Source organism: Amaranthus tricolor, chromosome 7 (genome assembly GCF_026212465.1).
Source record: "Amaranthus tricolor cultivar Red isolate AtriRed21 chromosome 7, ASM2621246v1, whole genome shotgun sequence".
NCBI lineage: Eukaryota > Viridiplantae > Streptophyta > Magnoliopsida > Caryophyllales > Amaranthaceae > Amaranthus > Amaranthus tricolor.
Genome location: NC_080053.1, coordinates 19,499,070 through 19,634,493, shown reverse-complemented (window position 1 = coordinate 19,634,493; position 135,424 = coordinate 19,499,070). Strand labels below are relative to the sequence as shown.

The window sequence follows — 135,424 nt, the reverse complement described above, 5'->3', positions numbered from 1 at the left end:
ATCATCTACAATTGTAACAAACATATTGTATTTATTATGTGTAGTTACATGATAGGGACCCCAGAGGTCAACATGAAGTAATTGAAAAGGTTTTATAGTTTTGATTGAACTATGTGAAAAGGAAAATCTTGTTTGCCTGGCTGCAGGACAAACCTGGCAAATGCAATCTATTTTATTCAAAGTATTTACATCATTTCTTATGTTCTTCAACTGATTAAATGGAATATGTCCTAGTCTCAAATGCCATAGCTTGAAAGCCTCTATAGCAGTGTTATTGGCAGTACCATTGCAACAGCCTGGACTTGATGAATGAGAAGAACCTGCAACCCAAGGACTTGTGTAATACAAGCCATGAAAAATCCTACCAAGAACTTGTGGAGTGATCATATGTTGACCCTGGATAATGCATTCAGTAGGAGTGAATTAGGCAGAAACTTTTAAATTTTGACAAAGTTTATGTATAGATATCAAATTAAAACGGAATTCTGGAACATGGAACACATTATCAAGAATCACATGATCATTTAGCTTGACTGTTCCCACATGTTTAATATTCACCTTTCTACCATCAGGAACTGTAATGTTTTTATCAGTACCTTTAACAGATTCATATTTGTGAAATAGCTTCAAATCATGACATATGTGGTCAGTTGCACCACTATCAATTATCCATATAGGGGTGAGAGTAGATAATAAGCACTTTCTATAACTGGAAAAGAACCAAGAAGCACCTGCCATAAATGCATTACCATTGGCTGGAGATGTTTTGTTCAAAGAATCTGAAATCTTCGAGTTGTGCTTTGAGAGTAAACTCATCAGTTGTTGGTATTGTTCCTGAGTAATAGTTGGAGCAGTAGAAATTGAATTTGTAACAGGGAAGTTGTTCCAACTTTGAATTCCTGTATTCTGACTTTCGACTTGAGAGCCAGATGAATCTTGATTATCTTCATCATCAATGCCATAATGAGTTATATGAGCATATTTTCTATCCTTATTGTAATTCCTTCCTTGTGGATAGCCATGCAATTTATAGCACCTATCAGAAGTGTGCCCTGACAATTTACAATGGTCACAGAAACCAGTTGTTAGACCTCTTAGTGCCTGAGATTCTCATATGTGGTGCTTGATAAGTGTGTTTTGAAGAATAGGGTTTTTCAGTAAATTTCCTTTTATCAGCCATAAAAGCAAGAGACTCAGTAGAAACAACTTGTTTTATCTCTTTGTGCCTTTCTTCTTGCATGCAGAACCTATATGCACTTGCCAGAGTAGGAAGTTCAGGCATCATTAGTATGTTTGTTCTGGCCTGAACATAATCATCATTGAGTTTCATTAGAAACATCATCACCCTATTATCTTGTTGAGACTTTAAATTTTTTCTTCCTGTACCACAGTTGCATTTGTTGCAATTACAAATGACAAGAGGATCTTGGCTATCCATCTCATCCCATATTCCCATGATTTTAGTATAAAATTCTGAAATTGAGTCATTGCCTTGCTCTAATAAGAGCAACTTCTTCTGTAAAGAGTACAAAAGTGTGGAAGAAGGTTTTCCAAAACGTTCAGCCAAATCTTTCCAAACATCAGCAGTTGTCTTTTTGAATCTTACACTTTTACCAACTGTCTTATCAACAGATTCTAGGAGCCAACTTTTCACAAGATCATTGCAGCGACACCAGGCTTTGTATGTATGATCAGTAATGGGAGGTTTTGGAAAACTTCCATCTATAAACCCTAATTTGTTTTTAGTGGAAAGACTCAAGAAAACGGATTCTTGCCAATCAATGTAGGCAGTGCCATCAAATATATCAGTCACTAATTTGATAGAAGCTGTGTCTGATGGATGGATATAGTAAGGTCCACCAAAAATAGTTGTAGGATCAGGATCAGAAGGATTATGTCGAGGTTCAGTCATGCTTGCGTTTCTCAAACAACAAAAAAAAAAAAAAAGTGAAAAATGGATAATGTGAAGAATAGAGTGGAATAAAAAATGAATACAAGATGAATGTTGATCAAGAAACAGAATGTAAGAGTCACTTATTAATTGGAAAAGACAAAGATTTGAAGAATAGGTTGTAAAAACACATGTAATCAATCTGCAGACAGGAGAAACAAATCATAAAGAAGATGGCTTCCAGCAATTATGAACAACCAAGGATGGCTTCGAACAATTAGGAACAACTGGGAACAATGAGAAATGAATCCTTAGCAGCGGAAATGAAAAAAAAAACAACCTGCTCTTGATACCATGTTACAATTCACAGGTAATGGAGTATTTGAGAAACAGAATCAAATCTTGCATGTTATTGATTTTGAAGAGAAAGCCCCCTTTTTTCCTTTTTTTTATTTACAATTGAATGGAGGGTCTCTATTTATAGAGAAATGTTTAAACTAATCCTATGTGTCATGACCAACTATCAAACTAATGCTTAGTTGTCTAAGCTGGTAATAACACCCACAAACAACAAAATTAAGCTAAATTTTACCATCCTAGACATGGTAACATTTACAGCATCAACAACACAATTCAATATTGCACACATTTTGCTTTCTTAAAAAAGTTGGCAAAAAATACTTGAATTAGATGTTTGAGAAGATTCGAGGATGACCAAGGATGAATTTTAGCCTTGGATTCCAATTGTGAATGCCCAGTTTCTAAATTAATGAATTGCTAACTCAGACAAACTCATAAAATATGTTTAATTTAAAAGAAGCATTATCTGATTTAGCGGCTTATAAATTAATGAATTGCTAACTCAAATAAGCTCATAAATACTTTTTCCCATTTTCTAGTACATTCATTCAATTAAATAATTTAAAATTTAATAAACTGTTATATGACATTGCGGATCATTTATTAAGCCGTTATCTCTGATATTGATTAACTTCAAAAAAATAAAAATGAAAAAATAAATTAAGTTTGACCTATTATCCCACGTGCACATTATTTAGAGAAATAAGTTTCTTTTTATTTCAGTGAGAACTAAAGTTTTATCAGCATTATTTTTTTATAAGATTCAGAGTTATGTGCGTGCCATTGTATTAGACCATTACCAATGGTAAGCAAAATACCCCTGGCATGATCAATATCTAAAAAAAGGGAAAATTATGATTGCCAAAGAGGGTAATTTTCGCCCATGCCATGAGTAAATGTTAAGAGTATGGCCTCAATCATTATTTTAGGTTTTTGGTTAAGTTGGTTCTTTTACATGGTATTAGAAGTCAGTGTAATAAAAGGTTACGAGTTCGAATCTCAACCACTCTTCATTTAAAGTGGAATATTTAGCACCATGTATGAGGAGAACATGTGTTGCATTCACACTTCTAGCCCAAAGGGCTCTCGTGTGAGGGAATGTGTTAAAGTATACAACATATACTGGGGCCTCAACCATCAGCTTAAGTTTTTAGTTGAGTTGATTCCTTGACAATAAATGGAAGAATACTCATCCCATGGATGAATTTTCACCTCAACTAATGTGGAAAAAAAAAATTTCCACGAAATTTATATTGTATTTTTCATTTTTATATAAATCAAATAAATGAAAAATTATACTAAAATCTTAATTTTTAACTCCTCTAGGCTCTATAAATAAAAAATAAAAAAACCATTTTGCATATATATTTATTAAAAAAATATTATTTTTTCCAAAAAGAAAATAGGAGTATATATAGTAATGTGTTTTATATTTGATTATGAGTGAAATATAAATGATTTTTTAACTATAAGATGTAAAAAAAAATCAAAAGATGAGAATTTTAGTGAGGATTTAACGTAGCATTGGTGATTGTCTTACTTGTATGATGTTGGAATTTATCCAAAGAACAAAGGAAAAAGGTTTCCAATCGGCAATCAAATGGAAGTTTGACTTTATTTTCAGAGTAAAACGTATGCAAAATGAACTTGGCTTAGAACAGACATTCAGAAAATAGCGTGGTCGGTTCTTTGCTTATTACGAGTATTTCCAAGAATAAGTAGCTGTCTTTGTTATCCATGAATCTACACATTTGGCCGGTTACGTTTCAAACGATAAAAATTGCACACGTTTGGCGGCTTCAGATCGGGTGATTTTTTGACGGTCCGGTTCCAGTTGACCAGCAGTAACTCGTAGTCGTGGAGCTATTTTAGAGCCCACGGACATGCCCCTAGGCGTTTTTTTAAAAAAAATTCAAAGTAAACTTTTCTATTAGTAAATGTAAAAGTGTAATATTAATATTGAAGTCTTTTAATTATAAATACTCCCTCATTTAAGTAATTTTGTTATTTATTTATTTTATCTTATTTTTTTAATTAGGTCAGTTGATTTATTCTGTTCCATTTCCTTTTATGGTATTTCGTATTTAAAATTTTAACAAGTAAAGGTAAAATAGTTGTTAACTTTACAAATGAAATTTTGCCAAAATTTCATCCATTAGTTGGTGCCTCTGGGACTCTGAACCTTGGATGCGCCACTGGTAAGTCACCTCATGCCCACTACTTGTCTACTTCTGTCTTCTATTCCTAAAGAGGTACAATATACATTACACAAATTCTTAAATAAAACGCTGTGTATTAAGGTGATTATTTGCAATTTTAAAGTAATCAATTACAAAAATGGGTTAAGTATATGGGTTCCTCTCATGATAAGATGGTGTAACAGGAGCGATAATCTCGATACATATTAACATTTATTAATAATGTTTAATAAAAGAATATTGTGAAAGTCTCAAAATGCCGAACTGTTAAAAACTTTAAATGATAAAAACTAAAACTGTTTAAAACATAAGTAAATATTACATCTGATAAGAAATATTGTTTGCTAAAAATGGAAAAAATACATCATCATCAAGTCATCAATAAAGATACAAAAATCAGCTAAGTTCTCGATAAATAGTAATTGATGTGGCCTGGATTGGAACCTGAACTAAATCCTGCGAAATGTTGCTATCTATTATACGGATGACAGCCGATTGAATCGGTCAGCGCTTAAAGCCGAGCATAACTTCCTATTCGAGCATAACGCTGAGTATAAACTTATAATAAATTAACATCACCGTATACTTTTACTATATTCTTTTTCTGTTCCATACTTTTAAGTCATTAAGATACCATTCTCAATCCTGACAGATTTACGTTACTGACACTTATACAATTCGGTAATCTTAACACTTAAGTAAATTCATTTGGTTAATACTCATAACCTTACCATGCATCATAGCATCAACATTAATCAAATTTATCATTGATCAACAAGCACATCAATATGACACTTGATATATGTAAGGGTCTGGTTAGGTGAGGACCGTAGTCCTAAACCCTAACTGTGATGGGAGTTGTCACCCCTCCAATACAATTTATGCTCGAGCTCTACAGGATAGATAGCTAACCCTCTGTCTTACACCGCATTTTACGTGCCGACCAACACAAGCACCGGGATTTTACATGCCGATCCATGGTTCGACATTACCTTTTTATTACTACAATTTGACATTGACTTTGACTTTGATCAACTTAGGTGATAACCTCTTTTATTTAATGAAATTCTAATTCATAACGTAAAATTAACCTTTATGTCTTTATACATTCATTATTAAATTTTTACACATTAAATTTTATTTATAAATTTATTTTTAATAGCTCGCTAAATTCTCACTAATAGCTTAATATTCTATCAGTAGTCTCCAAATTAATATTTTCCACAAGTAGCTACTAAAATCTATCTCTCTTTAAATAAGTTTCGAAAATCAACATTTTCAACTTTACAATAAATAAAACTTTATTCTCTTCAAAAACAATCAAATATTCTAATTAAAATTCAAGTTAAAATTGCATCATTTGGATAAGTTTCGAAAATTCTACAAGTTCACCAAAAATCAATACTGCAAGTATAGAGAAATAAGTAAACTTATTAGGTTTGCAAAAATCAAAATTCTAGTGGTAAAACAAATAAAACTAATAATTTTACAAAAATCAATATTTCTAGTTTAAAAAACAAGTCAAACTTATAATTTTCACAAAAATCAATATCTCTAATTATAAAACAAGTAAATCTTGTAATTTCACAAAATCAATATATCACACATAGTTTGAGCGACAAATTTACTAAAAATATTGTTACATCATTTTACATAAATTTTGGTCAAATAGTTAGCAAATAAAATATTTTGTACTAAATAGTGATTAAAAGTAACATTTATTATGAAATCTCATGTATTCAAGAAAAACACTTCAATATTTAATAACTTATAAAAATTTCTCAAAAATATCTTTTTAAATTGTTATCTTATAATTATCACAAAAATAGTTGTAATAATTTAAAATAGTAAATCAAACTCTTTTTTTTTATTATATGATAGTGGTCGAATGGCCTATGAGTGTTTTGGGTCCTTTTCACATAAAAAGAATGACTTAATTTAATTTATCATATTAAATCCTAGATTTAGATAATTAAAATAACCAATGTAAAAATGCGAATAGATGATCGAATGCAACAAGAGGGGGGTGAATTGTTGTGTATTAAGTTTAAGATTTTTGCTTCTAATTTTGCGGAATTATAATGAAATAAATCTTAAACTTAAAATGAAAAAGATAAAAGGAGACAACGATTTTACGTGGAAACCTTCTTGGCCTAATAAGAAGGAAAAACCACGACCCCCCGGGATTTCAAAATTCTCACTATGTTTTAGGCAATCAATTACAATCACATAAAACAATTTGCTTCACTTGAAGCTTCTCTATTCTAGGCCTATTTCTCTTTCTCTTCTCTTTCTTCTTCTCTTTCTCTTCTCACGCTTCTCTTGAAGCTTCTCCATTCCCCTAGACTTCCCTTAAGTCTAGTTACAATAAAACACTCAAATACCCTTACAAGGCCAAATTCTCAAGAGGATAAAAATTAAATAATTGCTTTAAGAAAAATATAATAAATTAATTGGCATTGGATAGCTGAAAATATTTTTCTTAATAGATCTCCCTTTATGGACACTCACGGATTCACTCACGGTTTAAGCATAGTTCCTCCTATTTATAGTGGGAACAGCCGGCAGTTACCTTAGACATACCTACCACTATCCTACACGTTCTCAAAAGAAAAAGATAGTGAAATGCCAAAAATAGACGTCCGGCTATCATTTGCTCAAAGAGGAAAACGGTTCCTTTAAGCTAAAAATAGCATAGGAGTTAAAACAAAAGATCCTAATTAAAAGGAGATCTTTTCTTAAAAAGAATAAGTCTTAGGCTATTTTTAGATAACCTAAAAATAGTTTTGCCAACCAATTTATTAATTAATTAAGCAATTAATTTAACTCTTAACTGTTACATCAACTTAGAAAACAGAAAATAAATTATTTGCAATTTTCCAGCCGATGTTATCTTCAGACCTGCGACGTGGGAACAGTGTACTGTCTCTATCTACAACTTCTGTCAGATTGACAACTTTGGGAACAGTAGACCGTCTGTCTACTTTTAACGTCCTAAGCATTTATCTAACTTCTTGGATATTCTAAGACACGTACAACTTCCACGAACCAAGTCATAGGCTTCATCAACGATTTTAACGAAATCGGATATTCACCTACAAAACAATCTCTAAAACATGTTTGTTTATTTAAAAGTGAAGTCATCATCAAAACCTAAGAGGCCAACAACCACTTACAAAAATAAAAATTTTACGCAATAACATAGAAATTTACTGTAACTTTAAGGATAAACATAAATCTCAAAATAAAGTATAATAACAATATTCTTAATATAATCATACTTAGTAAAATACGTTCATAAAATAACTTACTACCTTATAATCTAGTTTGAAGGCTAACATAAACATATTAATAAAAATTCTAACATACAAAAATAATAACATTCCTAATATAACACTTAACTCATAAACATATTAGCACTAGTTTATAACATAAATCATACTTAATATCACTAAAATATAATTTTGCACCCAACTTCCTAAACTTGTTCAAAGATTATTAAATTAATATACTAAAAATACTTTTAGCATACGCATACTTAATATAATCTTGATCATAATTTCATTAAACTAACTTCCTACTAAAACATATCAACATATTTCATACTTTGCATACTATAAAGTAAATATAATGTAAAATTCCACAAAAAGGGAAGGGTAAGAAGTTATACTATACTAACACCAAGGATTAGTACTAAGTACTAATTAAGAAAATAATAAGAACTAAGACCCTCCAAGATAGATAATAATGCTTCAAAGATAATTAATCCAAACTCCCAAAATAATGATGAGCTTTAAACTCCCAAAATAATTATATCCAAACTCCAAAAATAATAATACATTAAGTACCCAAACTAATAATCCATAACTACTCCATAATGATGATGATTTATCTAAATAAAGAGTGTTCAAAGCTCTATGTTCTTGAATTTCTTCAACTAATAATGAAGGTATTAAGGTAGTAAAATTTAAATGAAGTGAATAAGAAAGAATGTTAGAAAGATTTGATGATGGTGGTGTAAGTGATCTCATGGCTATGGATCGGGTATTTTTAATGGGTTTGGGCAACTTTGTAGTTCACTAGATTATATGAAAAAGTATTTTAGGAATATAGAAGAAGGTTAACTTGTTTAAGTGATTTAGAGTGTGTAAGTAAATGTGTAAGAGTTAGAGCGTGTAAGTGAATATGTATGTGTTTGGAGTGTAGAAGAAGGTTAGCTTGTGTAAAAAAATGGTGATAACTTGTGTAAGTGATAAACATTATGGGTTACTATAGAAAAGGATTTTGGTTCATCAATTTTTTTTCTAGCATTTACAAGTAAATACACTTTAAATCAAAGTTATAAGGTTAAAATAATAAGTAGTAATGTTTGTTTAAGGAAGAAAGTTAAAACGTAACGTTTTACAAAACCGTGAATATAATAATAAAATTTTACTTTTCGTACTATAAAATAATAAAATAATATTTTAGTGCTTATAATAAGATTTTAAACAATATAACATTTTTTGTAAGTTTAATATTTGAAAGAAATTACAAAATCGGAAAAGGTTTCGGAACTAAAGATGATTTGAAATGGATAACCAAAGGATTAGAGATTCAAATTGAAAATTCGGAATAATTAATTGGAAGATTATGATTAAGAATTTTGAGTCTGTTACAGATGGTCTCATACAAAACGAGCTTATATTAATATTAGTTTAAGGTTAGTCTGATCAGTTTAAGTGGTTGCTTAATTTAGGTTAATTTGATTTTGAATTTGAAGAAATGTTTAGAGTTTATATTTTTCTTTCTGTTATTTTATATAAAATCATAAAAACAAATATGTTAGAAAATAAAACTTACTTCTTACACTAGTATGCCAAAAGAATCTGTCTCAACTCATATTTAGGCGAAATTGTCAATAATAAATCAGTTTTTGCTCTCGTGTTCTATCTCCTCTGTTCCAAAAAATTACTCCGGGTCGGCGAAGGTGTACTTATGAGCCGTTGGGAGAAATGTGTAATGACTAATGACATGAAAGAAAGAATACCCTCAGTCATAACCAAAGATAAACTGTAATAAATTCTATTAAACGGACAAATTTAAAAAAGAAAATTGCTTTCAAATTCTATAAGACACAAGCAAGTAGTATACAGTCTTAACTTGGTAATCTATTGCTTAAACCATCCTAAACTACAATTTATATTTAATACCTTTATATGATGCAAAAAATGTCATACTTTTATTGTAATAGATAGAGGAATTCAACGAAAACGCCGTAGAACTTGAGAAATGCTCTAGTCCACTCAAAGAACTTGAGAAAAAAGTGTAAGTTAAATACAATATACTACTCCCTCCTATTCAGCTTATGTGTCCCATTTCCTTTTATGGTCAAGTCACCTTAATTGTCCCATTTCTATTTTTGGTATGGGTTTTTGACTTTTATGCCCTTAGTAGCTTTATTCTATTTTCAATTATACCCTCCATTACCCATACTAATTTTCCTCCCTTATATTAAAAACCCATACCACTCTCTTTCCTACCCTTAGGGTCCCACTTTTGACTCTTCTTAAAATCTGTGAAAAGACAAATAAGACTCCTAAGGTGAATAGAAGGGAGTATGAAAATAATGGCATAAATATACAAAATAAATTTTATAATTCCATTTCATGCTTTAACGCTAATGTCTCTACGGATTTAATTAACACTTAGTACAACACACTTTACAATTGATGGAGCCAGAATTGATATCCATTCGGATTTGAATCAAATGACCCTTCTGACCACTCGAAGATGAAGTAGACACAAAATCAATAACAAAAAGTCATTAACCTGACACATTATAAGGTCGTGTCCATATTTTATTTATAAGTTTATCATAGTCGATATGCCAATCTTGACTACTTGAAGCGTCCACACTTCAAACTTATATAGGTAGGTTCTCACTACGTATAAAACATATCCCCGTGAAACGGATACAACACTCTTTAACTCTTGATCTTGAGAACTTTCAATGGACGACTACCTCGTTCATCACGGTTCAAAACAACAATAGGTCATTAGCTTGTTGCTTACAAAAATCAAAAGGAATTTTACCACATTGAATTAAAGACACGATGTTACTCATGAGTGAATTGGGCTTTTCCAAGACTCTTATTGACATAATCTGATTGCAATTGACGTTTGTTCAATCGAATCCCTACTCATGGCCTTCGTAAAAGAATCAGCAACATTGAACTTATTGTTCTCATAGTCAAAAAATATGACTCTGTTAGTGATAGATCCTTGCACTAGGCTGTGTCTAAGAGCAATATGACAAGACTTACCATTATACACTTGACTATAAGCCCTACCTAAAGCTGTCATGCAATCTGCATGAATTGCCATCGATGAAATTGGCTTAGGTAACAAAGGTATCTCAAACATAAGATTCCTTAACCACTCTGCTTCACTAGATGCTGAGGCAAGAGCTATGAATTCCGCTGACATAGTAGAATAAGCTATATATATTTGTTTCTTAGAGGACCATGAGATGGCACCACCCCCATTACAAACACCCAAACTTTTAAGATAACGTATTTTCTTTTGTACCAAAGTTCATAAGGAGTCTCCTTATTCGTTCTCATTGAAACTCGGTTAAGAATGTGATAAGCCGTCAACATTGCTTCACCCAAAAATCCTTCACTCAAACTTGAGTAGGATAACATGGAATTTAACCATCTCGATCTTAATTCCTAAAATCACATCGACCTCCCCCGTATCTTTCATTTGAAGGTCCTTGAAAAAAAAATCTTTTGTCTTTTCAAGGTCCTAGTCTAACATGCCACAGATAATGCAAATCAACTTTTCCATTCATAGGTGAAGTTTCAACATTACAAATAACATCTTTACTCATATTTAAAGACAACTTAAACAAACTATTACATAAATAAGCACGTCCTACAAACAAGTTATTCTTAGACATAATACACCTCTCCGCTTCAAACACTAGTTTGAAGCCCAATCGGTTCAAGACCGATCCCGAGACAAGATTTTTACTAATTTCGGGTGCATAGTAAACATCTCTTAAAACCAAGAGATTCCCCAAAGTGAACAATAGCTCAATTTTTCCTTTGCCTTGGACCATGAAAGGTGCATTGTTTCCCATAAAGAGATGCTCCCCATCAACCACCTTATATAAGGTTTTGAACCATCTTGTAGAATTACATACATGTCTCGAAGCCCCCCAATCGATCCACCAAGACAAAGTATCATCCTGCATAACATTAAAGTTAGTATTCATTGAAGAAAAATTCAAAGAAGAATTTTTAATCAAAATTGCATGATCACCTTGATTGGGAGGCTTGTAGAAGCTTGACCACCCTTTGCCTGCTTTTGCTTGTTCTTGGAAACAAAGAAATTTTTCTTTTGGTGTCCGGGCTTGCCACATTCCCAACATGCCTTTTCACCGGCGTTAGAAGTAGTGGCCTTCCCCTTGAAAGATGCACTTTTCTTTCTTTTCTCACCGGGATGGGATGACTTCCCCTCCGCAACCACGTTAATGGTATCAAGATTAGGATTTTCATCCTTCCGGTTTCCTTGAATCCTTATGTTAGACTCAACAACTATGTGTTGTCCAAGATCAGAGAGTGTAATCTCTTCTATCTTTATGCTTTAAAACATGTCTAATATCCCTCCAAAAAGGAAGCAACTTGTCTATAATGCTTGAAACAATAAACACTTCATCCATTTCAATTTTATGAAGTTTCATATTAGCATGCATTCTTTGTAATTCATGAAATTGATCGATTATGGGGCGATTTTCAACCATCTTATAAGAATTAAAGTTACTTACAAGAAATTTCTTGGAGCTAGCATCCTCCGCCATATATTTGTTCTCCAAGGTCTCCCATAATTCCTTAGCGGACTCATGGTACTGGTAGATATCAAAAAGCGAATCTTGCATCCCATTGAGAATATGTCCGCGGCAAATAAAATCATCATTTTTCCATTTACCTCTTTTCCTTGATTGCTCAAGAGTTTCATTTTCTACCTTCTCCGGCTGAGAGTACTTATCACGTAAGCCACGTTCAAAGTAGTGAGAAGGATCATCATTTTCTTTTGCCAACGTCGAAAATCGATGCTAACAAACTTATCCAACTTAGTGAAATTAGAAGTAAGTTCTTTGATATTCTTCATCCCAAAGAAAAGTACCACAAAAGATTATTAAGAAATAACAATGCAAATACAAATTACAATATAGGAATTTGTATTTCCCTTTATTGATGGCTAAAATAAACTTACACAAAAGCACTAAGAAATAACTTGAAGATGATCTTTGTAACGACAACCGTTACCTGAAAACTTGATATTTGTTGTAGGCGTATAATCACTTTCCTTTTGTGATAAAGTGTTTGATGAATTATAAACTTTGGAAGTTCTAACAAGAAATTTATAACTCTTTTTGAAAGAACACAAGTAAGAGAGAAAGCAAGAATATAAGAATTCAGAAATTTTGGTGTGTGTAACATTCTTCCCCAGGCCCCTATTTATACTAGTTCAAGTATACAAAAGGGTCATGGACATTTAATCACCCATTGATGATCAAGTATAATGACCATCAATCAATACCATTATAACTATGATATTCATGAGCATTCTTCCACACTATTAAGTCACTTGTAACTCCAAAATCAAAGTTGAACAAGAATAGAATTCAATGCTCATTTATCAAAGAATACGAAAAGTCGCTTGTATTTTTAGTACACTTTGTCTTACTACTAATTGTAGTACTTGGTGATAATTCTTAGGATTTAATATACACTAAATATTCAACAATATCATCACCAATTTTAGGAATAATGCTCATGAATACCATAGTTATAAATGACTTAGGAAACGTTTCTCAATTTGCTTTTTGATTGAGTTTTGGTAATTGATACTTTTTATTAGTCAAATGCTAAAAAAACATTTGATAAATGACTTGTAAATTAACTCAAAAACTAGCTTTTAAGTCAAAATAATAATAAAAAAAAAACTTCTTCTAGCAGCCTTTATATTGGATTTGGACCTTTAAACCGACCTTTTCACTATTACAGAACCAACAAATAGCAGATAATTTTTACGAAACATCTTTTTAAGAGCTGACTTAAATAACTGGTTATTAGCTAAGATCTTCCGCTGGTCAAACTAACTAATAGTTTCAATTAAGAGCTTTTGCCGACAATCATCTAACATTTACTTAATAAAACACCAACTATAATACCCCTTTATCCTTTTGTATTTGTACCACTTTTTATTTTTGTTTGTCTCACTAATTTTACACTTTTTCTATTTTTAAAAATAATCTTTCTCTTTTCTTTTAGTCTCAGCAATAAACTTACTCTCTATCTATATTTTAACTACTCATTTTTATTATCTACTATTTCTCAATCATCTAATTCCACAATTTAATTCCAATTCAAGTAACATTTCCTCAAAATTTGAATGAATATTTGGGACAATTTGTTTATAGTGGAATAACCCAGCTCATTTGTATTAGTACTACCAGTGTCATGCATGAGTACTTCTATAAGGTAATTACCCTGCTCCTTCGGCAACTGTCCACATCTCCCTTACACTCTCTTTTTTAAAAGACAGCCTATTCAATTACAAACCCTCAAAACTCAAACAAACTCTCCACTTCTCTACACTTCCTCTCTATCCGCCTCTTTTCTTTCCCATTCTCTCTCCCCTTTTAACATTCTTCTTCACACACAAAAACTGGCCTTTGAAAACAAACAGATCTCTTTCTCTTTTTTACACCTTACACAATGAATAAACAAGATTTCTTAAAAACCCAGGTATTTTTTTCAATCCATTTTAATTATTTAATTAATTATTAGCTTTTTTAAGTTTCTAAAACTGTTTTTTTTTTGGGTTTTTTCTTTTTTATTTTTGTAGAGTTGCGTTCTTAGAGTGAATATACACTGTGATGGATGTAAGAGCAAAGTAAGGAAAATTCTTCAAAAAATTGATGGTAAAATCTGTTAACTTTATACCCTTTTGATTAGATCTGAAATTATTGTGATTTTTTTTTTTGTAAGTTTTGTTTCTGAATTTGCTCTGTTTTTTCAGGGGTTTACACAACAAATATAGATTCAGAGCAGGGGAAGGTGACAGTAACTGGAAATGTAGACCCATCAGTTTTGATTAAGAAGCTCGAGAAGAATGGAAAACATGCTGAGTTATGGAGTGGTTCAAAAGGAGGTGGAAATCAAAACAATAATCAGTTTATGAATCAGTTCATGAATCTGAATAATCAGATGAAGAACATTAACTTTGATGGTGGTAAATCTGGGAAAGATAATAATAAAGGTCAAAAGGGTGGTAATGAACAGAAGAAAGGAGGACAAGGACAGGGAAATCCACAAGTTCAACAACAGTTGCAGAACTTTCAATTTCTTCAACAAATTCAACAGCAGCAGCAAATGAAGGGTGTGAAAATGCCTGCTGCTAAGGATCAAAAGGCAGTTAAGTTTAGTTTGCCTGAAGATGAGTTTGATGATGAGGATGATTTTGATGATGAGTTTGATGATGAGTATGATGATGAGTATGATGATGATGAGTTGGATGATGGGTATGATGACCATCATCATGGTCATCAGTCTGGTAAGAAAATACCCATCATGGTTAAGGATGTAAAAAGTAGTGGTGGTGGTGGTGGTGGTGGTGATAAGAAAGGTAAAAATGGAGGTGGGGATAAGAAGGGGAAGGAAGGTGGTAAGAAGGAAGGAGGTAAGAAAGAAGGTGGTGGGATGGCTAGTATTTTTAAGGGTATGTTAGGAGGTGGTGGTGGGAATAGTGATAAGAAGGGTAATGATGGGAAAAAAGATGGTAAAAAAGGTGAGAAAAACAAGGGAGGAGATGGTAAAGGTGGTAAAAATCAAGGAAATGGAGGAAAAGGTGGTGAAAATGGTAAAAATAATGGTGGGTTTGAAGGTAAAAATGGAAAAGGAGGTGAGAATGGTGGTAAAGGTGGTAAAAATGGGGGTGGAAATAACAAAAATGGAGGTGGAAATAATGGAGGAAACAACCATAATCATAATAATGGTAATAATGGTGGTGGTAAAAAAGGTGGTGGGTTTCCTCAAATGCATAGCAATATAAATATGGGTCAAATGGGTAATCACCAAATTGGTCAAATGGGCCCGGCTGCCGCGGGGTTGCCAGCTATGCACATGATGGGTGGAAATGGCGGTGGTGGTAGTGGGTTTAACCCGGGGATGGGTATGGGAATGGGAATGGGGATGGGTCCAGGATCACATAATCCTCAACAGCAGCAGTACATGGCAATGATGATGAACCAGCAAAGAATAAACGGTGGAGACGGAAATGGGATGATGCATCATCAACCAATGAATGCATCAATGATGTATGGAAGGCCACCAATGGGTGTTGGATATGGACCTCCCATGGTCCCTCCCCCAGGATATCATGACCCTTACACATCCTATTTTAGTGATGAAAACACTAATAGTTGCAGTATCATGTAAATTCTTTCTTATTTCACTGTAACTTATTTTAATTTTTAATTTTAGTTATTTTTAATTTTAAGATATGTTTGATTAAAAATTAGGTTAGATTGTTTGGATTATCCCTAGTGTGAGCTTAATTAGTGTTAATTGTGTTTGTGTGGGGTTTTTAGTTGAATTAGTTGGTTGTTAGCTCAACTTAAAAAGAGTTGAAAAGTGCCATATTTCTCTTGTAAGCTGTAAGCATAGGAAAATGGAAGTTTTTGTTCAAACTATGTAGCACTATTTGAAGTATGTTATATCTTCATTGAATTTCATGATCTTTCTTTTTTCATGATATTTTCCTCATGTCTTTTACATTAGTTTGGTCCAAATTTTTATGTCTTTGTTAAATTTATTGAGATTGAATTTTGTTTGTTGTATAGGGGCCATAGGATCATATTTTTAAAGCATGAAATTGGGTTGATGTTGACTTCAAATCATATACAACATCTCTCAAATCTATCCCTTTACACCGTTACTAAAGTAGTATTAAAATACTACTTATATTATTACTATTTATAATTGCTTACGTATTATAACTTCAAAATTTTCCTCCAATACTCAATGGTGATGTTATTGTTTTTATGATTTTTTTTTTATCTTTGATTTTACTACTCACATCGTTTAATGTAATAGAAAATTATATATATTATTTTGTTTCAATTATTTATAATATCTTTTTTATTTTATTTTATTTTATTTATTAAGTGAGTATTATTTAGTATATTGGATATATTTTGAGATGGTTAAAATTTAATATACTTTTATTAGGATTTTTTATTTTGCTATTTATACAATTAGTTATTTAAATGCAATGTTTAATTCTAATATAATTCAGGTTGTGACTATTTTTATGTTAGTCAATTATATTCTTCATGACAAAAATTATTTTTTTTCATTTAATAATTTTACATATTTTTGTATTAAATTTGATTTTGAAATATGTTATTAATAGTTGTAATACTTTATATAAATTAATGTAATTTATATCTGAAAATTTATTAAATTGTACATCGCACAAGCACTATCTAGTTAGTAACAAAGAGAAATGTGTTGTTTCTAGAAAAAAATAGATATTTAGTAATAAATGAAAAAAAATTGAATTGAGTAGATAAATTTAAAAAAGTTATAATGTATAGATAAAATTGAAAAAATAGTGAAAAAATAAATAGGATTAACATAAAATTACTAATAATGCAAATTTAGTAGGGTAAAAGGAGTATTTATTTTAATTTTAGTTGCACCCAAGATTAAGCGAAGTACAACTACGCATAAATTAAGGGAGTGAAAATGTTGTTAGAAAATTTTTATATTGCCCATACTAATAATTGCTTAACAGGTTAATGGTCAAATAATAATTATTAGAGATAAACCGAAGTTTACGTGTGGAAAATATGAGTTTTCTTGAGTAGTAGTATTACAGAAACCTTGTTTAAGATTTTAATTGTGGGTATACAAATAAAATAGTGAAGATAATAAAATAAGTTTTTTATTATAAAGTGAAACAGTGTAAGAAATAAAAACCTACCAAAAGAAAAAAAATTATTATGAATAATATAATATTTTAACTGTTTTTCTTCAATAATACAAATTATTGATTAACATGAATAATACTAATCAAAAATATGTTATCTAGTAGCATAAAAATGACTTAAAAACCTATTAAAAAAGCTATTTGATGAAATTTAAAATATATATAATTATAATTTAAAAAAATCATTTAAAAAAATTTAATCTTCCCCATCCCCCTACCCTTGTCCCACACCGGTCACCGCCTAACAACCCTCTCTGACGGGTAATCTATCATCCCTAATGCCATGGACCTCCTCCCCACTCTCAATGTCCCAAACCCATCAAACAAGACCACCACTTACAAAGAGGGTGAGGGATGGGTGGGGGGTTGCGCATGGTGGGGGAGAGGGTGGTGGAGTCACCGTGGAGGGTGGTGCAGTAGTGGTTGGGACTTGAGAGGGTGGGAGTTGGGATGGGTTGTGAAGGGGCAGGATTGATTTTTTATAAAGTTTTCTTTTTATAATGAAATGATTTACTAATATAGGTAGCTACACAAGTTAAGTATGCTTGTGGATAACAAATTTATCCGTTAGTATTGTTTATACTTAATTCAAAGTTAATATTATTAAATAAAAAAGTTAAAAATTACCAAATTTATAATTAATTGGTTGTTATTGATCTAAACTCGTACTTCTATAATAGAACATTTGACATATCATATTGATTTGGCTCCAAAACTAGAGTCAACTAGAGTTAGGAGTAGCCTATATTTTGAGTCAAAGTAGAAGTTTAAAATTTACTATATTCTCTGTTTCAAAGAAATAATCCTAAATATTAATTGAGGAAAAATAAACAAAATTAAGTAAAAGTGATAAAAAAACACGCCATATTTTATGAAAAAACAAGAGAAATGTTTATATAAGAAGAAAAAGTAAGCTATATGAATTAATAGATGGATGAAAAATAAAAATATATGATGAAACCATAGCAAATAGATAAAAAAAATATGACAAATTTAATAGATTACACCAAAAATTCAAATATTTTCTTTGTCACTCTAATTTTGCACAAGTTGCTTAAAATATGTGGTTAAGATAAAAAGAACATAAATTTGTGGATTAAATTACTTAAAAGAAAGAGAATGAAACCAATGTCAAATAAAGTGCAATTAAGTGCAATAAATAAAAAGTTGTGTAAAATGAGATGAATAGAAATAGTAGAAAGAGGTATATGAAATACACATGTCGATTTAATGTTTACTTGGCCTAATAGTAAAATCTAATTTAATCCGACTTTAAAATACATTAAAATTATGCAAAATCAATAAAAGTATAAATACAAAATTCAATTTTACACCAGTACACCACCATGAAACTGATTCTTTTCCGTAGAAAGTGTAGTAGACAAAATCAGTAGTCTGATCTGACATCTGATAATCTGATCAAGTCATGTGAAGTGTGTAAATATCTTAAAAGAGTAGAATTGCATTGACTTTATGTGGTTAATCGCATCACTTTTTGACTAATGGAATTTTCACTTATATTAAGGCCAGCCTACACCCATTTTGGAGTCACATTTCTTTGAAACTTGGCCGTTACACTGACAAGTTGAAAATTGAAATTGAAAACATTGTACTTTTTTCGTTTTTAATTTAATTACCAAGTTTTTGGTTTAATTTTAAATAAATGATCCATTTTTATGATTACTTGTGCTTCTTGAGAGTGTGTCTCTTTGTTTTTTTTAGGACTCATGTTTGACTTTCTAGTACCAAATTAAAAAAGTCAAACAAAGTTAGAGTTGTACATGATAATCAGATTCAAATTATGCAATATGTAATATTTGATTTTTGATTTATAAATTGATAATTATTTGATTTTCGAAAATCTAATTAATGTGAAATGAATTTATGATTTATAACTTCAATATCGAATTTGAATTTGGATTGGGATTTTAAGAAATCAAATATTTATTTATTTATTTATTTTTATTTTTAGGTTTCAAAATAGAAAATTCTATAATATAAAACCCTAAAGTGAATTTCATAAGGTTGGCAGTTACTGTTAATTAATTTAGGCTATTGAGCATCTAACAGTATTGTCAAAAGAATTTGGTTTTCAAACCATGAAAATATAATTTTGATTAAAAAATTTAATTGATAAACTTAAAGTAATTTAGGCTATTTACTTGTTTACGCACACTTAACACAAATTATGTAATTAGATCAACTATAATGAATATGAAGATAAATTATGTTAAATAGAAAATGTAGAACATAAGCTTTTTATGGACAAAATTCAATTGAAATGGATAAAAACATAAATTGTGTAAAATCTAACCGAAATTTAATAGTCATTTTCTTTGTCATATTTCAATATTTAAGAATTTTAAGTTACACTCAACATTTAAATTATATCTTATTTAATAGTTCTAATTAACATTTCTGTGTCTCAATTCGGGCTTAGCTTTTATACTAGAGGTGTTTAAAAATACTCGATTCGAATTATCCGATTCGGAATATTAGATATTCGGTTTAAAATCTGGATAATTAGTATTTGAACACCCCTTTGTAATTGAGTATGATTTTCATGAATGTTGAACTCTCCACCAACGCTAATCAACTTTCTATCTTCCGCTCGTTAAATAAGAATGCAGAACTTACATTTGTAATAGATACGACAAATATTTGCACTTCTGAATCTGAAACTCTTACCTTTGCCAATCTTTGTGGTATACAATCATATATATTTCCTGCTCCAATCCAAGCGATGTGAGCTAAAATATTTGTGTTGAAAATGTAATTTTTTTAAAAAGCCAAAAATAAAACATTGTAAAAAAACGGACATATATGATACCCACTCCAAACTAAATCGGATATTCGAATTTCTGGATTCGAATCGATACGGTATCCGATTTTAAATAGGGATATACACACAAAGATATATATATATATATATATATATATATATATATATATATATATATATATATATATATATATATATATATATATATATATATATATATATATATATATATATATATATATATTAAAAGTTAGGCATGCAATATTAGGACTTAGTATACCATTACATATTCTACTCCAAAACGGTTTATAGTTTAGTCTGATCTAAAAATAAAAAACAAGACCAAATCGAATACTATAATTTTCAAAAAAAATTAAACCTAACGAGAGATTCTAGACAAGATACACTACAATATAATCCAATTTGGTTTGGGTTTAGACCCAGCTTTGTTCAAACGTAAAAAGAAATTTTTCTTAAGAGGGAAAGAGAAAGTAAATAATAATATATTTCATTTTTATTTAATGGGCTATAGGAGGACTCAAAGTAGAGGTGTTTATGGAGTGGATTTGGACGGGTAGCGGACTGGGCTTACACTTAAAAAGCTATCCACGGGTCTAAAATTTCAAAAGTTCCCCCGCTATAGCGGGCTTACTTTATTTGTCGCTACTCCCGGGACCCGCGAGCAAACGAGTGTTTGATTTTATAATTAAGTATATAATTATATTTTTATGTTCTTATTGTTTTACGACGAAATAAATTAACATTGAAAACATAGAAATTTAATTTGATTGCGGGCATTATCATTATAAAAACTAAAAAACAATGCCAAGTATAAAGTTAAGTATTAATACCAATTAAAATAATACTATATATTATCCTAGTTAAGTTGATACCATAAGAAAAAAAAGGTAGAAATTTGACCTTGGACAATGTACAAAATACTGAAAATCAAGACAGTAACACGCAATTCAAATTACAACGGATCCTAAAAACCACAAAAAATAATAAAAATAATAAAAAAAATAAATAAAAGAATCAATTAATAGAGCATAAAAAATTTCTATCTCATAGAATAAAAATTAGAGAAATTATATATTTATAAAATAAGTGGGCAGACAGATTCACCCGCGAGTATTATTTTTGTGTTGCAATCCACCCGTTTAACTTAGCAGGCGGGTAATACTTGTCCGAATATTAATTTTGTTCATAAATATTATCCAAACCCGTCTTTTTTTAAGCCAAGTGAGTCAAGCCTGATGGGTAATGCGCCCATAAAAAGCTACTAAGTTAAAGTTGGTATTTTAGTCAAAATACAAACAATGAGTTAATATATATAGCCATGAATAAAAAAAGTAATAAGCCTCTTCTTTAATTAATCAAACTTGCACTAGATACTTCTATTAAATGGAAAGTTGATGTTTAGAGCAATAATAATTATGAAACTTGTTAGTGAATAAATAAAACTACTAGTAGAGAACAAGTCACACCTAGCTACCTGAGTCCTGAAGAGTGAAGAGGCTTATGCAGGCAGGGGCCAGGGTTCAGGGAGCATGAAGTGATAAGGCACTGCCATTTGATAGCTCTATATATGGCATTTTGCAATTTGTACCACATGGATAAGGGTCCTCTCTGTTTATGGGTGTTCTCTAATTAAATTTAGGTACCTTGTTATTTGTACTTTTGATATGTATATAAAGATTAGTTTACATGTGCACTTTTTATTTATATAAAGGTGCACAAGGCATTTGCTATTTACGGTCCATCGAAAAAGTCTTTGTTAGTTGTATCACAAGCTAACAAGGGTAAGATTTTGCGTATATTATTTCTAAAACCCCACCACCCTATGTGGGAACCATAAATTGACGTTGGGTTGTTATTGTGTATGTAGTATTAGGTTAAAATTCCACATATGGCTTAGCTTATTATGCTCTTTTTGATTGAAAATGAAAATCATGTTGTATGGGTTTAAAAGTTCAATCTAAAGGTTGTAATTATTGGTTCATCAACCAATTTTGAATAAGGATTACCTAATTAGTTGTCTCATCTAAAAATTATCTTAAATGAATTCAATCATTTAACCTAATTCGAAAAGATGGTAAACTTTAAATTGAACATTATTCAAAAAGGTAAAATTTTAGCGCATACAGCCTCGAAAAAATCATTTGTCTTGGGACAATATAAATCATGAAATTTTTTTTAATACAAAGAAAGCACAATATTAGGAGTTCTAAAAGAAGAAGGAATAAATTTTCAAACTAATAATTATATTAGGCCGGAACACTGTTAGATGTCTTTGTCGGAAGTGATCTTGGTGGCTTTTAAGCACCAAATGCCAAATACAATGCATCATTTGATGTTCATTTGATTTCTATCAAATGAAGTTGGATTGAGTTCATACAACAAATAGTTCATTTGAATGGGGAGTCAACCAATGAGGTTTTAACAAGTGGAACATAAAGTGCAAATGTAAAATATCTTCATCTTCATCTTCATCTTCATCACCCTTATGTTGTAGTTGAGACATTCACTCCTACTGTCTCTCAATTTGCATCATAATCTATTTTAAATTCAATATTGTGTTTGAGAATAAATATTTCATTTTAAATTATGAATTTCAATTATAAAATCATAATTAAAGATTTTGAGAATGATAAGGTTGAAAAAGTCATTCTCAAATTCTCAACTCTAAACACTTTAGAAATAATGGTGAAATTGATCTAAATTCAAATTTAAAAATTGTTAATTTACCAAACAATAAATTTAAGCCAATTTCTCATTTACAAATAAAATCATCATTTTTAAATATGACACAATGATTTTGTCTCATTTTTTATTTAAAAAAGGATCATAGTACATCTTTTGATTGCATTTATACATTTAACTTTATCTAATAAATTTAATGTCACATTTATTACACTAAATAACAAAACAATTATTCATACTTCCCTTCAAACTCAATATCAATCTTAAGTGTTGCTAACAATTTACTCCGTGTTACTTCATCAATATGCTCAAAATTATTTTATTTGAAATATATTACCATAAGAGAACTATCAATTATTCAAAAAGCATACATAAAGAGAGAAATACTTCTTATAGAGAAAAATATTTGGATAGATTTTCTCTCAACTCTTAAGAATACTTCTACTCTTGTTTCTTTTCTTTTGCGTGAATATTCAGTGAATTATAAACTCTTTGTCTGTTTTTTGTTTTCTGTTTTCATAATCTACAAAAGCACATTATCATATCATTATACTAACTTTGTACTAAGTCTTTAGTGTTGTTATTTGTGTCTCATTATGAATTTCAAATATATTCCCTAATACCTGTCACAATAAGAGAATTTCTATACGCCTACAACAAAGTATCAAGTTTTTGAGTGATAATTATATTGTTGCAAACCAATCTTCAAAGGAAACTATATCTTGGTGATCAAACAAACCAGAAGATTTATTGCCATTTACAAAGGGTATACAAATGTGTTCTTTGATAATTTATATTTTTCTTACATTATATTACCTCCTATATATTCAACTCATTAATCCCGTTTAGTTTTTCACACTTATCGAAGCAACGTTTTAACCCTTAATATCTTTAATTGTTCTTAATTAAAAGACTAAGTTGCGAATTACAGTATTAAAGTTTACTACTTTTGTGAATTACAATCTCTATGTTTGCTTTTTGCGAACTACAACCACCAAAGTATCAAAGTTTACAAGTTCAGGCTAAAACATAGAATTCCGACCATTTTGGTGGTCAAAATTTTATGTCAAATGGTCGGAGTTCTGTGTTTTTGGCTTGAACCGGAAAAATTTGATACTTTGGTGGCTGTAATTCGCAAAAATAAACATTGAGGCCGTTTATTCTAATTAAAAATTCGCAAATTATTCTAATTAAAAATTATAAAAAGTTGATATTAATAATTATTGTATTGAGACGAATTAAACAAGATTCCTCATGACTATTGTTTTAACTTATTGATTAAAAACAAAATACAAATTAAGAGTAATAAGTGAGTAGTGACAAATAATAAATGGGACTAATATGTAAAATAGGAGGGAATATAACAAATAATTCTCCTCTTTTATTTTTAAAAATTTTTAGATTACTTGTTAGAGATTAAGTTTAATACTTGTTAGATTTTAAGTAAAGTAAAAGCCTTAAATAACTTTGTATTATACCTTTACATAATAGTACAATGAGGCAAAACAGTATGATTTGGGGCAGAAGGTGGTTACAGTTCAAATTGTGTCGGTTTCAGTTTTGATTCCATCCGATTTTAAACCGGTGCGAAAACATGTCAAATTGAAACCGTTTAGGATAGTTTTCGAATCGGTCTGACCCACGGCTCTTTAAAGGTTTTAAAATCTCAGCTGACAGAATCGCTAAACCGCTGACAATATTCAAATTGGAACCCAACTCACAGATACCAAATCAAACGGTTCGATGGAACCAAGGGAACCAAATTGTATTGTTCAAAGAAATCGAACTAGAATCATGAAGGAGTATCGTTCGGTTCCACTGAAATGTTCGACTATACTGAACCGCCCAAATAACATATTTTGAAGTAGCCATTGGAGCCTTTGGTACATATTGGATGCATTTGACATTCACATCCATACCATCTCTTACTACTCTTTCTAATTATCTCTTTACTTACTCTCTCTAATTACTTTTTAATTACGCAATCAATCTCTTAATTGTATAATTCGTCTTTTAATTTTTAAAATTTATTCATTAATTTAATAATTTCAATGTCTTCCTTCTCAAAAAAGCTACAAAAAATTAATAAAGTGGCAAAATTATAGGAAGATCAAATTCCAACAAAAGGCTACTTTTTGCTCCAAGGGGATCAACAACACCATTGTTTTATAGCTATGAGTCAAATTACCACGAACGGTGTGATCAAGAATTAGATGATTATGCAAATAAAGTGGAAGAAGCACATGATATTGATGAAGAAAAAAAGGAATCTTCAACCTCTACTCAGGCAGTTAAATCTCTACAATTATTAACGAGATCACAAGGACTTCAACAACCACAATAAAAACAAGGTCATGAAAAATATACGATTTCCAAAATATCATTGAGTTTAAATGTTTAATTATAATTTAATTTTAAATCACCCATTATATTTTTTATGTATTGTAGTATTTGTGTATGACTTTATGTTTTAATTTAGAAGAAGAGGAATCGATAAAGCACCCTCTTTTGGCAATGCCCTTATCCACTGGTGGAGCCATTTCACATGTGTGAATGTATTTTTCAAAGCAACCAACTGAAAATCCATATCATATTTACATATGTACATGTCAAATTTGCGAAAGTCAAGACATTAAACAATTAGTATTATACAATTTCAGCAAAGGTATTGCTTTTTGAGTATTTACAAATGATATTTATATTTTATAAATTACAAATGTACTAACTATTCATTTGTGGTGTATATTTGTTAGATGGCGGTACGTGATCTGTTAACAAATATTTAGTTAAAAAAACATAAAACAACAGAGGAGACTCGTGCATCAAGTTCTAGCGCGACTACAAGTGAAAGGCGACAAGAACAACTAGATGGGTGGACAAGGAAAATGCCTTGCGGAGGTCTACGTGTTTTTACTAGCTTGTCAACCACAATAATTTAATGGCGACACTAATGAATTTTTAAGGCCGATACTAAAGAGTATCACTAGTGGAAAAAAACGTATTTGCTGCTTATCATTTGCTGCGGTTTTTGTATATACGCAGCAATAAATAGGAAAAAGAATAGGAAAAAAAAAAACCACTAATTGCTGCGGTTTTAGTCTATGACCGCAGCAAATAACCATGTGCAGCTTCAATTTCTGCGGTTCTCTCCATGCCCGCAGCAAATAGCTCTTCCAATTGCTCCGATTCTTCCTCTACCCGCAGCAAATAATTGTCTTCTTCACTCAATTGCTGCGGTTGTCTTCCTTGCCCGCAGCAATTGCCTCCTCTCATACCGCCAATATAATTGAATTACGTTAATAAATTTAAACATATATACATTCTGAATTCTTCATTGTTCATAATACGACTGTTGCACTTCTCTTTCAAACTGACTTATTTCTTTCATTTTGTTCATTGGGGAATTCTTTATTGAGTTCATTTCCAGAAAGTCTGGCTCTATCTTCGATTTTAGCTTGCTTTAAATTCAAGGTCACTTATCCGTTTTGTGAAGGATTATAATCTTTGGTTTTCACTATGGAAAATTCGAAGTCCTATGATTAGATTTGGGTGGATTCCGAAGCAGTTGTACGTTACTCTCCACAATTCAAGCAAACCCTAATTTTATTATATTCAGAGTCGATTTATAAGCTTAAAGTAAGTTTCTTATGGATTCTCTTATTGGTTTTTTTTTTTTTTTTTTTTTCTATTTTCGATTGTTCATGTATTGAATGTTAGAATATTTGATTTCTTATCAGATTTTTGAATGAATCAGCATTTTTGCATTGATTCATTATATTGAGCTGGTTAATGCATAATTGTAACTTCTGTATATTTTATTTTTTGAGTTTTATACTTGTAATGTTTTCCTTGTTCTCTTGCTCATGGTAGTGCACTTGTTTAATGGTTTTTCTCCTGTTATGATTTTTTTGTAATTATCTCAGACACATTTATAAAATGGCAAGGATTAGTTTTTCTTAATTCATTATCAATTGGCTTACAATAAAATTTTTGTTAGATTCAGGGGTATTTGTCTTCTAGGAATCCAAGAAATAGAATGCCTAACAACCTTGTAAACAACATAACAAATCTACATCCTTGTTTTACAATGATATGCACCCCAGTCCCTAGATCTGATATGTGCTTCTTAGCTAGCTGTTTCATGGTCTGCTGGTTGGTGTGTTGCTGGCTGTGCTTTGACTATGCTTGTGGCTGTACATGCTACTCCATATTGCTCCTTTACTGCATTGTTTGTGCTGTTTCACTGCATTATTAACCTGAGGGCTGAGATAATAACCACGTATCACAACATCCCCTCAAACTTGGGATTAGTACATTTCTAGTTTTCTTTACAAATGTTTTAAATGAACAAAGCACAAATTTTTAGTAAATATATCAGCTATTTGGTTGTGTGTTGGTAAATAAGCCAATTGTAATAACACTTCTATATACAGTTTTTATATGAAAAACCGGCTTCCTTGCAATATATAGTTGAGTGATTATCAGAAAGTAGTGTAATATGCTTTTGAATACAAACACCTAATTCCTAAAGTAATCTAACTATCCGAGTAACCTCTAATATATTTTTTAAAGTATGTAATTATGTTTTCTCATGAGAACACCCAAGTGTTTGCATGAACTGACTCAAACTTTGTACTATATAGAATAAATCTAGGTACTTTTGTTAGTTAGGAAATTCAAATTTCCAACTATAATTCTGTATAGTATTGAAATCTTCAACTAAAGTGCACTAGATTGCACCAATGCTGATCTATTGCACTACAAGCATAATTCTACAAATAGCTTGGCTTATTGGTAATCCTATTTGGTTTCTTAAGGCTATTTGGTCATTACTGATCTTGTCGTGTGTGATTAGGATTATCCTTATTAGATCACGATTCACCAGTTTGTGCACTTGTTTGTTGATAATAGACAATTTCTAAGTTACTTTATTATGTACAATGACCATTGACTCCAATACTTACATAAGTAGTACATGTCTTTGCAGATGATATTTGCAGATGATATTGATGTGCTTTGTTTACTTCTTAACTTGGATTTCTGTGACTGCTTTTGTTACTTCCTGTCAACTGAATATTTATTTTGGGACACAATTATTTTCCTGTTGAAATTGACGTACACAACGTACTTTATCATTGGATGGTTGAGTAATATGTTAGAAACTTTCTTTATATCATTGCTGTAATTTTCATTGGGCATATTTTAGTCCACAATATCAAATGAATGGAACCTAAGACACCAAATATCAATATCAAGAACTACAAGATTTTGACAACACAAAACTCAGAGTGTTAAGATAGGTAGCTCTTCATTCTGAATACATGTGCAAGTCTTCTCTTCATCAGCAAAACAGCTGGTTGTGTGCATCTTCTGAAGCAAGTGATGATCAGTATATTTGGGCAACAACAGCAGCTTCCAGAAGGTTGTTTTATCTTTACAACAGCAACTTTGTCATGATTCGTGCTTCATGTCTATCAACGGTGTATATGCTGCCTCAATCAAGGGTCAATATTTAGAGACATAGAATTAATTAGATGAGCTGTCAGTTTGTTGTAACAACCTTTGTATTCTGTTATTTGTTTGTTATGATGCTTAGTTGTTAGTTATCTTATGCCTATATATGCATAGGTTCTTTTGTACCTTCAGATTATATTTTCTTGATTCAATAAATGAGAATACTGTTATTTGTTTGTACCTTTTCACTCAGGCATAACAAAGCTCTGTATTTGAAATTACTGCTTTTGATATGGTAAAATAACAATATTATTGGATTATTATGAGTATAAAACGAAAAAAGAAAAAAAAATAGAGTTATTTGCTGCGGTTTTGCCCCTGACCGCAGCAAATAACCCTCCTTATTTGCTGCGGTTTTTGCCCATGACCGCAGCAAATAATGCACTTATTTGCTGCGGTTTTGAACCGCAGCATTTAAAAAAGGACATTTGCTGCTATCACAATTGCTGGGGCCAAAACCGCAGCAAATAATGGCAAAATAACCGCAGCAAAAGACGTTTTTTCCACTAGTGTATGTTGGATAAATAGATGACGTATTTTACTGATTTTCCTTATATTTATGGAATAACAACAGTTTTAGACGGTTTTTAGGGGAATTTTATGATTTCAGCACAATTGTATATAGCCCTTACTGTGATATGTCTAGGCATATTAGTGTTTTAGCACGTCCCACTAGATTTTATCCTGTCATAACTAATATAATCACTAAAATAGTTTTATATGGACTTCTTTATCCTTTTCAAATATAGAAATAGAAATTTTCTAAAACATACATTTATGGGGAAGTTCATAGGGATAATATTTCTCTATGATGGGTTTGAACTTTTGTTTTAATAGGTGCTAAATGAGGTATTTAATGTGGTATTCAAGACGTTGGAAATGGCCTATAAAGAAGTCATTCTAGCTAACAAAATCACAATCATGATTTACAATAAACTACTATAAACTTTGAGCATAAAACCATTTTCTATTTAACAACTCAAGCATAGAGTGATGACTTATGTACACCCTTAAAAATGAGTATACATTAAATGAAAGGCGTGTATGTTAACCTTGGGAAAATATTTAGGATAAACACATTACAAATGTAAATATTTCGTCTTTATACAGAACGTGGAGAGTTTTTCCCTCGAAAATAAACATAATTCTACAAGTTAAGAAAGCGATAGTCATGTCTTTAATTTATCTCGCTCTTTCCAAAACCTTACCAAATCTCTACGAGCTTGAACTTCTTGATGATTTCAACAACAAAATAGGACCTAAAAACTTCTTATATTTTTCGAACAATTAGAGGTTGATTATGTTCGTTATGAAGAAGCTCCGAAGGGTTCTCCTACTCTTATGGGTGAAGAAAAGAAGGATTTGGAGGTCAATCCTAAACGTTGCAAAAACGAATTATCTGGTAAGAAGACATCTCCTGAATCACATGATAAATAAGAGTTTGGATCAGGGTTTATATTTTGGAAAAATTACCTAGAATAATTCAACTTTTTTTTTTATGATTTTTCTATAATAATTTCAACTATTGATTAACCATGAATAATATTAATTATGAATAATATTAACTTTATGGTGTGTTTGCCTAGAATAAACTTAAGTATCCGGATGACCCACTATAGTAGGTAATTTACCAAAAAAGTAAACTGAAAATTAATATAAAGTTAGAGAAAAGTTTTAAAAATTTACATAAAAATTTTAAAAAAAAGTTTTAATATTTTTTTCGACATTTATTTCAATTTATCCTTTTATTTAAAAAATTAAAACTTGCTATAGCAGGTTATCCAGTTACCCAAGTTTGCTCTAGAAAGTACTCTAAAAATTATTTATGGTTAATTAATACGTGGGATTATTATAGGAAAATCATAAAAATGTTGGATTATCTAGGTAATTTTTCCTTATAATTTTCATTAGATAAAATAACAAAAAAACAATTTCAAACTCAAATCAAAACTCCTAAACCTGCCAGACTATAAGCATCTGGATTTGGGTAAAAAATTTTCAGACCTTATGGATTGTGGATTAAAATTTTTTAAAAAATAAAATCTTAATTTTTTAAGAAAATAAAGTCTTAATTTAGGTTTAGCTTAATTCAATTCATATTTAACTCATGTCAATCTCTAGTATAGATCGATAAAATAAATTTTATGTGCTTATAGCACTATATGAAAAAAAAAAAAAAAAAAAAAAAAAAAAAAAAAAAAAAAAAACATTATTTTATGGCAAATTCAAGTAATTAGTGACTTTTGCATTGATGTGAGTGGGAAGGTGAAATAAATAAATAGTGAAGTAGATAGCCGAGAATTGGATAATAATATTGTGCTAAAGAGAAATCCAGCATTAATAGCATATATCATATATTATATTATACCACTAAGTATTGTAGCAATTACTCGATTAGTGAACTGATTCATCCAACGATTATTAAATTGATCCTATTTTTTAGGTTTAATTAAAATAATATTCGTACTAGACACCACTCAGAGTTCACTAACTCATTAGTCAATGGAAGCGTGTGTTGCATTTATATATGAAAAATTATTTTTGAATAATTTAATATTTTTACGATTTTCTTACAATAATTGTACCTATTGATTAATCATGAATAATTTCAACTTTAGATGATATTTGCCTAGAGTAAACTTGGTTAACCGAATAATCTGCTATAGTAGTAATTCACTAAAAAGTAAACTGAAAATTATTTTAAAATTAGAGAAAAATTCTGAAAATTTACAAAAAATTCTAAATAATAAAAACATCATCTTTTTGAATATTTTTTAACATTTTTTCGGTAGTTTATTTTAATTTATCTTTTTTTTACAAAAATAAAACTTGCTATTGTAAGTCACTCGGTTTACACTAGGAAAATATCCTTCAAAGTTGAGATTAGTCAAGGTTAATTAATAGGTGGAATTTTTTAAGAAAATCATGATTAGGTTGGATTATTCTAGGTAATTTTTCCATTTATATATATGAAATTTCACGTAGTTATCCTGAGTTTTTAGCTTTTCAACAAATGTTTTTTTAAATCTATTTAGTGACCTTGAGCTTCCAACTTTTCCATATGGTAGACAAAATATTTAATTTTTTTTGTTAAATTAAGCACTCATTTCGACTAAATTTCAAAATATGCATTTAGAGTTATCACAACGTTTGTTTTTTGAAAAAAATGTCATTACGTTGAGTAAAAATGGCGTAAATTAAGTTAATGAAAGAACATCCATTCTGTCAAATAGATGAAAAATTGGAAGGTAAAGATCATCACGTGGATTAAATAACTGTTTGTCTACCACGTGAAAAAGCAGAAAATTCTTTGTGACCACATAAAAATTCTCAATATATAATATACAAAAAAAACTAATTAATCACCATCATTTTTAAATCACCACAAAAAGACAAAATAAATACAAATAAAGTAAATAAAACAACAAAAAGATAAATTAAAATCCTAAAAGCACTACTCTATAAAATTCTTACACATAAGGGTGATTTGTCAATATTACAAAGGAAAAATTATCGTGAATAATATGACCTTTCATTGATTTTCCTACAATAATACGAACTTTTGATTAATCTAGAGTAATACAAAGTTCAATATCATTTTTTCACCAGCATACCTTACCGGCTTATAACCGACAGAAGAGGTCAAATATGATTGCTGCACCTTTAAAGTCATCCTCTACATTTATATTCTTTATTTCAAATTGCTTCCATTTTCTCTTCACTTTCTATTTCATTTTCTATTTCATTTCCAATAACATTTAATTTCATTTTGCAGTTTTTACATTTTCCATTTTATTTTCAAAATTAAAATTATTTGACCTTCAAGATTTATTCCCCCGTAATACCAAAACTTCAATGTAATTACATCACTAAGATTAGGCTAAAAACAAACAAGAAAATGAAATTAAATTATTTTTTAAGTGAAATCACCTTTAAATTAAACAAGTAATCAACAAATGCAATAAATTTTTTATTTTAAAGCCCTAATATTAGTACATCAATGAATTTGGAGAAAAATAATGCAATCAAAATGAATAAGATAATCATTATTTTCGGTGATGAAGCTTGATTAAGCTTAAGGATACGATCTTTGGGCATCCTTTGTAGTGCCGGACCTAAAATTTGAAATATGGGGTTGCGAGCTTAATAAAATTGTTTTGATTCTCATTAACATGTAAATAATATTGAAATTAACAAAATTTAAAGCAAATTAAAATTCTGATTCATAAACAATTACAACAAATAATACTCAAATCATACACAAATAAAATTGATTTTATCATTATTTTAAGAAAATTAAAATTAAACCCAAATCAAAGAGGAGGTCTGGAGGTTCACGAACATTCATTGGCATGCGACAGCACCAGTCTGTAGGTGTAGGGTTAGGTGGCAATGGGAAATAAAGACGAGGTTGGGGCAGGAAAAACCGAAGAAGCAAGGTCCAAATATCAAATATTAAAGGGAAGCTAAATAGTTAATAATTTCCTTCCTTTAATAGTAATTACTTGCAATTGCTCTCATAAAGAATTAATAAAGTTAAAATTAAAAGTTACTAAATGTGAGTGTTGTAGTTTAGTGGTACTAAAGTATCTATATTTACCAATAGGTCATGGGTTTGAGACCGAACTATTATTTCTTGAAATCCCATTTTTATGCAACCCCACCTACATTGGGTCCCACTGATGCTTTGTCTTCTTAGATATAGGGGTGAAGCAGACCAAGCAGTAAATGGGAAAGATGAAGTAGTAAATGAATCTTAGTTAATCCCTTAAAAAATAAAATAAAAAAGGAAATTGCTTTAACCGATTACAAGTAATATGGCATGCTGGTGGGAAAATGAGATTAAATTTTGTATTATTTAGAGTTAATTGAAAGTTCGTATTATTATAAGAAAATCAGTAAAAAGTTGTATTATTCACGGTAATTTTTCCTATTATAAAATACCATTATTTATTTAGACTAAATCTATAATATAATATAATATATGAAAAATTCATTAATTGTTGTCTTGTATCATTCAAGTGATTTATCTTGTTGGATAATATAGTTAAATTAGACATTAAAACCCCATATCTGTCCGCCCTAAATTATTACACATTTGAATTCAATATTTATTTTGCTCACAATTATAATAGTAATGGATCCAAACCATATTCGACATCCATGAATCCAATATCATATTAAATCTGCGTTAGACTTGCATTTATTTAGAGCCTGAATTAATTTTTTAAGACCCACCCGATACAGTTTTGGGTCTAAAAACATGAATGGGTTTGGGTCTATGATCTTCAGACCCAAATTCAACATGGAACCAAAGACTCTAGACTCAGATCCTCTCCGGACCCATTTAAGACCCAAAACCGTTAGACCAGACCTATCATATAATGAAAAGTCGTTTTTTTAATTCATTATAAATCTACTTTTAAATTTATATGAATTCAATTTAGACTTATTAAAACCTATAGACCGATTTTAGTATAATAAAGCCTTTGTGTAAAAAATAAGTATTGATAATTAAATTAAGACCCATTTGGTACCCATTAAGGACCCTAGACCCATCAAATCGACGAATCTGGGTTTCGGTTTAAAATTTTTCAATCCCTAAGGATCCGAGTTAGAGTATGGATCCACCAAAAATTAATGAGTCTAAGTTTAGGACTAGGTTCAATTGGATTTGACCCAAAATCGACCCATGACCATCCCTAGATCCACCCCAAACTCACCGCTATTTCTAGGGTCTAGGTCTAATATTTTGAAATCTAGCGAATCCGGGTCAAAAAAGTGGGTCTAGGTCTGAAGACCCTAGACGGGTATGGGTATGGGTATGGGTCAAGGGTTAATATACCCAAATTCAACCCAAATCCTCCCTTTAGAGCTATTTAAGACCAAGACTAGCTAGATCCATCTCAAATCCATCAGATTCATTCTAGACATGACCTATTCTATAACTAAAAATCATTTTAAAATTAGTTCTAAACCTATATTTATATTTATATTTATTTGGATTTAAATTAGACTTATTAAGAACCCATACACCCATCTTAGTACTAATAAAGCCTTTAAAATGTAAAAAAAAATTAAGTACAACCAATTAAATTAACACAAATTTTCATGAAAGACGGTCTCTCAACGAGACCATTTTTCATGGGTCAGCCCATGTAATGTAATTTAATAAAAAATGTTGGGTTTTCATTAAAAATTAAAATTGTGAATTTCAAAAACTTATCTCATTATATGTGCATCAATTATATCGGTTATTCTTTTTTTCTTTCATTAACCCTTCCAACTTTCTTCTTCCTGTACTCTCCATCCTCAAGCTTTCTCTTCTCATATTTTTTCAAAATTCAGACCATTACGTGTTAAATCAACAAGTTTGATTAATTTTTTCATCTTTTCATATTCTCCGTTCTTCTTTGTTCATTGGTAAATAAGTTTGATCAATTTATTTGTTAATTCATTTTTTTTCTTTTTTTAAGGTATATTGGACATATTTATGAATATTCTCTATCAAGTTATTTGTTAATTCATTTTTTCATTTTCAGATTTTTATATATTTTCTACTAAGTTATGTTCTTGAAATGTTATATATGATGCTGAATAACTGGGTTTAGGTATGGAAAGAAAATTTGAGTTAGTAGAGAATTTGGATGAGTTATTGGATGTCTTATTTTTTCGTTTGAAGACCGATCTATTTTCACTTTCATGTAACTTAGCATTAAGTTGATATAAGCTGCCATTTAATCTGATGTAAGTTAAAATTATGTTTATTGTAAGTTAACATTATATATGTTATAGGTTGACATTATAACTGTTATAAGTTAGTATTAGTCTGATGTAAATTGACATTAATTCTGATATAAGTGGAATTTAAGTTTGATATAAGTAGATTTTAAGTCTAATCTGATATAAGTTGACATTAAGTTGATCTAAGTTGACATTACGTTTAATGTAAGTTGGCTTTATATCTATTGTAAGTTGGTATTGAGTCTGATATAAGTTAGTATTCAATCTGATGTAAATTGAGATGAAATCTAATATAAGTAATTATTACGTCTGATGTAACCTGATATTAAGTTTGATATAAGTTGACATTAGGTTGGCAGAGAACGATGTATTTTAGCTGGCAAAAAATGTTTAAGTTGGTTTTATGTGACCTATGTTGCCATTAAGTCTGAATTAAGTTGGCCATTATTCAGTTGTAGTTAGTATGAAGTCTAATGTAAGTAAAAATTAACGCTCATGTGATTTGGCTGAAATTTCGGTAGAGTTTAATTTTATAAAATTAGCAACTAAAATATATTTTTTATCTTTGCAAAGTAATATATAGACACGTAATAATCTCAAGATAAGCAAAAGTAATAAAAAAGGTACCGAACAATATGAAAATTTAAATTGTTAATAATGCTAATTATACACAACAAAATATTATAGAAATTAAAAATTAATTAAATTCAAATTAACACAATTAAAAAGAATTTATATCAGTAAGTTTTAATTTATAGATTAACAATAATATGAAAAATTAAAAATTAAAAAATAAAAATATACCAAAAAAAAAAAACAACAAAAACAGGTCAAAATCAAATCATCCAATACAATAATCCCCCTCCCTCTCAAAATTAAGATCAATAAAGTTAAATTACTAATCATAAACAGGAAAATATCTTTAAAAAAAAAAAGGAAAATTTGTTCTCTAGCTGATCTATACCCTTTCAAAGCAATTTTTCAATATAATGAAATTAAATAAAAAAAAAATCAATAACCAGGCATTAGACTAATCTTGCCTTCTTCCGCAGCAACCATTTTTTGTTCAGAAAGCTCTCAACCAAATACTAACAATAGTGAAGCAAACAATCAAAAACTCAAAATACCACTTCCAAACCCGATTCCAATAATAGCCATTACAGACAATCCTTTATTTTTGTACTGTTCACGAAGGTACCTAAACAAACCTTATTCCCTTCAAATGACAGGGCGAGACACTTTTAGCGGCATGCGGCATGCGGCATGCGGCATGCGGCAGGCGGCAGCATCGTAACCGGTCGATTTAGATGCAGCGGCGGTGGCCACCTGGCTGCTGGCTGGGTAGGTTTTAAGATTTTGTTTTCTAGGGTTTATCTTTTAGGAGAGGGAAGGGAGAATGAGAGTGAGTCATTGAGAAAACTTCAGAATATCGTGTTTCTTTGCTTCTCCTGACCTGAATTTCAAAAAACTATTTATATTTTTGAAAATTCCAGGGGATGCCCAACAGTAGATCCGCCCATTGCATTAAGTCTAACTTATATTCGTACCATCATAATATAAGTTGAGATTAATAATGTTTTAAGTTGGTATTAATTATTAAATTTAATATGTTATCAAATATTGATAAAGAAACTTTGTAAAAGTCAATATAAATAATATATTTTAGAAAAATTTGCAAAGAAATACCTTATAAAATCAGTTTTTTTTAAAAAAATACTTTTTAAAATTTTTTTTTGTAAAAAAACACCTTTTAAGAGACTTTTTATTAAAAAAACACCTTAAATTAGTTTTCGGTGACTTTTGTCAACTTTCTGGCGTTAACTATGTCATTTGAGCTCAAAAGTCAACGCCTGAAAGTTGACAAATGGCATAGTCAATGCCGGAAAGTTGACAAAAGTCACCGGAAACTGATTTAAGGTGTTTTTTTTAATAAAAAGTCTCTTAAAGGTGTTTTTTTACAAAAAAAAATTTTAAAAGGTGTTTTTTTACAAAAAAATTGGTTTATAAGGTGTTTCTTTGCAAATTTTCCTTTATTTTATAAATTGGCATTTGTGATATAGGTTGGGATTATATATAACATAAGTTGACATTATAAATTATGTAAGTTGGCATTAAAAATCAGTTGGAACTGCTCGAATTCTTCTATGAAAGCATCTATGGTGTTTCTTTATGGACGTGATTATGGGTGAATTCAAAATAAAAACATATTTGAATCTGAATGTTTAATTTTCATTGATAATATGAGTTTATTTTTTTTTCTTAAGATTGGTGTATAATAATTACCTAGATGGTTTCCAAGAGGAATCGTTAATGATGTTTAATGGAATATGGAAGGTTTTTTTTTGAAACCCACAAGCAACTGTTGCTGTTGGGATTTTAATTTTTTTTCCTTTTTTTTTTGTTATTAAATAAGGCTAGTAGCATATATGGGCTGAGTTTAAGGATCATCTCTCAAAGAAACGGTCTCTTAAGAGACTAACTGTTAAATTAAGATTCATTTGGGACTCATTTAGAACCCCCTAGACCTACAGATTCGACAAGTCTGGGTTGAGTTCAAAACTTTCAGACCCTAAGGGTTCGGATTAAGTACACCAAAAATTAATTATAAGATCGTAACCCTAGAACCCCCTAAGGGTCCGGATCCAGTTCGACCTAACCCAGACTTGACCCATGACCATCCCTACTCATAACACTCCTATTTTAGTAAATTATTAAAGCAATTTTGTAAAAAGGAAAAAAAAATTATAAAACAAAAAAAATGTCAAAAAAGCAACAAAATTAAAATCTAAAAAAATTATTTTGAAAAGGAAAAATCTGAAGAAAATTGTGAACAATCAACCATTCGGATGGTCATGAGTTCGATTCTGAATTGGGTCCAATTGAACTCAGACCCAAACCCATTAAAATTGTTGGCTAATGATAGGGCATAAAAAGAGATAAATTGAAGTTTAGATGTGAAAATTATAATTTATATTTTTTAATAGTGTAGAAAATATCAATGTTACCCTTATTTAAAAGTTTAATGGTAGCTTACAAATTAAATAGTAAAAATAATAAAATAACCTTTTTATCACAAAAAAATATTATAAAGTAATAAAGAACCGTAAAATCACAAAAATGTGCAAATAAAAAAAACAAAGTATTAACAGCTCGTTTGGTAATTGGGACTACATAGTGGAAATAATAATGAAAGTTGGTGTAAATTGGCAGAATTATTTATTGACAAATTTAATGGTTAATTGCTTATGCTTATTCTCTTTTAACAATCTCATTTCATCGCATTACCATTTAAACATGTGTTATAAGATCGTAATAGAAAATTATGAATAAATTTTTTTTATGATCAACCTTTTATCACTATGGAAATAACAAGATACTTCCTCCGTTCCATTTTACTTGCAACACTTACCATTTTTGAATATTTCATATTACTTGCAACATTACTATTTTTGGCAAAAATAATCTACACAATTTTCTATTTTACCCTTACTTTATTCCTACCCCACATATCCACTTCAATTATACCTCATCCCTTTAATTACTTAATTTACCCACTACTCGTCTACTTCCTACCTATTTATAATTATACACTTTTTTTCCCTACCTTTAGAATGAATTCAGATCAAAATTAAAGTGCATTAATGGCAAACTAGCAAATCAAAATTGAAGGAATCCAATACAACCTTTCGGCTCTCATTGAATGTTCTAGAAGATGATTAATAAATCTTAACCCTTAATTTTTCCTTACCTTTACATCTCAGCCCTTGATTTTGGTTACTCATCCTCATAAACCCTACGTTGCTGGCCATCTCCTTCATTTTACCTCATTAAGCAAACGACTCTTTCTCCTTCTCTCTTTGAACTCACCTCTCCCTCATAACCTACTGTTTGTGTTCTTCACTTTACCTCATGATTTTGAGTATCCTTCACTATCAACCAACATGCATTTGATTTTGGTGCTTTTTTCAGATTTGATTTCGTGGTTTTGTGGTTTCGGTTGTTGACTCCCTAGACCAAGATCGCCCCTACTTATTATGGTCTTCCTGATGATGATGATGCGGTGATCAAGAAATCACCCAAAAGTGCGCCGGTTATGCCTAACAATGTTGGATTTGAAGATCCTCAAATGTCAGATAAAAGCATGCCCTCTAAAATGAGCATTTGCGATTGTGAAAACTGAGCATTTGTTTCCCTATCTTTTCATTTAACTGATGTTCTTTGTTTGTTGGGGTAATTGTTTGCTGATGATCTATTATGATCTAATTATGTTGTTCATCATGTTGGATTAAGTGTTGCATGTTTGTGGGTAGGGCTGCACACGGTCCGGTCTGGTCTGGTTTGACAGAAAAATCAGACCAGACCAGAAATTCCGGTCTGGAAATTTTTCAGACCAGACCAGACCAGTCAAAAGACCAGACCGGACCAGACCAGACCGTTCTAGAACGGTCTGGTCTGGTCTGGTCTACGGTTTTTTTTTTTTTTTGAAATTTTTTTAATTGAGTGAGAATCTAAGATAAACGATAATCTGTAAACAAAATACATCATCAAATCCAAAATACATCATCATTAAATACATCAGCAATATCCTCCATCAAATACATCATCAAAATACATCAACAATAGCTCATACTCCAGTAATTTCATATACATCTCCAGTAATTTCATATACATCTCAATATCTCACAGTCAAAGACATAAATGCAAATTTCAAAGTTTAAATTCTCCAGCAACATTAATAAATATGAAAACAAAAATTATTATATAGAATAGCCCATACTCACAATCACAAAACCTGTAAATTTCTAACCAAAAAAATCAAAAACCCTAAAAATCAAAAATTGATAAAAAAAACCCTAAAAATCAAAAAAATCAACTAATATACTTACATTACGAGATTCTACACTTGATTCCGTGGTGAATGGTGAGATTGGAGAATGAAGAACCACAGAAGCCTCGAAGAACCACTGAAGCAGAGGCGTTTGTCGACTGTCGAGTGTCGACTGTCGATGCTTGAAGAGTTGAAGGAACTAGGAAGCGAGGCGAGGCGACTGTGTCTGTCGACTCAGGCGAGGCGAGGCGAGGAAGAGAGAAGAATGGGAGAAGGAAGCACCGAAGCAGTCAAGCAGTCAAGCAGAAGGAAATAAGGATTTAGGAATATAAGCCGGCCCTAAATCTAATCCCTATTCAGTATTCCCTAGACCATTAGAGTTTATTACGGTTTATTGGTCCGGTTTGGTCTACAAAATAAAAAACCGGGACCGGACCGTAAACCGTTTAAAAAAAAAAAAAAACCGGACCAGACCATTCAAACCGTAGACCAGACCAAATAGTTAAATTACGGTTTGGTCCGGTTTGGTTTACGGTTTAGACCAAACTGTGTTCAGCCCTATTTGTGGGGTAACTGTTTCATGATGATCATTCTGATCATGATCCGACTATGTTCATTTGTGTTGGTTAAAGTATTTGATGTTGTTGTGCAACTGTTGGATTGTGGTCATTGTATTGAATTATGCTCATTATGTTGGATTAAATGTTTGCATTTGTTGGATGATCTGTAAATTTCAATTATGATGGGGTTAATACTGATGAAGTTAGTGCATCATTGAGTAAGCATGTTCATTGCCACCTTGGGCTTGACCACAATGTAGGTTGATACATAAGCAATATCCTTGTGACCTGCCATTTTCAGTTACTGTGATTTATTAATATTGCCATCTGAATTACTACCTTTGTTCTATTTTAGTTGCAACATAACAACATTGTCGGTTTTTTCATTTTCAAAAGGCAATGTCAGTAATCTAATTAATAATGGCAAACCCTGGATATTTTTTGTGTCATTACTTGTGGTTACTCGAGAAGAGGCTGAACTTGTTAGTTGTGCGCTAATTTAAATGATGTGAACCCTTCTTTCTGAGGGAAAAAACACAAGTGAAACTTAGGAATACAATGATGCATGATGTTAAAATGAATAAATTTGTTAAAAACCACCTCAATGACTTATATGGAGAGGTGTGCAAACAAAGGATGTCAAGTGATCAACAATGAATGCCTATTTTCTGATTACTAAATGTTATATATGGGTTCATTTCAATGCTTTACAAAATGATTCATCTTACTTGTAACTTTTAAATCCTTTACAAAATGCTACATCTAACATGTAGCCTATAGTCTTTAACCCTTTGACAAAAAATAAGAGGGTTAATTCACATGTACAAAAAGTCACTTCCTATGGATAATTAATTTCAATCTTCATCAGGTGGAACAACATTGAGATTAATTAACCCGTGACATAAATATGGATGAGTCGAATCTATAAGCTCTGTAGGAACTTTAAGTTGACTTGGCAATTCACCTAGCCTGTCCAACCTTTTCTTTCCCATGTGTGGTTGCTTGTAATTATTACCACCCCTTACTTTAAGTACCTGAAGCATGCATAACTGATATTGAATCCATGAGTAATTCAAAAGTTTTAAATTAAAAGTATCGTATGCATCAGTTACTGTCTTAATTAAAGCTGGTAAATCTCTAGGAAACTCTCTAAATTGAATTGACTGAAGAGCATTAAAAAGACTTAAATCCAAAATGTTCATGTCAGGACTAGAAGCTGGTTGGCAAACTAGCCTAATATTGAACCCATCTTGTGTTGCAGCTTCATTAAATGCATGATCAGTTGTTAATATGTGTGGCCTTGCATTGTCTTGCTAAATTCATATGTCCCTAACTCCATTTGCTGGCCATTTTGATCTGATTGCTGGTAACATTTCAGCAATTAACTTTTCCCTGATAACATCCCTTGTGACTCTTGTAATTGCTTTCAATTCTAGTGTACCTGCTGCCCTGTTGCTTGAACTTCTGATTGCCATTTGTGTCTCTGTAAAAGGGAAAATGCCTATTTTTGCCATCCCACAATAGGTCCCCTTTAGTGTTAACAAGTGGTCTAGCAACAACAGCTATGATTTATGAACATGACCTTTCCTATGAAATTCTTGTTTTGAACACATCTATATGGCTCTTCCTCTTCCCATTTGAATAGATAAAATCGTTGTGTCTCTTTGCTCATAACAAACCACTTCTCATCAATGTGTACGACGTTGTACATCAAACTGAATTTCGGTAATGTGTTAACAGTTGGCGGGATAATTTGAGACAAAATGAAGGTAAGTCTTCTAAGTTTGTGTTCATGTGAAAGCTTTGGTTTGATGGAATTTGTGTGGGATCTAAGATCTCCTGATTTTAACATTCTATATACTTGTGAATGTCTCATTTTCATTTCATTAGCAATTGACCTAATTGTGGTTCTTTTCTCAATTGGGATGGCATTGAGTATATCCATATTAAAACCATTTTTTTTCCTTCCTACCCTTCCCCTCTTCTTGTTACTAACATCAATAACATCACCATTGGCCATTGCATTTTTGGCACTCTCCCAAAGTTTCTAAACCGTCCACCGTGAAACATTATTTGCAAGTGCAGTTGCCTTTATATAGATCCCTTAGGCAATGTTCTAGTTGCTGGTTCACAAAGACAACTTAACTTTTGAATAATTAACTTTTTGGTTTCAATGCTTACTTCCTTACGTCGGGTCTGTGCTTGTTCTGCTTCAGCTTCTTGTAAATCTGGTTCTCTTTGTTCATTGGTCTATGGTTCTGGCTCATTGGTCTGTGGTTCTGATTCATTGGTCTGTGGTACTGGTTGAGCTTCATTTAATTGTGCTTCTGGTTGTTCACTATGTTGTTCATCATGTTCATTACGCTGCTGTTCTGGTTCATCTAGAGCTTCAAATCGTGCTTGTTGTGGGTTTGAATGAGATTGACAGGTAGTTAAACTCAAGTTGAAACTGACATCTACATTCCCATATGTTTCACTTGTGTAATCTTCATAAATATCATAATCATCCATTATATCAAGGTTTTCAAAATAAGAAATGAATACCTCCATATCCGGGTCGAAATTCTCATCAAAGTTTGCATTTTCATCCATCTTCCTTGCTTTGATAAATCTTCAACACTTGAATGACATTGTGCAGGTGTGTGAATTGTGTAAATTAGTAATGGATAGAACCCCCTTCCCCCCTAATTACTTAACTGTTGCTTGTGGTTCTTGGTTTTTCAGAGTTGATGATTAAGATCGGGTTAGACCCTAAAGATTATGAAGTAAATGCACAAAGAGTAGAAGATGCTGTGGGGAAGAAGTGAAGTATTTATATAGACTTCAAATGTGTATCTTGATTTTGGTGGAAAACTTTATTTTTTCCTCCCAAATTTTATTAATTTTGGTGGAAAACTTTTGTACACTTAATCCTTTTCCCATATTTTAGCTATTGCATTGGGGGCACTGAAAGCATTATTGTACTGTTCCCATATTTTAGCTGCTGAATTGGGGGCATTGAAAGCATTATTGTACTGTTTCCATATTTTAACTGCTGTATTGGGGGCATTGAAAGTATTATTATACTATTTCCATATTTTAGCTGCTGTACAGGGTATTTAGCATTAAAAAAATCCAGCTACTTTACTGAAGATAAAATAGCAATTTTACACATTAAAAAAACTGTTCTTAAAAACTATGCCAAATCCTTATGTTACAATTAAAACAGAACAGAGAAAGTATATATCATGAAAACTTAGACCGTAAATAATTTCCTTTAACATCAATGAGTAACCTTAACCAAATAGTCGTAAATACCCCATGGCAATATAGCATGCTTTATATAGCTCTAAATTTTAATTCTTGTTTTTTTTTAACATCCAAACACAAATCTAAATTGCAAACATGTTAAGCAGGGCATCTTACTCTCATCATCATCTCCCCTCCATTGCAATATCATCATTCTCACTCTCAATTTTCCCACTTTCTTCTTCTAAAAACCCTAAAAAACTTCAATTCAAAAGCATCAATTTCACTACTACTTCATCAATTTCCTCGACTTTATTCAATTCTTCAAAGTTTTTTTCCCGCATTTCCTCAAGTCTTTCTGTTCCTTCACCTCTCGGTTGGTTCAACTCTAACCTAACAATGATGGGTCCTTCTTCTTTCAAAGGTAATAGATTTTTTTTTTGTTTTTTGTTGTCTAATCCTTGATTTTGAATATGATATCCTAATGGCTTAATTTCTTGATTATTTATTGGAGTTTAATTCCGTTCCATTTTTTGTTTTCTTGATTCATTCATGCTCAATTTTGTGGTTTTTGATTTGATTTCGTGGTATATCAAACTGCAATGTTAGGTATATGTTTAAGTTTTACACTCTCTTTGTTACCACAAGCAAGGGTCAATTGGAATTAACCTTAATCTCTAAGAAAGTAAGGTTGTTTACATCTGATCCATATACCATGGGATTTTGGATAATGAAATGTTGTTTCTATTGAATAATTGATCACCAAAACTTATACGATCGATCACGGAAAAATCTAAGTCCAAATTTGAGTTGGTCTCATTATGGGACACCCAACATTGCCTTACCTTAACAGACCATTTGGTTGTCGTATTAAATGATAGAGTTTAATTTTGGTAGAAAAGTCTCTTGAAAATATTAATGATCATGCTTGTTCTAATTTAAACTTCTCATTTTCTTACAATATTCATTTCAGTGAAGTAAATACCATTGAGAGGGATAGTAACGGGTGATAATGAAAAATTGTGAAAAAAAACTTTCTTACGATGAATGTTTCATTACCGTGACAATGACATGTTATGTTTTATGAAAATTAACCTATAGATACTTCCCATTACCACCTTTTAGCTCCGACAACCTAATGGTAAGAATTAAGAGAGCTATGCCATCTTTCATCAGGGGCGGTTCTGGGGCCGTGCGAGGTGCCCAACCGCATAGGGCCCCCGAATATAAAGGGCCTCATATTAAAAAATTATATTAGAATAACATACTATTGTAGTAGAGTAGTTAGTAAGAGTTTTACTTAATATATCGATGGTCATATGTTCAAAACCTATTGATTACATTTTTTCTCTCCTTTTATTATCTCTTTCCAAAATAACTCTTTACCTTACAAATATTTTTTCTTATCTCATTTAATGTTTGAAGAAATTCATAGTGCGTAATTCGGTTTGGTTTTAATTTGGTGAATACTGGATTTGTATAAATTATTCAATAAGAGGAACACCTCTATTTATACATAATTTGACCATCTAATAAGGAAACAAAAATATTACGGAATATTAAAATGAAGGAAAAAAAAATCAGAATAAAATAAAATATTTTACTGATATTCTTCTTTTGATTTTACATAGGACATTTTGATAATTTCTTGGGATCACCGAGACTGAACTTGCCAAAAATATTCTTCAATGCTTTTGAGCCAATTGCCTTGATCAGAAAATCCACTAGTTGATCTTTTGATTTTACATAGGACATTTTGATAATTTCTTCGGCAAATTCTTCATAATTGATTTTTAATTTTTCGGGTTAAAAGGTCAAGAAACAAATTGAGTTGATTGATTTTATTATTTGGTCAAAAATTTGGACTTTGGATTTTGTCCTCCACGTCAATTTGGATTTCCATAATTGAAATTTCTTACATGCCCCTATTATTCCAACCCCATTTCTCTCTCCATAACTTTCAGTTGCTTTTCTTCATCTCCTTCTAACATCAAATTTTTTCTTTCCCTTTTACCTTTGTTTTCTAAATTCCGGTGAGGGCCATTATCTTTTGAGTTCGATTTTGAATATGGGTTTTCTAGGTTTGCTTGTCTTGAATTTTCTGGGTTTATTTTAAGATTTGGATTTTAATATTCTGAGGGATTCAATCCCGATGATGTCTTTTCTACCATATTTCTCCCCCTCGCGACCTCACATTGAATGGTCTCATCAACTGGAGGTAGCGAAACGGGTCAGAGAATGAAGTGGATTCTTGTCCATAAATCTCAAGCGGAGGTAGTGTAGTCAAGAAAATATTCTACAAGGTCGCAGTCGATATTATTGATGATCCATGAGATCACCATACAATTATTCTGAACCCATTGTGGATTTGTGGTGGATGGAGATATGGCGGTGATATGGTTGAGCCTCCCCGATCACCAATTTCTGTTTTCATTTGTTTACACCACGTGGTGTAATTTTGGTAGTTTAGTTTTTCAATTTGGATTGGTTGTTCAAGTTTTTGGGTCTTTTTTAGTTGAAACATTTGTTCCATTTGTGCCATGGAAATCATGGTCCTGGTTTAGTTTTGTTTTTGATTTGGTTTACTTTGATTGGTTTTGTTTTGATTTGGTTTTTGTTTGGATCGATTTTGGTCGATTATGATCAATGATAAAATACCGATAGAGTTTTTCCGTCCATGAAAACCTTACGGCGCTGATACCATGTAGAAATTCAGTGTGGAATTCGATTTAGGTTTAATTTGGTGAATATTGGATTTGTATAAATTATTCAATGAGAGGAACATCTTTATTTATACATAATTTGACCATCTAATAAGGAAACAAAAATATTACAGAATATTAAAATTAACGAAACTAAATTAGAATAAAATAAAATATAAAATAAAATATTCTACTGATATTCTTCTTTCCTACAATGTTTACACATTGATCGAGTATCAATTATTACTAACTTGATTCATAAAAATAATCAACAATTTATTTTAAAATTTTTCAACCCTTCAAATTTTTACTCTTTCTATTATTGTTCATCAATCTATTACTATTTATTCTCTTCCATTTTAACATTAAAGAAGAAAGTTTAATTTTTAACAACTTAATTTAAGTTTAAAAAAAAGTTTTTTTTAAAGTTTAATTATAAAGGGCCTCAATTTTGGAAATTAATGAAAAATAAATAGGGCCTTGGAATTGTTTGCTCCGCCCCTGTCTTTCATTTTACCTCAAGTATGGACATCCAACATTGTCCTTACACTTGTCACCTAAACTGTTAATTTCACCTCAAGTTCGGAAACGAAAACTCAACTCAATTAGACTCAATGCCACATAGAACCAAAAGCATTGAAATTTTCTATTAAATAGCTGATCTGGACACTTGGATTGGTTTCATATTCAAAACTCGATAAGTAACAGCGTAAAACTATTGTCTTTCTTGCTATTCCTTCTTTTAATGCCAATGTTATATCAATGGGGAGAGAATTTTTGTAAGTGGAGGGAAGATAACCAAGGGTGAAGCAAAGATCACGGAGACTCTGTTTCTAGTTTCATTATTTTGTAAAATGGGCCTTCAATTAATAATTTTAATGAGAAATTTATTTGATTAAATAAGATTTGAACCTAAAAGTTAAAATACAATCTAGAGTATACCTTTTTTTTTTAGCAAAGAAAATCAATCCCCTCGTAGTAAAATTTCTGTAAGATATTAATGTGATAAAAACATCAAGTAGATGTATGAAAGTGAAAACCAACACATATTTTTCGAAAATGATAAAAGGAACAATATGATTGGGAATATCAAAGAATTAAAGAGGCGTAACAAAGATTGGAGAGTTGCTTGAAGATTTAGGCCTTCAGCTATGTTTGAGAAGAAAGAAAATTAAGAGGGTCAAGGTCTCGTCTTAGGAGGATAACAAGATAGCAGTAAATTGCATGCCTATTTTCAAAAAATTAAGTTCACGGAGTTCTGTACAACGCATTTACATAGTAAAAAGCTTACCAGGTTTTCTACTCTAAGTTGCTGATTCACTTTATATATTTTTTTTATATAAGAGGCCCTTAATTTTGGGGGCCTTGTGCGGTTAGACACCTCGTATACCCTTAGAACCTCCGCTGAAGATAAATGTCCTTTCCGATTAAGATAGAGTACAAGGAATGTGACTTGGTTTAAATAGGTCATTTCTGAGTGTGTTTTATTGCAGCATTTAGTTCTGGAAGTTACTCCACTGGTGATAGGGAAATATTGGTGCAGCACTTGCTTGTTAAAGAAAATGACCTGAATCTTCTAGTGGAACTTCAGAAAAGGATTGCAGGAGGTATGCTTCAGCAGTTATTATGCAAGTGAATGAAGTGATTCTGTGTGTCGACCGGATTGATGGTTATGCTGAATTTTGTTGCTGTATGCCAGGGGAGGATTTGAGTGGTCTTGCTGTGGAATACTCTATTTGCCCGTCAAAAGAAGATGGTGGCGTTCTTGGTTGGGTCCGAAGAGGACAAATGGTATGGTATTTGTGTAGGTACCTTTGTAAAAAATTTTTGGAAAAGCTTTTTTGATGGGTTATAATGATGAAGGAATTGCATTTCTCAGTTATTGCCCTTATATTGTTTCCCGCGTTTATTACACTATCTTTCTTCAGAGCCATTTTACTTTGGTACTTTTCTTTTTGAAGACATCTTTCTTGATCCTTAATGATTTTGTTTGAACAATTTTTCTCATCTTCATGCTGATTTGAAACATCATTTTGATCTCAGGTACCAGAATTTGAAGAGGCTGCATTTTCTGCACCACTGGACGCAATTGTTAGATGTAAAACAAAATTTGGATGGCACTTGCTGCAAGTCTTATCTGAGAGGTATTCTTCTAACTGAAGTTTTGCTTCATCAAAACTCATAAATGTTACTGGATTATTTACTTAATTTTTCACCTTTGTATTGTTGACATTGTTTTAGGGAACAATTGTTGCTTGGTGAAATTCAACCTGGTGAGCTGCATGAGAGATTGCACGATCCCAGTTTTACAGAAGAGGCACAGCTGATTGATGTTCGAGAGCCAGAGGAAGTGTATGTATCTTTTATGGTGCTCTTTTTCATGATTTCATTTTCATGTATTCCATTCATCCCTCTTGAGTTTTTGCATTCCTTCTCATTATTATAATCCCTATAAAGTTTGACTTGAACACTGCTTTGGCACTTTATTTTCTATATTCATGAATTCATAGAGAAAAATTGCAGCTCTACTCGCGATTACACTCATTAAACGACTTTCGTGGTCTATGCAGATGGTTTTGCGATTGTCTCAGCCTATGTTTTGGTCATGTTAAGCTTGAAAAGTTTTACAATACAGTCATGATACAGTGTTGTGGACAATGTTTTGTACTAGATTAAATGTTAAACCCATTTTCCATTTTCTTGTAAAAATAATGGATAACTGTCAACACTTTTCTTTCAGTTTTCTGTTTTTCATCTCATCTTGGGTGCATATGTGGACTGATCTGTTCCCCATACATGGAAATTTTTGCTTTATTGACAGAGTATAAAAAATTATGTGCAGTGCTAGAGCATCTTTACCAGGTTTTCAAGTTCTTCCTCTTCAGCAGTTTGGAAGCTGGGGACCAGAGATAACGACCAAGTTTGATCCTGAAAAAGATACTTATGTTATGGTTGGTATTCCTTTTCTCATATGATTCCTCATAGTTTCTCTGATTCTTTTATCTGCTATGCTAATTCAAGTTATTGAATACAGTGCCACCATGGAGTGCGGTCATTGCAGGTTGCTAGATGGTTGCAGACACAGGTAAACACTCTACTATATATACTTGTCCTTAGTTCTCACATAGTCAGGTTCCATTTTTGCTGTCTAGAATTAACTCCTATATTATTTCATTGCTTGTTAATGTTTAATCACATTAAATATCATGGAAATAGCTTACAATAAAATGTGCCCTACACCAGAATGAGCTTGACATATTTAGAATTTAATCGAACAAATTTAGACTAAAAAGAGATTTGAATTCTTCAACCGAAGTATGAACCTGTAACATTGAAAAATAGTAATTGTAGTCGAAATATAAGGGTTATTCTTGCCAAATATGAGACTTAACTCCAAATTTAGAGATATTCTCACCAACATTCAAAGGTTGAAAACCCATTCTAAGGATATTTTCGCTCTTGAAAGCTCAGTTATCTCCACTTGATCTTAAACCTAAACGTCGGTGTCCTCGTTTTCTTGGACCAACAGTGGAGGGAACTCAGGGTAGATCCCTCTCTAATGGAATTAAGTGATGAAGCTTGACATCGATATGTGGGTAAACGGGGTGTAGGAAGTGATGAATGAGGTGGAGGAGATAAATGAGTTGGTGGGATGAATGGAAATAGTTCATATGGGGACTGTGTGCTGGATGTGGAGTGTGTAATCTAGGATAACAGGCACTTTCCAACGAACTAGATGTGTGGGCAGCTATAGTGTAGTGTATTGTGAGATCAGATCTATCATTAGTTGCTCTGTATCGTCTGGGCATACATCGTGCTCCCAATATTCAGTGAACAAATAAAATAAATCTTGTGACAGTTAATATTTGATAAAAGAGAAAAGAGTTTTATGCTCAACATTTGAACTGTTATTTGTTCTTGAACTCAGTTTTTGATAATCCACAATCTTCGAACTTCTATGTTATTCATATTAGGTGTAGGTATATAATGATTTAACAATCATATATAGACTATTACTATCTGAAAAGTTATTGAAATAATTAACCAACACATGTAACAGGCCACATATTGTGTTATTAACGAAAATCTTTAATTTGAAATATAAATTAAACTCTTAAGGACATTTAAATTGTGCTCAAGATGGGGGAGTGTGGACTCGGTGCTAATCCGTCAACTACTTGTTATGGGTAGCGTGAGCGGATGACCCACATGACAGTTCATCACTTCCTTGCCTGCACGAATTCATCCACATGTTAACTTGCATGCACAGTTTCACTCACAGAATCATCTTCACTTGATCACGTCTAACTTCATTTGCATCTCTCATTTCACGTTCCTTGGTCGTGTGCATGCACGTTCTTTACCTTCTCATTCATGCCTATATATTCCCCTCACAAGCTAGACATCCTCGTATGTTGCAACCCTGTTCTTTATCAGCTTTATCAAGTACATAGCAAAAATAGAGTCCTCCCTTAACGGATTGGAACCATGAACTTGAGTCATGCATGTATTACTATAAAATAGTTTCTATTGGGAAAGGATGGAGTAGCTTTTATGGGCTAGCTTTATGGATTTCGAGTGGTGTAGTTTATTATCTATGTGATTCTGGCAATTTAGGAGGTCTCCGCATGACACTTTCATTAGAGTGCTCGAGTGGAACATGGATGCCTGTCACTAAGTGCATCATTTGATTACTCTTGGTGCATGAAAAAATTTAACATTTTTGGTCTAAGATGAAGTTTCAAGTGTCCAAATTCATTTTGCTTGAGGATGTGACATACTTGGGTGAAATCAAGAGTCTACGTAGCATTGCCATTAATGACTAGTTTTACAGTGTTTGTGGAATGGTGCTACTGCTGGCATGTTTTTAGTACTTATATATTAAAAACCGCTCCTTTCCAGTTTCATCTTATTTAGTGAAGTAGACTGATTCCTATCTGCTGATCTAAGTCATCTAACCCTTATTGCTATTTTCTCTATTATTTAAAAAAATGATTGAATATTCTATTTTCTCAGATTCTTCATAATGCATATTTATAATGTACTTCTGTAAGTTTTACTTTGGTGGTGTTTAGTGATTGGATTTTTATATAGCTTCTTAATTGACTTTTGATCTTTGACTAGTTGATTGATTAAATAACTAAAAAAATTTATTTGTTAAATGACTTTTAAACTATAAGAAATCAAAAATGAAAAATCTTCGAAAATAAAAGTTGCTCTAAGCAATTTTTTTCATTGGCTTTTGGCTTGCTTTTTACATAATAATTTTACCAAACTTCCCCCTCAGCAATCAGCTCTAACAACTAACAAAACCACCAATTCTACAAGCTGGTCAACCTATCCAATTAATAACCAACAATCAATTGTCGAACAACCCCGTTAATGTAATTGGAAGTATTAATCGTCAAACTTATGCATTAACTAATACACAAATCCTAACACGTCGACTAATGTGGAATGAAAGGATTACAAAATATCGAATTAGTTACTGCAGTCTCCGTATGATCACGAGGAAAGGTAGTTTATTCATATTTTGAGCTTTCGACAAATTCTGATATGATTAGTTGAGCGAAAGATTCTTACGTTTAAGATCTTCTGCTATCCTATGTTTTTTAAGGAGTTGTTGTCCTTGTATAGAGAATCCGAAGTCCCATTTTCTTTGTGTCCCCTTGAAGTCTATCTTACTGTTTTAGGTTCGAGTACTAATTGGAAACTCGTCCGACTGATCTCTTCTTTCTATTCCTTGTGTTTGTATGTTAAGTTTTTGTACAGCCCATTTGAGGAGAGATCTCGTAGGGATTTTGATCTTTTGGTTTTCTGAAGAGTGTTTTGTTTCTTTTGGTGGGCTGATTCAAATCTTTTTTGCTCAGGGATTCAAGAAAGTGTTCAATGTAGCTGGTGGTATTCATGCTTATGCTGTGAATGTTGATCCTTCAGTTCCAACTTATTAGGAAACTAAGAAGTAGCAGTAGCACAACCAAAGGATTATCCAGGATTTAGTTTTCGACTTGCACATCTGCTCGCCTAGCATGCTAAGTTAGTGTGTCGACCGAGCTCCATTTTTATGGAGCTGAAATTGTTGGTGGAATTTTTTTGGCCTCCCTTTTGCTTTATCTAGCCATTGGTATAGTGTAGTGTCATGAAATTGTATGATGACATTGGAGATATGCATATATAATATATAATATATATATATATATATGCTAATTTGATCATTGAAACTACTCCCGAATTTTTGTTACGTCTTATATCGCCTCCACATTATATTCGTTGGGATTCGTGAAAATTTGAAAAAAATAAGACAATTAAACAACTTATTTCCCAAAATAAGTTCCGTGAAAACTTAATTCCCAAAATAAACGTCCGTACATTCAAGCCTAGCCTTGGGGATCATTCACTGTTACTAACAGCGACTTAAAAATATATATATATATATATATATATATATATATATATATATATATATATATATATATATATATATATATATATATATATATATATTTTAAATTTTAAGTCGCTGTTAGTAACAACGACTTAATGCGTTTTAAGTTTTCAGTTTTCAGTTACTTCCTTATTCCAGCTGACGAGGTGAAGGAGTTAACAGTTAACCTTAAAGTCGCTGTTAGTAACACCGACTTTGGGCTTTTAAATTTTTTCTTTTTCGCTGTTACTAACAGCGACTCTTACCAAACCTAGGTTTGGATGTACGGACGCTTATTTTGGGAAAAAAGTTTTTACGGAGCTTATTTTGGGAAATAAGTTGTTTAATTGTCTTTTTTTTTCAAATTTTTGGGATTCATTTGTATTGAGAATAAATATTTAAGGGATTAAAAAAATTAAACTAATGTAATAAAGGTATTTACATATGCAAATGAAGTTATTAAAATAATTGCGATAGAGGTTGAATGAGAGTAAATCATAAAAGATGAATAAAAAAAGAGGTTGATTTCGTTCATCTAAAAGTAAAGAATTCTGCTACCCTCCCTTAGGGTAAATTTATATTCATAATAAGAGAATTAATTGCTTATTTCTCCATTTTTCATTACCTTATAATTAATTCTTCCACCTTTCTAACAATCAAATTTCTTTAATCATCTATCTAACTAACTTTGTTTCCTAGTTTGACTTTTATTTATCCCTTAAATATTTATTCTCAATTTAAGCGACCCCTTAGAGGTATAATATCAATTTTTTTCTATCTCTCCTCTTTTAAAGGAAAAGGCACATAGAAGATCTACCTATGATGATTTATTTATTTTTATACATCTAAGTTTTAGGAAAGTGTAATGTGATAAGTATAATGGAGAAAAAAATAAAATTAACTGGAAGCTTATTTATAATAATAAATCTATAATCTATAATCTATAAAGAATACTAATGAAGAAACAGACTGACACATGTCAGCCTCTCCTTCAATAATTTTCCGCCCAAATTAATTCTTAAAATACAGAAACATTATTTTTCAAAATTGTTAAGAGCTGTAGAATCAGTTTTTTATTGTGAGAAAGCATACATTAAAAACTTTTTATGGCATTGACTTTGAAAACATATTTTAGAATATTGTAAAATCTGTATAAAATATATAATTACAAATTTTCTGTAATATTGTCAATGAATTCTGTATAATTACAATATCATTTTTTAAAATACAGAAAAATTACTAACAACCACAGTCTGTAATTGAGACACTTAAGAGTTAAAACAGAATGAACACTTCTATAAAACATGAATAAAGCAATTTAGACCACAGTTTGTAAAATTCTCACCCAAACTTTAAAATTAATTATACTGATTTGAGATATTAAATCAGACAAGTCACAAGAGAACCAATAAAATATCAGTGAAGTCCAATTGATAACTTGAGAACTTGAAAACAGATTTGAAGTAGAGCGAAAATCAAAAAATTCAAATTTGAACTTTAGGATTCTATTTGGGGAAAATGGAGAGGATTTTATTTTTAGGGTTTTCAATTCGGTAATAGAACAAAATTAACTTCAGGAATAATACAAAACTAACATAATATGATGCAATATATATTTTATAATTTACTCAATTTAGAATACTATGAAATCTGTACAAAACTTTTTATGGCATTAGGTATGGAAACATATATTTGAATTTTAGGGTTGATCTATTTGGGGAAACGAAATATTTGTGAGAATAGCAACACAAATTCTTTTGTGCAAAACTGCAACACGTTCCGCATAATTGAGGGATTATTTAGCCCTACTTTTATGCTATAAATGCATGAAAAATTTTAGCCCTTTGTCATTCACCTATCAAACACTTCAAAAATTTTAGCCTTTTGTCATTCACCTATCAAACACTTCAATAATTTTAGCCCTTTGTCATTCACCTATCAAACACTTCAAAAATTTTAGCCCTTTATCATTTACCTATCAAACACTTCAAAAATTTTAGCCCTTTATCATTCACCTTTCAAACACTTCAAACATTTCAGTTTTTTAGCACAAATTATCCCTATGGCTCGAAGCTACCACATGATTAAAAATATTGTGGGAGAAACCGGAACATGGAGAATAAAAATCAAAGCAATTTATCAATGGAAAACATTTGAGCAGAATGGTGAAGTGAATGGCATCCATACAATTCTTATTGATGAAGAGGTTTAGCAAATACAACTTTACATAATAGTCTATTGTAACAACCGTTTTTTTATAAATAATAATAAATAAATAAATAAGTAAATTTCAGAAATTTTAAAAATAAAAAAAAAATATAACTCCCCATTAACAATAACTTCCCACTCCTCCCTCTAAACCTTATAACCAACCTCACTTACCTATTATAAATTAAACTAATTACCCTTAATTTCATTCACATTATTAGTCACACTTCCTTTTTCTCCTACAAACTCTTCCTCCATCTCCCATTTGCTTAAAAAATTCAAGTCAAGAAAACGCAAGATTTCGATATTAAAGACAGCGGATTCGTAGACAGAGATTATTAGGAGCGTACGTTGTCTAGGATCGCGTGACAAGGTAATTCTCAATGTCCATCTAATTAGGACTATCCCGTTAGTATTATGTGCTAAGTGATAATCAATGTGTTTAAATGGGTGCATGATTTGATATGACATTATTTCGTATGATATTATGTTTTATATATTCTCAAATTATATTTACTATTATTTTTGTCAAACTTTCAATTTATAATTACTATTTTGATAAAATTTATATTATTATTTTGATAACGAAATTAGATACGGTTAATTTGAAAGGGAAATACTTATAATATTATTTTGATGAAAGTTATATTATTATTTTAATAATAATATTAAATGCGATTGAATTTGGGAGAAATATTATGATATTAATATTGCAATTTAATATTCTTGAGATATATTTTTCTTGGGAAAATCTATGATCAAAAAAAATAAAATGTATAATGTATGTTTGATTATATGTTTGTGTGCTCGCGACTAATTATCAAAATATATTAAATCACGTAAAGTGTAACATGAGGGAAATGAAGCTCTTATATTTGTTGTGATCCAAGTATAAGGGTGATGAACAGGTTGTCCTGTTTGGTTAGTATAGCTGCCGACAAGTATTATTATATTTGATACTTGATACGATGTTTGGTCTTCCTTCTATTTGTTGTGATCCAAGTAGAAGGGGTGTGCACACTAGGGTTCTCTGAGACTACTCTGCTGGCTTGAATTATTTAGGGTGACGACCTCTTGTTGAAGTAGGTATAGGGGTAAAGCCTTGGCCTACTGGCGTTCTCGTTCCCTCAAATTAAAAATTGATTATGTGTTTGTCATTATTAAATATCAAATTAATAAATTGGTTTATGTTATATTATACATATTGTTTTCTGAAATTGTTTTTCTTTTAAACTCAGCTATATATTATTTTCTAAAATTATTTTCAATTTGATTATATTTTATTTTCTTAAATTATTTTCAAACTTAATCGTTTTACGGGATGGAGTTGGAATTACTCAATTTCCTGATTTTGGGAGTTTTTCCCTTGTTTTTCTTGCATTCTTATGTTGCAGGTTATTAATTGCGTGGGAATCGTGGAGTGAGGATCACCTAGAAACATAGCTTTTGTTAGAGTCGTATTTCAGTTTAAATTTTACCTTAAGTTGTTTAAATTTAATATGGACATAGATTGCGTTTCAGTCTTCTCTTATATTGTAAGACCCGTTGTTGGATTTAAAGTTATTAAGTTATTTCTTAGTCGTTAAGCCTTACATTTATTTTATTAGAAATAGATGTGGCGGTAACACTCCCACGAGTAGGTTTTGGCTCATGTTTTTCATTAAAGGTGTTTTCAAAAGTCCGACCTACTCTGAGGGTGTTACAAAGTGGTATCAGTAGCTTAGGTTTGTTTTGCTCAAATCTTAGGGTCGTTTAGGAGTTAAAGTTTAAAAAGGCTTAAATTAAAAATAGGTTAGATGGTACAAGGTAAAAAAAAATTATTTAAAATAATTTAAGTAAGTTACAAAAAAATAAAATAAATTATGAGAGTGGGGACCAATGGGTTTATTGTTTTGAAGTACTTTTAAGTACTTAGTAGTAGTGTGTTATTTTTTTTTAATTATATTTTTGTTATCTTTCGTTTTTTTGTTAGTTGCCTCGATTTCGTTTTTGGAGATGGATTGGTTAAAGAAGTATCAGGCTAAAATCCGTTGTGCTAAACAGAGAATTACCTTTAGAGGCCCTAAGGGATATTAACTAAACTTCCAAGAAACTGCTTTCGAACCACCAAAGACCAAGCTTATCTCCGCCTTGAATCTCCAGACCCATCTTAGGAAAGGCTACCCCGTATATTTGTGCCATGTAAAGGACACGAGCATGAAAGAGGACGAGTTAGGAGAGATACATGTAGTTAAGGAGTTTGTTGATGTGTTCCCAGATGAGGTTCCAGAGATGCCACCTGTGAGAGAGTTAGACTTCAAGATTGACTTAGTTCCGGGAACAAGACCCATTTCAAAGGCACCTTATAGGATGACACCTGCCGAGTTGCAAGAGTTGAAGGTACAACTTGAGGATTTGTTGGATAAAGGATATATAAGACCAAGTGTATCACCTTGGGGAGCCCCAGTATTATTTGTTAGGAAGAAAGATGGAACATGAGACTGTGTATTGATTATAGGGATTTAAATAGTGTGACGGTGAAGAATAAGTATCCACTTCCTAGAATTGAGGATCTATTCGATCAACTTAGGGGTGCAGGAGTATTTTCAAAGATTGATTTGAGATCAGGTTACCATCAATTACGAATTGCAGAAGAGGATATAGCCAAAACAGCTTTTCGAACGAGGTATGACCATTATGAGTTCACAGTCATGCCCTTTGGACTCACTAATGCGCCTGCTGTCTTTATGGACCTTATGAATAGGACTTTTCAGCCTTATTTGGATAAGTTTGTAGTTGTTTTTATTGATGATATTTTAGTATACTCTATGAATCGCGAAGAGCATGAGGCTTATTTGAGGAAAGTTTTAGAGATTTTAAGAGAGAATAAGTTGTATGCCAAGTTTTTAAAATGTGAATTCTGGTTGAAAAGGTAGCATTTTTGGGGCATGTAATTACAAAGGATGGAGTAATGGTAAATCCCTCGAAGGTTCAAGCAGTAATGAACTGGCCTACACCTACTAATGTGACAGAAGTGAGAATTTTCTTAGGTCTAGCCGGATACTATAGGAGATTTGTGAAAAATTTCTCGAGAATCGCTCAACCTATTACTAATTTGATGAAGAAGACCACTAAGTTTCAATGGGATGAGAAGTGTGAAGCGGCATTCCAAGAGTTGAAATCAAGGCTTGCCTCTGCTCCTGTGCTGACCTTACCGAATGAAAGTGGAGAATATGAGGTTTATACATACGCATCTAAGAATGCACTAGGTTGTGTGTTGATGCAAGATGGGAAAGTAGTAGCATATGCTTCAGGACAACTTAAGCCGCATGAGAAGAATTACCCCACACATGACTTAGAATTAGGAGCTATAGTCTTTGCATTGAAATTTTGGAGACATTATTTATTTGGAGTAAAGTGCAAGATTTATACTGATCACAAGATGTAACACCCCTGAATTTCCGACCCCTTAACGAAACCGTAAAGGACGGGAGGAAATTCGGGTGTTACACAAGAGTTTGAGGTTCTTGTACACTCAAAAGGAGTTGAATATGAGACAAAGACGATGGTTAGAACTCATTAAGGATTATGATCTGGATTTGAAGTATTGTGAGGGAAAGGCAAACAAAGTAGCTGATGCTCTGAGTAGGAAGTCAAGTCATACAATGAATGCATTAATTTTAGCATATGAGTTGTATGAAGAGATTCGTAGGATGAACTTAGAAGTGGTAGATTATGGATATGTGGGTACTCAATTGAATGGAATGACGATTGAATTCGATATTTTTGAGGAACTTAGAGTGAAGCAAGTTACGAATAATTGGTTAACTAAATTGAAGAAGTTGAAGGAGGATGGTCAAGCACCTGAGTTCGAAAGTGATGAAAATGGCGTAATGAAGTATAAAGGAAGATGGTGCATACCGCATGACGAGGAACTTAAGACTAAGATTATGACTGAAGCCCATAATTCGCCATACTCAATACATCCTGGTGGTGATAAGATGTACAAGGATCTTAAGAAGAACTTTTGGTGGCCTAACATGAAGCGTGAAGTTGCAGGCTTTGTGGCGAAGTGTCTAACGTGTCAGAAGGTAAAAATTCAACATATGGAGCCGGGGGGAAAATTGCAACCATTAGAAGTACCTGGATGGAAATGGGAGTCGATTTCAATGGACTTTGTAGTAGGATTGCCAAAGTCAAAAACAAGGAAGAATGCCATATGGGTGATAGTGGATCGATTAACAAAAACAGCAAGGTTTATAGCTATGAAGAATACTTGGACAATGCAACAGATGACAGACGCGTATTTTCAAGAGGTAGTGAGATTGCATGGTGTGCCTAAGGACATTGTATCGGATAGAGATTCAAGATTTCTGTCCAAGTTTTGGAAGATGCTACAAGAAGCAGTAGGCACGATACTAAACTTCAGTACTGCATTTCATCCAGCAACAGATGGTCAAATAGAGAGAACGATTCAGACTCTTGAGGATTTGTTAAGAGCATGTGTTATGGATTTTGGTGGATCTTGGGAGGATAATTTGATGTATGTAGAGTTTTCTTTCAATAATAGTTTTCATTCTAGCATAGGAATGGCTCCTTACGAAGCCCTATATGGGAAAAAGTGTAGGAGTCCTATATGTTGGAATGATGTTAATGAGTCGCCGGGATTAGGACCAGACATGATTGAGGAGACTACAAAAAAGGTAAGGATGATCCAAGAACGTATGAGGGGAGCGTAAGATCGTCAAAAGTCGTATGCAGACAAAAGGAGGAGGGCATTAGAGTTTGAAGTAGGTGAAAAAGTTTTGCTCAAAGTGTCACCAACCAAGGGTGTCATGAGATTTGGTAGGAAGGGTAAATTGAGTCCTCGTTTTATAGGTCCTTATGAAGTATTGGAACGAATTGGGGAAGTAGCCTATAGATTAGCCCTACCTATGAACCTAGCCAAAGTCCACAATGTCTTCCATGTATCCCAACTCCCAAAATATGTCCATGACCCTTCCCATATCATACAACCTGAAACCATTTAACTTGATGAAACCCTTACCTTTCAAAAAAAACCAATAAAAATCCTTGATACCAAAACAAGATGTACCCGGAACAAGGAAATTGAGTTGGTCAAGATATTATGGACGAACCAACAAACTGAAGAAGCCACAAGGGAAACCAAAGTTGACATGAGAAAGCGATAACCCGAACTGTTCGAACAGGTACGTTGCGTTTCGTGGGCGAAACTTTTTAAAATAGGGGGGGTGATGCGAGTCTATCAAAACCGTCCAATCTTGTTTTTCTTTTAAAATTTCAGTAGTTAACTTTAAGTCTGAGGACGAACTTTTGTTTTAAGGGAGAGTGTATGTAACAACCGTTTTTTTATAAATAATAATAAATAAATAAATAAGTAAATTTCAGAAATTTTAAAAATAAAAAAAAAATATAACTCCCCATTAACAATAACTTCCCACTCCTCCCTCTAAACCTTATAACCAACCTCACTTACCTATTATAAATTAAACCAATTACCCTTAATTTCATTCACATTATTACTCACACTTCCTTTTTCTCCTACAAACTCTTCCTCCATCTCCCATTTGCTTAAAAAATTCAAGTCAAGAAAACGCAAGATTTCGATATCAAAGACAGCGATTCGTAGACAGAGATTATTAGGAGCGTACGTTGTCTAGGATCGCATGACAAGGTAATTCTCAATGTCCATCTAATTAGGACTATCCCGTTAGTATTATGTGCTAAGTGATAATCAATGTGTTTAAATGGGTGCATGATTTGATATGACATTATTTCGTATGATATTATGTTTTATATATTCTCAAATTATATTTACTATTATTTTTGTCAAACTTTCAATTTATAATTACTATTTTGATAAAATTTATATTATTATTTTGATAACGAAATTAGATACGGTTAATTTGAAAGGGAAATACTTATAATATTATTTTGATGAAAGTTATATTATTATTTTAATAATAATATTAAATGCGATTGAATTTGGGAGAAATATTATGATATTAATATTGCAATTTAATATTCTTGAGATATATTTTTCTTGGGAAAATCTATGATCAAAAAAAATAAAATGTATAATGTATGTTTGATTATATGTTTGTGTGCTCGCGACTAATTATTAAAATATATTAAATCACGTAAAGTGTAACATGAGGGAAATGAAGCTCTTATATTTGTTGTGATCCAAGTATAAGGGTAATGAACAGGTTGTCCTGTTTGGTTAGTATAGCTGCCGACAGGTATTATTATTTTTGATACTTGATACGATGTTTGGTCTTCCTTCTATTTGTTGTGATCCAAGTAGAAGGGGTATGCACACTAGGGTTCTCTGAGACTACTCTGCTGGATTGAATTATTTGGGGTGACGACCTCTTGTTGAAGTAGGTATAGGGGTAAAGTCTCGGCCTACTGGCGTTCTCGTTCCCTCAAATTAAAAATTGATTATGTGTTTGTCATTATTAAATATCAAATTAATAAATTGGTTTATGTTATATTATACATATTGTTTTCTGAAATTGTTTTTCTTTTAAACTCAGCTATATATTATTTTCTAAAATTATTTTCAATTTGATTATATTTTATTTTCTTAAATTATTTTCAAACTTAATCGTTTTACGGGATAGAGTTGGAATTACTCAATTTCCTGATTTTGGGAGTTTTTCCCTTGTTTTTCTTGCATTCTTATGTTGCAGGTTATGCGTGGGAATCGTGGAGTGAGGATCACCTGGAAACATAGATTTTGTTAGAGTCGTATTTCAGTTTAAATTTTACCTTAAGTTGTGTAAATTTTATATGGACATAGATTGCGTTTCAGTTTTCTCTTATGTTGTAAAACCCTTTGTTACATGTTTTGGTTTTGTTTACTATTTATTTAACTGATGATAAAATGTTAATTTACAGGGTACTAGAATTCAAGCTATTATATCAAAGTATGTATTATCTGCTCATCAAGATAAAATCAAGGAGGGAGAGCATTACTATATCACAAGGTTTAAAGTGACCGAAAACATTGGAGACTATAAACCAACTAAACACAATCACAAGATAATTTTTCTCAAGAATTCTGTCATAAGAAAATGCAGTGACATAACTATTCCTACAGACCTTGCCAATTTCAATGACATACTTGCTTTGAAATATGACACGACAGTATTGACAGGTTTACCAACAATTCTAATACATTGAACTGATTGCAAAACATTAAAAAGCATAAATATTAACCTTTTACTTCTTCTATATAAACATAATTGTAGAAGTAACTGCATATAGTAATGTAAATGATGGTTTCAAATTATCAATCAACCTTGAATTGATTGATGAGGAGTAAGTCATTTTAATATCATATTTTATTAAAATGAAATTACACAAAAAATGAGTTTAAATAATTATTTAATATTTGTGTTTAAAGTAGGAACAACCAAATTTCAGGAAGGTTTTGGGAACAATATGCAGAGGAAATTTATAGTTACGTATCAAAATCAGAGAATAATAAATCTTTTGTGATTATTATTCAATATGCAAAAGTTAAATTATGGAAAGGTAATAATCATTTTAAAATAACCTGTTTGAATGTTGCATGATTAAGAAAATACTTATCTTATTTAATAACTCTTTATCCATATGTATTAGGTACGACATCATTGACCAATTCCATGTTCATAATGCGACTCACCATTGAACCTGATATTCATGAAGTGCATGAATTTAAAAACAGGTATAAAAATCATTTAAAGCTTTTTTATTGGCTCAGATCTAACATCATTGCCTTAGTTATGCATGGCGGCTTAGTAAATTGGTTTGTGCATTTGAAAAATCTATAAATTAATACCAAGCCCCAAATTCGTGTACATGCCCGTAAAAATATTTTATGGCATAAAATACAATAAGAATACATGTCGGATGAATTATTTAGAGGGGCATATATAACTAGAGTAATGCATAAACATGTACCAAATTAAAATACCTAAAAAAATGCACCATCAATTACTGTTTTATTTCATTCAACAGAAGGAAACTCAACGACGGTTCAATAATTCAACGGTCATTGCTTGATGAGTCTAATCACAGTTTAAAATCATCAGAATTAGTATTTCTTCATAATCATGAGGCTGTGTAATTGAAGGATATAGTGCTGCTGCAAAAGGTTATATTTACAACTTTGATTTTTAATAATCTTAAATACAAAATAACTAAACCACTGAATTGTATGCAAATTGTGAACTACAAGAAGGTTACTATGTCACATATGGCACAATCACATCTATTGATTGTGAGCACAAATGGTCTTATTCATCATGTTACAAATGCTATGATGCTGTTCAAAAAGAGTCAGATGGTTCCATGAGTTGTCTTACATGCAAAGTACCTATTCTAATTGTTTAGCCAAGGTAAATAATTTGCATAAAATTTTTGGCTTTTGACTTCTATTGATTAACCAGTAAAACAAGTAAAATTTCAACAATACACTCAACTAATCTAAATTCCATCAATGTGATTTAATGGTACAAGATTTTTGTGCGTGTTTCGGATGGTGTTGGGCAATCCACTTTTGTTCTTTTTGACTCACAAGTGAAGAATGAATTACAAGTTACTACTAAAGAGTTAATTGATAAGCAGGTTAAGGTAATTATTAATAGATTGAAGTATTATATTTTCTGAAAAAAATAAAAAAATATAACTTTTGTCCCATTATTTTCATTTTATTTTTATAGAATGGAGATACTGAAACGTTTCCAGAGGAGTTGGAAAAACTCATCAACAAAAAATATTTGTTTGTGTTTAAAGTTAACAAATACTTTAACATAGAAAAAAAGCAAGTCATATTCAGTAAGTGAGCTCACCGATGATGAAGAGCTAATTTTAAAATTCTGCCAATGTTTGTACTCCAAAAAGGTATTAGCTTTTTTCTCATGATACAAGTTTATTCAATTTACATATAAAAATTAAATTACCAAATGACTAAATGTTAATTTTTCAATTAGAAGGAAAATGATAGTTCTGTTGAATCAAAAGAACATTCCACTTCTATGAATCAAGATATTATGCAGGTAATATTTTTTTTAGTTTGTATGATATGATATGTTCATAAAAGTATATGTAAACATTATTGATCATAATTATTTAAAATGCAAAATTGTGACTCAACAACAGAAAATAGCAAATTTCCGACACCAATTAAAGGAGGATTGGAGAAGGTCATTGACATTAGTGACCGTGAATATTCCACAAATAAGAAGACAGTTGAGAATCAAATCAATACTAAAAGAGGTTTGGACAACATATATGACATAAGTGATCTTGAGTGTTCTACTAGCAAAAAACATATTGTTGTGAAGAAGAAGGACCCTATAATAAATTTGATCTATTACTTCTAATAGACAATGCTTTTTAGTTTATTTTATTAGTTGATGCATTAGGTGGATTGTGTTTTTAGAATAATTGATTCATGTTGAGTCATTGTTATTGTTTTTGGAATCATTTATGTTCAAAACTATAATCTGTTTACTTATCTATTAACTTTTCAATGATTTATAGCAATTAATTTCTATTTATTTACTAATCCTTGACAAATCAAACATTTTCAAATTTTCATATGAGGATGTTAACAATATATAACACCACTAAATAATTTATAGCAATAATATCAATTACTACTATTTATGATTTTCACCCTTTTAAACCAAAACTTTGTAAATAATTGTTATCGTTTAAAATCCAACATTATATTGTATAAACATAATATTAGTAAAACAAAATGCATGAGTTGCGATGATTAAATGGCTCTAATCCAAAATCATGTAAACATAATTAGTAAACACACTCAACGATTGAAATACTATGAAATAATTTAGCTTACATGAAAAACTTAAATAAAATAATCGATAAATCAACATTGTATACTAAAAGATCTAATTTTTCATATTATATATATATATTAAATGTGTAATAGAATTAATGTGCTATTCACTTGAAAGATTTTACAAAGTGTAATAAAGTGTAATGCAACAACCATAATGAAAAATTTTCCGACAAATTTCTGCATAAAATCCTGTCGAAACTATTAATTTTACAAAGTTTATCTTCATTGTATATACCAGGGAAAGTTGAATTGTCAAAATAGAATGAAAGACTGAAATGGAGGGTAAGAGTTGGTCCACTCTAATATTTATATGGATTAAGTTCATACTAGAATTTTTTAAGTAAAAGATGTAGATGAAGTCATATCCCAAAATAACGGTTAATAACAAAATAAGATTCCAAAAAACCATTAAAGATGCCCGCGAAATCCTCCTCAATCAATTTCTAGGCCTCTATTTCCTTAATCAATTTCTAGGCCTCTATTTTCTTTTTTCTAAGCTTTCAAAGAAAATCACCATTTTTCAACACATTTCACGAAAAAAAAAAGTTTCTCCTATATTTTCTCATCATCAACCCCTGCCTTTTTCCTGCATTTTTCCCTTCAATCCAACCTGTATCTTCCCTGTTCTTTTGTCAAGAAAATCTAGTTTTTTTGTTTTTTGTTTTTTGTTTGTTTCTGTCCTACTCTCCGAAACCCCAATCCCACCCTCCATTTTTAAGCATCATCTCCTTAATCTCTATTTTCTCCTGCCTTTCTCCCATGGGCAATTGTTGCCCTCGAGGCAACACAGCCCCTGATGAACCCCTTGATGATCAAAAGGGCGGTGTCTCCACTTCTGGCAATAATAATAATGCTCCTAGTACCCACAAACTGGAGTCCTCCACTCGGGCTATACCTCCTTCAGCCTCCCCCGCACGAACTGACAAGAAATCCAAAGCAGCACAAAATGGCCCTGTATTAGGCCGGCCCATGGAGGATGTCAAGTCTATGTACAGCTTCGGAAAGGAGCTAGGTCGGGGGCAATTTGGTGTAACGCATTTGGTGACTCATAGGCAAATAGGAGAGCAGTTCGCGTGCAAAACCATTGCAAAAAGAAAGCTTGTGAATAAAGAGGATATTGAAGATGTTAGAAGAGAAGTTCAGATCATGCACCATCTAACAGGTCAACCTAACATTGTGGAGCTTAAGGGTGCGTATGAGGACAAGCACTCGGTGCATTTGATTATGGAGCTTTGTGCTGGTGGGGAGCTCTTTGATCGTATCATTGCCAAGGGCCATTTCTCTGAACGTGCTGCTGCTTCGTTGCTTAGGACCATCGTTCAAATCGTCCATACTTGTCATTCCATGGGTGTCATTCATCGTGATCTCAAACCCGAGAACTTCCTTCTCTTGAGTAAAGATGAGAACTCCCCCCTCAAAGCCACCGATTTCGGTCTGTCAGTCTTTTACAAATCAGGTAAATCGACAAATGCAAAAGTTGTTGAAAATATCAACTTAAAAGGAGAAAAAAAGGACCCTGATGACCGTTCCTTAGAATTTGCTACTTTGTGACTAAATTTCGATAATGGTGATCAATGTTTATATTTTTCTTCTATTATGTCTTATTTCTTTATACAGGGGATACCTTCAAGGACATTGTTGGGAGTGCATACTACATTGCACCAGAAGTTTTGAAGAGAAAATATGGACCTGAAGTAGATATATGGAGTGTTGGTGTCATGCTATACATTCTATTGTGTGGAGTTCCACCCTTTTGGGCAGGTAATTTCACTGTTATCCCTGTTAGGTGCCTAGGCAATTAGCAGGACTCATAATTCTACGTGCAATCATGAACTCAAAAATTGAAATGGGATCTTTGTGTTAACAGAAACCGAACATGGTATATTCAATGCAATTTTAAGGGGTCATATCGACTTCACAACTGATCCTTGGCCTTCACTTTCACCCCAAGCAAAAGATCTTGTCAGGAGAATGTTGAACTCTGATCCTAAACAAAGGCTTACAGCTTATCAAGTTCTAAGTAAGTTGCTCAGAAAATACTTTACTTCTTTATTTCGTTCCTTAAATATCGCAAGTCCTTAGCATCTGCAATTCTAATGACTTTCGATTTCTTTGTCAGATCATCCATGGATTAAGGAGGATGGAGAAGCTCCTGATACTCCCCTTGACAATGCCGTACTAGATAGGTTAAAACAATTTAGAGCAATGAACAAGTTTAAAAAAGTTGCTCTACGGGTAAGTACATTGTTCCTAATCTCGAGCTTTTTTCTCTGTTTCGCTTTTATACTCTCTTGAAAACTTGTACATCCCTTGATAGATCTGAAAAAAGATGTATATAACGAGTTAGGTTATCGCGGGGTGCCTATCGGAGGAAGAAATCATGGGACTAAAAGAGATGTTTAAGAGCATGGACACTGATAACAGCGGGACTATAACTCTCGAAGAGCTAAAGCAAGGCATGTCAAAACAAGGGACCAAGTTATCTGAAATGGAGGTCAAGCAATTGATGGAAGCTGTGAGTAATTTCTTTTCTTTCATTCATGCTTTCCATAAATAAAGATGTTGAAGAGTGAGAAATTATTCTAACGTTCATTGGCAAACAACAGGCGGATGCAGATGGAAATGGAACTATAGACTATGAAGAGTTTATCACCGCAACAATGCATATGAACAGAATGGATAGAGAAGAACATTTGTATACAGCATTCCAGTATTTTGACAAAGACAATAGCGGGTAATCATACATTATATCGACATTTTTTTATACACAAAAGTTTCGCAAAAATTGTTCCGAGGACAGTCTAAACAACAAGCATGAACAACATATAACATAAATTCCTTTGATTAAAGGTGATCAAAATTCACCCTATCAAAAAGCCTAGCTTGAATTAGCCAACCCAACCAAGCCCACACATTATAAATAATCAATCAAAACCCCAAAAGTCAGACTATAACCGATCATCTATACTTGATTCAGCCAAACCAATTGCGATCAAGAAACATCATCTTTAAAAATTAGTTTCAAGCAGTAAAAAACTTGTGTAGTAAAATGTTTGGGACTCAAAAAGCATTAGAGTGTTCGTAGTCGGTTTTAAAGCGAAGAGCTTGTTCTTACATTTCTACAAATTTCAATTTAGGTATATCACAATTGAAGAGCTAGAGCAAGCTCTACAAGAGTTTGGCATGCATGATGGAAGGGACATAAAGGAAATAGTATCAGAAGTGGATGGTGATAATGTAAGTGATGTGTGTAAGAAAAAGCATGATCACTTTTCCTATTGTGAGACGGCCTAAGCCATGCAACTGGTCTCGGCTCAATAGTATTTTTAAAAAATTCTAACATATTAATTTTAAAACTTAAAAAGATAAATTTAAGACTTAAAAAGCTAATTTTGAGATTTAAAAGGGCAATTACAAAGCTTTTAATAACAATTTAAATGTTTGAGTCATTCTACTTTAAATTTAAAATGAGAATTTTAAGTTTTGCAATTGATGTTTTAAGTCTTTAATTTGGTCTTTAAGTCTTAAAATTGTCAGATTCCATAACTTAAAATGTCGATTTCAAATCCTTGAAATTGATCTCAAGTCTTCAAATAGATTTTTTAACTCTTGAAAATGACATTTTAATTTATAAAATTGGTAAATATATATATATATATATATATATATATATATATATATATATATATATATATAATTAGGCCAGCCCAATAAGACGCGTCTCACCCAAGATTTTGTGCTTTTCCTTTTGAAGCAAACATCCATTGTTAATGAATTGTTTTTCCCGCCTTTTTAGGATGGCCGTATCAACTACGATGAGTTTGTAGCTATGATGAAGAAAGGAAATCCCGAGGTAGGAGGAAACTTGAAGAAGAGACGCAGTATGGCCATATAAACGACTTCATAAATCCCGGGTGAAGGGAGGGCTAAGATCATTGTACTAGATAAACATGTGAGCTTTCTTTTGGGGGAGTGTTACTTCGAATCATATCATTAGGGTGCTTATTCTATTTATTTTCTTTTGTACTTTATTTTATTTCTTGTGCAAAGTGTAAACTCGCGTAATCCACCTCATTTGTAATTAATGCTTAGGATTAGTTTCTTTTATATCCTTATTATTCGTTTCGTTGAATTCTGACAACAAAAATTCAACATGACTTGAAGAATCGTCTATCAACAAAACAAGAAATAAGATTGAGATGAGACAAAATGACAAAATGAAACATTCTATTTTTTGATCCATTAATAATTAGCAAGATTTGAGACATGATACAATTACATAGGGTGGCAATTTGCTCACCTCTATAACTTGCCCTACCTTATAAATCTCTTTTCCCATTTATAGTTTTTCCCTTTTTAAAGAAAATTCAATAGAAATCAAGGATGGGCTGAAAAGTAGGCTAGAAGACCCACAAGAGGAGCATTAATGTATGTTGTGGGCTCGGACTCTTGGAAGTATGGCCTAGAATCTGGAAAAGCATCTGTAACATTGGGCCCACCAACAACAGCTCCAACTAATTTATTTGGATTCGGGTTTGGGCTTAGGAAATATCGAGAGCCTGCTTTACAACCAATGTGGGCCGGATGAACACGGACTGATGGTAAAGAACTACCCCTGTGATGAATCCTTTGAGGATAGCGTGGGCCATAACCCACCATGTAGGACATCCTTAATGGATTATCACCTAGAATGTAATCCACCTGCCATTCATCAATCAATACCACCAAACAAAAGGTCAATTACCCAATTCAACATTACCTTTGACTCATTCCAAAAATGCTAGAAAACCCAATAATATCATCACTCATAATTTCAATCTAAACAACTTATGAATTTTAAAATTATAGCAAGTTTTGTATGAAATCATTTTATTATTTAAAAGATTTAAAAAATTAATTTATTTTTCCAACTATCACGTTAAGATAATTCAAAAATATAAGTAATTACTTTTAGGTTATAATTAATCAGTTTGAAACTATAAATGTACATTGAGTCTATCAAACAAAAATAGTCTCACTGTGAGACAATTTTATTTGAAAATTTATTTAAAATCAATACTCACAAATCCAAAATAATAATTACCTATACTATTTTTACAACATCTAAAAAAGGTCTGTATTTGTCAAATATTTTAGGTAATAATAAAAGTGATTTACGACTCAACATCAAAATTGAAGAATGTAAAAACTTATCACTAATAGACTAACATACTTAATTGACAACTAATGACATTGTTTAGTTCTTAATTATCACACGAAATTGTATGAATAAATGTGATAGAGTTCCAAAAGTGGATCAAAGATATATACATGGCCATGATCGTCGATTAGTAAGAGTAAAGCGGGCTATCGCCGAGGGCCAATGATTTTTTAGGGTCTAAAAATTTATTTTCATGTCTAAGTGACATTAATTTAAATTAAATATAAATATAATTTACATTTTTTACTAAACAATATGAGTTATAAGTATTTTTTAATAAATTAGTTCAAATATTCAATAATAAAAAACAAAAAATTTATTATATTATTCACTATACATCCCCTACACATTAAGGGCATGACATGAGAGATCATGGGAAGTGTATATAAAGTCGAAAAAAAAGCTATCCGTTGTCATGCGATGAAAAGTGCCCTTAAAGTGAAGGGGTAACAAAGGAAGGCATCGGCTAATAGTTTAGCTATGAAGTGGTACAGTTGGTAGATAGGAGTAGATGCCTTGACTTTGGAGGATTATGATTGGATTTAATGTTGATGTCTACCAATTATTCTCATGTGGTCCTTTTTCCCATGATGAACTAATTAAGTAAGCATAAGTGTATAAATGTAACAATTAACATGTGATACTACTTATTGTTGTAATGTTAATTTTTCATGGTGCTAATTATATATTTTTGACTTATATGACTTACTATTATTAGATTAATCGACTCATTTTTAATAATTGAGTCACATGATAATATAGTTTCATGATTTGAATGGATAATTATCATGATTAATATCGATCATTATCATTATCTAATTCAGTGTCTCCCGCTCATAGAAAACTAAGGATAGGGTATGGGGAGGGAAAGACGGCGGCAACTCATACCTCTAAAGGAGAGCGCCAGCCAAAAGAGACCTCCGACTCGAGGAAGATAAAGAGACGTAGATACACGTGAAAGATAACTAAAAGGCCTGTAAATAAAACTGAGAACCCACTACAAAAAGAAAACAAAGAACTAAAAGAAAGGAAACGAGAAAAGCAAGAGGTTAAAGACACAAAAGGTACACTAAGAGGACTTCTTATATTCAAACTGGCTCGATTATTTTCCCTCTGTTAATTATTCTAACAATTATCCAATTAGCTAAATTCACTTAAGAGACTTTCTATTGTAATTTTTTTTTCCAATTTTAATTAAAACTTTTATGAGAAATCAATGTGGATTGAAAAGATAAGCCATTAGGGTGTATCATTTTCGAGTCAAATCAGTTTCGGATCAAGTCTTGTTAAGTTTGAATTGGGTTCGGGACAATCCAATGGGTTAAAAATTTAAAAAAATATATTTTTTAATTATTAATTTTTTTCATATATGTACAAGAATGGATGATAATATAGAGATTGCAAATGGATGAAGATGCCATAACGTTATAACGTTTTAAGAAAAGTAAAAGAATCCAAGAAATAAAATGTATTTACCTGACGTTTGGCCAACTGTTTAAGAAGAGCAGAAGAAGCTGAAATTCCGCCACATGGCACTTGGTGATTGGAGTGACTTAGATAGTTAGAGTAAGCTAGAAGCAGGAAAGATAGGGATGTTACATGCTGCATGTTACTCCCTCCGGCCTTGAAGATCAGTCCACCTATTACCATCATTTGTAACAATGTAATATGCCCTATTTTAATACTTCATTTTTCTATATATATATATATATATATATATATATATATATATATATATATATATATATATATATATATATATTGCCAAGTGAAACAACCAAATTTTAACCTATTTTCGAGGTTTTTACTTGAAATTATTTGGAGCCTTACCTGGAGAATATTGGACTTGTGGATTGGCGACACCTGGTATTACTGAACATATGAAACCATCAGCATTGATCTTAAAATTTCTCAAGTCATTGGCCTTTCCCATTAGCACTTCCTAGATAATGACGATCGCATTAATATAAACTTCATCCATTTTTTAGTTGCATTCAAACTAACTTTTATATTGTTTATCAATTTATAGTATTTTATATATTGCAACTACTATACAAGAAACATCAGTTATTCTCTTGAGAGATTGTCTCTTTGAGAAACGTATCTCAAGCCTAGCCCCATTAAAAATTAATTCCTACTTATCTAATTCTTAATGCCTACTTATCTTATCCTTAATGCTTAATTACTGTATCCTCAATGCCTACTTTCAACATTTTAAATATCTACTTACATCATTCTTAATGCCTAATTACAATATTTTAAAAAACATATAATGGGACCGAATTAGTTAAAAGTGATCTCTCAAAGAAACCGTCTCTCACAAGAATTTGTGTTTTATTTATGTATAACTTTAAATATAAACGACTAGACAAAAATTATGCATTTAATTTACATTAATCATAAAAAAATTACCAAAATAATCACAACTTTGAACCCATTTTCTTTTAATCATATCTAAAGACTAGAAATTTGTTTTCCTTGTTGGGTTCACTTGAACCCATTTTCTTTAGGTGGCAGTGAAGTTGTGGGAGCAACAGTATAATAATGAAAATTGAAAAGACAATGTCTAAAAACAGAAGTAAAAAGAGAAAGGGCCTTAATTAAACAAGTCAAACATATAACAATGAAGCAGAAGTTAATGGCCAGAATGGGAAGTTCTGCATTTTTCATCTGTGTTTTTCAGCCTTTGCCACATGCTTCTGCCAGCTATTTTCACCATTCCATAGATTATTTTTATATTATTTAATTTATAGTCTAAAATATTTATGAATTTATAGAATTTCCAAAAAATACCAATCGGAAAATTTGGCTTTTGGGTATACCAATACAAATGTTTGCTGCATTTGCACAATCTTTTATATAATTAAAAATACCATCGTCTGATTATCCTTAGCACCAAATTTAGATACACTTTAGGTCCTTTTAATTTAATTATTTGATTTTTTACTGAGTTATTTCATTTAATTTATCTTTATTTTTTCAAAATAAATTTTAATATTTTTTTAATCTTATCCTCATATTTCATTTGTGTTTTTTGTTTTATCAAAGACCACACAGACGTCATAAATTACACAATATTGTGTTGCACACTAGAACATAAAATTAAAATTCAATTTTATTAGACTAGAGAAATAGAGCATGCATCTCTAATTTTTTATAGACTTTTACGTTTAAAATTCTACACGTTGAAAAATAAAAAATTTCTCGATACTAAAACTCGAGGTAGTATTATTTGAGCTAACACAAAATTCATTTGTTCTTTTTAATTGTTATATCAATCATATTATGTGAGAATTATGCTAGAGAAACATAAAAATTAAAAAACACCAAAAATATTTAAATCCAAGATGTACTAACAACTGGTCTAATACTCCAACTATTGTCCAAAGAACAAATTTACATGATGATCTCATCAAAATCACAATGAATTTCATGTGCAATCATATCTACACAGATTCTTCTCATTCGGTCATCTTTTTGACTAATTATCTAATATTTTACTCATTTATTATAATAATTAATTTTTCTATTTCAATGAAAACACAACTTTAAATTCTAAGGATTTCTAATTATATTTATTTATAAATTATAAAAAGTTAATGTTAAAAAGTTTACATTAAGACTAATTGACTAAAATCTTAGTTAAATATGTTTTAATTTATAAATAATGAAATAAAAAATAAATAGTATAAAAACGACAAATGGATATTTAATCAGACTACATTCTAGAATATTGTATATTTGTATTTAACAAATTTTTCAATAAGACCGTCTCACTGTGATACGGTTTAAAATGGATTGGTCCAATATTTAAGTTTAAAAAAAATAAAAAAGAAAAAGTACTAATCATTATATTATGTTAGCGTACATTTCAATTTACTTAATTTTTTTTAATTCTCATAAATATTTTTTGTGAAAACTTCTTTAAAAAATAAAGAGTACTTACCCCGTTCCTTAATAAAATTTCCATAAGAAATGTTTACGGAAATTAAGAAAAATATAATATTTTAGATAGTAGATATATTATTTTATTGAATAATAAATATGATGGAGGAAAAATAGGGACCATAAACAGGATAAAAATAATAAAAGAAGATTAGTGAAAAAAATATAAGAACCACAACTAGTAAAAAATATTTTTATACTGTTAGGGTCCATAAAAAATATAAAAATATTGAAATGAAAATATTGAAAGATTTGTAATAACCAAAAGCATTATTAAAATATTAAAATGAAGATAAATAAAATTATTTTATTCAAAATTTATGATAAAAATAAAAAAAACTCTTTATAGAAACAATAAATATTAAATGGAAATTAAATTGGCAGAAACGAGAAAATGGAATCGGAGTATTTGATACAAATGGGGTTGGACCCACAAAAGAATTGTAGCCCATGAGAAAACCAAACCCGATACCAATATAACAAGATGTGAGATATTCCCAGAATCACGTGATTGGCTAAGATTGGGTCCTACAAAACGTAGTTCCCCTAGGCCTAAATAATTTTCACAGGACAAGAAGAATAATGTCTCATTGCATTAGGACAACAATTCCGTCGCTCCAGCTTGGATTTAGGACTTTTTAACACTATTTATAAACTGCTAATTCCACCTATTCAACCTTTTAGGAGATCTACTACATGTAAATTGTCTATCCCACCAATTTTGATATATTTCACACTTTATTATTTAGTTACTCTAGTATAAAATGGTATAAATATATTTCAATAATTTTAAAAATAAATTAATAATATAAAAATAAATTTTTAGAGCCTTCTGACAATAAAATTCTGTCGTAGACCGCTTTGCAGATTCTAATTAATTGTCATGACTTAGATGACGCTAGCTAGTGGATTAGAGGTGTTTATTTGGATCATCAAGTTGATCTTTAGCCGGATGTTTCAAGTCGATTTAAAAACAGAGTTTGTGTTTACATTGGTTTTTACATAATTATAAATCTATTTTTTAAGTCGGTTGAATATCATATTAGAGGTTTATTTTAAACACGTCAGTAAATCAAATAATGGAAGTTGATAGGAGTAGGATTTACTTTTAGATTGGTTGGGATAAGTTATAAATACAAGTGAAATGAGTAGGATTGTGTATTTACAATTACATCAAGAATGACGCTTTATTTATTGAGGAAGTACATTACTCATACTCCTAGTCCTAGTATTGACTAAAGTCGTAAGTAATTAAGAAAGTATAAATAATTAAACAGATAAAGAAAAAAGGATGGGTAGTATGAATAATAAAAGAGTGGGAGTGTACGTACCTTAGAAATGAGAATATTAATCCCAGCATGCTTATTATCCCATCCAAATTCATTAATGGTGTCTCCAGCTCTTAATATCACCTCGTTCTTCACTATATATTCTCTATATTCCCGCCTTCTTGTGGCTTTGTGCAACCATGCTGCTCCCCATAGAAGCTCATCCTGCATTTACCTCTCATCTTTGTAAATTCATAGGAGTGCTCCTTTTCTATTCGGCGTAATTATTTCATTTGACTGAGCACATTTGTCGGTGCACTATTTTTATTATTAATATCTTTAATTATCTATAATTAAAAACTACTTCCTCGCTACATTTTTTATTTTTGGCAATTTCATATTACTTGCTACATTTCTGTTTTTAGTAATGAAACAATCATTTAAAGTTCTACCTACCCTTATTTTTATCCTACTATATACTCTATGCTTTATAATAAAATACTATATTATACTCGTTAAAGTAACCTCACAACTTATTTTTCCTTTTTCTAATAAAATACTATATTCTATAAAGTAAACAATCAGCTACAGTGTAGGTCAATCACTTTTCTTAATCTCCGTGCCCATGCAAATGTAGCAACAATATCAGAACGGAGGAAGTATAAAAGTCGACATTATAATAATATTTTGTATTGAAACAAATCAAACAAAGTCTAACATAATAATTATGTCATATCTAATAGATTAAAAATAAAATACACCTTAAAAGTGATTAATAAATCGTGTCAAAAATCAAAAGAAACACTCAAGCAGAATAGAACGTAGTATTTAGTAATATGCATATAAAAAATAGTTTTCCCTATAATAATGCTATTTCAAATGGAAAAAAAGAGTAATAAATATATACAAGTATCTTTTTAAGAGTACATATTTGCATGAAAATAGTTTTATCATATTTGCTAACATAATCTTAACATCATCAGCGAAGATCACCATTACTCCTTGAACAAATATATACTCACGTTTGATATTATGCTTATTTACAAAAATTAAAAATGACATTAATGAAACATATACGCCTTATATTTCAATACGTACTTTTATTTTTAAAGTTTTCACCAACTTAATTAATTTTCAAATTATCCTATTTGCATAAACTAACAAGCCTAAATAATGTGCCAACAATGGTCAAAAATCCTCATTACTCCTCAACAAATAACACCATATTTGTTTCGCAATACATACACTATTTGGACTTGACACAAATATTAAAAAAATAGTTAATTGATAGTAAAATATTATTTTTATGATTTTATCCTTAAATAATAACAAAAGTATATAAGTACATAAAGTAAAAAATATATAAAATAAAAATAAATAAGACAAATTATAAATTACTCTATGGTATATATAATAATACATCAATTATTATTTAAAAAAAGTCCAAAAAAGATTTTAACAAGGCATGCACAAGTGACAAGACTAGAGCATAACGTTAGAACGTGGTGTACCAAATTTGGAGTAGTTTAGTGTTGAATCTTGGGAGTACGAAAAACAACAGAAAAACGGGAAAAAAAATGAAAGAGTTCACATGCAAATGCAAATGAAATTTAGAAACAAAACCAACCTGGTAGCCGTTAACATCACAGTAAAAAGGGCAAACTGCTCTTTTCAAGCTTGAGCTGTATGCACCTCGATAATTGTCCGCAAACTCAAACACCTATAATCAACCAAACACCAACTTACGCATTACTAACAATAACCAAATTCCATCTATTTTACTATCCATTATTTCAATAAAATTGTTATAATTTCCACTTTCATATAATATAATCATATCATTTACGTTTCAAATATTATTATCTCTATTCTTAAATACTTGCAATTGATTATAACATGTCATGTGTGAAAAAAATTAACTATCAGACGGAGATTGGAGATTATAAACAGTACCCTTTCATTCAAATATTATTACCACCGTTCTGAAATACGTTTATAAAAATAATAGATTCGTATAAATAAATATTTACAATATTTTTGAGACAAAGGTTATTGTAGATTTTAACAAAATAATTTTAATGATAGATCTCATTTAAGCTTGTAATGGGTATCTTTCGCTCCTTGTTTAGAAACACTCTAGTAATTCCAAACGATATAATTTGTACGTAACTGATCTATTTAAATCTTAGTGATTTGGATTATTTAATATTTGCAAAGATTAATTTATATTGATTAAATTTGATATGTGCATTTAAAGTGCATTTTCTTCGATCTTATTGTTTGTCCTAATTAGTAATTTTCATAGATATTAATTTTTTTTAAATAAATGTTACATTGTGAGATAATTATAACATTTTCTTTTCTTTTTGCTCCTTTAATTAGTTATAAAGCCAATAACACAAAAGAAACCGATGATCGCGCGCCAAAACAAACCCTTTTCTTAATTGCATGATGATGTTTTAGTGTTCATAATAACTTTTAGGTCATGCCCAATAGCTATTACTCCATTTGTTGTTTCTAGCATCGAGTAAATTTTACTCTTAACAAGAAAACATCTAATGGGCAAATTTTATCAACCTAAATAGTAATCCTCCTATTCAGCTTATGTGTCCCATTTCTTTTTATGGTCAACTCATCTTAATTGTCTCATTTCTATTTTTGGTATAGATTTTTGACTTTTATGCCCTTAGTAGCTTTATCCTATTTTCAATTATACCCTCCATTATCCATACTAATTTTCCTCCCTTACATTAAAAACCCATAATACCACTCTCTTTCCTACCCTTAAGGTCCCACTTTTAACTCTCCTTAAAATCCGTGAAAAGTCAAATGTGACTCCTAAAGTGAATAGGAAAGTGTATTTTTCTAAACATCCATCATACCACTAAATTTACATTTACTATAAAAAAAACTTTTGAAAATATAAATACGGCAAATTTAATGAGAGTGGAGTACATTGATCAATTGCATATATGAACATATGTGCAAAAATATGGTTTAATGAGATTATTACTAATTATTTTCTTATCATTAAAAAATAAATTAGTGTATGAGCAAAAAACGATTCATAAAAGGTAAACTTCCTTTTCCCATTCCTAAGGATATGGAGCGCCAGTTCGCCACTGAACAAATTAACCTTATGTCAGTAATCAAAATCTCATTTATATATCACGTAAACATATTATTGTCTAGGTACATTTAACATTTTACAAATAAAAATTAAGTGTTAAATACTTAAATCCAAATTTTATCTAGTGACTAGTATAATAATATAATTTTTAGCCACTTGATGGAAATGATTCTTCATTATACATTTTTCATTTTAAATAGTTTGCTAAATTTTATTTAAAATGTCACTAAAAAATTTAATGCAGTGAATTTAACGATACAAAAATTAGGTATACTAAATTTAAGAGGACAAGAGACTTACTTTGATAGCACGGCTAAGGAGTAAGCGAGAATAAGCACGATCACGAGACCTAAACACGATGGAAGCAGCAGCCAATGCCGCAGCTGTCTCACCGGCAACATCTGATCCAGCGTGGTTTCGGTCAATTGCATAGGCAGTTCGCAAGGTGTCCATGTCCTCAGGGCGTTCCCAACAGTTATGATCAGAGTAAGGATCACCAACTTGGACGTACATTCGATTAGGCATTTCGGCAGTAGCCTTAAGAAGGTAGTCGGTTCCCCAACGCACTGCCTTAAGCGCGTTGGAAAGCTCTCCCCTCATAAGCCTTCCGAAATCAATCACACTCCATGATAGAAGTGTGACGCTAAACGCCATAGGAAATCCAAATTTAACATTATCGCCAGCGTCGTAATATCCACCCGTTAAATCCCTCTAAAATTATAAAACAAAATTTATTAGCTTATTTAATTTTAAAATTTGCTATATTATACAATTTTATTAGCAAAAATGAGACAAACAGAGTATAGTTTATAATATTAGCAAATTATACACTTTAAAAATAGAAATAATACCACTAAAAGTTACATGAAGAAAATGCACAACAAATTTAATTCCTTCATCTGGTAATATCAAGTTGAAATACATTTATCAATGATTTTACATCATTTAAATTATTCAAAATATTCAAAAGCTAAATAATGGTTTAATTAACAGTCCTCTAAACAAAAGTACAAATTAAGATTAACATACAAGCACATTATTAAAATTACAATCTCTAAAATTAATGACCTCCCACATCATATCATATTATACAATAATGTGGGTCATTAGTCATTTCTCCTCACATATTAAATAATATTTCATCTCACAATATGTCACAAAGAGTAAAATACAACTTTTTTATGGAAGATTAATCACATTATATCAAATAAATGTGATATATAACAAAATAATTATATTTCCTCAAAATACAATGTACATTCCTAATTAAAAAAAAAAGGTAAAGCTGAGTATATTTGACCATTTTAAACCTCATTTTAACTGGAATTGAAGTAATTTAATTATTTGAGTTAAAATAAAGGAACTTACTCCAACGGAATGACCGTCATGAAGAGCAGAATCACGGCGCCAGCGAAGGCGTTGATCAGGAGGAAGCTTACCAGAACGTTGACCTTCAAAGAAAAGGATACTCTTTCTAAGGGCATCCATGTAATTATGCTGAGCATTACATACTTCTACAATGGAGGATACAGAGAGGAGAGAGAATATGATGAGGAAAGAGAAAGAAAGACTTTCTGCCATTTTTTATTTTTGTTTTGATTGAAGAAAATGGGAAAACTGAGAGAAAGAATTTAGTGAAGAAGTTGGGGTCATGGGAGTTGGGTTTTATAGTGGGTTTGAGTGAATAGCAAATCTATGAAGTAACTTGGGTTTATTGGATTCTACTAAAAGTATGGTTTTATTTGCGGTGGACACGTGGATTAACGTGAATGGATAGGATTTTTAGTCATCCTTATGTTTGACTGTTTTTATCTTGATGATGATTTTTTTTGAAAATTCTAATCAATAAATTTATTTACATATAATTATAAAATAATAAAATAAATAATATTAAAATAAATAAAATTAGAAAAGATAAAATAAAAATCTCGAAAGCCCTCCTAAAAAATAGGTATACATAACGTGATTTACTATTTTTTTTAAATAACCGTTAATTACCTATATATCCTCATTCTTTTGTAGGGTTTCAAGTTTGATTTAGTTATTTGTGTTTAATTGATTATTGTTGAATATTTTTACTTAGTATTTTGTACTTGTTATTGGATTGAATCATAATCTTTCTTTTATATTAATAATTATTTCACCTATTAGTTTCATTTAATTTTTCACACTTGTCAAGACAACATTTTAATCTTTAATATCTCTAATGGTTCTTTATTAAAAATTATAAAAAGTTAGACATTAATAAATCTTTTACTGTGACAAATCAAATAAGATTCCACATTACTATGTTTTAACTTATAGATAAATAAAATACAAATTAAGAGTGATAAGTAAATATTGATAAAAAATAAATGGGATAGATAGATAAATAGGAGGGAGTAATATATTTTTTTAACACTAATTCTTAAATGAGACGGTCTCACGGTGAGACCATCTCTATTAAATTAGCTTAATATACATTTTATGTTTTAAAGTGATCACATATAATGTTAAAGTGATCACTTACATTTATAATATATAATTTCTATACTAGAATTGGCCTAATTTGCAAGTATCCACAAGTCGAAAATTATATAGTTCCTATACAAGAATCGGCCTAATTTGTATATAAAGATGTCAAGGTGAGACTATTTTTATCGGACTAATTCATCATATATATATATATATATATATATATATATATATATATATATATATATATATATATATATATATATATATATACACTGTTTTAAAGTGATTATTTTTAACTTTAAAGTGATAACTTACAGTTTTAAAGTGATCATAATTACTTTTTAGAGTTTTAGAGTGAATACTTATAAACTTAAAATGACTATTTACAAATTTAAAGTGATTAATTAAGGATCATTTTTTTGAATTACAAGGTATGTTGAGGGGAGGAGAAGAATAAGTAAAAATCAAACGCAAGACTTTTCTTGAGATAGTGATACTTGCTCCAAATAAAAGTTAAAGAACATTCCCAGTATCCCGCACAAGCCGGAATTCTGAGTGGGTTTTATTTTTTGAAAGATGCGAACAAACCATACTCGTTCCCTTCAATGAGGGAGTAAAGAATGCGCAGTTAAGAAATCCTTCAGCTGATACCTGCACCCAATAAAAATCGAATCTCAAACATTCTGCTCAACAAGCAGATGCTCCATCTATTGAGTCACAAGTGTTTTTGTGGTATTTAATAATTGAAAAGGCAAAATCAAAAGATCTAACATGCATCTTTTCCGTATGGTTCGATCTTGTACAATTTGTACTTGTACGAAGTATTTGATTATAAAAACCATTTATTAATAATTGAAACAACAGAAATTCAAGACTACGATTAAGAGAACATGGGCACCTCTTGGAATTTGTCAACTCACCTCCTATACATTGCATGTTTAAGTGAATAAACAGATAATACTTTAATATATCTAAGCTTATTCCATCCCATGGGATTGGGAACATTTCACACCAACACAAAAAAGCTAATATGCTTCAATCTCATTCTTAACACAATTTCTTATTCCAAGGAAAATAATTGTCCTATCTTTTCAACTTTAAGTTTCAAACTTATGAGTTGTTATCATATTTTAAATGCTATAAAACACAATTATTAGCTATTATTCAAAGTTATGAGTTGTTATGATAAAAAAATAATTAAAATGTACATTTCATTATACTTGCAACAAACCTAAGATCTTAATTGATAAAGCATGTAAAAGAAAGTGTTAGGTGATATCTACACCACCACCTTATTTATTGTGAGTTTCTAACTTGTGAAATATTAAAACTCACCTCTAGAAAGATGGCTTTTTTCTTTTTATTGTGTGCCCATTTAATAATAATAATAATAATAATAATAATAATAATAATAATAATAATAATAATAAATACTCATTCTTTTATGTAGGGGTGTTCAAAACCGGATACCGGGTCGACCCGGTTCCGAAAAATCGGGTACCCGGTTTTCCGGATACTTAAAATTCTGTTCCGGATCCGACCCGGTTTTATTTTTTTTCCCCTTATTTCTTTTAACATTTTTTTTATATATAATTCAAATAATATTAAAATACTTAACTTGATTAGTCATAAACTATTAAAATACAACCATTAGTTAATTGAAATACAACTATAATTCCATAAACTCATAATTCCATAAACTAAAAGCAAGCGATTAAAATTTATAAGTTGAAACTTCAAACTCCATTAATCATCTTCAACGACGTCAAGAGTTTCATCGATTATGAGCTCCGAATGCTCCAAAGTTAATGCATTACCTAAACCAAGAGCACGAACAGTCGAACAATATAAGGTTAAAGGAAAAATATTTTTACTCTTAAATATTAAATAATCAATTGAAAAATAATTAAAAATTTATACTAACCTTCCTCCATTTCTTCAAGTGCAAGCAAACTCTCCTCTATTGCTAAAGGAGTTCTAGAAATATGAAGCCAATCTTGTGCGCAAATAAGGGCTTCGGCCATCTTTGGAGTCAATGATGTTCGAAAATCATCAAGAATACGACCACCAGCACTGAAAGCCGATTCAGAAGCAACGGTAGAAATAGGTATAGCAAGCACATCTTTAGCCATCTTTTGAAGAATGGGATACCTTTTTGTTTAATCTTTCCACCATAGTAAAATATCAATGTTAGAATCATGAGGTTCACATGCATCTTCTAAATACCTATCCAAATCACTTTTGTTTAGATTGGTTAATGAACAACCTGTCTCCATTTGATATCTTGAATTCATTAGTTCAATAAGGTCCACCTTCACCACTCCTTGAGTCCCACTTTGAGTAAAAATGGTAGAGGTTGAAGAGGTGAAAGTGGAGGAAGTAGCTCCACTTGTCTTTGGTGGAGGCGTAGAATAAGAATAAGAATCAAACAAATTTTGAAAAACCATTTTAATCTTTAGTGACAAGAGTAGCTTTTGTGGCATCATATGAAGCACGCACAATCCAATCAACATAATTCCACTTATGCCTAGGGTCAAGGAGAAGCTACAAACACTAAAATATTGATATTATCGATGTTTCCATAATATTTGTCATATTTTGCCATCATATTGGTAACCATTTTCCTCATACCCTCATCATCGAGACACTCATGTTGTTGGCAAGCAATAATCTAGTCCCAAAAATCTCATGTGCATAAGAGTTGCAAGTTACATAACGAGAAGCAGAAAATCTTAAAGTTGCATCATAAAAAACACTCAAAAAAGGTACGATAGGAATTTGGGACAGCTCAATATAATGAGATTGTTTCATAAAAAATTTGCTCTGAAAAAAACAAGCATTAACGCCATCTAAAGAAAACAAGGGCCTAAAAATCTATACATTATAATTTATAACTATATTAGACTAAATCAAGACAAGCAATTAAAAGACAACTTGAGTATTCCAACGCCTAATGCAGAACCAAAAGTTGAGAAGTTGTAACCCTAGGGGCTAGGATAATCTCTGTGGCCAACTGAGCAATAACCAGTAATCGCTAGGGGCGTTTAGCGGGCCAGATACAGACTAGGCTATTGTAAAAAAAAAAAGTCAAATTGGATACATACTTTTAAAAGGCAAAATATGCTAAAAATGGGCCGGGCTCCAAAACCTAGCTTGGTCCGGCCCATTTCCCCCAAAAAATTGTAATATTTTTGATAAGAATGTATTTCGATTTGCTTATTTTATAGTAATTCTTGGTTTTTTGCCAGCTGGATTGTTTGTTATAACAATTCCAACAGACACTTGTATAAAAGGGGGTCTTACCGTTCCTTTTACCCACTGAATAATGACAAATACTTTGCATGCTATCTTTCTCTTCTTTTCATAATATACTATGGCTGTGTTCTTCCTCTAACCTCTTACATGGTATCAGAGTAGGTTCTTTGTTGCAAAAATAGGTTCGTTTATCCATTTTTTGTAATGTCTTCTTCATCTCCTTTATTTCGGCATAACATATCTGTCTTTTTCCTTTCTTGCATTATTTCTTTCTTTTCTTCACCATGACTGAAACCTCTGCTCACGTTTCATCTAATAATCAAGTATCTCAACAAATTTATACTGATCTAACTCAAAAACCTGAATCAGTATACTATCTTCATCCTTCTGACCATGTTAGTACTAAACTTGTCAACACTCCTTTTGATGGCAATGGCTTTGGTGATTGGAAGCGATCGGTTATGATTGGATTAATAGCCAAGAACAAACTCCGCTTTGTTGATGGTACACTTCCTAAACCATCAGATAATGCCTCAGATATGAAAGCTTGGGAGAGGTGCAATAATATGGTACTTGGATGGCTTATTGCTTCGCTTGATTGTGTTGTTGCCAAAAGTGTCATGTATAACAAATATGCTTCAGAGATTTGGACTGATCTGGAGGAACGATTTGGAGTCTCTACTTCCGCATAGATTTGCTCTCTACATGAAGAATTGTCTAATATTTCACAAGAGGCCAATATGAGCATCATTGACTATTTTATTAAGGTGAAATCTCTTTGGGATGAACTTGATAATCTTAATCCTTTACCTACACGTACTTGTAAAGGTTGCAGTTGTGGTTTAACAAAAAAGGTGTTTAAGCTTCAACAAGATCAACACCTCATGAGCTTTCTTATGAAGGTTGATGACCAGTACAATTCGATTAAAACTAATATACTCATGCTACCTAAACTTCCACATGTTTCCATCGCCTATCATATGTTATATCGAGTAAAAGCACAAGGAACTCACTCGCCTCAATACTAATTCTCCTTCTGAATCCTTAGCATTTGCCATCAATAAGAAGCATTTTTATGATAGATCTCATAAAACTAATCGCTTCTAAAAGCCTCATTCTCAAGATTCTGTAGTTTATGCAAAGAATAAGCCTGGCGTTGGTTTCAATCGAAACTCCAACTATTTTTGTGATCATTGCAATATTAATAGTCATTCTATTGAGAGGTGTTTCAAGATTAATGGTTATCCACCTGGTTTTAAACACAAGAAGTTTGTTGATTGTGCTTACTGCACTTGGTCTTACTACATTTTATTTTTCCAGCATTTTTATGCATATATGAACACTCAGTTTCATTCAAAAATTCTGGCCATTCGCACTAATCATTATCAAACTTCTCGGTGACGGTGACTCTAAACGCTTTTACCTTCTTCATGGTATTATTCATTAGACTTCTTGTCGAGACACCCCTCAACCAAATGGGGTTGTTGAACGCAAGCATCGACACTTATTAAAAGTTGCTCATGCCCTTTCTTTTCAATTCAATCTCCCCATCTATTTATGGGGTGAATGTGTTCAAATTGTTGTTTACCTTATTAATGGATCCCCTTTACCTGTTTTGGGTAATACTTCCCTCTATGAAAAACTATATGGTGAAAAACCCAATCTCTCTCACCTTAAATCTTTTGGCTGCTTGTGCTTTGTCTCTACTTCCAAACATAATAGATCCAAATTGCATTCTAGAGCTGACATCTCTATTTTCATAGGCTACTCTCTTACACAAAAGGCCTACAAAACATACAACCCTACCACTAATTCCATAGTCTTTTCTAGAGATGTTACTTTTTCAGGAACATCATTTCCCTTATCACTCTACCAGTCCTCCTACCTTTCCTTTCTCTACCTTTTATCTACCAGCTCATACTCCTATTCCCCACTATGATGACTCTTTTCTTCCACCTACTTCTTTTCTCATTTCCCCTACTAATGATACCCCACCTACTAATTCTCCTGTACACGTTCCTACCCCACCTACTAATGCTACATCGTCTCCTGTATCCCCAGCTTCTACCTCCTGTCCTCTATCTCCTACTACACCAGCCTCTTCTGACTCCTCTAATTTCTCCCATTTCACTTCCTCCTCTTTTCCACCTACTTTACCTTTAGTTGTTGATCTATCTCATGCACCTTTCTTACCTTTTGCTCCTACATACAAATCTACTCGTGTACACAAACCTCCCTCCCTTCTTCAGGACTTCGTTTGTATCACTACTCACTGGTGCAACCTAGTTCATTTCACCTCCCTTCCTGCTTCTCACCAGTCCCTATTATCCTCTCACAGTCAATGGCTTGAACCCAAATCTTATAAACTAGCAGCTCAAGATCCTTTGTGGGTTAAGGCTATGGACACTAAATTTCAAGCTCTTTAAGCTAATCATACATGGGATCTTGTTCCCCTTCCTATTGGCAAGAAAACTGTTGGTTGCAAGTGGGTTTATAAAATCAAGTTAAAGGCTGATGGTTCTTTAGAAAGGTACAAGGCTTGTCTTATGGCCAAAGGCTATACACAGGAATATGGAGTTGATTTTCATGAGACATTTTCCCCCATTTTCCCCATTGTTTTGTGGCCAAAGGCTATACTTGCACTTGCTGCTTCTCATAAATGGCCTTTACATCAGCTCGACGTTAATAATGCTTTTTTGCGCGGGGATCTTCATGAAGATGTTTATATGTTAGTGCCTAATGGTTTATCTTATCCTCCTAATATGGTTTGCAAGCTCCGCAAGTCCGTTTATGGTCTAAAATAGGTATCCCGCCAATGGTTTGCCAAACTTACTAATTAGCTTATTTCTTAGGATTTTACTCAGTCAAAGCTGGATTATTCTTTATTCACTCACAAGGCTCATGATTCCATTAATATTGTTGCCATATATGTGGATGACATCATCGTTATTGGAAAAAATGTTTCTCTCATCTCTCACTTGAAGTCTCATTTGCATAATATTTTCAATATAAAGGACCTAATTGGTCGATTGAGTGTCTTCCTTGGTCTTGAGCTTACATATTCTGCTAATGGTATTATTGTTACTCAACAAAAGTTTAGTAAGGAACTGCTCAGAGATACTGATATTTCTCCCCTTACACCACATTTTACTCCTCTTCCCTTAAACCACAAACTATCCTCCAATGATTCTCCCTTATTACCCAATCCCACTTTATACCACAGCTTGGTTGGTAAATTAAACTTCTTAACTCACACCCGTCCCGATCTCTCTTATGTAGTCCAAACACTTAGCCAACATATGCAAAACCCAACTACTGCACACTTTGAAGTTGTTAAACATACGCTTGGTTACTTATCTGCCACCTTAGAGAAGGGCATTCTTCTTTTAGCCTCTAATCAGTTAACTCTCCAAGCGTATTCTGATTCCGATTGGGGGGCATGCCCCGAAACTAGACGTTCCATTTCTGGTTTTTTTCTTCTTCTTGGACGGTCACCCATTAGTTGGAAGTCTAAAACGCAAGCCACGGTTTCCAAATCCTGCTCTGAGGCTGAGTATCGCTCCATGGCTAGTGCATGCTCCGAAGTTGTCTGGGTTGTTCGACTTCTTGAGGAACTTGGTCTACATTCCTTACGTCCTGTTACTCTACATTGTGAAAACATTTCTGCAATTCATATTGCTCAGAATCTGGTGTTTCATGAACGCACCAAACACTTGGAGATTGATTGCCACTTTACCCGTGACAAGGTCATTGAGGGTCTTTTACAGTTGATATACCTTCCCACTTCATCCCTATTAGTTGATGTATTCACTAAAGTTATTCCTTCTGCTCAATTTCGTCATTTGTTAACCAAACTTGGCATGTCTTCCCCAGCCAAGTTTGAGGGGCTGATAAGAATGTATTTCGGTTTTCTCATTTTGTAGTAATTCTTGGTTTCTTGCCGACTGGATTGTTTGTTATAACAACTTCAACAGACACTTATATAAAAAAGGGTTTTACCCTTCCTTTTACCCACGAAATAATGACAAACACTTTACATGCTTTCTTTCTCTTCTTTTCATAATATGCTATGGCTGTATTCTTCCTGTAACCTCTCACAATTTTTGGTGTAATCTCAATTGTATCATATTTGCATAATTAAATGTCACGCACAAATATAATTTTGATTCAAATGAGGAATCTTAAAAACACAGTTGTTGCACAGGCACACAGCTCTGACTTGTGATTCTTTCTTACGAAGATTGTATAATACAATCAATCTTGCTCTTAGATGATCTATAATGCATATTAAGTCAAATTAATTAATTCTTAATTTTGTTAATATTAATGGAGAAAAGTAATAGTAGAGTCTGCATTGCAAAGTTACTAGACATGACTACTGTACGCACATGGTCATGTGATTTTATGTGGGAATTGATGGTGATTAGGGGTGTTAAATGGGTTGGATAAGAGGCGGGTCGAGCTCAAGTGCATATGAGCCGGGTTTTAAAAGCTCCGACCAGCTCGATCCGAGCCACGTTTATTACTTAAAATTATTATAATTTGATTAATTTTTAATAATGAAATTATCATTTATAGTAATAAGTTATAGAAACGTTAATAATCGCTATTGGCATTGTCATTTATAACAATTAGATTATATATTAATTATGCTATTTAAAAGGGTCCGTTTTCAACTTTTATTAAGTACTTTTATAGCCCGCTTCATTTTGATTATAGTTGAGTATGTTTTTGATTCGATTAATTTTCAACTCTGCCCTTACAATACACTTCTAAATTAACAGGCTGGATATGGGTTCAAAATGGAGGCCCGACTCATTAAACACCCCCTACTAGTGATTCTTCAACCCATTTTTAGCCCATATTTCTACAGTTGCAAGGCCTTTTTCAATTCATATTCAAACCCATTTAAAATCCAATACATTTTAATAGGAATATAGCCTATTTTCAGCTCAACCGACTTTCAGCCCGATCCTCTCCTAACCTTTCTAAAAATAGGTCGGATAAGGACTGAAAACGGGGCTCACCCTTGAACATCCAGCCACCACCCATCAACGTCATAAATCTCCTCCTATGTAGACACCACCATGGTTGCATCCGAGGGGTATAGGTTTTTCTAAGTTGTTAGAAAGGCCGCATAAACTCCATAAATAATGTAATTATTAATGGCAAGTATGAAATCATATCCAAAAGGTGCACCTTTCTAGATCGGGTGAAAAGGTACACGAAAGAATTCCTTTGGACAACAATCAAATTCAACAATAAAGATGATGGCTAAACAAATAGGACTTTAGGACAATTCACTTAAAGACTTAACTTATCATACTCCATTGTACAATACCAAAATTTCAACATAGGTTTAAACTAACTGAGTATGAGGTAATACGTGTTAATTTTGAAGTGTAGATACAACACATATCTCGTACTACGTAATTCTGATACAATACCCAATCAATCCAAAGTCATTATAAGGCTTCCCTAAGTTATCTAGGAATGAGATCCAACCAATAATCACCCTTTAGAGAAACATAAATAGGAAATCTCCTTCCTTTCATAATCTCATGAAAAATATATATTTATCGTTAATTAAGCAGAAACACAAATAAATATCCCTATAATTAGAAAGAAAATATCCTAATCTCATATTTATGCATAATAACTAATCTATCACATCATTCTTTGCTCCGTTCCCATGGAACGCCATGGCAAAGTAAGTCAATTCAATCAACCTAAACATACAAGAAATTGAACGGAACCATGATCAACTCTAATAAATTTGCATTACAATAAAATTACATTCAATTATTTCATTATTCAGTAAACGAACCATGGTGTTGTTCATATGTTTTTCATATTTCCAGCTTTCTGTTTTTTTTGTTTTTTCTTTGTAGGGCGGGGTCCTCATATGCTAGACTTGAGCTGAGGGGATCCTTTAGATTGTTATCTCCTTGTTGTTGGAAAAATAACCCCCATGTGATCTCAGTCGAACAATTATAGAGAGGTTGGCTAACATATAAGTTTGATGGGCTACTCTTATTACCAATTGGTTTTAGGATGTATCTTATCGGATTTATGTGCAGTCAACTCTCATCTTATGCGGGTCTTGTTGTGTACAAGCCTGTCAACTAATTTATCATTCGTGATGAGGGTATTAGTCTGCCTCCTCTCACACCTTTCCTAGACCTTGTCGTTGGCGGGAGTCATTGGAAGTTGCATTGTTTTGTAAGATATACACATGCGCACAATTATCTAAAGAATGAAAGTGGAAAAAATGCAGAATAAGAAGTGGAAGGCAGTACCTCAGTTTGGAGCATGGGAACAGAAAGGAAATACAAGTCCAAACTATTCTATGGTGTTCGGGCAAGCACGAGCACACCGAAAACAGGTGAAGAACGATGTTAGACATCTGAGTCTTGGTGATGAAACGGAGCTGATTGTTCAACATAATCCTGGATATGAATTTGATCATCACAAAGATGCAGATTCCGTCATGGTAAGGCTTTTCACTCTTACATTAATTACTAATTAGTAACCTACAAATTAACATTAGTGCTGCTGCATTTACGAAGTAGAGTTGATCATGGTTCGGGTTTAATTACTACTTAAGAATTAGGACTAAATCCAAAGGAAACTAAGCCAAAGAGACAGGTGGGACAGTGTAAAAATGCGATAATGAAAAAGAGTGATACTGATACGGAAGTGATGTGTTTATCGTAATATCGGTCGAAATCAAAAAGTGTCCCCTAATAATACCGAAATGCAGTTTTTTTTTACCATTACTACGGCCAACACTATAAGATGTGACCTTGTTTTTTGAGCATGACAACAATTTTGACTTGGAAATTGCAGACTATGCTTGGCCAAATCCCAGCTTAGTTAGAGCACTCTCAATGATGAGGAAAAAATTTTCTCACCAATCTCTCTTTATACTTTCCTTCTCATCTACATTAGATTTTGTATGTGAAAATTTTTATCATTTAAGTTTATCTCATTCATAAGGAAGAAAAGTTTCCTCACAAAAAATAATTTATAGAGAATACTTATACCACAAAATACTTATACCACAAAAAAATTAAAAATAAAAAGATCAAATTAATTATGTAAACATCAAACCATTTGAACACTAATTTTTTGAAATTAGAGAAGGTAGTTTTTGCAGTGTGTCAAAAAATAGAAAAATGGGTGTCTATTTATAGAAAATTTTTTTCTGAATGATGATATATTTTAATTTTTGAAGTCTTTAAAATTTAGAAATTGCACGTTCAAAAATAAAAAAAATGAGTGTTTTTCTTTATATTAATGGTGGGGCTCACTATGAGGAAATCCCAAAAATTTCCTCAAATTAAGTTATCTTTTAGATAAATTTGAGTGTTTTTTTTAGTATTCACTAATAAAGTCATTTTTACCAAAAAAAAATTCCCCTCAAATAAAAATTCCTCACCATTGTGATAGCTCTTACAATATCTCTTTTTACCAATAACCTCACGTGGCTTCCAATAACAAATTAAAGGAGTTGTTTTCGATTGACCCTTGGCAGCAAATAACAATACAACTTCATGTAGATATATAAGAAGTGCATAGAGTTAAAGGAGTCAATTTAATATCAGTGCCTCTCCCGAGAGACCATCTTTATAAGAGACGACTCTGACTCTCCAGGCCCACGTCCAACAATTAAAAAAAAGAGAAAAACCTAAAAATCAACGCGCACATTTGACCCTATTTAGAGTTGGTGTTATAACCTATTGAAGTTGGTATTATAACCTATTAAAATTGGGATTTAGAGTTGGTGTTATAACTTAATAAAGTTAGTATTTGGAGTTGGTATCATAACCTATTTGGAGTTAGTGTTATAACCTATTGAAGTTCGTATTATAATCTATTGAAGTTCGTATTATAACCTATTAGAGTTGGTATTATAACTTAATAAAGTTGGTATTTGAAGTTGGCATTTTAACCTATTATAACCTATTATAATCTATTAGAGTTGGTATTACCAACTTTAGTAGGTTATAATACCAACTCTAATAGGTTATAATACCAATGCCAATATGTTATAACAAAAACTCAAAAGAGGTTATAATACCAACTCTAAATACCAACTTTAATGGGTTATAACACGAACTCCACATAGCAACTTTAACAGGTTATAATACGAACTCTAATAGGCTATAATACCAACTTCAATTGATTATAATACCAACTCCAAATAGGATTAATCAACACGTGTTTTTTTAGTAGTTGTTTTTTAGTAATAATGGGCCGGCCCATTTGAGACGTATCTTTTATATAGACGGTCTCAAGTAAGAATTTGTGATTTAAAATAGATTAATAATATGAAATTAAAAGGCTATAAATTTTTGGTCCTAAGCACTAGAAAATTGAATGAAGTTTGATAGTTGATATTAAATGGTGAATATAATAATAGAAATATAATAATTTTATTGGTGATAAAATCTCTCGACAAATTTTGTTGGTCATTTTTCTTGTACTTCAATCATCTCATTTTTTTTCATAATAGGTGGTAATGAAAAAATTGAGAAAAAGAAACTTTTTCACAAGAAGCATGGCCATAAAATTTTTTCTTCTTGTTCTTCGAAAAAAAATAATAATAATAGAGGATGCATTAGGTGGTAATGAAAAATTGTGAAAAAAAAACTTTTTAATATCAACTTTTTCATCACCACAGATATAACATAATACTACATATATTTCATAAAAATTTACACGAAAAATTATTTTCATCACAATTTAGTACCAACAATCAAACCGACGTTAAAAGAAATGAATTTTGTGCTTAGATCTTATATAAACCTAGCTGAAGCAACAAATGATTGACATATTGCAAAAGTATGATTTCGGTCACGTTCCCGAAACAGATTTCATGGTCAATATATGGATGAGTTTGCGGTCAACACGACCTATATATTGGTTGCGTTAAACTCAAAAACCTTTACAATACGATCGCGATTCAGTGATGTGGTCTTATATTTGCACTATGGTTATTCATTTAGGTCATTGGGTTGGATTTGGATTAAGGTGTTTCCACTTTGGTCATTTTCGAGTTTTGTTGCAAACTTGGTTAACATGCTAATTAAGTTTCATATTAATACTCGGGTCTCTTACCTGTCGTGTCGATCATTTCTGATGATCTCTTTAATTTGACCCGAATGGATACATTTAAATTTAACGCACACGCTTCATGCATTCATATAGGTTTCAACCGCAGCCTTTGCAACAAAGTAGAAACTAGAAACTATGAATAAGAGAAAATTATTTAATAAAATCACTAGAAATTAGGTAACGATGTTATTTATAGTTCTCATTGTGCAGAGCTTTCCCTTTTTAGGCTAAAATTGACTATATTCTTCTGGCTCTCTCTTTGTAGGGATACCGGTATAGATTATCCGCTACTTTTTCTCACCCCGAACTCTTTTTTCGAGCGGGATATTAGATTGATAATGATGAGTGATGACATAATGAAATTTCATCTGCTTTCTGACTTGAAATACTAATTTTTTTTGCAGAAGAAAAACAAGTTCCTGTCGTACTGTTGCATGATGCCAGACTAATCTCAATTCTGCTTCTATTATTATTACATCCGTTCAACTGATATTGATATATTGCGTGGAAAAATATCTAAGTGATACAATATTCCAGTTCCAGTATCTTAATGAATAAAATAATTCTTTTTTGAATACTTTTTTTTACGATACCTTCAATCTACTTTTGCTTATCACTCGATATACAGAATTCAGATAAATTTTCTTGCAAGACAAGAAGGTTTTTAGCATGGTTTTAAAATATCAACAAGAACCACCGATAATGCTAATTTAGTTTATGTAAATACTCTCTTTGTTCTTTTTGATTTGCACTAAAGAGAAAGAGGGTAAATTTTAAGAAAATGGTAATAAATGAAGAGGGATAATGAATTGTATGGGTGAAGTTAAAAGAGTTAAACTGTATGAATGAGATTAAAAAAAGTGGTGGGCTATCATCCAATAATAGAATTGATGCAAATTAAGTGGAACGGATTAAAATAGAAAATAATACAAATTCAATGAGACAGAGGGAGAACGAATGAGAGTGAAACATGTTAGGAAACTCTAACAGGAGAGGAAACAATGAGACAAGTTGCTAAGAACGGTTGAAAATTGTAGCGTGATGGTGAACTAATGAATATAATTATTTTGCAACTAATACGTAGAAGTGTGGCTTGAGTGTTGGTTGTCTTGGTCATGGTGTAACTTAACATTTGCTATATAGAAGAACTTTACCTAAAAAACATGGTGTAACAAGTTTTGATGATGTATTTTGATTAGTAATGCTTTGTTTTGGTGATGATCAAGGCAACATTATACAATTTTTTGGAATATGCTTTGTTTTGGAAGAAGCAAAATAATTAGCCAGTACATTTTACAGTACAGTTGCTCGTTTGAGCATATAATAGTAATCGTTCGAGCACCCAGTTTAGAAGCACATTTTGTGCATATTTAGTTATTTACATTCTCTCGTAATTATTAACCTTTCTTACCTTATGATTAGTTCTTTACTTCAACATTTTTTCTTTACAACACTAATAATGCTCAATTGATAAAATTCCTTTAACCTTATTAAGCCTAAAAAGTAAAAGTCCTAAAGGCATGGAGTGTCACTACTTGTCAAAATTTGTATTGACTTCAAATTAATTTGATATCCGACCGAAATTAGTGGGTTATAATTCAAAAAACTTTACTTGTCTCGAAAACACCCTAAATCTTAGATGATTAAAATTCAAACTCAACCATTTTAACCCATTTTCAGTTTCATATCAAAATTTTTAGTTCCACATCATTATTTTTAGTCAAATCTGATTATATTTTTAGTTAATTTATCAAAATATTAATTCAACATTTCTTTATTGTAACCAAAATCAGTATATTACATTTTTAATCTAAACATGAGTCGAATTTAGCCTCAACCTAAATCCTACCCATAAACCTAAACTCAAACGATAGACCTAGACTTAACCCATAAATCCAAACTATACAGTCGACATAGACTCATAAACTCTAATCCAAACATCAATTCATAATCCCTAATCATCAACCTATTGCCATCAGTACTCAACAAAATTGCAGGGCAAACAAACAGTTAACTAAATCACGCTAATCTAATTTTTTATATAAGCTTGAAAGCAATCAAACAGAAATTCATGTCAGTATCAAAATCACCATAGCCAAGGACTCATGAAAATTAACACGAAAATGAAAAAATTTTCGTTGTTTTCTAGCACAGATCGAACAATGACTTTATTTTTCGTGACACAGCCTACAATTTGTAGACGGGTTTTGCAGAATCAGCAGCCCATAAGAAAAACGGACATGAGGGCCCTCGGTCAGCAGTAAAGTTTCCACACGCAAAGAACAAACAACCAGGTTCCTGTCCCGGAATTGGCCATACTTTCTTGATACATGTAGCCCCACAAAAGCAAAAAACGGGCTCTTCCATTGGATTGGCAGCTCGAAGTGGTGGGAAGTGCATTTCTGTTAAGATAGGTGAAGTTTTCGACTTGTCGGGTTGATAAACTACGGTGCTTGCAGGTGAAAGCGTCTGCTGCTGGTGATGTGCAGCACTCGGATGATCTGAAAATAGGGACTGAAGAGAATTTGTGATTGAGAATTTATATCCAAGCTGCATAAGTTGAGACAGTAAACGAGCAGTGTTTTTGGCATCGTCTAATCCGCAATGGGCGTTACCCTCCCATCTCACACCAGCATGTTCTACTGATTCTTTCAAGTTGCGTCGAGTACATCCGAATGTTTCAATGAACGGGATCTTCAAATTAATCCACCTGAGAAAACACGGAATCAACAATCGGAATAAAGGAGATTTCCATTGAAACAAAGAATGAATAAGTTGAAGATTCATGCATGGTGGAGACTAGATCATAGTGTAAAAATGCAGTAGCAGAATGATGATGAGGTAACGGGAGTGATGCGGTTATTGTAACGCCATCAGTCGAAACTATAAGATACCCATTAATATGGCCTAAACACGATTTTTTTAAACCTTTACCAAGCAGGGAAAATCGGTTCGTTTGTTTTAATGCGATAAAATGTGTTAGAGTATATAACATATCCTGGGGCCTTAACTAAAAGCCATTGTGACAAGAGGTCACAAGTTCGAATCTCAACCACTATGATTTAAAGTGGAATATTTAGCGTCATGTATAAGGAGGGCATGTGTTGCATCCACACATCTAGTCCAAAGAGTTCTCGTGTGAGGGAGCGTGTTAGAGTATATAATATATTTTGGGGCTTCAAACATCAATTTAAGCTTTTAGTTGAATTAGTTTTCGACACAATGCAACCTTGTTTTTACGCTATTGACTAGATAGTGAAAAGAAGGGACAAGGTAAAGATATTAAAAATGGCCCATTTGATGAGGGGAAAGATAGAATTGTGATTAAGAGGGAGAGAAACCAAACCAAAATCCAACCAAGATGCTACAAACTATCCAAAAAACATCCGAAAACGGCCTACTTGAAAAGAAAGTATAACATGAACTTCTGTTTTGTCATTTTAACAACATTTTCTACCATATTACCGAATAAATGTAATTCATATATGTAATACTACCTTATATAGCTTACCTATTGAAATATGATGGCTTCATAATCTTTTTGTATCGGCATTCTGATTCCAACATTATTCTGCAATCCCAGTTCGTCCATGTCACAATAGCAAAGTTTGTATGCTTAATGCCCTTTTCTCCGAGCCATTTATCATGTAAAAACAACGCTTCACTCAAAGTAACGCCTTTATCTACCTGAAAATTGTACTTAAAAATTAAGGCATGTATTCCGTTTCAAAAATAATGTCAAATTTTGATTAATTATGAATGATCTAAACTATTAGGTCACTTACCCAGAAATGTTATTGCTATTGTAGGTAAATTAAAAAAAGAAAATAAAATAAGATAACAAAAATAATTTTTAAAAATAAAAAAAAAAACAAAAATCAGAATACCCCTACCTTCCCCTCCCCACTGCCACGCCTCTATCATGCTCCACTCCCCTACGATTAACTAGCCTCAGCTCCGGCATAGCCCTAAGTACCACCACTACGACAATTTCATCTTTCGGTATAGAAGGTTAATGGACCACAATTATGAGAGCAATGAGTACAATTAATGGAAGTTGATGATGATTGATCAGAAAGAGAATTTGATCCCTCCGAGAAATGCCATACACCAAACAACTAGCTATGTTCTCTTACTATTGCAATTGAACAATTTGAATGACATTAACGAAACTTGATCATCATCACTTTAGACAAAATTCCACAGCTAACGAAGATTTAATAGGTCGTTATATTATGGATGAATTAGGTAATTAAATCTAATAAACAAGAAAATCGAAATGAAAAAATTTACCCATTCGAAAAGAGAAAATGAGGAACAGAGCCAGAAGGAAGAGACAATTCCATGAAGTGAGAAATTCTAGAGATTTTAGCTGTAGTCAAGATTGATAAAGGACGATTATCAGCTTAAAACAACAGTTTAATCTCCATTTTGATCTTTCTCTCTATAAAAATTTTGGGAATTTGATCTAAAACTTCTCTAGAGTGTTGAAGAATGATATAATTACAGCCGGGAATCAAGAGCTAATATTGTAAGGTTTCATCTGGTACAAAATCTCTACTGGTACTGGTTTAATTTACCGCCATTGATATTGAGCTAGTAAGGTTTACCGCCACCGTCAATAATTAACTTTTTAAAGTTTTTTCAGATTTTATTTTAATTTAACTTTTTTTAATAAAAATTACCCGTTATAGCAGGTCCAATCACCATGTATACTCTCGGTAAATATATCACCATGTATACTCTCGGTAAATATCTGTTACATTTTGTTTGGATAAGAATTTAGGAGGGATAAGAAAGGAAGGGAGGGATTAATGAGAGAATTTTCTTTGTTTGGATAAGGAGGAAATTAAAGGGAAAGAAAATTAAAAATATAGTTTACAAAATTCTAAATAAATTAAATACTATCAATAATAATACATACACTATAGTTTAATTTTAATGAATTCACAAAAAAGTTTAAATATGAACAATATTCTACTTAACAAATTATTTTCCTTCCAAATTTTTAACCTCGTGGAAAAATTTGGTTATTAATAAAATAAGGAATATTAGTCTCTCCATTTACCCTAAAATTGTTATCCAAATAAAAAAATTATTTCCCTCCAAATTCCTCCCTTTTCTTTCCCTCCAAATCTCTACGTTCGGATCATTCATAGTTAATTAATAGTTGAGATTATTATAGAAAAATCGAATAAAGATCAGATTATTCTAGGAATCTTTCCTTTTCTTTAACAACAAAAGAAACAAAGATGAAGTTGAACAAACCTGAGACTGCTTGATCCCTGTAAGTTCTTTGCAAAATCCAGTGAGAAGCTGATGATGAGTAGGCCGAACATAGCACTGAAAACAGCCCTCTATTCGCCCCGTCCTACCATTTACAACCACAGATGGAAATTCAATTATTTCCTGTGGATGAGGGATCGTTTCTTTGTCACACGTAGCCTCAAAATCAATCACCACAAAGTACTCAAATTCCTGAGAAACACAGTCGGGTGAAGGCGAACAGTTCTGAGGAGGTATTGGCACAGGAACAGGAACCTGAGGGAGCAAATATGGTTGGATGTACTGCCCAGGGCTTGCAGGATATAAGCAGCCACCAAGCACAGGGGATTGAGTTTGCACATCCATCAGAACATTTGGAGACAATGCTGGCCAGCCATAACAATTTTCTTGGAACACCGGTGTGCTACAACTTTCGTTTGGGACTGTTACGGTATTTGCTCCATTACTTTCAGAGTCTGCATTTGTTTGCTTTAAGCAAATACTATACTGCAGCACCAGGAACTGTCCACAAAAACTCAGTGTAGCAGCAGGGTCATACAAAGAGCCTTTAGGTTGGAACCATTCAAGTAATGCTGCAAGGGCTGTATGCACTGTTTCAAACCAATGAAAATACAAAAGTCAGCAATTTTGGCACAATATAATGTGGCACAAAGTTATGAGTTAACTATCAAAACCCTTTTTGTTCAAGTAAAAATGAAGTTGTGCCATTTCAGGGGAAGGAAAATCCAATCATTAATAGAGCAATGGTTGTCGGTTAAGCATAGGGTCATTTATTAAGATAGTTTTGAGGTGCAACCGTTTATGGCCCAACTCATGAAGGGGCACAAATGGAGTTAATCCTTATAATTAAAAATTAGTATTTGCATGACAAGCATCGAACTTGCAGCATTAGGTTTCTCAGTTGAACGCATGAATACTGAATACATAGTTTGAGGAAAAATAGCCGAAAATTTACTTATATAAGGGTCTTTTTTTATTTTTCGCCTAAGGTCCGAAAATTGTTAGGATCGGCCCTGGTTAAGCAGGACGGTGATGTGGAGGAGTATGAGAAAAAAATTGTTTAATATGTTTCCAATATTGATGAAGGAGTCAGTGAGGAATTTCTGTCATTTAGTGTTTGGGAATAAGTATTTCATTTCAAATTATGGATTTTAATTATGAAATCATAAATGAAAAATTTGAGAATGACAAGGTTTGGATAGTCATTCTCAAATCTTCAACTTTAACTATTTTAAAAACAATGGTGGAATTTGATCCAAATTCAAATTTGAAAATTTTAATTTGCCGAATAATAGATTTAAACCAATTTCAAATTTACAAATGAAATCGTTGTTCCCAAACATAGCATTGGCGAATTTCATTTGTGGGCTTGAGACTAGGATATCAATGACAAACAAGAAACAAACTAAATAGCCGTATAATGAATCAGCAAATCTCATGTGAGACGGTTGCATACGTGCGACCAGTCATAGGTCCAACCCATAATTTTGAAGTTGTCATTTTAAAGCTTGAATTGGACATTTTCGACATTGATGTAAACATTTTAAGTCTTGAATTTGACAAGCTTTAAACCATTGTAAATGACATTCTATGTTTTGAAATGGATATTTTACAGTTGGAGTAGGTAAGTAAAATATAAAATTAAGGGTTGGGTAGGAGTTTTAAGAATTAGAATGGGCATTTTAAGTCCTAAAATGAGTGTTTTAAGAGTTGAAGTTGATAACTAAAACAATTAAATTAAGCCTCAGGAGGAGTATTGAGGTTTGGAGTAGGGGTTTTAAGTGTTAAATTTGGCTTTTTAAGTCTTGAAATGAGTTTTTTAAGGCTTGAATTCGGCAAGTAGAAAATGTTTTGGTCGCACGCATGAGACGACCGCATATAAATTTTTGTGATAGTAAATAAAATACTAACAACATTCCAATACCCGACAACCTTAACATTGTTAGCAATAGCAATCTAACACTTGATAGCAAGTGATAAAACATTGTTAGCAATATATAAGAAGTCCACAATACATACGTTATTAGCGCATATTTCAGTTATTAATTCTACTTGGGCAGTGCATTCATCAGAAGACGATTTGATCAGTGGATATCCAAACCATAAATCAACAACAAATCCAAAAATATCAAAAACCCACAAATTTAAACCCAAAACTGAAACTTACATTGTAAAAACTATAAAAAAAAATCTCAAATTTAACACATATAGCAAACAAAATTAGAAATAACAATCATAAAAACAAACAAAAAGAAAACATTCACATATGTAGAGAAAAAAATAGAAACTTTCTAACCTCCATATTCGGAAACCATCTTGATAAAGTAAACCGCGCAAAAAATATTAGTTGGCGTAAACATGAAATCTCCCACAGAATTCCTAAAAATAAAACATGTATTTTTAAAACAAACCAAGAAAACCCCTTAAAAATTACCAATGAAAGATCAACTAAATTATACCAAAATCAAATTATATTTAGTAGTATATGATTTGTGGGTTCCATGCTAACAATAAAGGGTACATACTCACCAGTAACCAGTTGCGATTGAGAGAGAAGGGTTTGCCACGGACGAGGATTATGGGATCAAACTATATGAGTGCTTGTCGTATATATAAGGACAATTTCCCTACGAAATCATTTCAGTGTGTGACGGGCCCATATAAGCAGCTCAAAGTTAAACTTACAAATAAAAAACAAATTTTTATAGAAGACCGTCTCTTTGAGAGACTGCCTTAAATGGGCCGGCCCAAACAACAAAAAAAATTATTAAATTTACTGATTTTGAATTGTCTTCTTGTTTTGTGTCATTTATATTAATTTTATCATTAAATCAAAATGAATGAGATTTCTCTCTCATCTTTCCTCTCTTATTTTCCCTCTTTCATTTTAGCTTTCATTTTGTCGGTTTCTTCTACCTTTTCCAATTCTTTAAGAATTTTTAGCTTCTTCCATTTTCAAATTCCTCTTTCATCAATCTTCATCAACAATCTCGCTCAGTTTCGTCAAAGTACTCAGGTATTTATTAGAATTATGAAGTTTATTTATCTTTCTACGTTACCAAATTCATTTGGGGTAATTATTTTGTGTTTTTAAAATAACTTTTTAAATTGTTCTTATTAATTTAAATAAAAATTAAGGTAGTTTTCTTGTATTTAATTTGTAAACTTTTTTGATTCCAGGTATGGATGATGAGCATACTGTAGCTTCTCGAATGTAGAACTTGAAAAATCACATTACTATCATTTGTGTTAGGATATCTTTATATTGTGAGATATATTTTGGTAAATATTAGGATATCTTTATATAGTGAGTATATTTTGATGAATATTGGTGAATATTTTGTTAATATCTTGTTAGGAGTTTTTTAGCAAGTTAGGTTTGAAGATTTGAAGACAATGAAATTAGGATTCATGAAAATACAGTTTTTTTTTTTCATTCTGATTAAGGAGTAACTTCTTCTTTTTTTATATACATAAGCACTAGCCTCTATTTTAGGAAACTAACTATATCCTGTATATTAACAAAGGTAACTGAATAATACAAATATATAACTGAATAATATAAATATGTAACTGAATAATATAAAATACCTTCTTTTCCATACTCCCCCTCAAGTTAGGTTGTGGGATCACCGATGCCTAACTTGCATGAAGTGCTATTGAAGACCTCTGATGAAACAGCTTTTATGAGAATGTCAGCTAGTTGGTCTTTCGATCTAACAAAAGGAAGACGGATGATCTTGTTTTCCAGTTTCTCCTTGATAAAGTGACGATTAATCTCTACATGTTTCGTTCGATCATGTTGGACTGGATTTTCGGAAATGTTTATTAATGCTTTGTTATCACAATATAGAAGATTTGCCTGTGTCTGGTGAAAACCTAGTTCTCCTAGAAGTTTTCTGATCCACAAAATCTCTGTAACTCCTTTTGCTATCCCTCTGAATTCTGCTTCAGCACTGGACATAGCAACTACCTTATGTTTCTTACTCTTCCAAGTGACTAGATTACCCCTTACAAGGGTGAAGTACCATGAGGTAGACTTCCTGTCATCCTGATCACCAGCCCAATCTGCATCTGTGTAACTGATAAGATCAAGATTATCATTCTTTGAGTAGAAAACTCCTTTATTAGTGGTTCCCTTTAAGTATCTCAGGATCCTCAGGATTGCTGCCATGTGTTCCACTTGAGGTCGATGCATGAACTTACTTACAATCCCTACTGCATAGGCGATATCTGGTCTCGTGTGGGATAAATAGATCAGTTTTCCGACCATTCTTCTATAACGATCTTGATCTGCCATTCTGCCCCTTCAACAATTTGTAGACCATGATTAGCTACCATAGGAGTCTCTGGCGGTTTGTAGTCTAACATGCCTGCTTCTGCTAAGAGATCTAAAATGTACTTTCTCTGATTGATGAATATCCCCTTCCTTGATCTTAAAACTTCTATCCCAAGGAAGTATTTCAATTGTCCCAAATCCTTCATCTCAAACTCTTGGAATAATTTGCTCCTGAGTCGATCAACTTCCTTATAGTCGTTTCTAGTAATCATCATATCATCTACATAGATCACGAGGCATGTAATTTGGTTTCCACTCCTTCTGAGAAATAGAGTATGGTCTGAGTTGCTCTGCTTGTAACCAAAACTCTTCATTGCTGTAGTGAATCTCCCAAACCATGCCCTAGGGGATTGTTTCAAGCCATATAGTGCCTTTTTAAGTCTACACCCCTCTCCTTGGTTATACTTATCTAAGTACCCGGTGGTGGCTTCATATATACCTCTTCTTCAATCTCTCTATGTAAGAAGGCATTTTTTACATCAAATTGAAACAGATGCCATTCTTTATTTGCTGCTACTGAGAAGAGAACTCGAATGGCATCGATTTTAGCCACAGGGGAGAATGTTTCCGAGTAGTCTACCCCATAAGTCTGTGTGTACCCTTTTGCAACAAGCCTTGCTTTATACCTCTCAATGGTTCCATCAGCATGATACTTGACTGAAAAAACCCATTTATAGCCAACCGTCTTCTTATGACTTGGTAATCTACACCTCACCCATGTTCCGTTTTTCTGGAGAGCCATGATCTCTTCATCCATAGCTTGCTTCCACTTTGGTTCTTAGAGGGCTTGTTCAGTGGTCTTCGGAATAGTACTGGAATAAAAAGATGCATTGAAGGCAACAGCTGTTTGTGATAGTTGTTCATCATCCAGTCTACAAATAGGATATCGGGCTCTCTGGGATTCATACTCAGGATCATACCTCTTAGGAGGCATTCCTCTTGTACTTCGAGGGGGCACATTATATTTCCTGGGGACAACAATACTACTTGGCACAATATCGTCAGTAGTTATATCAATAAAAGAAGTAGGAGAGCTCGATGTTACCTCTTGTTCGGCCGGATGCTCAGGGACTGGAGTAGTAGTCTGATGAGATGGTTCAGTAACAATGTCAGTGGCAATATCAGTGGTAGTGCCTACTTGTTCTTTGGGAGCTCGACTGTCAGCCAAGGGATGAATCAACCAGCTGAGATCCTCACTCACACACTCCCCCTGAGATCGAGGCTGGGTGTAGTAGGTATATTTTTCAAAGAAGTCACAATCCATAGTGGTATAAAGTTTGTTATGGACAAGATCATAACATCAATAGCCCTTCTGTGCAGTGTCATACCCAAGAAACACACATTTGACTGCCCGTGGTTCAAACTTGGTTCGTACCCTAGATGGAAGATGGACATACACAACACACCCAAATATGCGAGGAGGAAAGGAATGAGAAGAGGGAACAGGAGTGAAGGTATTAAGGGTGGCAAGAGGAGTCTGGAATTTGAGGATTTTAGTGGGGAGTCGGTTTGTGAGATAGGTGGCAGTAGCAATAGCCTCAGGCCAAAAATGGACAGGTATATGAGTGTCAAACATGAGAGCCCGTGCTACCTTAAGAAGGGTATGGTTTTTACGTTCAGCAACCCCATTTTGTTGTGGAGTGTCGGGACAGGAGGTTTGATGAACAAGACCATGATCAAGAAAAAATTGTTTCATTGCAACAGAGATATATTCACCACCATTATCTGAGCGAAGGATTTTAGGTTTTGCATGGAACTGAGTGAGAATCATGTTATAGTATTTTACAAAGACATCAAAAACTTCAGATTTGTGTTTCAAAAAATAAACTTAGCACATTCGAGAACAATCATCAACAAATAACACAAAATATGAAAAACCATGAGGGTCAATATGTGGGGCTGGACCCCATACATTAGAATGCACTACATCAAAGGATTTTGGAGCACGAGTATTACTGGGAGATTAAGAATGTTTATGACTCTTAGCCAGTACACATGTTTCACAATCTAGGGATGTAGTACAATTATTAAGAGAATGAAAAAGTCATTTTAGATAACCTAAGGATGGATGACCTAAACGACGATGCCAAGTACAACTTTCAGAGGTTAAAAGCATAGTACAGTTTAAGTCCTTGGTTAACTAACTAACCGACAATAATTTATGAGACAAACTGGGAATTAACAAGCAGTTTTTAAGATGAAGAGAAGGAGAAATATTGATTGGTCCAGCTCGGGCAACCAGTACATACGCCCTATTAGCTGTCTGGATATGGGTTCGGTTAGTAGGATGCGTGGATAAAAAATCACTGGGGTCAAAGGTCATTGTATCAGTCGCCCCACAGTCAAATATCCATTGAGAATTAGTTTGATGGCTAAGAAGGCTTTTGGAATTTGTGTGGTGTGGGCCAGAAGAGGTTTTGGGCTTGGGGTTTGAGATTGGGCTGGAGGGTTGTGAGGGTGGGTGTGAGTTTGGGCTGAAGGGTTGGGAGGGTAGATTTAGGTTTTTGTGGTTATAAATAGGTGGGTTGGGTTATGAATTGGGAGTGTTCCTTTCCCCTTGACTGACGGCTGTTGCTTCTCTCTCTTTTCGTTTTTGTTTCTCACCATTATTATTGTTGTCTCCCTGTTCTGTGGTTACTGTTGCCTCTCCTTCCCTCTTGCTCCAGCCTCTTACTTCACCTGATTTCAGACATGATGCTGGTTGATCGGCAGTACTAAGGTTAGCCTTGCTGCCAGTCCGGCTTGCCGGTGTCTTGGTGGCAGCTTTCCTTTTCTGTAGATCATCCCACCACTCGGGGTACCCCACAAGTTTGAAGCATCCCTCCTTTGTATGTCTGGAACCACCACAGTGAGTGCGTCGGAGTTTTCTCCGGTCATCCTCTTCTCGGCTTTGTTTCTCGTGGCTAAACCCGATCCAATCTCTGAGGGACTAGTTCCCAGTGATGAGACGCCGTTCATAATTCTCCAGCGTGTGATTTCCCGTCTGATTATAGCGTAGGCTGTCTCCACCATTGGTAAAGGTTCACTATTGAGAATGTCCCTTCTTTCCTTGTCTAGGTTATCGTTAATCCCAGTGAGAAATTGGTAAAGTCTCTGTCTTTGTATGTATCTATTGAATTATGTTATGTCCTTTGAGCATGTCATTGGATTTGGCATTCTCCGATCGATTTCTTTCCATAGTATGTTGAGTTTACCGTAGTAAACTTCTATGGTGTCGTTGTCCTGCCTTAATGTTGCTGCCTTTAAACTTAGATCAAAGATTTGCAGTTCGTTCCTACAACACCCTAAGATACTTTCGATTCCTTGCCATAGGCTATGTGCAGTTGTGTAGTCTAGGAATTGATTGACAATTTCTCCATCTATGTTCTCAATTATCCACGCTATGACCATGTCATCTCTTTGTTCCCATTGGATATAATTGGGATCTAACGGTGGTGGGGGTCCGGCAGTGATGTGACTGAGCCACCCCCGACCTCCAATTGCTACGTGCATTAACTTGCACCATTTTGTATAATTGTGGTATGTAAGTTTCTCTGAAATTTTGATTGATGTTGGGTTTTCAATTTGATTGTTTACTTTGTAGAGTTTCTGGAACATCTGAAACATCTGTTCCATGGACATTAGGGTTTTCTGTGTTTGTTCTTCTGGTAAATCGGCCATTTGCAAGGTTAGATACGGTAGATGATGAGTCTTTCCCGGATCTAAATCCTAAGGCTCTAATACCATGAAGATTTGAAGACAATGAAATTAGGGTTCATGAAAATACAGTTTTTTTCATTCTGATTAAGGAGTAACTTCTTCTTTTTTTATATACATAAGCACTAGCCTCTATTTTAGGAAACTAACTATATCCTGTATATTAACAAAGGTAACTGAATAATATAAATATGTAACTGAATAATATAAAATATCTTCTTTCCCATAAGGTTAATATTGTATGCCTATATATTTGGGTTGAATGGTAAAGGCTCGAAAAGTCATTTTTTTCCTAATTATGTTTATTGAAGTTTGACATGGTATCAATGAGCCCTCTAAATTAGAGAATTTTTTTTCCACACACAAACCCCAACTTTGTTCTTCTTTAATTGTAATGACTGGAGGTAATGATGTTCTGCCCCCTAGGCAACGTGGTAGGGTGGTGGCGGTGTATTTCAATGAGCTACGTAAATTACAAGATGAGTTGGCTAGTTATGTCAAAATTCCCAAGTGTACTTGTGCAGCTGCTTCTGACTATGCTAAAATTGTTGATTTGATACATTTTGATATTTGGGGTCCAAATAGAGTAGTGTCTAGTTGTCATGCTAAATATTTTCTTACTATTGTGGATGATTATTCTTGTGCAACATGGGTATATTTGATGATTCGAAAACATGAAATGGGCAATTTGGTTTGTAATTTTTATTCTTTGATTAAAACTCAATTAATAAAAAAATTAAAATTTTGAGAAGTGATAATGGGCAAGAGTTGTTGAGTTTAAGGTCCTTTTTCGAAAAGAAAGGAATATTGCATCAAACATCATGTGTTGATACTGCACAACAAAATGGTCGTATTGAGATAAACATAAGCACATTTAAATGTTGCGCGAGCTTTACGTTTTCAAGCTAAATTACCGAAGTATTTTTGGGGGGAATGTGTTTTAGTTGCGGTTCATCTTATCAATTTGACTCCGATTCCCATTTTACAAGGAAAATCCCCTCATGAATGTTTGTTTGGTAAACCTCCTTCTTATGATGAAGTGCGTGTTATTGGTTGTTTATGTTATGTTGTGAATAATTTGCGTGCTAAGGACAAATTTGACTCGAAATCTTGACAATATCTTTTGTTGGTTATCCATATGGAAAAAAGGATGGAGGTTTCATGATTTAGACACTAATGAGTTTTTAATAAGTCGTGATGTGCAATTTTTTAAAAATAGTTTTCCTTTTATTGATATATTTGATGAGTCGGAGAAAGTGCAATGGGAAAATTATATTAATCAAGTTAGATTGTGGAATGAAGACAACTTTGATAATGATTTGCATGTGCCTACACATGTTCTTGAGATTGTTAATGTTGCTAGTGTGGCTTCTTTGCCAGATATGCATGTGCCTAATAATGATCCATTAGTGATGGTGTTGCTACTGTCTCTATTGAGTTGAGGGGGAGATTGAGTGCTCACAGTGACGTGGCAGGGGGTAATACTCCTACCTATGTTGAAGTTTTGGATCGTGGTCATCGTACAAAAATCCTTTCCTCGAAGCTTCGTGGTTATGTGACAAATACGGTTGTTCGACAAGCTATAGACCTCACTCCATCAACAACTACTGCTCCCGTCTCTCAATCACATTCTTCAGGTAAACAATTTGATATAGCTTGTTATGTTGATTATAACAATTTTTCAATGAGACACAAGTGTTTTCTAAACATCAGTTTCGAAGGGTAAAGAGCCTTCCTCGTTTAGGGAATTTGTGAAACATAAAGGGTGGTGCAAGGCAATGAAAGAAGAAATTGATGCCCTTGAACGAAATGGCATGTGGACATTGGAGGACTTACCTCCAGGAAAGAAGGCTATTGGTAGTGATTGGGTGTATAAAATTAAACATACTTCTACAGGTGAAGTAGAACAACTTAAAATTCGTCTTGTTGTGTATGGCAATCGACAGGTTATAAGTGTTGATTATAATGAGACTTTTACTCCTGTGGCAATGGGGACCGTTAGACTTTTTCTTTCCGTTGCAAGTTCTTTAAATTTGGAGTTACATCAAATGAATGTTCATAATGTCTTTCTTCATGTGATTTGGAGGAGGAAGTATATATGCAATTACCTCCGGGTTATAATTGTTCTATTCCATGGAAAGTTTGTAGCTTGTGTAAGTCTCTATATCGTTTGAAACAGGCTCCTCGGCAATGGTTTTCTAAATTTTCTAACGCATTGAAATCCAATGGTTTCAAGCAATCATATACAGATTACTCTTTGTTCAGTTATATTCAAGGAACGGTCTGCCTTCATGTTCTTGTGTATGTTGATGATCTTATTATTATTGGTTCGTTTAATGATGCTTATTCGTTTTAAAAAATATTTGAGTATTTGATTACATATGAAAGACCTTGGTATGTTGAAGTATTTTTTTGGGTATTGAAGTTGCTCGTAGTCCGGAAGGTATACTTTCGCCTCAGCGTAAATATGCTTTAGATGTGTTATCTGAGGTAGGAATGTTAGGTTGTAAGCCTATTGATACTCCTATGGAGCAGAACCATCGTCTTGCATATGCCAAGGGGGAGCCATTCTCTCAACCTAATCAGTATCGTCGCTTATTTGGGCAACATTCTCTCAACCTTATTTATCTGCAACTCGTCCAGAGTTGAGTTACTGTGTTTATACTCTTGCAAAGTTTTTGAGTAACCCGCAGGTGCAACATTAGGATGCGGCAATCAGGGTACTTCGCTATATCAAAGGTAATCCTGACCAGGGTATATTGTTACGTCCTATGAAGGACATGTGTTTGCTTTTGTGATAGCGATTGGGCAGCGTGTCCTTTGAATCGTCGTTCATTATCTGGTTATATGGTTTTTCTTGGTCGTTCCCCTATCTCGTGGAAGACTAAGAAACAACTGACAGTATCTCGTTCTTTCGCTGAAGCTAAGTATCGTGCTATGGCAGTTACAACTTGTGAATTAAAGAGGTTGAAATCTTTGTTGTCCTCTCTAGGTATTTTGCATCCCAAGCCTATGAAGTTGTATTGTAACAGTCAATCTGCTCTCCATATTGCTCAAAATCCTGTTTTCATGATCGTATTAAGCTTATAGAGGTAGATTGTCACTTTGTTCGTGATGAATTGGTGAATGGTAATCAAGCTACTACGTATGTTCCTACAGATTATCAGTTAACAGATATTTTAACAAAGGCACTTGGGAAACGACAGTTTGTTTTTCTTCTTAACAAGTTAGGCATTCGTGATTTACATGCTCCAACTTGAGGGGGAGTGTTATGATATCTTTATATTGTGAGATATATTTTGGTGAATATTAGGATATCTTTATATTGTGAGTATATTTTGATGAATATTGGTGAATATTTTGTAAATATCTTGTTAGGAGTTTTTTTTGGAAAGTTAGGTTAATATTGTATGCTTATATGTTTGGGTTGAAAGGTAAAGGCTCGGAAAGTCCTTTTTCTCCTAATTGTGTTTATTGAAGTTTAACAATTTGGGAAGGTTTTGATGATGTACATGGTGGATTTAAATTTAACCCAACTTTTTCAATTTTTGATTTTTAGTTGAATTTAATGGTGTAATTCCCTAGGTCATGCAAAGTTTAAATTTAACCCAACTTACAATCTTTCGGTGTGTATTAGTGTTTTTGATATGATGTAAGTTGGCATTAGTTGTGATGTGAATTGGCGTTAAATCTAATTTAAATCGATATTAAGTCTCATATAAGTAGGTATTAACTTTAATTTAAGTTGGCATTGAGTATAATTTAAGTTGGCATTTAGTATGATGTAAGTTGGCATTAGGTCTGATGTAAATTGGCATTTCAATCTGATGTAAGTTGGAATTATGTTTGTCGTATGTTGTATGTTGACATTATATATGTGGCATTATAACTGACATAAGTTGGCATTAATCTGATATAAGTGGGTATTAAGTCTAATATAAGTGGATTTTAAGTCTAATATAAATTGGCATTGAGTCTGATGTAAGTTGGTATTAAGTTGATGTAAGCTGACATTTATTGATGTAAGTTGAGCTTTTGATTGTTGTAAGTTGACATTACATATGTTATAGGTTGGCATTATAATTGTTATAAGTTGTCATTAGTCTAATGTAAGTTGACATTACTTCTGATATAAGTGGATATTAAGTCTGATATAAGTGGATTTTAAGTCTAATATAAATTGACATTGAGTCTTATGTAGTTGGCATTAAGTTGATGTAAGTTGACATTAGGTATAATGTAAGTTGGGTTTAAATCTATTGTAAGCTTGGTTTTTCTTAATCTATATTTATATTATATTTAAGTTTGGTTTTAAATCTTTTGTAATATTACATTTATGATTATTCTTGTTAATATTTGTTTATGTCATTTAATACTATTTTTTATGATTGTTTTGTATATACAGGGTTGACAAAAACAACTATACTAATTGCAAACCACATCTCTTCTTCTGTAATTGTAAAGAAAAGATCAAGCTTACATCTGCTTAGATTGTTGTTGTGAATCAAATAGGCTTCAATGGTTGTTAATGGTTCGAAGAAAATCAGAGCGAAGAAATACATCTCAAAGAAGATGTAGTGTGTAGGGGATTGAATAAAAAACAATTTAATTGTGTGTATTAAGAAAATTTATGATATTAAATTATGTGAAATCGTTTATTGTTATTATTTGTATATGTTATGACAAAGATTTTGTGTATTTTTAAATCCTTTTACGTTTTAAGGATTTTGTGTTTTAATGCATACTTATATCATCCTTAATTCTTACTTATAGTATACTAATTAATGCCTAATTAATCAGACGTAGTGCCAACTTACATTAAACTTAATGCCAACTTACAACACACTTATTTCCTACTTATAGTATACTTAATGCCTACTTACATCGGGGTTAATGCCAACTTACAGTACACTTAATACCTACTTATATCATCTTAATTTATATTTATATCATATTTACATTTCATACTTAATACCTACTAATATCTTATCTAATACCAATTTACAACATAGTTATTGCATACTTAATGTCAATTTACATCATACTTAATGCCAATTTACATCATAATTAATGCCAATTTACATCATACATAATGCCAATTTACATCATACTTAATGCCAATTTACATCATACTTAATGCCAATTTACATCATACTTAATGTCAATTTACATCAGACTTAATGCCAATTTACATCAGACTTAGTGTCAATTTACATCGTACTTAATGCCAGCTTTCATGACACTTAATAGCTACTTACATCAGACTTTATGTCAACTTACGGTACACTTAATACATACACTTAATACATGTCAACTTACATCATACTTAAAGCCTACTTACATAAAACTTAATGTTAACTTACATCATATTTAATGTCAACTTATAGCACACTTATTACCTACTTAAATCAGACTTGATGTCAATTTATTTCATACTTAATGTCAATTTACAGTACATCAGACTTTATGCCAATTTACATCAAACTTGTTGTCTACTTACTTTAAACGTAATGTCAGCTTACATTATACTTAATGCCAACTTTCAACACACTTAATACCCACTTACATTAGACATAATACCAACTTACAGTACACTTAATACATATTGTATTTTCATCATCATGTTCAACGTCATTGTGTTCTTCCTCCTCAAAATAACAATTAGGTGTTTTATTTCAATTAATTTTTATAAAAACAATTTTAAAAGACAAAACAATAATTGGGGGTTTAATTTCAAAAAAAATCAAAAACCAAATATATTAGCCTTTCTTTTTCCTCCTCAAAACATCAACTAGGTGTTTTATTTCAATTAATTTTTATAGAAAATAATTTTAAAGACAAAACAATTATTAGGGGTTTAATTTCAAAAAAAATCAAAAACCAAATATTAGCCTTTCTTCTTCCTCCTCGAAACATCATCTGAGTGTTTTATTTCAATTAATTTTTATAGAAAACAAAAACAATTTTAAAAGACAAAATAATAATTAGGGGTTTAATTTCAAAAAAAAAAATCAAGAATCAAATATTAGTCTTTCTTCTTCCTTCTCAAAGCATCTATGGTGTTTCTTTATGGAAGTAATTGTGAATAAATTGGAAATGGAAGCATGAATGGATATTTGGATTTGAATTTTTAATTTTCATTGATAATAGAATAGAGTGGTTGTTCAATAATTAGCTTGCATCAGTTTTCAAGAAGAGTGTTAATGATGGTCATTGGAATATGAAAGCTTTTTTTTGAGAAAGGAGTCCTAACTACTAATTGTTGGCTGCTGTTATTATTATAATTATTTTTTTTATAATTAATGAAAAGGGCCTTGGCTTGAGGACCGTCTCTCATTGAGACGGTCTCTCAAAAGACCAGCTAAATAAAGTAGGACTTTTTAAAGACGTATAATAAATAAATAAATAAATAACATAGATTTTTGAGCCCATAAAAAATTATACTCCCTATTATTATAGCCCGTTTTGTATGAAAATATCTCACAGTGAGACCATCTCAAAACAAAAAGCCTTTAAGCTAAAAGTTTTTATTATTAGGCTATTTAATCCAAGAATGAGACATGTTTTACGGTGAGACCTTTTCGTACAAGAATTTGTCTTATTAAAATTGTTTCTAAAACTTGAGGAAATAAAATCTTTTAGATGATAAATATATTATTTTATTAAACCTAATTCTTAACAGTCTCATCGTAAGACATGTCTTAGATTTGGGTAAATAGTACAATAATAGAAACATTTAGCTTATATGACTTCTTGTTTTGAGGTCGTCTCACCTGAGAGGGTCTAATACAAGACGGACTTGCATTTAGCATGTCTTATGTGAGACTGTCTGTTTCACCATAAGACAAGAACATACTTATATAGGCAGTTTATTTAATGTTTATTTTAAAAAATTAATTAAGTAAATAAAAAATTATTTTTTTCATTTTTTTTTATAAAACTAAATATTCCGCCAGCTATATTAAGTCGTATCACCATAAGATGGTTTTAATAAAGAATAACTCATTCAATATTTAAATTAAAATTTTTAATATTATGATTATTAAATGTTAACAATTACTTCTATATTTTAGGGAAAATCTAACAAAATTCTAATTGTAGTGCTAAAAATTAGTTACAAAACTAAAGACACAATTAAGGGTTGAATAATGTAATACGTACAAGTGTTTTATCTAATTAAAATCAATAAAAATACATTTATTTGAATGAAAGATATTTTAGATGGTAGCAACACACCCCACACACCACACACCACACACCACACCCCACACACCACACTTGGTATGGTAGCAACATGCTCTTCTTAAATCTCTGTGAAGCAATCAGAAGCAATCATCTCCTTCTCCTTCGACTAATCTTCACCATCTGGGAATGGCATAACTGTATGTCATCTTGGTATAGGTATGTGTTCTTCCCTATTTTCGTTTGACGCTCCACAAAAAGACCACACACCACTTGTTGCATTGTTTTTTGGCATAATTAGGGTTTGATTTTTAGATTTTTTCATAATTAGGGTTTTTTTTTGAAAAACTAAGGTATTGTATTAAAATTAAAATCGTTATTAGAAGTCAATTAGTTGATGATAAATATGTGTACCATGTATAATTACATAATCTTACACTTGGGACACGTTTTATTATAAAAATACATATTGGGCTTCCAACCATTTATCTCAGGAGAGAAAAATCTTTTGAGCAAATTTGTACAAAGATTGATTTTCCTTTTGTTTATCATTGCACTCCTTCTTCTCTTCAATTTCTAGTGATATTTTTAGTGATTGAAATTGATTTGAGCTTCTACAATTTGATTCCATTGCTAAGAGGTAAGTTCTGTTGCTTGTTTGTTTCATTTCAAATGTTGTGATTTAATTGTGAAGTTATTGAATTTGCCAAGATACTTCTATTAATCAATTGAATTATGCATAATTTTGTACTTTTTTGGATTTGGATTGAATTATCTCAATCATACGTGATTTGACTGAATAATGAGGAACTCTACTGAATTATGTAGTGGAAAAAACATCATTTGCTGCGGTTTTTTTGCCATTATTTGCTGCAGTTTTGGCCCCCAGCAATTGTGATAGCAGAAAATGTCGTACTTTAATTGCTGCGGTTCAAAACCGCAGCAAATATGGGACTTATTTGTTGCGGTCATGGGCAAAAACCGCAGCAACAACCTCTTTTTTTTTTTTTTTTCTTTTTCTGTTTTATCTTTATAATAATGCAATATATATAATAATGCAATAATAATACAATGTAATAACAGTGATTAATCCAATGATAATCACATTAATCAACATTATAATAATGCAATAGTAATAATAAACTCTCGCTCGTATATATAATATAATATTACGTGTGTATATATATATATATATATATATATATATATACATTAAAGTATAAAAAATGATCTACTATAATTACAATTTATCAAGGACAAATATTAGCAAGATGCACGGCAATCTTGTCTTTTAATTCGCGCATCTCTTCACTTCTCAAAGGGCGTGTTTCCCTCAGAATGTCGTTTAAAACCTATATATAATATTAAAATAAAAGATTAATATTAACATTAGATTTTACCAATAATATATTTAATTAAGAACGTAACAAATACTTACGGCATCTATATTTTCGACTCCAAAGTCGTTCACGGAATTTATAATATCGTCCATAAACTTCAGCGCGTAGTAGCCGCAGTCAATGGAAGAAGAAGGTTGTTGAAAGCACTAAGAGAAAATAGATGTTAGTGTCAAAAACGGTTAAAAACGCATAAAATCGCAATTTAACACGTAAATTCTAGAATATGACTATGATTTTAAATTCTAAAAACTTCTACACAATAATATATACCAAATAGTGTTGTGTGCCAAGTTTCGTGCAAAACAAACAAAGTTTGAGCTACTTTACGCGCGAAATTGACAAAAACGCTTAAAAACCCTTAAAATCGCAACTTAACACCTAATTTCTAGCATATGACTATTATTTTCAATTATAACCATTTCAACACAATAATATATGCCAAATAGTGTTGTGTGCCAAGTTTCGTGCATAACAAACCACGTTTGACCTACTTTACGCGCGAAATTGACAAAAACGCTTAAAAATCCTTAAAATCGCAACTTAACTTCTAATTTATAGCATATGACTATTATTTTCAATTATAACCATTTCAACACAATAATATATGCCAAATAGTGTTGGGTGCCAAGTTTCGTGCATAACAAACCATGTTTGACCTACTTTACGCGCGAAATTGACACAGCAGCAAACTAGTGACCAGACCACCTTGCACGACACGTGGAGACCAAACCTATGCATCCAGAACCTAGGCTAAAGTGGAAATGGAATCTTGGTACTTGGATCTAGCTATCAAGGTCCTAAAACCATTCTAACAATCCCCGTGGACTCCTAGAACCTGAGCTGAAGGAGGGCTGCTCGACAGTTTGCTAGATCAGAATTTTGTTTAAGTGTTTGTGGTTGTTTCGTGTTCTTTTCATGATCATTTGTAATTTTTGACTGTGTCATTAATCAAAGCTTACGCACAACATTAATCCTTGCATAACCAAGGCCTTAATGAGCCCCGGTTTCGCATCAAAACCAAGTTTGAGTACTTTACGCGCGAAATTGACAAAAACGCTTAAAAACCCTTAAAATCGCAACTTAACTTGTAATTTCTAGCATATGACTATTATTTTCAATTCTAACCATTTCAACACATTAATATATGCCAAATAGTGTTGTGTGCCAAGTTTCGTGCATAACAAACCATGTTTGACCTACTTTACGCGCGAAATTGACAAAAACGCTTAAAAATCCTTAAAATCGCAACTTAACACCTAATTTATGGTATATGACTATTATTTTCAATTCTAACCATTTCAACACAATAATATATGCCAAATAGTGTTGTGTGCCAAGTTTCGTGCATAACAAACCATGTTTGACCTACTTTACGCGCGAAATTGACAAAAACGCTTAAAAACCCTTAAAATCGCAACTTAACTTCTAATTTCTAGCATATGACTATTATTTTCAATTTTAACCATTTCAAAACAATAATTTATGCCAAATAGTGTTGTGTGCCTAGTTTCGTGCATAACAAACCATGTTTGACCTACTTTACGCGCGAAATTGACACAGCAGCAAACTAGTGACCAGACCACCTTGCACGACACGTGGAGACCAAACCTATGCATCCAGGACCTAGGCTAAAGTGGAAATGGAATCTTGGTACTTGGATCTAGCTATCAAGGTCCTAAAACCATTCTAACAATCCCCGTGGACTCCTAGAAGCTGAGCTGAAGGAGGGCTACTCGATAGTTTGCTAGATCAGAAATTTGTTAAAGTGTTTGTGGTTGTTTCGTGTTCTTTTCATGATCATTTGTAGTTTTTAACTGTGTCATTAATCAAAGCTTACGCACAACATTAATCCTTGCATAACCAAGGCCTTAATAATCAGCCCCAGTTTCGCATCAAAACCAAGTTTGAGTACTTTACGCGCGAAATTGACAAAAACGCTTAAAAACCCTTAAAATCGCAACTTAAATTCTAATTTCTAGCATATGACTATTATTTTCAATTCTAACCATTTCAACACAATAATATATGCCAAATAGTGTTGTGTGCCAAGTTTCGTGCATAACAAACCATGTTTGACCTACTTTACGCGCAAAATTGACAAAAACGCTTAAAAATCCTTAAAATCGCAACTTAACACTTAATTTCTAGTATATGACTATTATTTTAAATTCAAACCATTTAAACACAATAATATATGCCAAATAGTGTTGTGTGCCATGTTTCGTGCGTAAAAAACCATGTATGACCTACTTTACGCGCGAAATTGACAAAAACGCTTAAAAACCCTTAAAATCGCAACTTAACTTCTAATTTCTAGCATATGACTATTATTTTCAATTTTAACCATTTCAAAACAATAATTTATGCCAAATAGTGTTGTGTGCCTAGTTTCGTGCATAACAAACCATGTTTGACCTACTTTACGCGCGAAATTGACACAGCAGCAAACTAGTGACCAGACCACCTTGCACGACACGTGGAGACCAAACCTATGCATCCAGGACCTAGGCTAAAGTGGAAATGGAATCTTGGTACTTGGATCTAGCTATCAAGGTCCTAAAACCATTCTAACAATCCCCGTGGACTCCTAGAAGCTGAGCTGAAGGAGGGCTACTCGATAGTTTGCTAGATCAGAAATTTGTTAAAGTGTTTGTGGTTGTTTCGTGTTCTTTTCATGATCATTTGTAGTTTTTAACTGTGTCATTAATCAAAGCTTACGCACAACATTAATCCTTGCATAACCAAGGCCTTAATAATCAGCCCCAGTTTCGCATCAAAACCAAGTTTGAGTACTTTACGCGCGAAATTGACAAAAACGCTTAAAAACCCTTAAAATCGCAACTTAAATTCTAATTTCTAACATATGACTATTATTTTCAATTCTAACCATTTCAACACAATAATATATGCCAAATAGTGTTGTGTGCCAAGTTTCGTGCATAACAAACCATGTTTGACCTACTTTACGCGCAAAATTGACAAAAACGCTTAAAAATCCTTAAAATCGCAACTTAACACTTAATTTCTAGTATATGACTATTATTTTAAATTCAAACCATTTAAACACAATAATATATGCCAAATAGTGTTGTGTGCCATGTTTCGTGCGTAAAAAACCATGTATGACCTACTTTACGCGCGAAATTGACAAAAACGCTTAAAAACCCTTAAAATCGCAACTTAACTTCTAATTTCTAGCATATGACTATTATTTTCAATTTTAACCATTTCAAAACAATAATTTATGCCAAATAGTGTTGTGTGCCTAGTTTCGTGCATAACAAACCATGTTTGACCTACTTTACGCGCGAAATTGACACAGCAGCAAACTAGTGACCAGACCACCTTGCACGACACGTGGAGACCAAACCTATGCATCCAGGACCTAGGCTAAAGTGGAAATGGAATCTTGGTACTTGGATCTAGCTATCAAGTTCCTAAAACCATTCTAATAATCCCCGTGGACTCCGAGAAGCTGAGCTGAAGGAGGGCTACTCGACAGTTTGCTAGATCAGAATTTTGTTTAAGTGTTTGTGGTTGTTTCGCGTTCTTTTCATGATCATTTGTAGTTTTTGACTGTGTCATTAATCAAAGCTTACGCACAACATTAATCCTTGCATAACCAGGGCCTTAATAATCAGCCCCAGTTTCGCATCAAAACCAAGTTTGAGTACTTTACGCGCGAAATTGACAAAAACGCTAAAAAACCCTTAAAATCGCAACTTAACTTCTAATTTCTAGCATATGACTATTATTTTCAATTCTAACCATTTCAACACAATAATATATACCAAATAGTGTTGTGTGCCAAGTTTCGTGCATAACAAACCATGTTTGACCAACTTTACGAGCGAAATTGACAAAAACGCTTAAAAATCCTTAAAATCGCAACATAACACCTAATTTCTAGTATATGACTATTATTTTCAATTCTAACCATTTCAACACAATAATATATGCCAAATAGTGTTGTGTGCCAAGTTTCGTGCATAACAAACCATGTTTGACCTACTTTACGCGCGAAATTGACAAAAACGCTTAAAAATCCTTAAAATCGCAACTTAACACTTAATTTCTAGTATATGACTATTATTTTAAATTCAAACCATTTCAACACAATAATATATGCCAAATAGTGTTGTGTGCCAAGTTTCATGCATAAAAAACCATGTTTGACCTACTTTACGCGCGAAATTGACAAAAACACTTAAAAACCCTTAAAATCGCAACTTAACTTCTAATTTCTAGCATATGACTATTATTTTCAATTTTAACCATTTCAAAACAATAATTTATGCCAAATAGTGTTGTGTGCCTAGTTTCGTGCATAACAAACCATGTTTGACCTACTTTACGCGCGAAATTGACACAACAGCAAACTAGTGACCAGACCACCTTGCACGACACGTGGAGACCAAACCTATGCGTCCAGGACCTAGGCTAAAGTGGAAATGGAATCTTGGTACTTGGATCTAGCTATAAAGTTCCTAAAACCATTCTAACAATCCCCGTGGACTCCTAGAAGCTGAGCTGAAGGAGGGCTACTCGGCAGCTTGCTAGATCAGAATTTTGTTTAAGTGTTTGTGGTTGTTTCGTGTTCTTTTCATGATCATTTGTAGTTTTTGACTGTGTCATTAATCAAAGCTTACACACAACATTAATCCTTGCATAACCAAGGCCTTAATAATCAGCCCTAGTTTCGCATCAAAACCAAGTTTGAGTACTTTACGCGCGAAATTGACAAAAACGCTTAAAAACCCTTAAAATCGCAACTTAACTTCTAATTTCTAGCATATGACTATTATTTTCAATTCTAACCATTTCAACACAATAATATATGCCAAATAGTGTTGTGTGCCAAGTTTCGTGCATAACAAACCATGTTTGACCTACTTTACGCGCGAAATTGACAAAAACGCTTAAAAATCCTTAAAATCGCAACTTAACACTTAATTTCTAGTATATGACTATTATTTTAAATTCAAACTATTTCAACACAATAATATAGGCCAAATAGTGTTGTGTGCCAAGTTTCATGCATAAAAAACCATGTTTGACCTACTTTACGCGCGAAATTGACAAAAACACTTAAAAACCCTTAAAATCGCAACTTAACTTCTAATTTCTAGCATATGACTATTATTTTCAATTTTAACCATTTCAAAACAATAATTTATGCCAAATAGTGTTGTGTGCCTAGTTTCGTGCATAACAAACCATGTTTGACCTACTTTACGCGCGAAATTGACACAACAGCAAACTAGTGACCAGACCACCTTGCACGACACGTGGAGACCAAACCTATGCATCCAGGACCTAGGCTAAAGTGGAAATGGAATCTTGGTACTTGGATCTAGCTATAAAGTTCCTAAAACCATTCTAACAATCCCCGTGGACTCCTAGAAGCTGAGCTGAAGGAGGGCTACTCGGCAGCTTGCTAGATCAGAATTTTGTTTAAGTGTTTGTGGTTGTTTCGTGTTCTTTTCATGATCATTTGTAGTTTTTGACTGTGTCATTAATCAAAGCTTACGCACAACATTAATCCTTGCATAACCAAGGCCTTAATAATCAGCCCTAGTTTCGCATCAAAACCAAGTTTGAGTACTTTACGCGCGAAATTGACAAAAACGCTTAAAAACCCTTAAAATCGCAACTTAACTTCTAATTTCTAGCATATGACTATTATTTTCAATTCTAACCATTTCAACACAATAATATATGCCAAATAGTGTTGTGTGCCAAGTTTCGTGCATAACAAACCATGTTTGACCTACTTTACGCGCGAAATTGACAAAAACGCTTAAAAATCCTTAAAATCGCAACTTAACTTCTAATTTATAGGATATGACTATTATTTTCAATTATAACCATTTCAACACAATAATATATGCCAAATAGTGTTGTGTGCCAAGTTTTGTGCATAACAAACCATGTTTGACCTACGTTACGCGCGAAATTGACAAAAACGCTTAAAAACCCTTAAAATCGCAACTTAAAATCAAATTTGTGTACCTTTCTTGCTATCCATTTTGGAAATGTGGCTCTAGATGTAGATCCCATTTGTCCACGCACTCTTTTCATTGCGCTGAAACGCATGGGAAAAGTAATACTATATATATATATATATATATATATATATATATATATATATATATATATATATATATATATATATATATATATATATATATATATATATATATATATATATATATATATATATATATAACACTTAATTAAATCAAATTGGTAAAATAATTAATATTACGTACGTATTCAACAACAATTTGAATCTTGTGTTGCGATGTGGGCTTTGAGGTTTTTGTAATGAGTCGAAGACGTGCACAGTGTTCGTTAAAGGACAAATGATCAAAAGTATCCAATGCAAACTACAAACACAAATTTAAAATCAACAAATTAGAGATTAGGTGACTTTAAAAATCAAAAGATAAGTTCAATTTCAATAATAAAACTTACTCTTCCCAATATGGAGCTAGAATGAATGTGTGTTTAGATGCAAGGGAGTTAGTCAAACCAGTCTCAATGTATGCTCTGACCTGATCTGGATCATTTCTACATTTACTACCCGAAATCGACTCCGGACAAAACCATCCAATTTTTATTGGAGGTTCGCAAGAATTTAGCTCCTCGTAAGCCGCACTAAACTCACAAATAAGAGAATTTTGTTAGTAATTCGGTCATTAAAACAATTAAACGAACAACAATGCCTAACTTGTAATATAATGAACATCACCTCATGTAGAGATGGAAAAGAGCTACGTTCAGCATCTCTCCTCTCAAAAATTGCCCGATGTCACTAGGACCAATAATTACAAACGGGCTCTCTATAAAGCAGTATTACTCCTTCAGCAGGGGCAAAATGATTGGGTCCTCCTCACTTATGCGAGATGCACAATAATGCAGCCATTTGCAATCTTGAGAGAGATCTTTTAGCTCCTCATCAGTCAAAATTGGAGTGCTTGGCATCGACTTTGACCCAGTCGACATCTTTGCTGAGGAACCGACCTCTCTCCAAGATCTCTTTGGACTCTTTTGCTATTTCAATTTATACAATTAAATTAGTGTGAGCATGCAATTAAAAAAATAAAAATAAATAAGGTACAAATGATTCTTACCATGTTAGTGAATCGAACCCAAGCATATGGCCATGTGACGAAACTTTCTAGGGCGTCTGATAGTTTCTCAAGGCTCAATGCTGGCATTGGAATTGGGAGTGAGAAATCTTCAAACCCCTTTACAATAGTCTCCACGGAAACACTGATGTGGCCACTTGGAACAGGCATTGAATGCACTGTTTGGCCCTCTTTATTTGGCTGGGCCACACCATATGCAACCTCAGTTAAGTCACCATCACTAGCAACACCTAACTGAGGCAGCAAAAGAGAACAAGGAGTCGCCTCTTGAAAAGTGTGTCGTTTAGTATAATAAGCATCATAATAAAATATTAATTACGCGTTGCAATTTAAATTAAAATAAGTGCTTATATATTTAAAAACTATGTACCTGTAGCACTGGCTCCGGAGTTGGCTCCGGATTTTGAGAAACAAAGTTTATGTTCTCCGGTGTGGTGTTTTCCTTTTCAGGGGTATTAATAATGAGCTGGGGTGCTACGGGGGTAATGGGCTCGGGTGTTGGCTCGACCAAAGCGTTAGAATCCCCATGTTGACTTTCCTGATCCTCGACAATCAGGTTTGCCAAGTCCACAATGGGTGCTCCCATCGTCTACAACACGGCGGCCAGCTTGGCGAGAACGTCCTTCGTAATCTCCGCTCGGAGGGTTGCTGCTTCTTCCCGCAGTGCCGTTCGGGATTGAGTAGCAACACACTCTTTGCCGAATGCCTTCTGTAACCCCACGCGAACGCCTTCTTTTCCGACTACCCGCCCACTGTGGTCTTTCCCTAAGACCATATGCAATGCGTCAACATTGCCTCTTGGGGTGAACTCCCCCGTAGCTTCTTTTTCCTTCCAGCCCATCTGTTCAAATAAAAAGTGACATATATAGCAATTAGTATAAGTACATCAAAGCCAAAGAATACAAAACAAATGAAGAATATACTTAATAATTTCAAAACTCACCACAGCATCAGCAACCTTCTTCGTTCCCGGATCATTAATGGTAAATTTACCACTTGCATCTTGGGAATGAAGCTCGCAATACCAATCACGCACCCGATCTCCAGCAAGATTCACGGATGCGGAGGTAGTCGTAGATGAGGGCGTGGATGAACTCTTATTGGGGTATAAACCCGCATCCACCCACTCTTTTCGGACCTCATCGTACGTTTTCTGGCCTAAGCGATGGTAAAACTTCCTTTTGCTTGCAGAATCAGAAGCTTTACCACGCTTTTCCTAATTAATCAATAGAAATCGAATGTCATGTATTAGTTTAATGACTGAATCAAAAGAAGTAAATTCAAATTGGTAAACTATAATATAATATGAAATACTTACAACTTCTATGGGAGTTGTTCTTTTGGCTACAAAGGCCTCTCAATCCCTCTTCGTTATGTGACCCCATATTTCGTAGGGCATCTTCGAAGGTGCTTGCTCTCCGCCTTCGTTTCCCGTTTTGACCTTTTTGGTCGTACGGGCACGGCTCTTCGTAATCCAGCCAGTTACTAGCTTGGATTTGAAATCTCTGAATCTTTCAGCAACAGCTGAAAGAAATACATTCTTCTTGTCCTCATCGCTCTCGATGTGGAAAAGATTCTACAAAAATAAATTATATTTATTACTATCAATCAAATTAATTTTAAAATGAAAATAAATGAGTAAAAATAGTAAAGTTGCTTACCACAGTATCATGCCATAGAGAGTTATTCAAACCCTCTGGAACCTCGTTCCATGCGTGCAATATGGAAAGCTTGCGGATACATAGACCCACTTGTTTTCCATATTGCCTACGCCATTTTTCGCAGGGTTGACCCAATGCATTGTATTCCAAATGCATGGGTTCTGTGACTTTGAGTTTTTTTGTAGGACCTCGCCCTTTTCTTTTCTTACTGCTGGTATTGGTGAGAGCATCCATTGGTGGGGCGTCTTCAGTTTCAAAATCATTGTCAATCGGTGGAGCGTCTTCAGCCATACGCTCGTATCTCACAATTTGGTCTTCTTCGCTGTCATTACTACGATGCTCATTATCCGAGGTCTCAATCTCGAGGACAATTTCGTCTCTGAATAAATGCATTGTATATCGATACCTGAAAGAGTATGAATAGAAATATATTAGAACATAAGCTAAGTAATATTAAGAATATGACAAACAATTCTAATACGTTCAACACAATAATATATAACAAATAGTGTTATGTGCAATGTTTCATGCAAAACAAAACAAGTGCCAAAAAAACTTTAAAAAGCTTTAAATTCATACCTTGGGAATCACTTAATTCAAATGTATTCCTTCCGTGTGATCTACACGCATATAACCAACATCTACATCATCTACATCATCTTGATCCATTGATTTTGGATAGATAAAGGGAGGGGAGTCTTCAAAAGCATCATATTCTTCCTCATCCTCAACATCACCTATACCAAGGATACTTCTTTTTCCCGGTACAACAATAGACCATTCTTTATCAGACGGGTCGACAATGTAGAATACTTGCTTGGCTTGTGTAGCTAGTATGAATGGCTCCTCACTATCACGCAAACGAGCTAAGTCTACAAGAGTAAATCCACAAGGGTCGTCATTTTTAGTGCATCGTCGATTATTATCTACCCACTTACATTTGAAAAGACCAATATTGAAAGTAGAGTAGTCAAGCTCCCATATTTCATGTACCTGCCCGTAGTATACCAATTTAGCATCAACCGGCGCTTGATCCTTCGCACTCGCGTAAAATGTAGATGACGCCAAAATAGAAACCCCACTATTCTGTAGATACGATGACTTCTTGTCTTGACCCTCAGTCCAAAATGTGAAGCCATTGACATCGTAACCCTCATATTTGTTGACATCATCACGAGGACCAAAAGCTAACCACTTAACAATTTCGGATACACCCTTGAGTTCTTCGCATATTACTCGATTATGAAACCAATTAATAAACGTCTTGTTATGCAACTGCATCAATGCCCTATCCCCTTTAGAAGGATTTTTTACGCGCAATATATCAAAATGCTCACTCAAAAAAGGATGAACTTCCGGAATATGATGCAACACATACAAGTGTGCTTGTAGAAGGCTTTCTCGAGGAGGTGTGACCGATTTGGAGCCAATTGTTCCTTTTCCCTCAAGCCTTCCTTCATGTCTAGAGGTGGGAAGTCCAATAGGCTTTGCCATGGCCAAATACTCGGCTATAAAGTTACTAATCTCATTGCTCACAGTGCCTTGAATCATACTCCCCTCGGGTTGTGCTGGATTCCTCACCTTGTTTTGTAAAACACCCATGTGTCTTTCAAAAGGATAACACCACCTTAAAAAAACTAGACCCAAAAGCTTGATCTCACGAACAAGATGGACAATAAGATGTACCATAATGTCAAAGAAAGAAGGTGGAAAATACATCTCAAACTTGCATAAAGTTACAATCACATCGAGTTGAAGTGCATCAAGTTTAAAGGGATCAAGAACTTTACTACAAATTGTGTTGAAGAACGAACATAGCTCGGTAATAGCATATCTCACATGTTTTGGCAGTATTCCACGGATTGCAATTGGTAAGAACACTTGCATCATTACATGGCAATCGTGAGATTTCATGCTTCCCAACTTCCGTGTAGACTCAATTAGGAACGGGAACAGCAACAAGAGGGGGGGTGAATTGTTGTTGTTACTAGTTTAAGCGTTTTTGCCCTGTTTTGCGGAATTGAATAAAATAAATAAAGCTTAAACTTAGAGCGAAATAATTAAAAGAGACAAACGATTTTTACGTGGAAACCTTCTAGGCCTAAATAGAAGGAAAAACCACGACCCCTCGGAATTTCTAAATTCTCCACTATGTTTAAGGCAACTCGTTACAATTACATTAAACATCTTACTTCACTCGAAGCGCATCAACTAGGCCAACTCTTCTCTCTCAAATTGCTTCACTCAAAGCAACAAACTTTGCTTCACTAAAAGCTAAACTCCTCAATAGCTTCACTCAAAGCTATTCTCTTCTCTAGCTTCACTAGAAGCATTCTAATTCCCCCTTAGACTCACCCGAGTCTAATTACAAAGATTCTCTCAAAAACCCTTACAAAAGGATAATAATTCTCTAAAAATAAAATCAATGAGTTGCACAAGAAACTATTATAAATTAATTGGCATTTTAAAAACAAAATTTTCTTGTAAAAATTCTCCCAAAATTACGTATGATTTAATGGCTCATACTAAGGCAAGTTTTTATGAATAACCGAGCCTCTTATTTATAGAGCTAAAATCCCTAAGAATAAGGAATATTCCAATCCATTATTCCCTATCAAAAGATCATGGGAGTAATGTGGATTTTAATAACCAAGTCTTCCTACGGTTAATCTTAAAAATAGGCATTTAAAGTTGACCAATTCAAGCCCACGGTTATTTAGCAATAACCGATGTTCCCTAATAATAGGTTATGTTCCCTTTAAGGCAGCAGTTTTACAAACAGCTGTTCCTGTTCCAGTACTAATTGCTGGAACGTGTTTGCTATAAATAGAAACGGTTATACTGATTGGGAATGATTACTTGCTAACTTTTAGAAATAAAGACGGTTTAGAATGATAGCTAAGACCCATTCAACAACAACTAATTCTATTTTTAGTAAATCCAATATTTACTAAAAATAGATCCTAAAATAAAGGATCTTTATTTAGAGGCTCATACGTAAAGTAATTTTTAGAAAACTTTTTGCCAATTAATTATAATAATTAATAAATGCAACAAATTAACTTTATTTAATACATTAACTAAAAATAATAATTATAAATAAATAACCAGAATTTCCAGTTAACGTAGGCTGACTCCAGTTCAGGAACAGTGCGCTGTTTCCAGAATCCAGTTTTGCTAGAACATCCAACTTAGGAACAGTAGACCTGCTGTCTCCATTTTACATCCCAAGCGATATACTTCTTCTAACATCCCTTGAATCCTTTTGACACGTGCATTCCCATGAACTAAGCCATAGGTACTATCAACGATCACAATTAATCGGATATCGACCTGCACACAATCTCTAAACACATATTTGCTTAAGTGTAGTCATCATCAAAACTCAAGAGGTCCAACATTCCGCTCACCATTTAGGCTCAGAAATCTCTTCATGTTGGATGAGTACCCAGACGGAACCTTAATGCCATACAAACACTCACAAAATGTCCGCTTCTCTGCTTTGGACAATGTGTAGCAAGCTGGAGGCAATTAAACTTTGTCATTACTCATCTTCTTACTGCCACCAACTTCATCAGCTCTATTTCTTTTCTTACTCACCTTAACATGTGCCCACAACTCCGGACGAAGACCCTTACATTCAAACCAATCTCGCACGGCCCTAACATCTTTTGTCTTACCCGGAATGTTCATGAGAGTCCCGAGTATGGCATCGCATACATTTTTCTCTATATGCATAACGTCAAGACAATGCCTAACCTGTAGATCTCTCCAATATGGAAGCTTACAAAAGATTGATTCTTTTTTCCATAATCGGTCTTCACCCCCTTGCACTTGCCCCGTTTTACCAAATACAGTCTCAACTCCCTTAACCTGTTCATAAACCTCATAACCGGTCAACGGTCGATGAGCTACACGGTCCTCAACCTCCCCGTTGAACAACTTCTTCTTCTTACGATATTGGTGGTCTCGTGGGAGGAACTTTCTATGGTGCATGAATACGTGTTTGCACTTAGGAATCCACGTGGATTCCATGTCATCGATACATATTGGGCATGCTTTCTTCCCTTTGTTCTTATAACCCGATAAGTTGCCATATGCCGGAAAATCATCAACGGTGCATAAAAGCATTGCTCGCAAGGTGAACTCCTCATTAGCATATGCATCAAACACTGAAACGTCTTCATCCCACATCTTTCTCAAATCCTCAACGAGAGGTGCAAGATACACATCTATGTCATTGCCAGGTTGTTTAGGACCCGAGATAAGAAGCGAAAGGATTATGTACTTACGCTTCATACACAACCAAGGTGGCAAATTATAGATCACTAAAAGTACCGGCTAAGTACTATGTTGAGAACTAAGATTGCCGAATGGGTTCATTCCATTCGTACACAGTCCGAGCCTTAAATTACGAACCTCATCCCCAAATGTCTTATGCAACCTATCAATACTCTTCCACTCCGGAGAATCAGACGGATGTGTGAGCAAGTGACTTTTCTTCACCCTATCTGCATGCCACCTCAAATTTAACGCATCTTTCTTTATAGAAAACAAAAGCTTGAATCTAGGTATTATTGGAAGATACCACAATACCTTAGCCGGGGGCCCTTTAGCATCCCAAGCCCCTTTACGCTTGTAGCGCGATAACCCACACCTAGGACACTCTTCTAAGTTCTCGTTTTCATTCCGATACAACACACAATCATTCGGACACGCATGAATCTTCTGGTACTCTAAGCCGAAAGGACACATGAACTTTTTGGCATAATATGTCGACTTTGGAAGTTCATTTCCCTCAGGAAGCATCTCACCTAACGCTTCTAATAACATTGTGAAACTAGCGTCACTCCAATTGAACTTTGACTTAATGTTGAAAATTGTCAACACTGCTGTTAGTTTGGTGAACTTTGTACATCCAGGGTACAAAGGCTTTTGAGAAGCCTCTGTCAACAAGTCAAAAACACGAGGACGTTTTCCTAACTCATCCTCGACTCCCTCCATCATCTCATCAACACGATCCAGATCCTCATCGACATTCTCTTCATCTGTCTCACACCCATCAACATGATCTACTACATCCTCATTGACATCGACCACATTATTGACGTCCTCAACAACACTTTTCTCTTTGTAAACTCCCTTCTCTCTATGCCAAACCCAAACATGATATTGAGGCCTAAACCCACGTCGAAGTATGTGCTCCCTAAGGATATCTACACTATCTACCTTTGATACATTGCCACAACTGACACATGGGCAATAAAAACCAACTCCCTCCGTCCTAAATTGATGTTCAACCGCAATACTACAAAATTCTAATACGCCATCAATAATTCCGACGATTCAATGCTTCCATACATCCAAGAACGATCGTTTGTCATCCTAATTAGTGTGATTAATTGATTTAAAACAAAACAATAATTAATAATATTCATATAAAAACAATAAAAATTAATAATTAATAATGTTTTTTAAGATTGTTAATGATGACTTGTAGGTGATTACTTTATAACTATAATTGGTCACTTTAGAATTACTATAAATTATTTGAAGGTACTTAAACTCTTTGATTATAATAATCTTTCTAAAAATTTTTAAAAAAATAAAATTTAAAGTTATAATTGACTTTAATATACATCAAATTATATAACCTAATAGTTATCTTATTTGAAAATTTATGATACTAGCTACAAACTAGACGTAGAGTACAATCAAGCATAAGTCCAATTCACCCTTAAAATCCGGTCTAGTGGCTTATCAATGAACTTCAACAACAACATAAACGAATCATACAATATTAAACGAACAAGAAACTTAAAAATTAAAAATACTTTCTGAACAAAAAATTATTTACTCCACAAATAATAATATACTAGTATTATTTATCAACGAGGAGTATTATTATTTTGTATTAACTATATATTAGAAATAACATGAAAAATAAGAATGCAACATTAATATTTTCATATTAAAATTTCACCTATTTCCCTAACCCTCAAGCAAATAAATACAATCATTAAAATACTAGATACTCACTTCAATTCAAAACAATTATTTCATTTATGTAAAATCAGTATTTTATGTAAAATCTATAAGTTGAAACATAGTAAAGTAAAATTTTATTTAATTCGTTAAAATTTAAATTTTATTAATATTAATTTTTAATAATTTTTAAAACATACACAACTAAAAATATTTAAAATCGAAATAATTAAATCAGATAAATTGTGAAAAACAAATATGACAACAACAAGAACAGAAGCAAATTTAAGCATTTAGACAACAAGAACAAGAACAGAAGCAAGGATTTACAACAACAAGAACAACAAGATTATATTCGATTTTTTACAACAAGAATAAGCAACAAGAACAACAACGTAACAAGATTTTTTACAAGAACAGCAACAACAAGAAGATGAACAGAAACATAATTATATTCGATGAACAGCAACAAGAACAGCAACAAAATTCGAAGTTGGTTCAAAATAAAAATAAGGTAATTAATTTAGGTTTTTTTTAGATATTTATCACACGTACAGTAGATGAACAGAAGCAACAAGAACAGCAACAAAACAGAAGCAACAAGTAGGTTTATGAAAATTCGAAGTTTGATGATGAATAAGAACAGAAGCAAGGATTTACCTTCAAAACACAAGTTTGATGATGTACAGTAGATGAACAGAAGCAACAAGAACAGCAACAAGTTTGTGAAGATGAATAGCAACAAGTTTGTGAAGATGAACAGCGACAAGTTTGTGAAGATGAACAGCAACGAACACAAATGAAGATGAATAACAGCAAATGAATAAAACAGCGTTTGTGAAAATGAAGATGAACACAAGAAACGAACACAAATGATCTTGATGCTTAATCTTATACATTTGTGAAGATGTAGAAGAGGAATGAAAAGCAAATGAAGATAAAGCGTTTTTTCAATGAACAACTGTACTGTATAACGTATTTGAGAAGATATGCGAAATAAAAAGAAACTGGCGGGTTTTTGTCCAACGGTCATTTGCTGCGGTTCACAACAAAACCGGAGCAAATAATCTAATTTTGAAGGGTTATTTGCTGCGGTTGTGGAAGAACCGGAGCAATTAAGCTAATTTTGAAGGGTTATTTGCTGCGGTTGTGGAAAAACCGCAGCAATTAATGCATGATGCGAGGGTATTTGCTGCGGTCAAAGGGTTAACCGCAGCAATTAGAGTATTTTTTTTTAATACGTTTTCCTATTTTTTGCTGCTAATACACAAAAATCGCATCAAATAATGAGCAGCAAATACATTTTTTTCCACTAGTGGTAATTCTAGTTTTGTTGCGGAATTGAATGGTGGATTTGCTAGTTGGGTATTTTGATAATTTTAAGTTGTATAGTATAATAGATTGTGTAGTGGAGTATATTATTATCATTAGTCTACGAATATAACTCTATCGCAATCTCAATACGATGCAAAATTCAAATCAAAATGCGAAATTAAGTTAGACTTGTTTTGGACCCGGCCGTCTGGACCCGATCCAGATCCAACCCGTTGCCATCCCTAATCAAAAGTTAGTTCAATTCATACCCTAAAGTCAAACATAACATTTGATCAGTCCAAGAATATACTACTGCTAGTGAGTAGTTATCAATGTTTGCACAGTAAACATTTCTAGCCACATTTTTTGTTGATCATCATTCTGATATAAAATTTTTTCAGCTACAGCCATTAAAAATTAGTAATAGTCTAAACAAAACGTTAGAATTAATATGCGGAAGTTGTAGTGGATTATTGATTTTGATTAATAAATTTTGAAGATGCTAGTATGAAAAATAAAGAGGAGAGTTGATGGCTTTTGTGAAAAAAAGGTTTTTTGTATTATGTGGCTTGGTTACAAATGAGAGCATGCAACACATATATATAGTGCTTCTATGTTGGTGCTTTCACCATCATTATGTTTCTAGTCTTTTCTACAACTTGTAGATAGTTCTAGACTATTAGCTTTAGGGTGTTAGTCTAGATAGTTCTAGGATATCGTAGAATTTTTTTTTTTACTTACTTCTTGATACATTACTCCCTAGATTTTTCTAGATTACATTATTTAACACTCCCCCTGAATCTGAAAAATCTTGGACTCCTAGCTGTCTTTTGAATTTGATGAACTTTTCTGTTGGAAGTGCCTTGGTAAATATGTCTGCGAGTTGCTCCTCTGTCTTGCAGAATTTTAGCTTGATCTCATGTTTCTCGACCAATTCACGAATGAAGTGGTGTCGTATCTCAATATGCTTTGTGCGACTATGGAAGACTGGATTCTTTGTCATGGCTATTGCTGACATATTGTCACAATAGATGGTAGTTGCATCTTCTGTCTTTTGTTGTAGATCTTTTAGGATTCTTCTTAGCCATACTGCTTCACATGTCGCGCTTGTCGCTGATACGTATTCTGCTTCTGATGATGATAGTGCTACCATAGCTTGTTTCTTTGATGACCATGAGATAGACTTGGACCCTAGCTGGAACACGTATCCACTTGTACTTCTTCGATCGTCGATGCTTCCTGCCCAGTCACTATCCGTGTAGCCTATGAGCTTGTAGTCTGCTTCGGACTCGTACATTATCCCATAGCTTTTTGTTCCTTTGATATACCTGAGTATCCTCTTGGCTGCTGCTAAGTGAGCTTTGCTTGGCTCACTCATAAACCTTGAGATGATGCTGACTGCATGAACGATGTCTGGTCTTGTATTTGTAAGATATATGAGAGATCCGACTAAACTTCGGTAGATTGATGCATCCACCTTTTCTTTTCCATCATTCTTTGAGAGCTTCTCATTTGTAGCCATTGGTGTAGCCATTGGCTTACAATCGCTCATGTTGAATTTTTTGAGCATATCCTCGACATATTTTTCTTGTGAGAGAAATATTTTACCTGGACTTTGCTTGACTTGCATGCCAAGGAAGTACTTCATAGCTCCGAGGTCTGTCATTTCGTATTCTGACATCATTGTCTTTTTAAAGTCTTCTATCATCCTCAGATCGGTGCCTATGTAGATTAGATCATCTACGTATAAGCATAAGATGAGAAACTTTGGCCCTTGGGTCTTGATATAGAGTGATGGCTCATTTGGGCTTTTTACAAAGCCATTTTGGAGAAGATATCCATCGATTTTGCTGTTCCAGGCCCGAGGGGCTTGCTTGAGCCCATAGAGGGCTTTTCGAAGGCGATACACCTTATCTTCTTTTCCTTTAATTATATATCCTTGAGGTTGTTCGACATATACCTCTTCTTCTAGCTCCCCATTGAGAAATGCTAATTTGACATCTAATTGATAAACTTGCAATTTAAATTGGGCTGCTAGAGCTAGGACTGACCTGATTGTCTCCATACGGACAACTGGAGCATATGTCTCGTTGAAGTCAATTCCAGGTTGCTGTGAGTATCCTTTTGCAACTAGACGAGCTTTGTACTTTTGAATGGAGCCATCTTCATTGTGCTTGATCTTGTAAACCCATCTGAGACCGATCACGTCCTTGTCTTGAGGTTTGTCAACAAGCTCCCATGTGTCGTTCTTTTCTATCATCTTAATCTCCTCGTTCATGGCTTCGATCCATCTTTCTTCTTGAGCTGCTTCTTCAAAGTTTTGTGGTTCTCCTGCAAAGAGTGCCATGATGGTGTGATTGCATTGATAATCTTCCAAGTAGCTTGGTGGACATCGATCTCGTTGTGATCTTCGAACTTTTTGAGCTGGGCTTGAGTGACTTGGCTCCAACCTTGAGCTTTGTGATGTAGATGGACTTCTTGGGCTCCTTGATGGTGTTCCTGGATTGGTTGATGGTGATGGACTTGCAGATGATTGAGTTGGTGACTGAATTGGATCTTCTCCTTCATCTGGGCTTGGTGGTGGAATGACTTCTACTGGAACTTCAACATCGTTCTCGTTCCATTGCCATTGCGCCTTTTCATCGAATATGACATCTCTGGAGATGATCAACTCCTTGGATTCGGGCTGATAGAGACGATATCCTTTAGACTCGTCACTGTATCCAATGAAGATACATTTTTCTCCTTTTCCGTCTAGCTTATCCCGATTCTCCTTCGGGACGTGGGCATATGCAATGCACCCGAAAACTTTGAGGTGCTCAACCCTTGGCCTTCATTTGTGCCAAGCTTCATACGGCGTCATGCTTCTTACCGCTTTTGTGGGAGACCTGTTAAGTATGTAAATAGCTGTGTGGACAGCTTCTGCCCAAAAATGTTTAGGCAGATTTTTTCCTTGCATCATACTCCGAGCCATTTCAGCAATTGTCCTGTTTCTCCTTTCTGCAACACCATTTTTTTGTGGTGTGCGTCTGACTGTGAGCTCCTTTTTGATGCTGTGTTGTTTACAAAATTTGTTGAATTCATTGCTTGTGAATTCTCCCCCACGATCGGTTCTTAGAACCTTTATTGAATGCCCACTTTATTTTTCTGTTAGGGCTTTAAATTGCATGAAGTGGGATAATGCTTCTGATTTTTTCTCCAAGAAATACACCCACATCATGCGTGAAAAATCATCCACAATCAACAGAAAGTATCTTTTTTCACCAAGAGACGGATTCCTGGTAGGACCCCATATATCAGCATGGACAAGCTCTAATGGAGCTCTAGCCCTCCATGATGAGGTTGGGAATGGTGATCTATGCATTTTGCCATAGATACAACCCTCACAAATTTTCTTTTCATTAGTGATTGGTGGTAGCCCAATCACCATTTCTCTATTTTTTAACAGTTTTAAACTGTCAAAATTTAAATGTCCGAATCTCAAATGCCACAATTCGGATTCATTCACCATTGTACTTAGGGCAGTATTAAACTCCAATTGCATTTTAAGTGGAAAAATTTTATTTGGAGCCATTTTAGTGGTAGTGATTAATTGCCCCTTTTTCTTATCATATATGTGGCATTGATTATTATCAAATTTTACCATATAGCCTTTTTAGACTAACTGACCCACACTTAACAAATTTTGTGCTAGCCCAGGGACATAAAAGACATCGGGGATGAATTTAGAGGAGCCGTTTTTTGTTTTAACAACAATTGTTCCTTTTCCGGCAAGTACTTGGTTACTCCCATCACCAAGTGTTATTTGTGATTTTATATTTTCATCAAGATTAGCAAATGAATTTTTATTTCCGGTCATGTGGTTGGAGCAACCACTATCGATGTACCATGTGTCAGTTTGCTCTTCTTGAGCATTCAGACATGTGTAAAATAATTGATCATTATTTTCTGTGAAATTAGCCTCTTCCTTTTGCCGAAAAT

General features: G+C 32.6%; 9 protein-coding genes across 9 annotated transcripts in view; 6 read left to right on the top strand and 3 right to left on the bottom strand.

Annotated features, from left to right (window-relative positions):
* The first annotated feature begins 13,900 nt into the window (after positions 1–13,900).
* On the top strand, positions 13,901–16,232 carry LOC130818932 (heavy metal-associated isoprenylated plant protein 33-like). The gene is made up of 3 exons (XM_057685209.1): positions 13,901–14,249; positions 14,350–14,425; positions 14,524–16,232. Exons 1-3 carry the CDS (start codon positions 14,220–14,222, stop codon positions 15,939–15,941), a joined length of 1,524 nt encoding a protein of 507 aa, XP_057541192.1. The 5' UTR covers positions 13,901–14,219; the 3' UTR covers positions 15,942–16,232.
* Positions 16,233–43,925: 27,693 nt separating this feature from the next.
* Positions 43,926–52,756, top strand: LOC130818931 (rhodanese-like/PpiC domain-containing protein 12, chloroplastic). Its single transcript, XM_057685208.1, has 8 exons — positions 43,926–44,279; positions 48,051–48,164; positions 48,257–48,348; positions 48,601–48,701; positions 48,799–48,909; positions 49,400–49,508; positions 49,592–49,642; positions 52,428–52,756. Exons 1-8 carry the CDS (start codon positions 44,012–44,014, stop codon positions 52,506–52,508), a joined length of 927 nt encoding a protein of 308 aa, XP_057541191.1. The 5' UTR covers positions 43,926–44,011; the 3' UTR covers positions 52,509–52,756.
* A 12,840-nt stretch (positions 52,757–65,596) lies between these two features.
* On the top strand, positions 65,597–69,183 carry LOC130818928 (calcium-dependent protein kinase 17-like). Its single transcript, XM_057685206.1, has 8 exons — positions 65,597–66,507; positions 66,669–66,812; positions 66,919–67,071; positions 67,171–67,286; positions 67,399–67,566; positions 67,658–67,785; positions 68,189–68,288; positions 68,848–69,183. The coding sequence occupies exons 1-8, from the start codon at positions 65,811–65,813 to the stop codon at positions 68,944–68,946; spliced, it is 1,605 nt and encodes a 534-aa protein (XP_057541189.1). The 5' UTR covers positions 65,597–65,810; the 3' UTR covers positions 68,947–69,183.
* A 78-nt stretch (positions 69,184–69,261) lies between these two features.
* LOC130818929 (endoglucanase 8-like) lies at positions 69,262–80,263 on the bottom strand. The gene is made up of 7 exons (XM_057685207.1): positions 79,963–80,263; positions 78,895–79,305; positions 77,092–77,184; positions 75,528–75,689; positions 72,082–72,193; positions 71,728–71,891; positions 69,262–69,752 (listed from the first exon to the last, which is right to left on the bottom strand). The coding sequence occupies exons 1-7, from the start codon at positions 80,173–80,175 to the stop codon at positions 69,429–69,431; spliced, it is 1,479 nt and encodes a 492-aa protein (XP_057541190.1). The 5' UTR covers positions 80,176–80,263; the 3' UTR covers positions 69,262–69,428.
* A 6,589-nt stretch (positions 80,264–86,852) lies between these two features.
* LOC130818598 (uncharacterized mitochondrial protein AtMg00810-like) lies at positions 86,853–88,229 on the top strand. Its single transcript, XM_057684761.1, has 2 exons — positions 86,853–87,071; positions 87,159–88,229. The coding sequence occupies exons 1-2, from the start codon at positions 86,853–86,855 to the stop codon at positions 88,227–88,229; spliced, it is 1,290 nt and encodes a 429-aa protein (XP_057540744.1).
* A 1,668-nt stretch (positions 88,230–89,897) lies between these two features.
* LOC130818927 (uncharacterized) lies at positions 89,898–93,969 on the top strand. The gene is made up of 3 exons (XM_057685205.1): positions 89,898–90,016; positions 90,584–90,799; positions 93,831–93,969. Exons 1-3 carry the CDS (start codon positions 89,999–90,001, stop codon positions 93,873–93,875), a joined length of 279 nt encoding a protein of 92 aa, XP_057541188.1. The 5' UTR covers positions 89,898–89,998; the 3' UTR covers positions 93,876–93,969.
* A 1,467-nt stretch (positions 93,970–95,436) lies between these two features.
* Positions 95,437–101,353, bottom strand: LOC130818926 (uncharacterized). Its single transcript, XM_057685204.1, has 5 exons — positions 101,242–101,353; positions 101,009–101,091; positions 98,695–99,302; positions 96,938–97,113; positions 95,437–96,136 (listed from the first exon to the last, which is right to left on the bottom strand). Exons 2-5 carry the CDS (start codon positions 101,070–101,072, stop codon positions 95,614–95,616), a joined length of 1,371 nt encoding a protein of 456 aa, XP_057541187.1. The 5' UTR covers positions 101,073–101,091; positions 101,242–101,353; the 3' UTR covers positions 95,437–95,613.
* A 5,788-nt stretch (positions 101,354–107,141) lies between these two features.
* LOC130818597 (uncharacterized) lies at positions 107,142–111,237 on the top strand. Its single transcript, XM_057684760.1, has 14 exons — positions 107,142–107,438; positions 107,546–107,597; positions 107,692–107,799; positions 107,897–108,135; positions 108,186–108,384; positions 108,461–108,810; positions 108,927–109,074; positions 109,173–109,391; positions 109,441–109,486; positions 109,549–109,739; positions 109,838–109,952; positions 110,061–110,146; positions 110,333–110,399; positions 111,153–111,237. The coding sequence occupies exons 1-14, from the start codon at positions 107,142–107,144 to the stop codon at positions 111,235–111,237; spliced, it is 2,202 nt and encodes a 733-aa protein (XP_057540743.1).
* A 23,861-nt stretch (positions 111,238–135,098) lies between these two features.
* LOC130818596 (uncharacterized) overlaps positions 135,099–135,424 on the bottom strand; it is an 819-nt gene continuing 493 nt past the window's right edge. The window contains exon 1 of the mRNA XM_057684759.1: positions 135,099–135,424. This exon is cut by the window's right edge and continues 493 nt beyond it. Within this exon, the coding sequence (XP_057540742.1) occupies positions 135,099–135,424 (326 nt within the window).

Excerpts from the sequence above, each read along its gene's own strand:
- LOC130818931 (XM_057685208.1), top strand. The coding sequence starts at position 44,012 with ATGTTAAGCAGGGCATCTTACTCTCATCATCATCTCCCCTCCATTGCA. Across the intron at positions 48,910-49,399 it reads GTTCGAGAGCCAGAGGAAGT|TGCTAGAGCATCTTTACCAG; the intron begins GTATGTATCTTT and ends AATTATGTGCAG. Across the intron at positions 49,509-49,591 it reads AAAAAGATACTTATGTTATG|TGCCACCATGGAGTGCGGTC; the intron begins GTTGGTATTCCT and ends TATTGAATACAG.
- LOC130818597 (XM_057684760.1), top strand. The coding sequence starts at position 107,142 with ATGACTGGAGGTAATGATGTTCTGCCCCCTAGGCAACGTGGTAGGGTG. Across the intron at positions 107,800-107,896 it reads TGATGAAGTGCGTGTTATTG|GATGGAGGTTTCATGATTTA; the intron begins GTTGTTTATGTT and ends TATGGAAAAAAG. Across the intron at positions 108,385-108,460 it reads CTCTCAATCACATTCTTCAG|TTTCGAAGGGTAAAGAGCCT; the intron begins GTAAACAATTTG and ends TCTAAACATCAG.
- LOC130818927 (XM_057685205.1), top strand. Across the intron at positions 90,800-93,830 it reads AAGATGCAGATTCCGTCATG|AAGAAAAACAAGTTCCTGTC; the intron begins GTAAGGCTTTTC and ends TTTTTTTTGCAG.
- LOC130818928 (XM_057685206.1), top strand. The coding sequence starts at position 65,811 with ATGGGCAATTGTTGCCCTCGAGGCAACACAGCCCCTGATGAACCCCTT. Across the intron at positions 66,508-66,668 it reads GTCAGTCTTTTACAAATCAG|GGGATACCTTCAAGGACATT; the intron begins GTAAATCGACAA and ends TTCTTTATACAG. Across the intron at positions 66,813-66,918 it reads AGTTCCACCCTTTTGGGCAG|AAACCGAACATGGTATATTC; the intron begins GTAATTTCACTG and ends TTGTGTTAACAG.
- LOC130818926 (XM_057685204.1), bottom strand. The coding sequence starts at position 101,072 with ATGTTTACGCCAACTAATATTTTTTGCGCGGTTTACTTTATCAAGATG. Across the intron at positions 99,303-101,008 it reads GATGGTTTCCGAATATGGAG|TGCATACAGCCCTTGCAGCA; the intron begins GTTAGAAAGTTT and ends GGTTTGAAACAG. Across the intron at positions 97,114-98,694 it reads CAGGGATCAAGCAGTCTCAG|GTAGATAAAGGCGTTACTTT; the intron begins GTTTGTTCAACT and ends TACAATTTTCAG.
- LOC130818598 (XM_057684761.1), top strand. The coding sequence starts at position 86,853 with ATGGCCAAAGGCTATACACAGGAATATGGAGTTGATTTTCATGAGACA. Across the intron at positions 87,072-87,158 it reads TATCTTATCCTCCTAATATG|GATTTTACTCAGTCAAAGCT; the intron begins GTTTGCAAGCTC and ends CTTATTTCTTAG.
- LOC130818929 (XM_057685207.1), bottom strand. The coding sequence starts at position 80,175 with ATGGCAGAAAGTCTTTCTTTCTCTTTCCTCATCATATTCTCTCTCCTC. Across the intron at positions 77,185-78,894 it reads TCCTTAGCCGTGCTATCAAA|GTGTTTGAGTTTGCGGACAA; the intron begins GTAAGTCTCTTG and ends GGTTGATTATAG. Across the intron at positions 71,892-72,081 it reads ACAAGTCCAATATTCTCCAG|GTGGACTGATCTTCAAGGCC; the intron begins GTAAGGCTCCAA and ends TGATGGTAATAG.
- LOC130818932 (XM_057685209.1), top strand. The coding sequence starts at position 14,220 with ATGAATAAACAAGATTTCTTAAAAACCCAG. Across the intron at positions 14,250-14,349 it reads AAGATTTCTTAAAAACCCAG|AGTTGCGTTCTTAGAGTGAA; the intron begins GTATTTTTTTCA and ends TTATTTTTGTAG. Across the intron at positions 14,426-14,523 it reads AATTCTTCAAAAAATTGATG|GGGTTTACACAACAAATATA; the intron begins GTAAAATCTGTT and ends CTGTTTTTTCAG.